This window comes from Populus nigra, chromosome 7 (assembly GCF_951802175.1).
Source record: "Populus nigra chromosome 7, ddPopNigr1.1, whole genome shotgun sequence".
Lineage (NCBI taxonomy): Eukaryota > Viridiplantae > Streptophyta > Magnoliopsida > Malpighiales > Salicaceae > Populus > Populus nigra.
Genome location: NC_084858.1, coordinates 4,586,418 through 4,729,969, shown reverse-complemented (window position 1 = coordinate 4,729,969; position 143,552 = coordinate 4,586,418). Strand labels below are relative to the sequence as shown.

The following is a 143,552-nucleotide window of genomic DNA, read 5'->3' as shown; positions in this document are numbered from 1 at the left end:
TGGATTTCTATCTTGATAAATTTAGTTTGAATCAAACCTAGGAAAACTGATGGGATTAGAAAACACCAACACCATAACAATTATAAGCCAAACCAAGCACCAAGCAGCTTACCTTAGGTAGGGCGTACTAGGGGTGCTAATACCTTCCCTTTACGCAACCAGTCCCTTGCCTTAGAATCTCTGAAAGACCAGTCAAGGTTCCTAGTGACCATAATACTAGGTGGCGACTCCTTTATTCACAATAAAACAAAAGGCCCCGAAACCAATCAAGGATCGCCGCGACGCCGCGCTCCGCCGCGAGAGTGCGACAGGATGGCGACTCCACTGGGGACCCTTGGACTAAGCTTGGTAATTGTTTTTGTTATTATGCTATGTGTTGTTGTTTTTTTACAACGAATGATAATTTGTTTAAAAGCTTTAGCATGTATATTTACATTCTGTCATACATGTAGTCATTCATCACTTTATTATTATTTTCTTTTTGGAGAGCACACACATTAAACTTTAAGTTAAGTGGGGGACTAGCAGCTTGCCTTATGACTTGAGTCAAGGTTTAAGTTTGTGTAAACCCCAACTCTTTGCTGAGTGTTTAGACTGAAAGTGATTGGTACACGTGCCATCCCACTATCTGCTGAACCCCCATATTGTCTTTACGAGGGTGATCACTAGGACAGCAAGAGACCCTTTTTAGAGACCAAGTAGTAAACATACCCTACGTCTCACATAAAGGAACTAGAACCTATCCTTAGGATGTATGCTCCATAATATCTTTTTGCATCCAAAAAAGCCTAAGCTCAAAGCATCTTGAATCTCAAGACCTTCATTCAAAAGCTAGCCAAGAGAGAGATGTTCTAGAATTGGGAGACCCAAGAAGCTCCATTGGTGTTCAAAATTTAATTAACAATGCTTGTTTGATCATGATATTGTATTGTTTGCCTTTTTCAACTTTTTAAATCGAGGTTCCAAATGTCAATGGGATTTTATCCTCTTTTTTTTTATCCAAACTTTTCCCTTTAATGAGATCATGCATTTTCAAAAGTTCATCTTGGTGTTTTTACACATCACTTTCCTTTTTCAAAGCGAATCTTCCATAACTACACCTGCACTTTACACTGAGAATGAATGGCCGGACTTTAAAGAATACATATTAGTTGTAAAAGAGGAAGAATGGTAGGAAAATAACATTAGGGGATTTATAAAATTTAATAACACGACCAAGCTTGGAAACCCGCTAGAGAGGAGCTTGAAACCATGAATGTGGGCGACGAAGAAATCAAGAGAGAGTTGAAGATACAGACTATGATCACCCCTAAAGAAAGAGAAGAGTTGATTGCACAACTCCGAGATTATGTAGATGTTTTTTGCCTGGTCCTGTAAAGACATACCTGGTGGATAGGGTACCACTAGTAGAAGGATGCAAACCGGTTAAGCAAAAGTTGAGAAGAATCCATCTGGATGTCTTAGTAAAAGCAGAAATTGAAAAGCAGTGGAACACTGATTTTCTAGAAGCAGTCAAGTATCCATGATGTGCGTCGAACATAATGATAGTACCTAAAAAGGAAGATAAAATCAGAGTTTGTGTGGACTTTAAGGAGTTAAGCCGAATTAGCCCTAAAGACAATTTTTCTCTACCACACCTAGATATGTTGGTTAACAATGCATCACGTAACTCCATATATTCCTTTATAGATGGATTTTCTTGCTATAATAAGATAAAAATGGCACAAGAGGATAAGGAGAAGAAACCTTTGTAACACTACGGGGAACCTTTTGCTACAAAGTCATGCCATTTGGGTTAAAGAACGTTGAGGCCACCTACCAAAGGGTCATGTTGACTCTATTTCACGACATGATGCATAAAGAGATGACATGATTGCTAAATCTAGAGAGGGAAAGAATCATGTCCAAATATTGAAGAAATTGTTTGAAAGACTTAAGGAAATATAATTTGAGGCTTAACCCAACGAGGTGTTCATTCGGGGTGAAATCTGGGAAGTTGTTAGAATTTGTGGTAAGTGACAAAGGGATAAATGTGGATCCCAACAAAGTAAAGGCTATTCAATCTATGCCGCCTCCCAAAACTGAGAAGGATGTAATAAGATTCTTAGGAAGATTGAATTACATTGCCCGGTTTATATCCCAATTAACCATGACTTGTGACCCAATCTTCGATTGTTAAGGAAGAAGAATCTTGGAATTTGGAATAAGAGTGTGAAGAAGCTTTCGCGAAAATCAAGCAGTACCTACTGAATCCACCCTTATCTATAAAGCCAAATGGAAAGTTCTACTGGCTGAGTACGACATAGTATATATGACAAGGAAAGCCATGAATGTCATCGCCGATCACCTAGCTAACCATGCTATGGAATATTATGAGCTGTTAAACTTTGATTTTCCTGATGAAGATGTGTTTTCAGTCGATGAAGGGAAATCAGATTGGTGGATTATGTACTTTGATGGTGTTATGGTAACGAAATGGGGGCAGTGCTAATCTCTCCTGATAAGAAACATTATCCGGTTTCATTTAAGTCGTAGTTTGGGTGCACTAACAACATAGGAGTATGAAGCTTGCATTCTCGTTTTAGAGGTGGCATTAAATATTAGAAAGATAGATATGTATAAAGACTTTATTTTTGATTATTTGCCAAGTGAAAGGAAAAGGGCAAACCAAGGACGAGAATTTGAGACCTTACCAAGAACACCTGTCTGAATTGGCTAGAAAATTTGAGGAAATAAAGTTCACCCATCTAGGAAGGGAAGGAAACCATTTTGCTGATGCTTTGGTCACGCTAGCTTCTGTGACTAGAATAGACTTTAGGCATAAGGTGCGGCTGGTACACATTGATACCAGAAATAACTCAGCTCATTGTTGCTCAGTTGAAAGAGGAATAGATGGAAACCCTTGGTACTATGATATCAAGAATTTCATCCAAAACCAAACATATCCCATGGGGGCATCCACAATCGACAAGAAGACTTTAAGGAGGTTGGCAATGGATTTCTATCTTGATGGGGAAACTTTGTATAAGAAATCATCTGACGGAACATTGTTAAGATATTTGGATGACATGGAGGCAAAAGGTGGTGAAGCAATTTATGAAAAGAGATTTGATCTATCGATATGGTCCACTAGAAAAGATTATATCTAATAATGCCTAGAACTTCAATGGTAAGATGATAATAGAACTCTACGCTAGATGGAAAATCAAGCATTCCAATTCCTCGCCATATAGGCCAAAGATGAATGGTGCGGTAGAAGTTGCTAACAAGAATGTCAAGAAGATTATTCAGAAGATGATATTCACCTACAAGGATTAGCATGAGATGTTGTTATTGACCCTTCACGTGTACTGCATCGCAGTCTGAGCCTCAATAGGAGCCACCTCATATATGTTGGTATATGGAATGGAGGCGGTGATGCTTTTAAAAGTTGAAATCCCCTCATTAAGAGTATTGATAGACTCTAAGCTAGAAGAGGTAGAGTGGGTAAAAGTTAGATATGAATAGTTGAATCTGATTAGTAAAAAGAGGATAGCTGCAATCTATCATCATCACGGATGACCAAATCATATGATAAGAAGGTCTGACCTCGAGGATTCCATGAGGAGATCTTGTACTGAAGAAAATATAGCCTTTACCAGGAGAAGATCAGAGTAAATGGGCGCCAAACAATAAGGGCCCTTATGTGGTAAAGAAAGCGTTCTCGGGAGGAGCTTTATTGTTATCTAGAATGGATTGAGAAGATCTAGTTAGACATGTGAATGCTGACTCTATAAAGAAATACTATGCTTCCAGATCCATAAAATAAAGTTCGGCCATGAATTCTCTCTATAAAGAACCTTTTCTTCATAAAGCGCATGATCTCATAGCATTCAAAATCTTTTACTTAAAAGAATTGTTTTTACACATGACTAAGAAGATGACTCCATCAATTCTCAAATTGAAGGGATCCAAACCAAATTTAAACCTGATAGGTATTGCACACCACACTAGGGGGCAAAAAGTGCACATAGGGGTCTATAGTGAACCAAAGCCCAAAGGGGTATCATCATTAGAACTTCTGAAACACCTTTTTATGAGAGTTGCTTAAAAAAAAATATATGATGATTGCATTGAAAGTTTTAGTTTTCATGAACAAAACCAATTTTTTTGAGTTTTCCTTTTAAAAGTAATTTCTCAAAAAATGGAAAAGGCAATTAAAACATCGGCAAAAGTATAATACAAAGCAGCGTTTAATGGAGTAAGAAAGGGCCCCATAAGGAACTGGAGATCTCTTCATCAAGCATGAAAAGGATAGGAAATATAGCGCATGGAGCATATTTCAGTTCAAGAGGATAGGTCGTACAAACAAATGGAAACAAGAGCTCGAAGAAGTCCACAATGGAAAGAGGGGACCTATATTTCCAAAAATAGGTAACAAAAAACATGCATGCTATATTTTCATAACACTAACCTGGCAGGAAAGGTGTGACGAAAGCCAAATAGTTCCAAGTTTTTTGGGACTCGCTGAGATACAAAATCTCAGGTCAACGGAACTACGAAAAAGAATATGAATTGTGAGCCGGCATTGTTTCACTCCTCGAGGTAAGATGATTTCTTTTGAAGTTCAAAACGGGCAGGTCACTCGATATTGAGACCATTTTTTTGGAAAAAAAAATGTGAGTTTTTCTAAAAATTTTAAAATAGAAAGGTCATCCGATTTTGAGACCATTCCCTAGAAAAAGCATGAAGTTTTTCTAAAAAAATAAAAATAAAAATAAAATAAAACGGGCAGGTCTCCAGATATTAAGAACCCTTTCTAAAATCATTTTCTCTTATATCTGGGTAGGTCACCCATCATAATGAGACCATCATTTTCCACCTGGGTAGGTCACTCATCACAATAAGACCACCATTTTTTTTGGGTAGGTCACTCATTAGAATGAGACCATTCTCCATCTTTTTTTTTTACCTGGGTAGGTCACCCATTATAATGAGGTCATTCTTCCCCCTGGGTAGGTCACCCATAAGAATGAGATCACTCTTCCCCCTTTCCACTTGGGTAGGTCACCCATCACAATGAGACCACCATTTTTTCCGGGTAGGTCACCCATTAGAATGAGACCATTCTCCATCTTTTTTTTTACCTGGGTAGGTCACCCATTATAATGAGGTCATTCTTCCCCCTGGGTAGGTCACCCATAAGAATGAGACCACTCTTCCCCTTTTTCACTTGGGTAGGTCACCCATCACAATGAGACCATTTTTTCTGGGTAGGTCACCTATTAGAATGAGACCATTCTCCATCTTTTTTTACTTGGGTAGGTCACCCATTATAATGAGGTCATTCTTCCCCTGGGTAGGTCACCCATAAGAATGAGACTACTCTTCCCTTCTCTCCACTTGGGTAGGTCACCCATCACAATGAGACCACCTTGCATTTGGGTAGGTCACCCGTTAGAATGAGACCATCTTGCATTTGGGTAGGTCACCTGTCATAATAAGACCACACACACATTTTTGTATTGGTTTCGGATTAAAGGAGATCGCCAGATGGGATCTCAGGTTAACCCAAACCCACACAGAGTTTAGCTTTGGTTAAAGGGAATCGCCAGATGGGATTTCAGGTTAACCGAGCTACACACCAACTTTGCTTCGGATTAAAAGAGATCGCCAGATGGGATCTCAGGTTAACCCAATCAAAAGGGTAAGTCGCCCGTGAAAATAGACCAGCGTTAGTATGTGGGTAGGTCGCCCCTGAAAATAGACCAGGTTTGGATGTGTGTGGGCAGATCGCCCGTGAAAATAGATCAATTTTCTTTAAAAAAAAAGGGGCAGGTCACCCATGATAACGAGAAAAATATTCTTTTAGAAAATGAAGTCCTTGGATGAGTGGATCACTCAGCAAGCAAGGAAGACTTTTTTTCTTTACAAGCTTACTATGCAAAACATTGAGGAGTTTTGCTTCGTAAGCATTGTAAAGAGGGGGCATCTGTTGCTACCCAATTTTTGACCCATATTTTGATAAATTTTCAAATAAAATAATAAATAATAAATAAAAATAATAATAATAATAATAAGGGTTTACATGTGGCAATAACATAAAGTATCAAGGCTAATATCAAGGAAGCAATATGTCAAGGAGATAATTACTGAATCATATATAATTACTGCAATATAAAATACCATATATATATGATTTGATTCGTGCTGGTTATGGAAAATAATCATACCATAGATATATGATTTGATTCGTGCTGGTTATGGAAAATAATCACTACAATATAAGATACTATATATATAGGATTTGTTGGTGCTGGTTATAGAAGACAATCTCTGCAATAATTACTGCAATATTTCCTTAAATAACACGTGTAGAGATTTTCTATATAAGTGAACCTTCAGTCATATGCACAAGGGAGGAAAATTTACAGAGGACAAATTTTTTAAAGAGAGAAATTTAGAGCAAACACAAAAAACCCTAAATCTAATTTTTTCTCCTAGCCTAAACCAAGTCGTCGCCCCCATCTTTCTAATTTTTTTCCTCTCTAAGCCAGCCACCAGCGAGAGCTCATTTATTTTTCCATCTCAGCCACTGCACCCCCACAGAGACCCGACCACAGCACCAACAGTCCCTTCTCCCCGAGTCCAGCCTTTTCCCTTCGTTTTCTTCTTCCCCTCAGCTGACCAAAGAACACACCAGCCCCTCTGCCTTTCCATCTCTTCTTCATCCTCTCATCTTCAAGTCTAAGCCAGCCACCAGCGGCTCCCCCGGCTTTGGAGATTTTGGTCACAGAACCCCCAAGCCTCCAACAGCCTTTCCCTCTCATCAACAACCCACCATTTTCCCCTTCAGCCAACCGACCTTCCCTCTCTGTCAACACAGCCCCCAGAAACGGCTCTCCCGCAATCTTCCTCCTCACTGGCTATTTCCTCTGCAACAGCGCTGCAATAGCAACACCAAAAATTAACATGACAACACTGCAAGCTTTAGCAGCTTCAGCCTCTGCACTGTAACCGCGTTGTGACCAGTCTCGCCTCTGCACCAGCAGCTAGTCCTAGTCGCCTGCCTTGCCATATCTCTTCCCCATCGCCCCAGCAGTAGCCGTGTTTTCTTCTCTGCACCGGGTGCAAGAAGCAGCAGGGCCATAGGTTGCTCCTCCAGCAGCATCTTTCTTTTCCCTGCAGAAATTGCACTGTTCGTAGCAACACCGAAGGGCCACCATTGAGACAATCATCTTTCAGCCAGCAAACCTGTCTCCACTGGGAATAGCGAGCAGGGGCGTCCTTCATGAGCAGCGCCCAGTCGTCTCCCTCCACTTCGCCTCCAGCCGTTGCCTCGCAGGTAAGTCTCTCTTTCACTGGTTTTTGCTAAATTAATTACCTTGCCACTGTAGCATGTATATGCATGCAACAGTGGCAGAACCGATTACTGGTGTGAGCCAGTAACCGGGTTGAGCCTTGCTAAATCCCGTAAAGCCCACAATTAATTGCGATTAACTGTGATGCTTGTGTTTTTTTTTAATAAAAAAATATATAAAAAATGTTTTTTTTGTGTGTGTTGCATACGGCCAATACCCTAACATGTTTTGAATGTTTTTTTTATATAAAAAAAATATATTGGAAGTTTTGAAAATGTGTTTTTGCATGGATTTCTTAAACATAACAAAAAAAAATTGTTTTCTTGCATTTCTGGATTTTACAACATGTTTGTAAAACTCCAAAGGGTATTGGCCAATATTCCAAAAAATATAAAAATCTTATTTTGGGGGAAATTCATCTATTATTCACCGTTAATGTTTGGATAAAGAAATCCTTAAAGGACGAATATCCAAAATATTATTGGGAATAATTTATTATTATTCACTGTTAATGTTTGGATAAAGAAACCCGGAGTGGTAAATATCCAAAATAATTTTCTAGGAATAATAAATCCGCACACATCCTTGAAAGAAGCCATGATTATAATCGAGGACATTTCAATTTTTTTACTCCACGGTTTACGAGCCGTGAGAGTATAAAACACTAGGGCAAAAATAGGCTTTTAAAGCGCCTTAGATTTCTAAATTTTTGTCCCTCCTCCTTGCGATTTACGAGTGGCAAACTCTTGAAATACCAAAGGAAAAATGAGCTTTTAAAGCACATGGAATCTCCTTGGATTTCTATCTTGATAAATTTAGTTTGAATCAAACCTAGGAAAACTGATGGGATTAGAAAACACCAACACCATAACAATTATAAGCCAAACCAAGCACCAAGCAGCTTACCTTAGGTAGGGCGTACTAGGGGTGCTAATACCTTCCCTTTACGCAACCAGTCCCTTGCCTTAGAATCTCTGAAAGACCAGTCAAGGTTCCTAGTGACCATAATACTAGGTGGCGACTCCCTTATTCACAATAAAACAAAAAGACCCCGAAATCAATCGAGGATCGCCGCGACGCCGCACTCCGCCGCGAGAGTGCGACACTGGTAATGAAAACGCAACTTCAGATTAGAAAGAAGCTTATCTCTAAGTTTAAGGAGTAAGAACAAGTTATTATTTAGTATATGTTGGACACTGATAATTAATTTTAGATTCTATTTTGATAATATTCAGTGCATTCTATTATGTAAAGAATGATGAACGTAGGCTCTTATGAAATTTAAAATTCATGTTTAATATTAACAATACTCTAAAAGGTGTGGGGAAAGTACTATAGCTTCCCCCACGCTTGTACTTATATATTATAATTATACTTATAATAATATAATAATAATAACATATACTAAAATACTCTGAGCTTTTTTTTTATCTTTTTTGTTTTTAATTTTTTTTTTGTTTTTTATGCTTTTATGGGTTTTTTTTTGCTTTTTTTTTTGTGTTTTTTCTTTTAATAATTTTTTTTAAAATTTAGTTTGTTAATGTTAAATTTTTTTATTTAGTTATCAGATTTTCATGACACAGATCCCTGGTTTTACGGGTTAACCCGAATTTTATTTTTTTGCTTTTTAATTAATTTTTTTCGTTTAGTTTAGTTTGTTAGTGTTAAATTTCTTTCTATTTCATTATCAGACTTTCATGATACGTATCCCGGGCTTGACAGTTTAACCCAGTTAACCCGTCAATTTTTTTTTCTATTTAGTTATCAAACTTTCATGACGCGAATCCCAGGTTTGACGGGTTAACCCAGTTAATTCAGATTTTTTTTTCTTTTTTTTCATTGGTTTTTTTTTCTTCTTGTTAGTTTGTTTCTTTTTCATTAATCTATTTAATTATCATATTTTTATGACACGATTTTGCAGCCAGACCCACATCTAAGGCTATTGGGTCTGGTGTTGCAGCCAAACCCACTTAAACCTAGGTCATGCAAATTTAATGTTATTATTAATATTATAAATATTACTTTTGGATCAGGCGTTGCAGCCAAACCCAAGACTCTTGGATATAGCTTTGTAGAAAAACCTAACACTTTTAGATCTTAGTTTTTTTTTGTTTTTTTATATATAAAAAATTAACTTGCGGCATTGCGCAAGTCATATAACTAGTAATATATAGAGACATGTATAATTCTACCTATATAAATATAGAAATGTTGTCGCTTTTGACAAGAGTTAGGTTTCTCTTGTAAATATTCATGAAAATGAGATTTTAGAACATGTTCACGATAAATGTTAAACAATTATAAACTCTTTTAAGAATTTGGATAGTATTCTGTGTGTAGTATCTTTGATTTTATAATAAAAGTTTTAATTTAATTTGTGTACACCAATAACTTTAGTAAGATTCAAGTTTTAACATCAATTGGAGATTTAAATTGCAAAATACCTTCTTGTAAGCATACTTCTATCAAGTCAAAAGACTTCCATTACATACTAGTGAGAAATTATTGGTGTAGTTTGTAAGTGAATAAAAAAAATATTTATATTTTATATTGAAAAAAAAAACACTTCTATTTAAATATTTATAAATATGAGTTTTTATTACGTAGTAGATTAAATGAAAACTATGGTGGATGAGCTTTTCTAGTGGGCCTCCTAATGTTATTAAAAAAATTAACGTTAACATGTTAATGACCGGGTTTTGACTGGTATAGATCTAAGTAGACCGAGTCATTGGGTAAACCTAGATTTTTAACCTAATTAGCTAGTTTTTTTCTTTTTTCATTGTTTCTTCAACTAATCAGTATAAATCTTAAATTAACCAAGTTCTAGATTTATCCTCAAGCCAATCTGAATTTTAAAACAATGGAGATAAATTTCAATCTCACCACCAATAACAAGCGAGTCTAAGTTTCTTCAATTCAAAATAACTTTCATTTACGGTGTGCTTTCACTCTACCATTTTTGGAGTTTCATCTAGAACTTTGACTAAAGCACCTAATTGTTATTTTTAATAGAGCCATGAAGGTCTTATAATATTTGTATTAATCTAAGTTCTGTCTATGCTTTAAAATTTTGGACCGACCATAAGAACAAGAGGGTTTTATTATCCTTAATTCACTTGACGGTGTGCAATTTTTGGAAGTCCTATATGATCTTCAAACCTAATCACGGAATTGTCTTTCCTATCTTTCGTTTTCCATGCCACTTGTGATTCTGTTGTTCGCAAACACTCTCTCGCTCTCTCTCTCTTCTTTTAGGTTCCCAACTTCCCATTTAACAAAGTCACCTGAGAAAACTCTTCAAGAAAACAAGCGGACACTTTCACGTTGTATATGTGTACACAGAAAATATTTCTCACAAAAACACAAATATTTTTGATCGGTTTTCTAAGGAAAACAGAAAATGGATTTCTCTCTTAAGAAATCATTCAAAGGCAATAGTTCTTTTAAACACATTAGGAGATTCTCTGGTGGCGGAGGGGGGGACAATAATTATAGCATCAGCCCTGAAGAGCTGCCTATTCTCCACCACCATCAATCAGATATTCCATATGACAATCAACAACGAACGTCAATAGGTTCAGATTACCATAATGAGGTCATTGTCAAGGTTGACAATGGAAATTCCAGCTCAGAAGACAGTTCTACTGATGTTGCTAAGGTTGGCAGAGCACCAAGTTTTGGTTTTACGCAAAATGGACAACAGGACGTGATGCAAGACCCGCCTTCGAGGCTGATCGGTCAGTTCTTGGAAAATCAGAAAACCTTAGGTGGCGGCGAGATTACATTGGACATGGACATGGAAATGGATGAACTAAAAGGTGACCGAGGATCATCACATGGAAGACACCTGCCTTCCTTCCCAGAATCATCACCGACTAAGCCATCCTCTAGAGAAATTCGTGTGTCCTTCGAACCGTCTCTCTCCGGAGGCAGCCTTAATGGTGCACTCGAATCTGTCAGAAGGCGATGCAAGGAGGACGGTTCAGTCAATTCTCATCAACGAAAACAAGAACAGGAACGCGAAGAAGTTTTGAAGTGCTCGTCGAATGCATCCTTTCGGAGACATGCCAATCCACTGTCAAGATTGAAAACTAAATCAAGACTTATAGATGACCCTTCACCACAGGAATTGGAGAGAATGTCAGGGAGGATACCAAAGTCTGGGCCAATGAGATCCGGGATGTTAAGTAGGGTGTTGTATGATGAGGATGATGAGGATCCATTAGAGGATGTGGACTTACCGGAAGAGTACAAGAAGGACAAGTTAAGTACATTGACTGTCCTCCAATGGCTGAGTTTGATTGTGATTTTAGCTGCACTGGTGTGTAGTCTTTCTATTCGTGATTTAAAGAAAGTGAAGATTTTGAACCTTAAGTTATGGAAATGGGAAGTTTTGTTGCTGGTTTTGATATGTGGAAGGTTGGTTTCGGGATGGGGGATTCATTTGATAGTGTTTTTCATTGAAAGAAATTTTTTGTTGCGGAAGAGGGTTTTGTATTTTGTGTATGGATTGAGAAAGGGAGTACAGAATTGTTGGTGGTTAGGGCTTGTGTTGTTGGCATGGCACTTCTTATTTGATAAGAAGGTTCAAAGGGATACCAAAAGTGACTTTCTCGAATATGTTACTAAAATCTTGGTTTGTTTTTTGGTGGGGAATTTCATATGGTTGATTAAGACTTTGATGGTTAAGGTGCTTGCTTCTTCTTTCCATGTTAGCACTTATTTTGACAGGATTCAGGAGTCACTCTTCAATCAATTTGTGATAGAAACATTATCAGGTCCACCATTGATTGAAATACAAAAAGTTGAAGATGATGTAGAGAGGATTGCTGCCGAGGTCCGCAAGCTGCAGAATGCTGGGGTTACTATGCCTGCAGAACTCAAGGCATCTGTCTTCCCACCAGCAAAGAGTGGCAGGTTGAATCCCAATAGAGTAATGCAGAAAACTTTCACAGCAAAAAGCTTTAAATTTTCCGGGAAACTTTCACAAAAGGGGGAGAAAGAAGCGGATGATGGGATCACAATTGACCACTTACATAAACTTAATACCAAGAATATTTCAGCTTGGAATATGAAGAGGTTGATGAAAATTGTGCGGCATGGCTCATTGTCCACTTTAGATGAGCAGATACTAGGTGCTGCTACTGAGGACGAATCCACGACACATATCAGAAGCGAAAACGAGGCGAAAGTTGCAGCAAGAAAAATTTTTAATAATGTGGCTCGCCATGGATCAAAGTGAGCAGCTCATCACCTCATATTGATAATCCAATCTCATCGTTTAAATGATTTTACATTATCATACAATTTCGAATTTTTTTTGGCGATTTCCATATTTTTTGTTTCATTCTTAAGCACATTGACAGTTTTAATAGGACGAAATTCTTATTTGCTTGACTGACTTGCTATATTTTCAATCTTCTCAGAGATTATAGATTATTTTGTTTGGCAGGTACATCTACTTGCATGATTTGATGCGCTTTTTGGAAGAAGATCAAGCTTTGAAGACAATGAGTTTCTTTGAAGAAACATCTGAAACCAGCAGAATCGGTAAATCATCCCTGAAGAACTGGGTGGTGAGGTCTCGGTTGGAATCCTTCTACTCATCCCTAAGGTTGTACTAAAGTTACAAGATCTACAATGTAATCTCCATTTTCGCAGGTCAATGCTTTCAGGGAAAGAAGGGCACTTGCTCTAACATTGAATGATACAAAGACTGCTGTGAACAAGCTCCATCAGATGATAAACGCAATAGTTGGCATTGTTATAGTTGTAATCTCCCTAGTCATACTTGGAATTGCCAAGAGCAAATTTTTTGTGCTTCTAGGATCACAGGTTCTTGTTGTGTCCTTTGTTTTTGGAAATACTGCCAAGACATTGTTCGAGTCAATTATATTCTTGTTCGTTATCCATCCATTTGACGTCGGAGATAGGTGTGAGATAGATGGAGTCCAGGTACACATCGAGTTCAGGCTCCATTCCTTCGTCTGTGTAGATCTGCATAATTTCTTTCATTTTATGATACTGTGTTACAATATAGCTTAATGTTCATTGTGTTTCAGCTGATAGTGGAGGAGATGAACATTCTAACAACTTTCTTCCTAAGAGCTGACAATCAGAAAGTCTTGTATCCTAATAGTATTCTTGCAACCAAACCAATCGGCAATTACTATCGCAGTCCTGACATGGGCGATTCGGTTGAGTTCCACATCCACATATGCACTCCAGCCGAAAAAGTTGCTCTTATGAAGCAGAGAATAACAGGGTTAAGTTTCAGCAAGTAAAATCATTCCATTTGTTACCATCAAGAAAACCATCCTTTTTCTAACAATCTCTTCTTCTCTTGAATGCTAATGCAGATACATTGAGGGCAAGAAAGAGCACTGGTATCCTGATCCTTCATTTGTATTCAAGGAAGTAGTAGATTTGAACAAGATGATGGTAGCAGTATGGATTAGGCATAGAATGAACCATCAAGACATGGCAGAGAAAACCAAAAGAAGAGCTCTTCTGCTAGAAGAGATGGTGAAAATATTCAGTGAGCTTGACATTCAATACCGATTATTTCCTATTGATATCAACATCCGTGCCATGCCTCCTCTTGACAAAAAGTATCTCCTGCCTTAGAGACTTGCATTTCTAATTGCAGCAATATCCCATCGCTAAAATATATTTCTCTCTCTCGTTTTTCTAGTAACAGATAGTCAGGTTGGTGAGTTGAAGCATATTGAAAGGGTTAAGTGCTTCCTTAATTAATGTTCTTTTCAATAATGACATATGCAATATTAACATTTTGTCCCTCGTTAAACACACAGCTTTGATTCTGCCCTATGGTATAGAGCTTCATCCTTAGAATCAAAGTTGATGATTGGTTGATAACTTGTGGTATGGCACTGTACTCTCTTTTGTTCTTTCGTTAGGCCCACAAACTGCTTTCAGATGAAGATTATGCCCTTCTTGCTAGAGGCAGAATGCCAGCAGACATATTTCGGTTTCCTTTACTCTGTAAATGTAGTGTTCTATCACCTTTCCAATCCCAACCACAGCTTCAGGCCATGTTAAATGTTTTTTTAAAAATAGTTATGACTTAAAATGTTTTTTTTTAATATATTAAAATAATATTTTTTTTATTTTTAAAAATTATTTTTAATATCAGCACACCTAAATAATTTAAAAACATTAAAAAAATAATTTTAAATAAAAATAAATTTTATTTTTTAAAAATATATAATTTCAACCATATTTTCAATTATTGCCGTAGCTTGAATCTAAATTTTTTCTAAATGAAAAATAAAAACTGTATATGATCCTTCAATCATGGTAGTTAAATATGGTCCAGTTTATATGGGTTTGCTTGAAAACCCGAGGTCCAAAGCTTAATTCATTTTAAATTTTTAATTAAATTAAATAAAATATTAATATGTAAAACCTGGCTAACCCAACAAAATTTTAGTGATTAAGATAACCAAATCAAATTAAATTAAGTTTATATCAACACCTTAAAAAATATCAAAACACTGATAATACTACAAAGTAAAAGTAAACAAAACACAATGATGCAAATTTGACCAAATATTGCAAACACAGTTATACTTGCTAAAATTATTATTAAAAAAAATAAAAATTAAAGAACTCTCTCTATCCCAAAAAAAATAATGCCAACTTCATTGAATTTTTTCTCTAAGTAAAACAATCACACGAATTTACAAATATTTTTTCATTTTGTGGACCAAATTAGAATTGATTATTTTCAATTCGGTTTAGTTTTTACCTATAAAAATAATAAAATTAAAATTTTGTAAAAAAACAAAATTCAACTAAAACCAGTTTGAACCAATTTGTTTCAGTTTGGTTCGGTTCGGTTATTTTATGTTAAAAACTAAAAAAATCTATATTATTTTTTAGGTTTTTTTGGGACTTTATGATGGGCTTGTAATTCATTTTAATATCATCTAATTTTGTTACAAGATTCTATAATATATTTAATTTTTTTGTCACTAAATATTTATTTATATTAAATTTTTAGTGTTAATCTTGCGTTTATTAATTTTTTTCCACTGAATATTTATTTATATTAAATTAAATATCAATCTTATGTTCAATATATTGCAAACCTTCCTAATACTTTTTGGTTTTGTTTGATTGAGCAAGACTCTTTATGTGAGAGAGTTTATATAATACATGCTAAGTTAAAATTTAAATTACAAAACATTGTTTTTAATAATAATAAAAAAACTATTAATCTTCTAGCTCAATCAATCGAGCGATTAATCCACTTGTTTAAATCGATTAACTGGTTTATATAAAAATTATGATCTTTATTAATTTTTCTTCTGAATATATTTTATGCATCAAAATATAATCTTTATCAAACTTGTAAACTAAAAAAAAAGCTACAATTAAAATCTCTAAAATTTACTATTCACATGTAAACTTATTATTGTTTAGGGAATTTGATTAAATGTCGGGATTGTGAACTATGACATCAATTATAATTTTATCAAGGTTAAGAACCATGATATTTAATTAAATATTATAATTCATAACAATAAAATTTTATTAAATATCACGGTTCTAAACTGTGATAAAATTTTAATTAATATGATAATTTATAATTATAAATTTTATCACCGTTTAGAACCGTGATATTTAATAAAATTTTATTGTTATGAATTATAATATTTAATTAAATATTATATTTCTAAACTATATTATTAATTAAATAATGCTGTTCTAGACCTTAATATTTTAAAAATAAACTATTTCGCCGCAACTTTTATTCACGTGTTAATTCTGTATTTATTTGTATTTTCTGTACTAATGATCCAATTTATCCATTATATATCCCAAGGACGTCTCACTTAAAATCTCTCATTGTCATTCTTTTTTTTCCTTAACAAATGCTGCTGTACCCTCACTTCACTTGCAGCACCGAAGCTCAGAGGCGCTGACACACTTCAAATTTGCGAGGGAAAATCAAATGCCGACGCCGAACTTATCGAGCTTAGTGCACGAACTCCGAGAACGAATCGCAGCAACTTCATCAACGCCACCAAACACCAACACCAACACAGCAGCAGAAAACGACTCCGCTCTAGAAATCCGATTCCGTGCTGTCCTTCCTAATCTCCTTCAGGCCTATGTCGTTCCTTCTTCATCCGGTAACCACAAAAACGAAGATAAAACCTAAAACTTCAATTAATTCAATAATTTAATAAAATCGTTAATTAATTGATTTTTTTACATAATCTTGTCGTAGCGAGCGAGCGAGAGGTGATTGCGGTGTTGAAATTGATTTCACACATAGCGAGGAATTTTCCTGGCGTGTTTTACCATGGTAAAGGGAGTGCCATTTTGCCTGTTATTGGTAGGGTTTTGCCGTTTTTCGCAGAGCCTGCGTTTCGGTGAGTGGTTTTTTATTTTCTTAGTGAATTTTATGTTATGTTTTTTTAAAACAACGTGTAGGAAATAAAGTTAGTTATATGATTTTATTGCTTCATATAGCGCGCGGCACGGAGTGATTTTTGATACCGTTGGATCCTTATTGTCCTTGCTTCGCACTGGAGCTCGAGATGCCTACTGTCAGTTTTTTATTGATGCAATGCTGGCTGTTGAAGGTAAAGGAAAAGGAAAGAAAGAAAGCAAGAAAGAAAAAAGGCTTTGTGTGAATGAATGTATTGATTTTATAGCGCTTTTGATATTTTATTTCTGTGTGTATACAGATATATTGTACGTGGCGTCGTTTTCTGTTGAGAATAGAAATGTTCCGGAATCTGGTAGAATAATGTTGAAGTGTTTTTGCAAGTCATTTAGTGGGATTTTCGATGATCCTGCTTGTATTAGTGGTTTGCCGGCTAGTAGTAAACCTGATGATGGTGCGGGTGTTTTGATTAATGTCACGGGTACAGAGAGGTGGATGACTTTTGCGACTTGGATGGTTAAGCTTCTTAGCAAATGTGTGACTGAAGGGACGCTTTATGTGGAGGGACTCATTAGTTTGGCAAATGTTTCAGCTGCTTGTTCGCTGTTGTGTTTTGGAAATGCTGATTTGCATATGGTGAGTAGGGGATGTTCTACTAGTTGGAGGTGTTAGCTTGTTGTATGTAATGTGTTGTTTCTGTTTGATTTATTAAGTGTTGTTTGTTATATCGTTTTGTGACAGTTGTCTGACAATTGAAATTTTGTGGAAGGCATGTTTTGACTTTGCACGTGTCGTCACATCAGTCATAGATCATGATGTTGTTCCTCATGAGAATATGATCAGGTCAATAGCTGCAATACTAAGTGAGGACAACGAGGGACCTTTTTTATTCAGGTATGTGCTTTGACTTCAGATTCCTCACTTGGTGAAGTCTTGCTGTTGATGCATTGTTCAGTTAAAAAATTTAATGAGAGATGCTCTATTACAAAGTCCAATTTCTATGTAGTTGATCTTGATTCCGTTGCTTATGGCCTGTTTGTGTAGATTGCATGGAAGTTCATATCCATGCTGAATAAAATGCATCTATTCACTGTGTGACACAACCAATCTTTATTCGGTTATTACTTTGTGAATGGGGGAACATTAGTTGCACTACCTACATGGGGTTTTTACTAAAGTGATTTAAACAATTACCTTAATAATGTTGCAGAAACATGGTGTATGATTCATCCTTGGGCAGTTGCCTCAATATATTGCATTCCAGCTGTTCTGATGCTATTGTCGAGATAACAGCTGCAGGCTTGATAAATGTCTTTCCTCAGTCAATGCAGAGAACCAAAAGCCAAGAGCTCAAGGTTAGTTTCCCAACATGTTCTTATATAGGCAAGCTGTTCATACTTGTGAGGCATCTTTTTTGTTTGTCTGTGTATCTCATAGATATGCAGTCCAAATTGGTTGGGGAAGTGACTAAGACTGTCTATTGATGCATGATTTTTCCTCCAGGTAGCTTTGTGCCATTCATACTCACGGATTGCTAGAACATGCCCCCCTCATATTTGGAGGCCAGAATCTCTGATACATATGCTTCGTTGTCCTGAACCCTTTTCTTCCTTGATTGATTGCTTTCATGTAGCTCTGTCCATTCTTGGTCCTGATCGTGTTGGAGGGAGGATGGAAAATAATGATGATGCAAGCTTATCAGTATCTGGTGATATAACAGTCCAGAACTCAAGTGTTGGCAAAAAGAGACATTCTCAGAATGTGGATACTATACAGACCAAACGCCGTAAGGTAGATGACGATGTTATGGCTTCTGATCCCAGTGTTCTGGCAGAGTGCAAGCTTCATTCCATAGTTAATTCTAAAAGAGAAGAAGAATATGCTGATTGTATGCATAAATCACTTGTTTCATTCCTCGAACTTTTAAAGCCTCCTGCTAAACCTGATTCTTTAAGACCAGATGTTGCGCTAGCAGCTCTTAGCATGCTTTGCATTGCTTTCTGTAGATTTCCAACGACCTATCTGTCAATCTGTATCTTCCAGCAGATGCATGCGTGGATTCCTTGGATATGTGAACAGGTAGGCTTGATATGTAAAGTTCTCATCAGTTTATCCACCATATTTTCCTAGTCATTGAATGAGATTCACATCATGCAGGCAGAGCAAGGAGGTTCAGTTGCACTTGATATTTCCAACTACCTGGAAGGAATTCACACCATGTTGCTTGTGCAAAGTAAGAAACAAGCCTACATTTCTTCAAAGTTTGCACTCAACTTTCATTAATTGTCAGGAATTTGTTGCTGGTTCTCTGAAAAAGTACGCTTACAATGTTTGATATTCTTTTCAAAGAAGGATTAGACAATTCTTCAAATATTGTTGTTGCTTTCTGGCCAACAGACTTGCTGTAAAAGTCTCATTTATCTCCCATTCCAACTTCAATGGTCAGCAGTGCCATTTTGAAATCACTTGGGGGGTTTAGTTATTAGAGACACAGAAAATGGCTAGGTCATATTTTGCATATATAATCTCATGCTGTTTTTATTAAAATTAGGAAAGCTCTAAATATTTTGTTTCTTTTCTTCAGAATTGAATTAATTACTTTGTAGTATCTGGCTGTTCCTTCTATTTTTCATGTTCTAATGATGATTGTTTCTCATTTAGGATGAAAGTAAGATGAGAATCGCAAGTTTCATTTTTGGTTTCATTTGAATTTCACTTTTGGTAATGCATACTGTGGAGTTTCTTTTGTTGGTCTCCTTCAAAACCTGAGGATGAAGAGAAGACGCATGTTTAGGTTTTGTCCTATTTCAATAGGTTCTGGATAAGATATGATTGATCTGTTGCTGCATTGATATTAGTGAATCTGCTCTTTAGTCAATATTTTACCTTTTAGTTTGGTATCTCAAACTCTACTTGAATTTGTATATTAGGATGCGTGTTGTTATTCCATTTTGTGTCTCATGAAGCCATATGTTGTTTATTAGGCCCCTTTCTCATGGAGGACAAGCCTTTCAACTTTAAGGGCGACAGTACAGATCTTATGCATATCGTGCTCAAGCTTCCTTGGACTCATCCACATATGGTTATTGGTCCGCATCCTCCTTGGAAGACAAAATGTTTCTCCATCCAAGTTGTCTCCAAGCTTGGTTCTATCTTAAAAACTGAACATGCTCTGGAACTCTTGGATTTGGGTCTCAATGATGAAGCTGAAGTTATAATTGAAACTATAACTTCTATGCCGGTGATTGTCTTGTGGTCTGGCCTTGGTTTGCAAGCAGAAATGTTCAAAAGGCTTGAGTAAGTGAGGAATGAAATAGATTTGTCTAGTTCTTTATGTTATACAACATATAATTAAAAATAACTGTCATTATGTGAGCTTGATTGTTGCTAAATTAGTTTGATGCTCCTTTCGCCTGAACTTGTAAATGCATCAACGTCTCATTGAATAGTTTGTTTGGTTATTGTTTCTCAATTTGCAGCTTGCTGGGGAAAGAGGAGAACATCAAAGTTAAGAGAAGCATTCCCTTCACCCTTGGTTTCTTGTCATGTTTTTACGGATCCTGTAGTATTGTTGATGGCCCACCTATAGGTGAATGCAAGTTATTTATAGATATCAATAATGAGAAACATGGCAAGACAACTGATTATTTACAAGGATTCTGGTGCTCAAAGTGTGACGGAAGCATTGTGCACAATCACAAGGAACACTTAAAAATAATGCAACCGCCTGATTTCCAAAGTGCAAGAGTGGGATTGAATAGCCATTTCCCTCAGCTCCAGTCCTTGTTCTTTAAACTTCTTTATGATGAGTCTTCGGAAGAGGTTCAAGTTGCCTGTGTGAGAATTATTCGACGTATCCTTGTACATGGGTCTGAGGATATTTTAATTAAAACAAAATCTGAATGGATTAAATGTGTTGAGTTTTTACTACTGAACAAAAAGAAGGCACTGAGAGAGGCATTCTGCACTCAGATCAGTTCCTTCCTTGAAAGTCCTGTACTCAGTTGTTTATTTTTGAATGGAGATTCATCCAATAAAACTAAAGAGCAGAAGTTTTTGGGCCTAATGAAGCATGCTCTGTCAGCAGCTGAAGACCCACAAATCTTTGAGACTCTTCTGGAATGTGTATCCCAAATTATGATCGCAGTTGATATTCATAGTCAACTTTTCTTGTCTTGTCTTATTTTGTTGGTTGATCAGCTGGATCATCCATATGTGACAGTGAGAATGAGTGCATCAAGGTTAATACACAAATCTTGCTACTTTCATCTTAAAGGAGGATTTGAGCTAATCCTTTCAAAAGTAGTTCACATCAGAAATGAGCTGTTTGATTATCTAACTATGAGGTTCACAAGCCATCCAAAAATGGTCAGAGAGTTTGCAGAAGCTGTTTTTGGAGTTGAAACTGAAGAGCTTGTTGAGAAAATGATTCCCATTGTTCTTCCAAAGCTTGTGGTGTCTCAGCAGGATAACAATCGAGCAGTTGAGACATTATTTGAGTTGGCCAAGTGTTTAAACACTGACATGGTGCCTCTGATAGTTAATTGGCTACCAAAAGTGCTTGCCTTCGCTCTTCATCAAGCAGATAAGCAGGAGTTACTCTCAACTTTGCAGTTTTACCATGATCAGATTGGTTCGGATAACCAAGAAATTTTTGCAGCTGCATTACCTGCACTTTTAGATGAACTTGTCTGCTTTCTTGATGGTGGTGATTCAGTTGAGATAAACCAAAGGTATGGCTCTTTGAACTTGCTTACAATAAACAAATACAGAACTTGTGTGATTTATTTGTTTCTACTCTTTTCGTTATAATATTAAGAGATAGCTAATGATTTCAATACCCCAGCTTAAGAAGTGGCTACATCTTAGGCTGCACTCATCTTTGCAAATTTTGCACTCATTTATCTTAAAAACAGGGCCATTGTCGAGTACTGTATAAATGTCTCAGGCTGACAAACAAGCTTTTGCAAGTTAGTGGCCTGAAAGTGGTTAATAATTACAAAAATATGGGATGATAGGATTGTCGTCCCTGGGCTACTCTTATTAAAGACTGCCATAATGAGACATATCTAAGTAATGAACTCATGCCAAACTTTCATTTAAGGAATCAAGTTCTTACACCTCTAGCTGAGATTTTACCTGCATTGAGATTTGCTTTTCTTAATGCTTTTAATTTATTTGCAATCAACTGATGATTGTATGATGGTGCAAAATGGGTGATTTGTCATCTGCCCGCCATCATATTTTTGTTTACCTATGCAGGTTATCAAGAGTGCCTGACATGATAAAAGAAATTGCCAGAGTTCTGACAGGTGGTGAAGATCTACCAGGCTTTCTGAGGAATCATTTTGTTGGTCTCCTTAATGGCATTGACAGAAAAATGCTTCATGCAGAGGATCTTTCGCTGCAGAAACAAGCTTTGCGACGTATTAAAATGCTAATTGAAATGATGGGATCACAGCTTGGTACTTATGTGCCAAAATTAATGGTCCTTCTTATGCATGCTATTGATAAAGAATCACTGCAAAATGAGGGTCTATCCGTCTTGCACTTTTTCATAGAGCAATTGGCAAACAAGTCACCATCTAGCACTAAACATGTCATTTCTCAAGTTTTTGCTGCCCTTATTCCCTTCTTGGAGAGATACAAAGAAAATCCTTCTACACATTTGAACAAAGTAGTGAACATTTTGGAAGAACTTGTGTTAAAGAACAGAACCATCCTGAAGCAGCATATTCATGAATTTCCTCTATTACCTAGTATTCCTGAGCTAATGGAAGTGAACAAAGCTATTCAAGAAGCACGTGGGTCAATGACTTTGAAGGATCAATTGCGAGATGTTGTTGATGGTCTTAACCATGAGAACTTGAATGTTAGGTATATGGTGGTGTGTGAGTTAAGCAAGTTACTGAATCTGAGAAGGGGAGATATTACATCTCTGATCACTGGTGAAGTTGCTGCTGATATGGACATTTTGAGCTCGTTGATCACAGCCTTACTCAGAGGATGTGCAGAAGAATCAAGGACTGCAGTAGGACAGCGGCTGAAGTTGGTCTGTGCTGATTGTCTCGGAGCATTGGGTGCGGTTGACCCTGCTAAAGTAAAGGGAATTTCATCCCAGCGCTTTAAAATTGAATGTTCAGATGATGATCTTATCTTTGAGCTGATCCACAAACATTTGGCTAGGGCTTTTAGAGCTGCACCTGATACCATTGTTCAGGACTCAGCTGCACTGGCAATACAAGAACTGCTTAAGATTGCAGGTTGTGAGGCATCACTGGATGGGACTGCTTCCCTGTCACAAACCCTGAAGGACAAGAGTACTAAAAGTAGTAGTGGAATGAATACGAGGGGTCAGAGATTGTGGGACCGATTCTCAAATTATGTCAAAGAGATAATAGCCCCTTGTTTAACCTCTAGATTTCAGCTTCCAAATGTGGCTGACTCAGCATCAGTCGGGCCAATTTACCGGCCTTCTATGTCATTCAGAAGATGGATATTCTATTGGATAAAGAAACTTACTGCACATGCAACTGGATCTCGTGCAAGTATATTTAACGCTTGTAGAGCTCTAGTGCGGCATGATATGCAACTAGCAATTTATCTGCTGCCATATTTAGTTCTCAATGCTGTTTGTCATGGTACTGAGGAGGCACGCCACAGCATAGCTGAGGAAATCCTATGTGTTCTTGATGCTGCTGCATCAGACAACAGTGGTGCTGCAGTTGGTGGGCAAAGTGAAGTTTGTATTCAAGCTGTTTTCACTCTCCTGGATAATCTTGGGCAGTGGATGGATGATTTTGAACAAGAGCTAGCTCTTTCCCAATCTTTCCAATCACCTGCATCTAAGAAACAAGCATCCAAATCCAAGGGTCAAGGTTCAATTTCTTCGACAGATCAGGATCAACTCCTTGTACAGTGTAAGTATGTTTCAGAACTTTTAACTGCAATTCCAAAGCTAACACTTGCCAGGGCCTCCTTCAGGTGTCAGGCTTATGCGAGATCTTTGATGTACTTTGAGTCTCATGTGCGTGGAAAATCTGGCGCATTTAACCCAGCAGCTGAGAGAAGTGGCATATTTGAGGATGAAGATGTTTCATATTTGATGGAAATATACAGCTGCCTAGATGAGCCTGATGGTCTATCTGGCTTGGCATGTCTACGCAAATCATTAAGCTTGCAAGACCAGCTCTTAATAAATAAAAGAGCAGGAAACTGGGCTGAGGTTTTAACTTCTTGTGAGCAGGCTTTACAGATGGAGCCCTGTTCTGTTCAGCGGCATTCAGATGTCCTTAACTGTTTGCTGAACATGTGCCACCTTCAGGCTATGGTCACTCATGTGGATGGTTTAATTTCTAGGGTTCCACAATACAAGAAAACATGGTGCATGCAAGGTGTGCAAGCAGCATGGAGGCTGGGCAGGTGGGACTTGATGGATGAGTACATCAGCGGGGCTGATCATGATGGTTTACTTTGTAGTGGTTCTGAAAGTAATGCTTCCTTTGACATGGATGTTGCAAAGATTCTCCAGTCTATGATGAAGAAGGATCAGTTCTCAGTTGCTGAGAAGATTGCACTATCCAAACAAGCTCTGATTGCTCCTCTTGCTGCTGCTGGCATGGATTCTTACGTGCGGGCTTACCCATTTATCGTGAAACTTCACTTACTATGTGAATTGGAGGCCTTCCACACTCTTCTTGTTGATGATTCTTTCTTGGTCAAAAAATTCCATCGGGGTCATCTAGAATTCACTAAATTGATGGAGAATTGGGAACATCGGCTCAGATTTACACAACCATCCCTTTGGGCAAGGGAGCCTCTTTTGGCTTTCCGAAGATTGGTATTTGGTGCCAGTAGTCTCGGTGCCCATGTTGGGATCTGCTGGCTTCAGTATGCAAAGCTTTGTCGCTTGGCTGGTCACTATGAGACAGCAAACCGAGCAATTCTCGAAGCCCAGGCCTCGGGTGCACCTAATGTTCACATGGAAAAGGCCAAGCTTCTGTGGAGTACTAGGCGATCAGATGGTGCCATTGCAGAGTTGCAGCAAACTCTCCTTCACATGCCTGAAAAGGTTGTAGGTGCTGCTGCTAGGTCTTCAATTACTAGCCTTTCATTGGTTCCATTGAATCCCCAACCTGCATTTTGTGATACTCAAGCTTCGAGTGAGAATCTAGATATTGCAAAGACTCTACTTTTATATTCCAGATGGATCCATTATACGGGTCAGAAACAAAAGGAAGATGTCATAACTCTTTATACCAGGGTGAGGGATCTGCAGCCTAAGTGGGAAAAAGGATTCTTCTATTTGGCTAAATATTGTGATGAGGTGCTTGTTGATGCCAGGAAACGTCAGGAAGACAATTATGAACTAGGTCCCAGACTGGTACCATTGACTTCCACTTCTATTTCTCCTTCAAACACTGAGAGGCGATGGTGGACTTCCGCACCTGATGTACTTTTATTCTATGCTAAGGGGCTGCATAGGGGCCACAAGAATCTCTTTCAAGCTCTTCCAAGATTGCTAACACTGTGGTTTGAATTTGGAAGCATTTATCAGAGATGTGGCTCATCGTCCAATCAAGAGTTGAAAAAGGTTCATGACAAGGTACTATAATGTTCAGGACCGATAGTATTGCTGTACTTTTTTTTCCTACTGCATTTTAAAACGTGATCAATTATCTTCTGGCAGGTTATGAGTATTATGCGAGGCTGTTTGAAGGATTTGCCAACATATCAATGGTTAACAGTGCTGCCTCAATTAGTTTCTAGAATCTGCCACCAGAATGAAGATATTGTAAAGTTGGTCAAACGCATAATCACCTCTGTTATCCAGCAATACCCACAACAAGGCCTATGGATTATGGCAGCTGTTTCAAAATCTGCAGTCCCTTCAAGGCGGGAAGCGGCTGCAGCAATCATACAAGAAGCTAAAAAGGGGTTCAGCCAAGGAAACAATGGGAGCAATTTGTTTGTTCAGTTTGCTAGCTTGATTGATCATCTTATCAGATTGTGTTTCCACCCAGGCCAATCAAAAGCAAGGACTATTAATATTTCAACTGAATTCAGTGCCCTGAAAAGGATGATGCCACTGGAAATTATCATGCCAATTCAACAATCTCTCACTGTTAGTTTACCAACGTATGATGTGAATCTCACCGACCCCCTTACCTCTGTTATCTTTTCTGCTTCTGATCTTCCAACAATTTCAGGAATAGCTGACGAGGCTGAGATTCTTTCATCTCTTCAGCGACCTAAAAAAGTAAGCATCTCTATGCTGCTGATATCAGAGAGCTTGAATGTGATTTAGTTGCACAAGATCCTGTCTCCATTTACTTCTGGATTTATGATATTATGGTTCACTTGTTTGCAGCATGCCCATATAAACTTGGTGTCTATGGTCTTCCAATAATTTTGTTTGAGAAAAAACTTCAAGATCCCCTGTGTTATTACACGGGAGCTTGTTGAATACTGAAAACTCATCATAATTGAGAGGGAGGTGTTGCCCATATTTCATATTTGATGAAATGGCTAGCTTAACTGAAATAATAAGCCAGCCACTCATAAAAAATGAAAAATACAGATGGCATAATTTTTTTTTTTTTCAATTTTGAGAATCAAGAAACAGATGTGACTATGTTGAATTTGATCACAAGTTTGTCGCTCGTGTCAAGGGGAATGAATTTCTATTTGTTAATAGATAAACATCCTGGTTTCCTTAATTTAACAAAAGAAAAAAATACATGTTGGTTTCTATTGAAGTTGTTATACTGCTCCAAATTAGCTTCGGAATCTGGATAGGTGGGGATTGTTTGTAGCTATCTTGGCACAGTTTTTTTTCCTCCCTCCCTCACCATTGAATTGAAGCTGTCATCCCATGTTCATTAATTTAAATTGTCCTGATATTTTCCTTTGTGATTTGTTGTGATCATTTTCTCATCAACTGCTGTCCTGTCCTGTTTCTTCAGATTGTTCTATTGGGTAGTGACGGTATTGAACACCCATTCCTTTGCAAGCCCAAGGATGACCTTAGGAAAGATGCACGTATGATGGAGTTCACTGCAATGATAAACCGGTTGTTGTCAAAATATCCTGAAAGTCGTCGGAGGAAACTTTACATTCGTACTTTTGCTGTAATTCCACTAACAGAAGACTGCGGTATGGTGGAATGGGTGCCCCACACCCGTGGACTCCGGCATATACTTCAAGACATATATATAAAATGTGGGAAATTTGACAGGCAGAAGACGAATCCTCAAATTAAACGGATCTATGATCAATGCCATGGTAAAATGCCAGAAGATGAGATGCTAAAAAATAAGATCCTTCCATTGTTCCCTCCAGTTTTCCACAAATGGTTCTTGACCACTTTTTCTGAGCCAGCTGCTTGGTTTAGGGCTCGGGTTGCTTATGCTCATACCACTGCAGTTTGGTCGATGGTTGGGCATATCGTGGGACTAGGAGATCGACATGGTGAAAACATTCTCTTTGACTCCACCACAGGTGATTGTGTCCATGTTGATTTCAGTTGTCTATTTGACAAAGGCTTGCAGTTGGAAAAACCTGAGCTAGTGCCTTTCAGGTTAACACAGGTAACAGGATTTTGCATGCGACTGTATTTTATCAAATTGCTAATGATTCTATCCATCTTCAATCATTTTATGATATTAACCCCTGCATTCTTATGCATGATTTAAGACCGCAATGAGTTCTCAATTGGATTCAACACCAATATAGAATGGGTTTTATGCAGTATTGGATAACATACCCAGAAGTGTTTATAGTCTTGTCTATTTTTTATTTATCGCATATGGTTTCGCAAACCTGGTTTCTTACTCCCTTGGGTACTGTTGGATTATTCCTGCAGAACATGATTGATGGCTTGGGCATCACGGGTTACGAGGGCATTTTCTTGAGGGTATGTGAAATCACACTTTCAGTACTGAGGACACACAGGGAAACTTTAATGAGTGTTCTTGAAACTTTCATTCACGATCCTCTTGTGGAGTGGACAAAATCTCACAAATCCAGCGGGGTTGAAGTTCAGAACCCACATGCACAGGTTCCACTCTTCATCATTCACCTGTCACATTTGTTTCAAGTTTAGCTATATTTATCCTCAATAATCTTTAACCATGTGCTTGAGGGTAATTATTATACAACCATAAAAACTAAAGCACGGTATGTTGAATATTGCAGCGAGCCATTAATAATATCGAAGCAAGGTTGCAAGGGGTGGTTGTTGGCGTTGGAGCGGCACCCTCTTTGCCTCTTGCCGTGGAAGGCCAGGCCCGTCGTTTAATTGCTGAAGCAGTGTCGCACAAAAATCTTGGGAAGATGTACATATGGTGGATGCCTTGGTTTTGAGGAGTCATTGCTTAAACTTTTTGACCAGGTATTTCACAGCCTATTGGAACATTTTCTACTTACCAACCATCTTTTGGAATATCTAAAAAACCACCAAAATTAGACCAAATCCAAAAATTAATGGACATCTAGAATGCATCAAGAAAACTCTTATATTTTTGAAATATTTACCAGCTTGCTTGGCATAAGAACCAAAAAAACTAAAACTTGCGTGACATAGTTAAGTTATTGTTTACCAGCACGCTTGGCATAAGAATGAAAACTCTTAACACTGCTATGACTTCCTGATCCACAAACCACCGTGCTCTCTGCTGGAATCACGTAACTATAGGTGGGTTATTACTTACAGGAAGAGTGGGAGAGGGGAGGAGAGGGTGAGTGAAGTCAGGAGAAAGAAGATGAGAGAGTGCATCAAGAGCAATTGATTCCGGTGATGATGCTACAAATTTCTTGATCAAACGGTTAGTAGATGAAGTTGCTCCTTGGGTCATGGTGGGGACTCCTGCAGAGAAGAAGCGCTGGACTTCTTTGCTAGTTGCTGCTAAACTTTGGTTGATAAATCCAGTGGTGGCGGCGGCTGTGAAAATAAGATAGTGGTTGTTGACGGTGGCTGATGTGGTGTTGGTTCCATGGTACGAGCGAGGTTGTTTATCTTTTGGTGACACCACACTTGCGTGTCCATAGTTAGAACTGGAACTTACAAAAACAAGGAGGTACGGAGGAGGGTTGGAGGAGCTTGCACGTTGAAAGGGTTTTTTTTTTTTTTTTTTTCCTGTGTGTGTGTACTGTCAACTGTGAAGGCAGGAGTTATTGTGGGCTTTTTGAAAAGATTGTAATGGGTTGGATTTTACTAAAAGGCTCAAATCACAAATAACGTATAAATAGAATCAAAAGCTTTGAAATAAATATTTCAATAGAAAAGAAAAGCAATATCTAGAAATATTGGAAGTAGATTTGGGGCTATCTAAAAATCAATCATTGAATGATGTCTTTCTAAGACATTAACACGATAAAAAAAAAAAAACAAAAACAGTTAGAAGCAATAAAATATAACGCAAATCATATAAATTACATAATCATTTGTCATTCTAAATAAAAAAAATATTTTCTTTTAATTTAAATTCTCTCGAAATTAAAAAAATGACACTTTTCACCAATCTTGTTTTCGAGAAGGTGGCATTTTCCCTCCTATTTAAAATTCCAGCACCAAAAAGAAAGAAAGAAAGAACTCTTTAACTCAACGCAATACAAGGGAACATCAACAATAAAAGCAGAAATAGGCTCTATCAATATAACACGTTCCGGGCTACAGCTCCCGGAGATTAAAAGTCTATTTTACAAACAAAACCACATTTTTCTCCTCCACATTTTCTTTTCTTTTCCCCCAAGTTTTTGAAACGAGGAGCTGCTAGAGTTACATGATTGTCACGCAGACATTGATATCTCATTTAAAAGGCGCGCCAAAAGATTGCAACTCTCCACAACTTAAATATAGAGGTAGGATAATTTGGGAGCGACTGGTCCAAAAATGAACTAAGGGGGTGTGTGTGTGTGTGTGTAAATTAATGGCTTGATGATGATCGGCATGACAAATAAAAATAGTGTACAGTAATGGTAATGAGAAGGATGGAAAAGGGTTGGTTCGATTAGCTGGTTGTTCAGGTTATGAGCATCCGCAAGACTTCCCTTTACTTCCTCCTGAGCACAGATAGAAATCGGCCAGACGATTTCTCCTTGCGCAATTCACCAGAATCCCCAAACTGCTATAAAAACTTGCAAGTCTTAGTGCTTGTGATGAACATGTACAGAAACATATATGATATATAAAGCCATTTGTAGCACAAAACAGAATTGCTAAATACCTCTTTTGCTATTTGTTGCAGGATCTCAATAATCTCTGAGAAGTCAGGCCTTAGAGCTGGATCCTGTTGCCAGCATTTTTCTAGCAGTTCGGCAAGCTTTGGTTGAGTATTCTTGGGTATGGTAGGCCGTAGACCCTGAAACCACGTGAATGAAAAGCACCACACAAACTCTTATTATCATGGACTCATCATATGAAATAGGGGAGAAAATGCTTGTTGAAAAGGATTTTTACCTTTTGAACCACTCCAACAGCTGCTTGTAAAGGGGTTAAGTATTCATATGGAATCTGGGAAGCCAAATATGCAAAAATGATTAACTTGCAAGATCAGAAACTTACGGAAAAGAGAGGGGATATTATACCAAATGACCAGCAGTACCTTTCCAGTTAACAACTCCCATAACACGATCCCAAAACTAAATACGTCAGCCTTATGGTCATACGGCTTGTGCTCAATGACCTTCAATGCAAGATAAAAGTTGTAAGAAAATGACGAGATGAACCATTCAGAAGATGCATGGTGGTTACCACCAGCACAACTAATGATGCATCCAAGTTTCAACAAGAATCATGGGGGAGGGGAGGGTAAAGCTATGGTTTATTTAACAATGGTAAATAAGTGATCTCTCTCAGTGACAGCTAGAAGCAAATTACACACTAAGATTAATGTCAAGATAGTTTGCACACTAGTACTGGGGAGGATATTGGTAAAGCTGGGAACACTTTCAGAATAAGGTGTAATGAAAACAAAGGGGCACCTCGGGAGCCATCCATCTATAGGTCCCAGTTTCCGCAGTCATGATTCCAGTCTGAGCTTTCACTCTGGCAACACCAAAATCAGCAACCTTGACTACCTGAAATGAAATGAACAGATGTTTCTTATAGATACACATACGGTACAAAGCTTCAGTTGAATTTGATTTATCTTCCTCAGTGATCATGATGAGAGTCGAAGACGTGTGGAGGACGATGAAAAAGACGAGGTAAAAAACATCACTGAAGCTAATCGAATAGTAAACAAAGCACATGCTGAAAAAATTAAATACGGTAAAGAAGAATCTTACTTCATTTTCATCCAAGAGAAGATTTGCAGCCTTCAAATCCCTATGAATTATATTATTTTGGTGCAAGTAATCCATTCCTTTAGAAACATCTATTGCTACTTTAAGTAAATTTGGCAGCTTAAAAACACCCCCCTGCTTGTGTAGGTAGTCATAGACACTTCCTCCGTGCATGAATTCTGTTTAACAAAAAAGAAAAACAAAGAAAAATCAAGATACAAAATGTTCAATGGGAGATGAAAAATTTAAAGGAAAAAAAAGAAAGGAATTAACACGAGGAATAAATTAACATAACAACTGTTTCAAAACTCTTCGGCATTTACCTGTTACAATGCACAAACTTGGAGGCTTGGTGCATGCACCGATAAATTGTACGACATTCTTATGTCGAACTTTCCTACAAGTTCAAAGAATATGTAAAAACAAGGAAATTAAAAACCAAACCCAAGAAACAGCCTAGAGTTGTAGAAAAACTATGTAGCTGAAGACGTTGTGCCAGACCTCATTATGTAAACTTCTTGGGCGAATTCTTTCTGCAAGTCTGAATTTAATCGCTCAGGCTTGAGAATTTTGATAGCCACTTCCTGACTACAGTATGTACCTTTGTACCTAAGCAAATAGGATGGAACAGTTGAATAAGAAACCAAACATCAACAGAAATTGTATCTAAAAGACAGTTAACTTACAGATCACCATAGGATCCAGAGGCAACTTTGTTCTCAAACTTCAAATATTTAGGATCAATTTCCCACACATCAGTCCCGTCATTGGGTATTGCAACATGATTAGTATCGTATTTGATCCTAAATTGCTCGCGATCCTGCAAACACATTTAAAGTAAATTGGAATGCATATCGAAACAAGACATAATGAATGAAACTGCACAAGGAAAAACATGAATAGGTTCTAGTCAATTGATGTGGTGAAGAGATTATGGCATAAACTAGACATTATCAATTATCTTATTGCATTGGAAAACTAAAGAATAAGCAGAAGCAAAATCTGAGAACTTCAAAATGGTACCCATCAGCTACCTATGGTGAATTGTTCCTGAAGTAAATTCAGTTATATGTGTTCTACCATATTCAAAACATTGCTAGTAGCGTTATGCCTGTCATATACAAGGCATATCATCTAATTTGAGGAGGTTGCTCGTGGAAGAAATAGATGAAACAATTTTAAAATGATGAAGATAAAAAATACATGTCAACAAAACACAATTCCTAACAGACAACTTAATCATCGGGATAAATTCTTATTCAATACATGGCCTAGTCTATTGCAATCCTGGTCTACTTTTGCCCATTTCCAGTACTATAAGAGTTGCTAATGGGAATTCCTGAATATAACTCCTTTTTTCGTTTTCTTAATTATCACTAATTAACTTGTGACTAAGTTTTATTTCTACCTACAGCAGCCCCTCCTCAACCCCATAAAATAACCAAATGGTAAAAAGATCTGAAACTGGATGAAGGAAATTACATCAAATGTTGGAAAGCAATTTATAAAACATTTCATTGCATCCCGCCCAATTCACTGGCTTTAGATATAATTAACTTCAATTTGAGAGGACCATTTTAGCAAATAGACCATTGGTTAGAAGAGAATATTCTGCTTGCAGGGTCATGCAAAGCTTGCCTGATCGATCCTCATCAAATAATATGACATCTCCACTAAACAAGAAACAAGAAAATCAAGAGACTGGAAATATAATCAATTCAAGTACAAATAAATTCATAAAAACTCTTGTAGAACACCACATTCAACAGTGAGCATTGTGAGTGAGAGAAACCCAGATTTATTATAAGCTGCAAACTCCATAAGAAGACACTTGCGATCACTACAAATGAAATCAGGGAATTACCTCAATCTTGGAAACTTCCTTTGCCAACGCATCTCTGAGCTGCTCCGTTTCCTGAAAATTATGAACAGTCTGTTAATCGATCAAGTTCGTTGTGTATTTCAAATATGTTCCTGATTAATGGAAGCCTTATGTAATAAAAGGTGTGTATGGCAAGTACCTCATATGGCCAACCATCAACAACAAATACATCTAAGGAGTAGCCATCAACTGTCGAAAATGCGTGCGCTTCTTGGATGTTCAACCCAATGTCAGCAACTAAGGAAGTCAGCTGTAAATTCGCGAAACATCAATGACCTCATAAATAACTAGAAGCACAATAGACGACAAATACATTAAACCAATGGTTAAATGTTTATTTTAACAGTATCAGACACCATCACAGACTTCCTGCTAACATAAAATGTCAGTTGTTCATGCAACTTGACTAGCCAGTAAAATGCATGCTACCAGCTGGTGGAATATAGCTCAAAACGAATCCTAAAATTTGTTTGCAGTTCTTCCAAATTGAATACCAAAACAGCCTCCAAATTGAAAGAAGCAGCAGAATAAACGATGATTTTCCCCAGCAAATTGAAACAATGATTGAGAAATAAAATGAGCTTGGCTTACTTCAACAAGCATGCTTATCTTACCTGACTCAGGAGTTTTGGCTTGTCATCAGTTGAAAAGGTAATTTCATGCATGTATCCTTCAAAACCTAAAAACACCTGCCGAAAACTTGTATCATGAACAAATCCTCGCGTAGTCTTAAAATCTACAGCCTAATCAATCGCAAATTCTATTCATAATCAAATCTTCACAATTTAGTATCAAGAAGCATCGGTAATATAAAAAACATAACTAATCAGTAAATAGACGTTACCTGAACAAGGCGAATTTCAATCGCCGGTCGATTAGCAGGATCGTGAGCCAAACGCAGCAATCTCTTATGCGTTAACACATCTTCTGCTCTCTCCACATTCACATCTAACGCATATCTACACCACAAAAGGTTCCAAAATCAAAATTGTCCTCCAAAAGATAAAAATATAAGGACAGAAAAAACTAATAATTCAAATTAAAAAAAAACACAAAATTTTCATTTCCGTAACGAAGAGGCAAGTACACCAAGTCACATACATACACATATATCGTATAGATACACGTACATGTGCTGAAACTAACACACAGACACACACACACACACACACACGTACCTGGTAGGGAGGCTACTGAAGTGAGTCCAGAGTTGATCATCAAAACCAGGTAGATTAGCTTCTTCGTAATTAGATTCTTGAAGTCGACGAAGAATCTCATTATAAACCTCAAGTTTCTGCTGCATCATTTGCTGTTGTTGCCTTCCTTGTAACACCGAATCAGACAATGTCGTGCTCGTGTTCTCATTCACTCTGCTGCCTCATCTCTCATCACTAAAAAAAAAAAAAAAAAACAATAAATAAAGCAAAATGCAGAGAGAGAAGTTGCGGATTTTATTTATTTATTTCGCTTCTTACGTTAAAGAAAAAGGAAGGTAGGTTTAAGAGGAGATTAAGGGGCGGGTTAAGAGAGGATTAAGGTTTAATTAATTTAATATTATGGATTTATAGTTGGTGCTGAAGAGAGAGAGGCTGCCTTGTGAGTTTTTTTTTAATGGGTTTCTGGCTTTCCTTCCGCTGCTCTCTAAATATGTAAGTTGTTTTAGAGGCGTAGTGCGCACCCTCGCTCGTTATCCTCCCCCAAATAAAATATTAGCGGGGAGAGTTATATGCTGTGTGTACATTACATCAACTTCCATGCATCTTTACAACGTTTTTTTTGTTTTGTTTTTTCAATCCATCTTTTTGACTTGGAATCATTCCGTTGATGCTATTTAAATCAGAATGTTTTGGGACTGAATGCAGCGCATGAGTTTAAAAAATGGTTTGAATTTTGGGCACTCAAGGTCGGATGTTATAAGGATAATACTGGCCTTAGGTTCCGGGTTTATGACAAAAATGGCATCACCATGCATGCATGTCGCGAGGAAGAGAGTCTCTTATTACCGATTGATGTGTGGAATGTGGAGTGCAGAAGCTCATCGAGACGATCAGAACGTGGGGTGGGAGTGCCATTTAAGATGGTGCATTGAAGAGCGTTCATTTCTTGCATTGCTAAATTATTTGCCATGTTCCAAGGAGAAAGCTAAGAAGGTGCTGCTGAGTAATTATGAGATTCATGGGAGAGGCGTGGATTTTGGACTTGTTAGATGATTCGTAATTGCCTGGGATTACGTTGCAAATCATATTTTTAAAAAATTTAATTTTTTTTATTAAAATTTAATATGATTTGTATGTTTTGAATTGTTTGAATGTGTTAAAATAAAAAATAATTTTTAAAAAATAAAAAAATATCATTGACATGCATTTCGATACAAAAAATTATTTAAAAAGCAACCGATATCACACTGCTAAAGATACTTCATCTAACTTAAAAGTAGTTTTTTTTTCGTCTGTTGATCCTATCTAGCTTGTAATGTTAAAAATAAAAAGAGATGAAAAAATGGGGAATTAATTAACATAATAATTAAACAAATAAAGTTTCCTTTGCTGTAATTTTAAGAAATACTAATCCAAATATACACCTTTAAAAAAATGTAACAGTTAAATTATTTTTGAATAATTATTTACTCTCGAACTTATGTATTGAAAGAAATCGAGTATTTTGTCTTGAATTCAAAATAAAATGGTACCACGACAAAAATATGCAATAAATATGACAGTTCTGCTATTTTATGTTATTTCAAGCAAGTTCATAGCACGAAAAAAGAAGATGACAACGAAGCAAGCTAAAAAAAAAAAACTTTTTTAATTAGATATTTCTTAATTAACAGCTAGGTGTGCTAAAAAAAAAGGTCTCACCAGGTATATTACCTTATATTAATCTTGTGTGGTACAATGTCTTGCTCGTCGAGCATGATGCACGCTATCATCAAACGGTGCTCCATGTTAACGGTATCAGATGTGGACAATCAACCACCGTCACGAATTGCAAGATACACATGCAAATCGTGGGTGTACTGTTGCTATAAATAAATGTTCTTGAGAGTCAAATCACTAATAAATCTTACTGATAGAGTGGATTAATAATTAATATAGACATAATTCAAGAGCTTCAAATGAAGCTTTAAAACACAACTCGCCTAATCAAGATTAGATAGATTTGCATTTGAGGGCTTAGCTGCTATGGTTAATTGTGTGACTTGTTCCATTCTTGTTCCGGGTTCGACTCTCTATGTGCACGCATGTCACCCCCGCGGTGCCTAACCTGTCCCTGGGCTTGCAGGATGTCCAGTGGACCGTGGTGAATAGTCGTAGTGTGCGCAAGCTGATCCGAACACCCCACGTGAATAAAAAAAAAATTAGATAGATTTAAACTTGATACAAATATAATTTCAGGAGCCGTGCCCAGATAGATTTGGTATTAATAAAATAAACCATGACCCGGACAATCTTTTACAAGGAATTATAGGGCCACGTGTCAATCCAGGATTGCGAGATAAAGCGGTTGACCTGAGCTAGCAGACACGCGATTCGCATTAGCAGAGGAATAATCGGGTAAAATAAAGTGCCATGACATGGAAGATAAACAAGAAGAAATTACTTGGACGGCACGTGGAAAGATGGGAGTGGATGACGTGGTAAAGTGGCCTTTGGGTATCACCAAAGGTCACGTGAGATTAGCAGAGGAGATTTGACATCGAAGCGGCAACCTGTCGCCGCCAGACTTTCAAGAATATGCGATTCCGAGTCCAAGAATCCATGTTTCTAGTGGAGTTTAAATAAATGAATATTTAAGCTTATCCGAAACCGCAACGAAGGCATGCAGTTTCGGTTAGTTATTAATATATGCAGGAGAACGGAAACATTTCGAGTCAAATTTTCTCTTGTTTTAATAATCTGGGCAGTGAAAAGAAATGAGGATATTCTCCGAACTCTTTTAATATCCTGCTTGAATTCTTTCTCAGATCGATTTTTAGTAAACGGTTCGTGAAAGTAATTTCCCAGAAATTATTATTTTTCTAAGTGAATAAAAAATGAGAAAAAAATATTCATTTAGCAGTTTTATTTTAAAGTAATTTTTATTATATTTTTAAGTAAAGATAAATAATAATAATAATAATAATAATACACGGTTATAAAATTTGTTATGAAAGTTGACTCGGCTCAAAAATCGAGTTTAACAAATTAATTTTCAAGTTAATAAATCAACCTAATATTTTATCATTTCAAGATTATTATCCTAAAAAAAAAACGCTCGAATAGTTTCAAGATTATTACCCTTAAACTAACTTCCAAGTCAATAAATCAACCTAATAAAATTTAATTATTAAAAAATAATCAAAAGCAAATCAGAGAACTCTCTGATTTGCTAAAATAATTCCTTTTATAATTATAATTGATATTAAAAATAATATTATGAAAATATCGTAAACAACACTAACCTTATTTCTACCAAAAAAAAAAACCTTATTTAGTGGAGACACCAGTTATTTCAAGTAATGGCACTGAGAATACGGTATCCCATGAAATTAATAGCCCTATGGGGTATAGGGTAGTCCTTCCCAATGCCCTCCACCAAACGAGAATGACTGTTCATTTGACGGTGGGCTTATTTTGATGGCCCTTTTACTTAGATCATACAAAATTTAAATTTAGATTTTAGACGGCGCAAAAATAAGCACATAATTTCTATCCAATCTTGGCCCGTGATAAAGCCCTGCCCTTAATATTACTAGTGGACAAGTCCCCTGTCTATAGGCTACAATCTCAAGAGGTGGTAGCAAATTTTGTTTTAGTTAGCGTTGCTGGAATAATTTATTGCTGCATGCAAGGTTTTTTTTTAGGTTTTACTTCTCATGGACACGCACTGTGTCGCAGGTAGGGGCAAGTTTATATATATATATATATATATATATATATATATATATATATATATTTTGAGTTGTTTTGAGTTGAGTTGGTCTCTAGTTAAAACATTGAGTTATTTTGAGTGGGATGAAGTCTCAAAATCAGAACTAGCAGTTATCAATTCATCAACTTGGAAAGTTTATTTGGGAGTATCAAGAGGGTTTGACTTAGTATCAGAAGATTCAATGAAGAGGTTTTAGATTTGGTTAATTGTCTATTCATCTATTTAGAGCTCATGTAGTTTTGTGTTTACTTTGCAGAATCAGGAGGTATGACCTTTCTGGTTATATTTGTAGCAGGTAATGTGTTTTAAGTCAAACTTGGGTTTGGGCTTGGATTGTGAAGGTTTGTAGTTTTTTGAAAATTTTATTTGGGTTTTTTTTGTAGAAAGTGTGGTTACATATTTTTAGGCCTCATATGCTGGAGATAGTGTGTACCTCTTTTGAATGAAATCCAGGAGTTTAGTTCATGATTGTTGAGGAGTTGACAAAAGCAGAGAAAAAAGAAGTGTTTTTCGAACCATGTTTTGGCTGTTTTCTGCTCTCTTTATCTTTTCCTTTTTGCTGCCAAGATCGTTAGGTTTCTTAGGCTAATTAAGAGTCTTCATAATGCTAAATTCGTTTCTTTTTTTTTTGGTCTTTAAGGTTGGATAAATCCCTCAGAATTTGCACTAAAAAACTGATCCTGCAGCTATTGCAATTCTGTTGTAATACCAATTTTATTCCAACATAAACTTTGATTCTGACTTGGTTTCATGCAATATCTGATCATCCCAGCTATATTCCGTCATTCATGACATGTTAAAGAATTGACTTGCACCTTTATTGGGTTCTAGGACTCACTGTTCTTATGTCAGACTCTCAGTCAGATTGGGATACTCAACATTGTCAGTTTCTGAATCAGATCAGGAGACCCTTTTTGACCAAACAGATGGCAGCCAAATTATGTTCTTCAAAACAATTTTATCTCACTTTTGATCCTTAATTAAAGACAAATTTCAAACTTTGAACTTTGATTCTGACTTGGTTTCATGCAATATTTGATCATCCCAGCTATATTCCGTCATTCATGACATGTTAAAGAATTGACTTGCACCTTTATTGGGTCCTAGGACTCACTGTTCTTATGTCAGACTCTCAGTCAGATTGGGATGCTCAACATTGTCAGTTTCCGAATCAGATCAGGAGACCCTTTTTGACCAAACAGATGGCAGCCAAATTATGTTCTTCAAAACAATTTTATCTCACTTTTAATCCTTAATTAAAGACAAATTTCAAACTTTGGAAAGTGAATCGGTTTCGTTGGAGGAATTAAAAAAAAACAGGGACTGGATCATAAAACGTCACAATAATGTATGTTACTTGGCTGCCGCACTGGATTTTATTTTGTTTCTTTTCATAAAACCATCGGCGTTGTTTCTTTACCTTCATATATCCCACTCAAAAAACACCATCATTTGGAACTTGGCAGCATAAAACAGCCCCATAGGATTTAATTAGTATGGTATTGTTCATTGTCATTTTGAGAACAACCTCCCATCTGCATTTCTTTCCTTGTTCTGTACATAACTATCCCGTCTGATTTCTTTCTTTTTCTCTGCAACTTCCTGCTGGTTTCCATAATTCTCTCACTTGATTTTGGAGTTGCAGATCACGTGTTTTTCAACTTCAATCCAAAGGAGACAACAACTTTTGTGCCTCCTCTATGCTAGCTGTAAAATGACATGAAGAGAGGAACCTCACCATCATTTAATGGTTGGGATTTTATCTCTAACACAAATGGCTGGGATGAGGTGTTAATGTGGAAAGTAATGACTGATGATCACATAATAGGAATTAAAATATATTAGTTTTCTATTTTTGCTTTATTTGATCACCCGATATTACACCCTAGAATTAATTTAATATTCGTTTCTAATAAGAGCTGTGATTAGGCTATATAAATCTCCTATACTGGAAGAAATAGGGATGAAAAAGAGAGAGAATGAGGAAGAGGAAAAAAGAAGAGAAGAAACGAGTGAGATCTGTAGCACATAGAGAGGAAGCTTTGCTGCTAAACATTGACAGAAACTTTTGTCTGTCAAAACTAGTGAGACCTGCAGAAATGAGGGAGATTTGCAGCATATAGAGAGAAAGATTTGCTACTAAACATTGACGGAGATGTTCGTTTGGTTTGTATTTCATCTTTTGCAGTAAAAACTAGTGAGACCTGCAGGTATGAGTCTCATACTTTCTCCTTCCTTGCAGCATTTAAATCTTTTGTTTTGATGTTTAAAAAACTTGTTTTGTCTTTTGCTTTGCACATTAGGTTTCTATTTTTGACAATACAATGAATGCTTGTTTTTTGTTTTCTTCCGTGGCTTTGAGCTTAGACGGGAATTTATGTTAGAGTTTGCGGGTTCCTATTGTTTTTTTCTTTTTCTCTAGTGCATGAGGAACCATGGGGGGCTGTCAGGTCTTTATTATCAGCTCACTTTTATGTTCAGGTGTTTTCCTGCTTTATAATCTTGGATGGGGTATCTTGATCCTAAATAAAGCTTTGGTCCGGAGAAGGAGTTGAAATATGGGGAAAACCCTTTGCATTTGAAGTGAAGAACAGAACCATCCTGAAGCAGCATATTCATGAATTTCCTCTATTACCTAGTATTCCTGAGCTAAAGGAAGTGAACAAAGCTATTCAAGAAGCACGAGGGTCAATGACTTTGAAGGATCAATTGCAAGATGTTGTTGATGGTCTTAACCATGAGAACTTGAATGTTAGGTATATGGTGGTGTGTGAGTTAAGCAAGTTACTGAATCTGAGAAGGGGAGATATTACTTCTCTGATCACTGGTGAAGTTGCTGCTGATATGGACATTTTGAGCTCGTTGATCACAACCTTACTCAGAGGATGTGCAGAAGAATCAAGGACCGCAGTAGGACAGCGGCTGAAGTTGGTCTGTGCTGATTGTCTCGGAGCATTGGGTGCGGTTGACCCTGCTAAAGTAAAGGGAATTTCATCCCAGCGCTTTAAAATTGAATGTTCAGATGATGATCTTATATTTGATCAGCTGATCAGCAAACATTTGGCTAGGGCTTTTAGAGCTGCACCTGATACCATTGTTCAGGACTCAGCTGCATTGGCAATACAAGAATTGCTTAAGGTTGCAGGATATGAGGCATCACTGGATGGGACTGCTTCCCTGTCACAAACCCTGAAGGACAAGAGTGCTAAAAGTAGTAGTGGGATGAACACGAGGGGTCAGAGATTGTGGGATCGATTCTCTAATTATGTCAAAGAGATAATAGCCCCTTGTTTAACCTCTAGATTTCAGCTTCCAAATGTGGCTGACTCAGCATCAGTCGGGCCAATTTACCGGCCTTCTATGTCATTCAGAAGATGGATATTCTATTGGATAAAGAAACTTATTGCACATGCAACCAGATCTCGTGCAAGTATATTTAATGCCTGTAGAGCTCTAGTGCGGCATGATATGCAACTAGCAATTTATCTGCTGCCATATTTAGGTCTCAATGCTGTTTGTCATGGCACTGAGGAGGCGCGCCGCAACATAGCTGAGGAAATCCTATATGTTCTTGATGCTGCTACATCAGACAACAGTGGTGCTTGTTGAATATTAAACTCAATCTAGATGGTCAAGGAAGGCAACCACCAGCTGCCACCGACCAGCCGTCAGCCACCAGCTGTATGCCGCCAGCCGCCTTCACACCACCGTCCACAGCCGCCTTCACACTTGAAGGTTGAATTATCTTATTTTGAATTCGTGTATAAATAGCAAGCTGAGCTTATGCTATTATGTGTGGGAGAGTAGAGAGAAACACTAGAGAGAAAGAGAGAGGGCGTGTATTGTTAAGCTTGTTGTGTTTATTTTGCTCCTGTAAGCTTTTGTTCTTGAAATAAAACCTTGTGTTTTATCCCCTCTGAGTGTTTCAAAGCAACCACCAGTGGTTCCTCCCACCAACAATTGGTATCAGAGCCCCGTTCGTCAGAAAACAGAGGTATTTTCAGAGATAGCTGAATTTTCAAAGTTGTCAAAAACAAGTTTTGATCATTCCACTGTGTAGATCTCCTTCAGACGAACTCACTGCCGTAAAAATCAGGTCGATCGGACACCGAGGTGATCCACACGTGCCGCCTGAAGATCCGGTAACTGTAGCCCAGTCGCACCCACGCGCGCCAGAGAAAGAAGACGAGTGACGTCCACGCGCGCCATATTCAAGCCGTTAAGCCGAGCCTCCAGTCGAGCCGAAGAATATTCCCGAGAATATTCCCTTTCCAAGTCGCGCCGCATCCGAGCCGAGCCGAGCCGATAGAATATTCCACAGAATATTCCCGGTTCACCCCAGCGAACCGCCCGCCGTACAGAATTGGTTTTTTGACTGGTTCACCCATTTTCTGACCCGATTTATACAAAGTCATACCGGTTCCCTACTATTTTGACGGATCTATCTACAGTGTCCGTTTTGCCAAATTCAATTCCCAGAAGGTGATATAGGCAATTAAAAAGCAAAATGACTACAAAAAATACACAAACACTCATCCCGAAGCTGACCAAAGACAACTATAATAGTTGGTGCATCAGATTAAAGGCATTTATTGGTTCACAAGAGTGTTTGGAGATTGTACACTATGGTTATGATGAACCAGAGTCCAAAGAAGAAGAAGATGCTTTACAAGAGGCATAGAAGCTAGCCCTGAAAGTCAACAGAAAGAAAGACAACAAAGCAAAGACGATCATCTATCAAGGTCTTGATGAAGATACATTCGAGATCATAGCTTCCGCTGAAACATCACATGATATATGGGAGGCTCTCCAACAAAAATACAAAGGTGCTGACAGAATCAAGAAGATTCGTCTTCAATCTTTGCGAGGTGAATTTGAGTTATTACAAATGAAGTCCTCAGAATCAATTTCTGATTATCACACAAGAATTATGGTGATAGTCAATTAGATGAGGAGAAATGGAGAAGCCATCATAGATTCTCGAATTACTGAGAAAATTTTGAGATCCTTAGATCCAAAATTTGATTTTGTTGTTGTCGCCATTGAAGAGTCCAAAGAAGTGGACAAGTTGACAGTTGATGAGCTTATGAGTTCTTTGCAAGCTCATGAGCAGAAGATTGTAAAGCGAAATGGAGATAAGGCCATCGAGCATGCCTTACAAGCAAAGCTGTCTCTCAAGGACAGATATGAGCAAGGGGAGACTTCAACAAATGAATATACCACTCAAGCAGGAAATCAACAATCCAGAGGAGGATTCCAGAGATTCCAAGGAAGAGGTTCTTGGAATACAAGCTTCAGAGGAAGAGGTGGCAGAAATACCACCAGAGGAGGCCAAAGACAACAAGCATTCACTCCTAGAGGAAGAGGAGGCGGTTACAATAACCGTGATAAGAGAAATATCCAGTGTTATAGCTGCAATCAATTTGGGCACTATAACACTGAATGTCAAAGGAAAGCTCCGTTGGAGATACTTCAGCAAGCCAACTATGCAGAGAAGGATGACAGAGAAGAAGCTGCATTTCTTGTCCAATAAGAACTTGGCGAGAAACATGAAAATATATGGTATCTAGATACTGGAGCCAGCAATCACATGTGTGGCTACCGAGAGTTATTTAGTGATCTAGATGAGACCAAGCAAGGTCTAGTTACTTTTGGAGATACCACAAAGGTTCCATTCAAAGGTAAAGGCAGCATCCCAATCAAGTTGAATTACGGCGATTCCAGCCACATCGCCAATGTCTATTATGTCCCAGCCATAAAGCAGAACCTGATCAGCTTAGGTCAACTTATGGAGAGAGGTTATACTTTTTACTCGAAGAATTGTCATCTGACAATTAGAGACAACAATTGGAGATTAATTGCCTATGTGAAAATGTCCAAGAATAGGATGTTTCCTTTGAACATCCAGTATGATGCAGCAAGGTGTTTGAGTGCCATCACCAACAGTGAAGAATGGCTTTGGCACCTGAGGCTTGGATATCTGAATTTCACAAGTCTGAAGATGCGAGCAAGCAAGAAGATGGTCAAAGGTTTGCCTCACATTGATCATCCAGATTAAGTCTGTGAAAGTTGTGTCCTCAGCAAACATCACAGATCCAGTTTTGCCAAAGAAGTCAACTGGAGAGCAAAGAAGCCACTAGAGTTAGTGCACACAAATGTGTGTGGCCCAATAACACCTATGTTGATTGGACAAAATAGGTACTTCCTCACGTTTATTGATGATTTTAGCAGAAAGACATGGATATACTTTCTGAAGAGGAAGTCAGAAGTATTCAATTGTTTTAAAGATTTTAAAGCAATTGTAGAGAAGCAAAGTGGCTACATGATTAGAACCGTGAGATCTGATCAAGGTGGAGAATATACAGCAAATGACTTTGAAGTCTTTTGTACACAACAAGGCATCAGACATCAGACAACACCAGCCTATACACCACAGCTGAATGGTGTAGCTGAAAGGAAGAATCGCACGATTCTTGACATGACAAGAAGTTTGCTCAAAGCAAAGAAGTTGCCCAAGCAATACTAGGCTGAAGCTGTATCATGTGCAGTGTATCTACTGAATCGCTGCCCAACCATAAGTTTGCAAGGAGTCATTCCAGAAGAAGCATGGAGTTGTCACAAACCAAGTGTTACTCATCTACGAGTCTTTGGTTGTGTGGCATATGCAAAGATCTCAGATGCAAGAAGGAGAAAGCTTGATGATAAAAGCGAGAAATGCATCTTTGTCGGATATGGTGAAAGAAGGATGGGATACAAGCTGTATAATCTCATCATGAAGAAGGTGATTATGAGTAGAGATGTTATCTTTGAAGAAGATAAATCTTGGGAATGGAATGATGATAAAGAAGCAGTCAAATGGATCAACATTGATTTGATCCTTGAAGGTAAAGAAGTACCAACAGTACTTGTCGAAGAACCGATTGTGCCAGCAGCTGAACCACAAAGTCCGGTACACAGATTCCCTGTATTCAACAGGAGGAACACACCAGGAGCATCATCATCAACACCACCAGCAACATCCTCATCGTCAGAAGGACCAAGAAGGATGAGAAATCTTGAAGAGCTGTACGATGCCACTCAAGTAATGGAAGATACAAATTTGTTTTGTTTCTTTGCAGATAGTGACCCATTAAGCTTCAATGAAGCTGTCACAGAAGAGAAATGGATTAAAGCAATGGATGAAGAAATACATATCATTGAGAAGAATGATACCTGGAAGCTGACTTATCCACCAGAAAGCAAGAAAGCAATAGGTGTCAAATGGGTCTATAAGACAAAGAAAAAGGCAAAAGAAGAAGTGCAAAAATACAAAGCCATTGAAAAGGGAAACATTTATTAGAATGAAGTTCATGCTTGGCATGATATCCCTCGATTGAGTTTAAAGTGGAGATTTGTTGAATATTAAACTCAATCTAGATGGTCAAGGAAGGCAACCACCAGCCGCCACCGACCAGCTGTCAGCCACCAGCTGCATGCCGCCAGCCGCCTTCACACCACCGTCCACAGCCGCCTTCACACTTGAAGGTTGAATTATCTTATTTTGAATTTGTGTATAAATAGCAAGCTGAGCTTATGCTATTATGTGTGGGAGAGTAGAGAGAAACACTAAAGAGAAAGAGAGAGGGCGTGTATTGTTAAGCTTGTTGTGTTTATTTTGCTCCTGTAAGCTTTTGTTCTTGAAATAAAACCTTGTGTTTTATCCTCTTTGAGTGTTTCAAAACCACCACCAGTGGTTCCTTCCACCAACAGTGCTGCAGTTGGTGGGCAAAGTGAAGTTTGTATTCAAGCTGTTTTCACTCTCCTGGATAATCTTGGGCACTGGATAGATGATTTAGAACAAGAGCTAGCTCTTTCCCAATCTTTCCAATCACCAGCATCTAAGAAACAAGCATCCAAATCCAAGGGTCAAGGTTCAATTTCTTCGACAGATCAGGATCAACTCCTTGTACAGTGTAAGTATGTTTCAGAACTTTTAACTGCAATTCCAAAGCTAACACTTGCCAGGGCCTCCTTCAGGTGTCAGGCTTATGCAAGATCTTTGATGTACTTTGAGTCTCAGGTGCGTGGAAAATCTGGCGCATTTAACCCAGCAGCTGAGAGAAGTGGCATATTTGAGGATGAAGATGTTTCATATTTGATGGAAATATACAGCTGCCTAGATGAGCCTGATGGTCTATCTGGCTTGGCATGTCTACGCAAATAAGTAAGCTTGCAAGACCAGCTCTTAATAAATAAAAGAGCAGGAAACTGGGCTGAGGTTTTAACTTCTTGTGAGCAGGCTTTACAGATGGAGCCCTGTTCTGTTCAGCGGCATTCAGATGTCCTTAACTGTTTGCTGAACATGTGCCACCTTCAGGCTATGGTCATTCATGTGGATGGTTTAATTTCTAGGGTTCCACAATACAAGAAAACATGGTGCTGATTGCTCCTCTTGCTGCTGCTGGCATGGATTCTTACGTGCGGGCTTACCCGTTTATCGTGAAACTTCACTTATACGTGAATTGGAGGACTTCCACACTCTTCTTGTTGATGATTCCTTCTTGGTCAAAAAATTCCATCCGGGTCATCTAGAATTCACTAAATTGATGGAGAATTGGGAACATCGGCTCAGATTTACTCAACCATCCCTTTGGGCAAGGGAGCCTCTTTTGGCTTTCCGAAGATTGGAATTTGGTGCCAGTAGTCTCGGTGCCCATGTTGGGATCTGCTGGCTTCAGTATGCAAAGCTTTGTCGCTTGGCTGGTCACTATGAGACAGCAAACCGAGCAATTCTCGAAGCCCAGGCCTCGGGTGCACCTAATGTTCACATGGAAAAGGCCAAGCTTCTGTGGAGTACTAGGCGATCAGATGGTGCCATTGCAGAGTTGCAGCAAACTCTCCTTCACATGCCTGAAAAGGTTGTAGGTGCTGCTGCTAGGTCTTCAATTACTAGCCTTTCATTGGTTCCATTGAATCCCCAACCTGCATTTTGTGATACTCAAGCTTCGAGTGAGAATCTAGATATTGCAAAGACTCTACTTTTATATTCCAGATGGATCCATTATACGGGTCAGAAACAAAAGGAAGATGTCATAACTCTTTATACCAGGGTGAGGGATCTGCAGCCTAAGTGAGAAAAAAGATTCTTCTATTTGGCTAAATATTGCGATGAGGTGCTTGTTGATGCCAGGAAACGTCAGGAAGATAATTATGAACTAGGTCCCAGACCGGTACCCATTGACTTCCACTTCTATTTCTCCTTCAAACACTGAGAGGCGATGGTGGACTTCCGCACCTGATGTACTTTTATTCTATGCTAAGGGGCTGCATAGGGGCCACAAGAATCTCTTTCAAGCTCTTCCAAGATTGCTTACACTGTGGTTTGAATTTGGAAGCATTTACCTAGAAATATTGGAAGTATTGGAAATATCTAAAAATCAATCATTGGGAGTACTTTGCGAAGATATTTTTAAAAAAATTTAAATTTTTTTTATTTTTTTTGACGTAATATATTTTTGATTTTTTTAATTTATTTTGATGTGTTAATCTCAAAAATAATTTTTTAAAAATAAAAATATATTATTGGTATATTTGTCTGAGTGAAAAGTATTTTAAAAAGCAACCACAACTACATTCTCAAACACCCTAACACGATAAAAAAAATACAAAAATAGATAGAAGCAATAAAATATAACGCAAATCATATAAATTACATAATCATTTGTCATTCTAAATAAAAAATTATTTTCTTTTAATTTAAATTCTCTTGAAATAAAAAATGACACTTTTCACCAATCTTGTTTTCGAGAAGGTGGCATTTTCCCTCCTATTTAAAATTCCAGCACCAAAAAGAAAGAAAGAAAAAACTCTTTAACTGAACGCAGTACAAGGGAACATCAACAATAAAAGCAGAAATAAGCTCTCTCAATATAACACGTTCCAGGTTACAGCTCCCGGAGATCAAAAGTCTATTTTACAAACAAAACCACATTTTTCTCCTCCCCATTTTCTTTTCTTTTCCCCTAAGTTTTTGAAACGAGGAGCTGCTAGAGTTACATGATTGTCAAGCAGACATTGATATCTCATTTGAAAGGCGCGTCAGAAGATTGCAACTCTCCACAACTTAAATACAGAGGTAGGATAATTTGGGAGCGATTGGTTCAAAAATGAACTAAGGGGGGTGTGTGTGTGTAAATTAATGGCTTGATGATGATCGGCATGACAAATAAAAATAGTGTACAGTAATGGTAATGAGAAGGATGGAAAAGGGTTGGTTCGATTAGCTGGTTGTTCAGGTTATGAGCATCCGCAAGACTTCCCTTTACTTCCTCCTGAGCACAGATAGAAATCGACCAGACGATTTCTCCTTGCGCAATTCACCAGAATCCCCAAACTGCTATAAAAACTTGCAAGTCTTAGTGCTTGTGATGAACATGTACAGAAACATATATGATATATAAAGCCATTTGTAGCACAAAACAGAATTGCTAAATACCTCTTTTGCTATTTGTTGCAGGATCTCAATAATCTCTGAGAAGTCAGGCCTTAGAGCTGGATCCTGTTGCCAGCATTTTTCTAGCAGTTCGGCAAGCTTTGGTTGAGTATTCTTGGGTATGGTAGGCCGTAGACCCTGAAACCACGTGAATGAAAAGCACCACACAAACTCTTATTATCATGGACTCATCATATGAAATAGGGGAGAAAATGCTTGTTGAAAAGGATTTTTACCTTTTGAACCACTCCAACAGCTGCTTGTAAAGGGGTTAAGTATTCATATGGAATCTGGGAAGCCAAATATGCAAAAATGATTAACTTGCAAGATCAGAAACTTACGGAAAAGAGAGGGGATATTATACCAAATGACCAGCAGTACCTTTCCAGTTAACAACTCCCATAACACGATCCCAAAACTAAATACGTCAGCCTTATGGTCATACGGCTTGTGCTCAATGACCTTCAATGCAAGATAAAAGTTGTAAGAAAATGACGAGATGAACCATTCAGAAGATGCATGGTGGTTACCACCAGCACAACTAATGATGCATCCAAGTTTCAACAAGAATCATGGGGGAGGGGAGGGTAAAGCTATGGTTTATTTAACAATGGTAAATAAGTGATCTCTCTCAGTGACAGCTAGAAGCAAATTACACACTAAGATTAATGTCAAGATAGTTTGCACACTAGTACTGGGGAGGATATTGGTAAAGCTGGGAACACTTTCAGAATAAGGTGTAATGAAAACAAAGGGGCACCTCGGGAGCCATCCATCTATAGGTCCCAGTTTCCGCAGTCATGATTCCAGTCTGAGCTTTCACTCTGGCAACACCAAAATCAGCAACCTTGACTACCTGAAATGAAATGAACAGATGTTTCTTATAGATACACATACGGTACAAAGCTTCAGTTGAATTTGATTTATCTTCCTCAGTGATCATGATGAGAGTCGAAGACGTGTGGAGGACGATGAAAAAGACGAGGTAAAAAACATCACTGAAGCTAATCGAATAGTAAACAAAGCACATGCTGAAAAAATTAAATACGGTAAAGAAGAATCTTACTTCATTTTCATCCAAGAGAAGATTTGCAGCCTTCAAATCCCTATGAATTATATTATTTTGGTGCAAGTAATCCATTCCTTTAGAAACATCTATTGCTACTTTAAGTAAATTTGGCAGCTTAAAAACACCCCCCTGCTTGTGTAGGTAGTCATAGACACTTCCTCCGTGCATGAATTCTGTTTAACAAAAAAGAAAAACAAAGAAAAATCAAGATACAAAATGTTCAATGGGAGATGAAAAATTTAAAGGAAAAAAAAGAAAGGAATTAACACGAGGAATAAATTAACATAACAACTGTTTCAAAACTCTTCGGCATTTACCTGTTACAATGCACAAACTTGGAGGCTTGGTGCATGCACCGATAAATTGTACGACATTCTTATGTCGAACTTTCCTACAAGTTCAAAGAATATGTAAAAACAAGGAAATTAAAAACCAAACCCAAGAAACAGCCTAGAGTTGTAGAAAAACTATGTAGCTGAAGACGTTGTGCCAGACCTCATTATGTAAACTTCTTGGGCGAATTCTTTCTGCAAGTCTGAATTTAATCGCTCAGGCTTGAGAATTTTGATAGCCACTTCCTGACTACAGTATGTACCTTTGTACCTAAGCAAATAGGATGGAACAGTTGAATAAGAAACCAAACATCAACAGAAATTGTATCTAAAAGACAGTTAACTTACAGATCACCATAGGATCCAGAGGCAACTTTGTTCTCAAACTTCAAATATTTAGGATCAATTTCCCACACATCAGTCCCGTCATTGGGTATTGCAACATGATTAGTATCGTATTTGATCCTAAATTGCTCGCGATCCTGCAAACACATTTAAAGTAAATTGGAATGCATATCGAAACAAGACATAATGAATGAAACTGCACAAGGAAAAACATGAATAGGTTCTAGTCAATTGATGTGGTGAAGAGATTATGGCATAAACTAGACATTATCAATTATCTTATTGCATTGGAAAACTAAAGAATAAGCAGAAGCAAAATCTGAGAACTTCAAAATGGTACCCATCAGCTACCTATGGTGAATTGTTCCTGAAGTAAATTCAGTTATATGTGTTCTACCATATTCAAAACATTGCTAGTAGCGTTATGCCTGTCATATACAAGGCATATCATCTAATTTGAGGAGGTTGCTCGTGGAAGAAATAGATGAAACAATTTTAAAATGATGAAGATAAAAAATACATGTCAACAAAACACAATTCCTAACAGACAACTTAATCATCGGGATAAATTCTTATTCAATACATGGCCTAGTCTATTGCAATCCTGGTCTACTTTTGCCCATTTCCAGTACTATAAGAGTTGCTAATGGGAATTCCTGAATATAACTCCTTTTTTCGTTTTCTTAATTATCACTAATTAACTTGTGACTAAGTTTTATTTCTACCTACAGCAGCCCCTCCTCAACCCCATAAAATAACCAAATGGTAAAAAGATCTGAAACTGGATGAAGGAAATTACATCAAATGTTGGAAAGCAATTTATAAAACATTTCATTGCATCCCGCCCAATTCACTGGCTTTAGATATAATTAACTTCAATTTGAGAGGACCATTTTAGCAAATAGACCATTGGTTAGAAGAGAATATTCTGCTTGCAGGGTCATGCAAAGCTTGCCTGATCGATCCTCATCAAATAATATGACATCTCCACTAAACAAGAAACAAGAAAATCAAGAGACTGGAAATATAATCAATTCAAGTACAAATAAATTCATAAAAACTCTTGTAGAAAACCACATTCAACAGTGAGCATTGTGAGTGAGAGTAAGCCAGATTTATTATAAGCTGCAAACTCCATAAGAAGACACTTGCGATCACTACAAATGAAATCAGGGAATTACCTCAATCTTGAAAACCTCCTTTGCCAACGCTTCTCTGAGCTGCTCCGTTTCCTGAAAATTATGAACAGTCTGTTAATCGATCAAGTTCGTTGTGTATTTCAAATATGTTCCTGATTAATGGAAGCCTTATGTAATAAAAGGAGTGTATGGCAAGTACCTCAAATGGCCAACCATCAACAACAAATACATCTAAGGAGTAGCCATCAACTGTCGAAAATGCGTGCGCTTCTTGGATGTTCAACCCAATGTCAGCAAGTAAGGAAGTCAGCTGTAAATTCACAAAACATCAATGACCTCATAAATAACTAGAAGCACAATAAACGACAAATACATTAAACCAATGGTTAAATGTTTATTTTAGCAGTATCAGACACTATCACAGACTTCTTGCTAACATAAAATGTCAGTTATTCATGCAACTTTACCTGCCAGTAAAATGCATGCTACCAGCTGGTGGAATAAATTAAGCTCAAAACGAATCCTAAAATTTGTTTGCAGTTCTTCCAAATTGAATACCAAAACAGCCTCCAAATTGAAAGAAGCAGCAGAATAAACGAAGATTTTCCCCAGCAAATTGAAACAATGATTGAGAAATAAAATGAGCTTGGCTTACTTCAACAAGCATGCTTATCTTACCTGACTCAGGAGTTTTGGCTTGTCATCAGTTGAAAAAGTAATTTCATGCATGGGCCTACATCATTGCCAACAAGTAAAATAGTGTAAACTTCACCATCCAAATCTAGTAAATCATGTATATGAATATTTGCATGCCTGTATATATGTTTAGAAAAGTGCATAATCAATGGCATGCTCAATCAGATAGAGCGCCATTTCAAATATAGGATCTCATATACAAAGAGAACCCACTACTCTACCATATTCAAGGATTAAAAACTCATCTGAATTCTGATTTGTACTCAAGTCTGTCGATTAAAGACAATGATTAATATAAAAATGATCTTTGTTAAAACTTTTCAAAAGAAAAGGTGAAAGTGAACTAACAAAAGGGAAAAAAACCCAGATAGATCCTTATTGGAATCAAGTTAACTCTACCACAATAGCATTTTGAATGAGAGAATTACCTGAAGAACTTTGAATCAGCACACACAGAATTATCACCATCTTGATCATCAAATTTATTTGCTTCAAGTGCCAGTGCTTCAAGATTAGGTGATGAACCAAAGGCTGGCGGTGGATGCATGCTGACAATTGAAAACAAGATAAAAATGTCAGCAATATTAATGAAACTTATTGATTGGAGTCGTCAAAATCACAACATGCATGGATTAAGAGGATTCTAGGACGGATAATGATCTCAACAGCATACTTCTTTCTTTGAACTGCTTCTTTACTAGGAGAGTCTTGAAGGCTAGAGTCAGCAGAATTGTCATCAGAAGTAGGATGAACCTGCATGTGGGAGATGCAGTTGATTGCACTTGATAAATTAAAAAGTTTACAAGACTCAATGCAAGAAAAGAAGATAGCAAATGCAAACGAGGTTTGCAATCCACACATTTGACAGAAATTCAGCTGCGTTTATTGAACTCAAACAGATCAAACCAGCCTCACAGTGTGAAATGCAGCACCCATTCGAAGACATGTTTACAGAAGATTCCTTTCATAGCTAGTAACTAAACCAGTATTATACTCGTATATTTATAGTTATATCACATTTACTTCTACATCAACAATGTGGAACAAAAAATCAATTTTGATGAACACAAAAACACAAAACTTCGAACTCCAAATTCTCCACAAAAGATAGGATCCTTCAAAACCTAAAAACACCTGCCGAAAACTTGTATCATGAACAAATCCTCGCGTAGTCTTAAAATCTATAGCTTAATTAATGAATCGCAAATTCTATTCATAATCAAATCTTCACAAATTAATATCGAGAAGCATCGGTAATATAAAAAAAACATAACAAATCAGTAAATAGACGTTACCTGAACAAGGCGAATTTCAATCGCCGGTCGATTAGCAGGATCGTGAGCCAAACGCAGCAATCTCTTATGCGTTAACACATCTTCTGCTCTCTCCACATTCACATCTAACGCATATCTACACCACAAAAGGTACCAAAATCAGAATTGTCCTCCAAAAGATAAAAATAAAAAGACAATGAAAAAACTAATAATTCAAATTAAAAAAAAAAACACAAAATTTTCATTTCCGTAACGAAGAGGCAACACCAAGTCACATACATACACATATATCGTATAGATGCACGTACATGTGCGGAAACTAACACACACACACGTACCTGGTAGGGAGGCGATTGAAGTGAGTCCAGAGTTGATCATCAAAACCAGGTAGATTAGCTTCTTCGTGATTAGATTCTTTAAGACGACGAAGAATCTCATTATAAACCTCAAGTTTCTGCTGCATCCTTTGCTGTTGTTGCCTTCCTTGTAACACCGAATCAGACAATGTCGTGTTCGTGTTCTCGTTCACTCTGCTGCCGCAGCTCTCGTCACTACCACCCTCCTCCATCGCCATAACCACCATTTTAACAAACAAAAAAAACAATAAATAAAGCAAAATGCAGAGAGAGAAGTTGTGAATTGTTTTTACTTATTTCGCTTCTTACGTTAAAGAAAAAGGGAGGTAGGTTTAAGAGGAGATTAAGGGGAGGGTTAAGAGAGGATTAAGGTTTAATTAATCTAATATTATGGATTCATAGTGGGTGCTGAAGAGAGAGAGGCTGCGTTGTGAGTTTTTTTGAATGGGTTTCTGGCTTTCCTTCCGCTGCTCTCTAAATATGTAAGTTGTTTTAGAGGCGTAGTGCGCACCCTCGCTCGTTATCCTCCCCCAAATAAAATATTAGCGGGGAGAGTTATATGCTGTGTGTACATTACATCAACTTCCATGCATCTTTACAACGTTTTTTTTTTGTTTTGTTTTTTCAATCCATCTTTTTGACTTGGAATCATTCCGTTGATGCTATTTAAATCAGAATGTTTTGGGACTGAATGCAGTGCACGAGTTTAAAAAAGGTTTTAATTTTAGAAAAGCAATATTTTTATAAACTATTTCATTTTATTATATGAATTTTAATCTTAATGCATGAATTCGACCAACTAAAAGATATTGTTTGGATATTTAATTAAAAAATAAAAGAAGATGCCATGTTTGTTTCATATGAAGACAAGCCCAATTACTTTAATTGAATAATATTGTAGTTACTTAATATTGTGCTATCTTAAACAAAAGAAATGGGCACTCAAGGTCGGATGTGATAAGGATAATATTGGCCTAAGGTTCTGGGTTTATGAAAAAAATGGCATCATCATGCATGCATGCCGCGAGGAAGAGAGTCTCTTATTACCGATTGATGTGTGGAATGTGGAGTGCAGAAGCTCATCGAGACGATCAGGATGATGGGGTGGGAGTGCCATTTAAGATGGTGCATGGAAGAGCGTTCATTTCTTGCATTGCTAAATTATTATTATTATTATTATTATTATTATTATTATTATTAACAAGAAAGATTTCCATTTTCAATTAATCCCTATGAATCCGTGCTGCCACCTTCTCACCTCCCATTTTAAACAATGAAACTTCCCCCATTTCCACCCGTATTAAGCTATAAAGGTTCAAAAAAGGCAAATCCAATGGCTCCCGCTGATTCTGGACAAGCTCACCTTGGAAATACCATAATGGCCATAAATGTTTGGTTTATGTTTCCATATTTGATTTATAATTACGGGAAGCGTGGGAGGTTGGTAGATACTGTTTTTTATTTTTAAATGTATTAAAATAATATTTTTTTATTTTTTAAAGTTTATTTTTGATATTGGTGTGTTTGTACATCAAAATATTCTAAAAAATTAAAAAAATTAATTTAAAATAATATATATATATATATATATATATATATATATATATATATATATATTAAAAAAGGATCAACTTCAATACTACCGATCAGTGTAGAAATACTCCATGAAGATGCGGCACCCACTTCATTTTGTCTATTAATAAAGCCAAAATCCAATGGCTCCCAGCCTCCCACTGATTCTGGATAAGCTCACCTCGGAAATACTATAATGTCCATAAATGATTGATTTATGTCTTAAAGGAGTGTTTGTAAGTATTATAGTTATTGTTTTTTAAAATAATTTTTGTTTTAGAAAATGTTAAAATAATATTTTTTTTATTTTTAAAAATTTATTTTTGATATTAAAAATATTAAAACGGTCTAAAAATACTAAAAATTTTAATTTAAAAAGGATCAAATTTTAACAAAATAAAAAATATATTGAATCTCGATACCGGAAATACTCTTGACGAGGTGTGTGAGATGCGGCACCCACTTCAGTTTGTCTAAGAATGTCGAAGATAAAGCCAAAATAAAACCAAAAGGTGGCACTCCTCAATGCTTGGAGCAAGGGCTTGTCAAGGGGGTTAAGAGTAATTGCATGTTGATGGTTATCTTGATCTTTTTTCTGATCAAGAAACATAATCTCCCTCGAAGTTTTTGCCATGAAACACGAGGAACAGGGACCAAGGAGAGCGCTAAGAAGGTGCTGCTGAGTAATTATGAGATTCATGGGAGAGGTGTGGATTTTGGACCAGCAGTACTTAGATGAAGTTACTTAAAAGCACTTTTCTTTCCTCTGTTGATGCTAGCTTGTAACGTGAAAAAAAAAAAGAGAAGCAAAAATGGGGAATTAACATAATAATTTAACAAATAAAGTTTCCTTTGCTGTAATTTTAAGAAATACTAATTCAAAATAAAATGATACCACGACAAAATATGCAATAAATATGACAGTTTTGCTATTTTATGTTATTTCAAGCAAGTTGATAGCACGAAAAAAGAAGGTGAGAATGAAGCAAGCAAACCAAAAACATACTTTTTTAACTACATATAAATTTTTTTTAATTATAGATGTCTAGATCAGTTTATGTGTTTCTCAACTAATTCCTCGAGATTCTGAAGTTAATAATCATATAAATTTTTAGTGACTCTAAAATTTATAATACTTGAATTAATAATTTTTAAAAAATAAATTTAGAATTTTATCCGTATATAATTTTAATGAGATATTTCTTAATTAACAGCTAGGTGTGCTAAAAAAATATGGTCTCACAAGGTAATTACCTTATAATCTTGGGGGCTACAATGTCTCGCTCGTCGAGCATGATGAACGTTATCATCACACGGTGCTCCATGTTAACGGTATCAGATGTGGAAAATCAACCACCGTCACGAATTGCAAGATACACATGCAAATCGTGGGTGTACTGTTGCTATAAATAAATGTTCTTGAGAGTCAAATCACTAATAAATCTTACTGATAGAGTGGATTAATAATTAATATAGACATAATTCAAGAGCTTCAAATGAAGCTTTAGAACACAATTCGCCTAATCAAGATTAGATAGATTTATATTTGATACAAATATAATTTCAGGAGCCGTGCCCAGATAGATTTGGTATTAATAAAATAAACCATGACCCGGACAATCTTTTACAAGGAATTATAGGGCCACGTGTCAATCCAGGATTGCGAGATAGAGCGGTTGACCTGAGCTAGCAGACACGCGATTCGCATTAGCAGAGGAATAATCGGGTAAAATAAAGTGCCATGACATGGAAGATAAACAAGAAGAAATTACTTGGACGGCACGTGGAAAGATGGGAGTGGATGACGTGGTAAAGTGGCCTTTGGGTATCACCAAAGGTCACGTGAGATTAGCAGAGGAGATTTGACATCGAAGCGGCAACCTGTCGCCGCCAGACTTTCAAGAATATGCGATTCCGAGTCCAAGAATCCATGTTTCTAGTGGAGTTTAAATAAATGAATATTTAAGCTTATCCGAAACCGCAACGAAGGCATGCAGTTTCGGTTAGTTATTAATATATGCAGGAGAACGGAAACATTTCGAGTCAAATTTTCTCTTGTTTTAATAATCTGGGCAGTGAAAAGAAATGAGGATATTCTCCGAACTCTTTTAACATCCTGCTTGAATTCTTTCTCAGATCGATTTTTAGTAAACGGTTCATGACAAGGTTAGCATATTTACCAGAAATTATTATTTTTCTAAGTGAATAAAAAATGAGAAAATAAATACATGCAGCACAGTTGTGTTTTAGAGTCATTTTTATTACATTTTTTAAGTAAAGATAAATAACAATAACAATAACAATATATTGTTATAAAATTTGTTTCGGGAATGAACTTGACTCAAAAATCAGGTTTGACTGGTGAATTTGTAAGTCAATAAATTAACCTAATATTTTGTTGTTTCAAGATTATTACCCTTAAAAAAAAAAAGCCTTGAATAGTTTCTTAATAAAAAAATCAAAATAATTTTTTTAAATAATTTTAATGTGTTAATATAAAAAAATACATATATACAAATATAATTTTAATTAAAAAACAATATTAAAAATATCAATCATGTTATTAACAAAACACATATTGCATGGAGTTAAAAGACTACCAGCACACCATGTTAAGATTTTAGACACCATTTGTTTTGTCAGTTCAACCAAGTTTTTTATTTTTAAATTTTTTAATATATTAATTTAAAAAATAAATTATATATATATATATATATATAATAAAAACATTTTAAAAAACAATCTAATACGATACGTGAGATAAACATGAGATGTCGGTAATGAGGTGGGGGCAATTCTGACTAGGACAGTGCAGATTTAACAGGACGATGTTGGAAAGTTTATCATAGACTTTCCTTCCTTTTTAGAACTAGAAAACACCTCCCTGAGTACAAGGAATCACTTTTTTTGATGGGCCAACTTTGATTCAGATAAAGTTTGCCGGTTCGAATATTTATGTAGATTAGATTGGATGGCTATACCATCATCCTGGCAGCTCTATAGTTTTATATTTTTTTATACAAATATAACTTTAAAAAGTCAACAATATATTGCCTTTGCAAACTACCGTCAAAAGAAAGAGATATATTGAAAATTTATTTAATTAATATAATTTAAATAAATTATAAATTAATACGAAATTAATCTTGAAAAACCCTTAATTTTTCTATTAAAAATCTATATTTAATTTATTATTTGATTCTTGATTTATAGTAACTAATCAAATATAGGTAATGATGGGAATTGATTCTTATTAATTATTTAACTTTTTAATTTTAAAAATTCATTATAAAAAAGGGTTAAAAAAAGTTTTAAATTTGAGTTTTTTTTCCAGATTTTTATACACTCCTTTTCATCTTATTTTTAATGTTTTTTCTTCTTTTCATAATTTGATTTTCCCCTCTAAAATTTAGAGTTCAGTTTCACGTATAGGGTAGTCCTTCGCAATGCCCTCCACCAAACGAGAAGGACTGTTCATTTGACGGTGGGCTTATTTGCATGGCCCTTTTACTTAGATCATACAAAATTTAAATTTAGATTTTAGACGGCGCAAAAATAAGCACATAATTTCTATCCAATCTTGGCCCGTGATAAAGCCCTGCCCTTAATATTACTAGTGGACTAGTCCCCTGTCTATAGGCTACAATCTCAGGAGGTGGTAGCAAATTTTGTTTTAGTTAGGGTTGCTGGAATAATTTATTGCTGCATGCAAGGTTTTTTTTTTAGGTTTTACTTCTCATGGACACACACTGTGTTGGGCGTAGGGTCAAGTTTTTTATATATAAAACTTGATATATTGCTAATATTTTTTTTAATAAAAAAAAAATTTTAATTGAGTGAGAGCTGACATGATATGACCCGATTGACTTTGCAGGTCTAAAAATAACTCAAATAACCTATAAAAATATACTTTTAAACAAAAAAAAATCAATGTGACATCTTTTTCTAATATTAAAATAATAAAATATCATATTAACTTTAGTCAGCTTGCGTTAACATGTTAAAATCACTATCAAAGTTATGAGATTATGATAATTCTATAGAAAATAATTCAAAACAAATTATGAAGCATAATTTTCAATCAACCCAATGTTTAAGGATGAAATTATAAAAATCAAATAAAAAAGACCTAAAAAGCAACCTGAGTTAACCTATAAAACCCGCGATCCGGGTCATAAGACCAAGATAACTCAACAGAAAGCAAACCAAAACATATAACAAAATTCAATTCACAATTTGCCCAATGTTTAAGAATAAGATTAAAATAATAAATCAAATAGAAAAATACATAAAAAATAAACTGAGTCAATCCGTTAAACCCATGAACTAAGTCATGAAACCGGGATAACCTCATAAAAAGAAAATAAAAAAAAACAACTTGATATAACCTGGATTAACCTGTCAAATATGTGATTTTAGTAATGAGATTAAGATAATCCTATAAAGAACAAATCAATACAAATTATAAAGCTCAATTATTAATTGATCATATCAGACCCAATATTGAATGATGAAACTTGTAAATTTTTCAATTAAAAAAATGACATGGAAAATAAGCCAAGTCAACCTGGGTTAATCCGTTAAGCATTATTCTCGAGTTATGAGACCAATATATAACCTAATAAACAACAAACCAAAACAAAGTATAAAGCTTAATTTCATATCAAACACAATAATAATTGATAAAATTGGAGAAAAAAAGTCAATTAAAAAAAGTTTAAGAAAAAATCGAGTTAACTGGGTTAAACTACCAAACTCATGACTCGAGTCAAGAGACATGGACAACCTAATAAATAATAAATCCAATTTTGAATGACATATGACCCAAGTCACACGACTAAGATAACCTCTTAGAAAAAAATAAAAAACAACCCGATTTAATCGAGTTTAAGATATCCTCATTGAAAGTGAATCAAAATGGATAATAAAACTCAATTTCAAACTGATCTAATATTCAATGATGAAATTGTAAAAAAAAATCAATTAAAAAAAAGGATAAAAAACAACTCGAGTCAACTTAAGTTAATTTGTTAAGCACTATTATCAGGTCATGAAGCCAAAATAACCTAATAGAAAGTAAATAAAACAAATCATACAACTTAATTCTCGATCGATTTAATATTAAAGGATAAAATTGAAAAAAAAAGTTAATTAAGAAAAAAATATTGAATCAACCAGATTAACCTGTGATCCGTGTTATGAAAGTAAAATAACCTAATAAAAAACAAATGTAATATTAAAAGATGAGATATAAAAAAAATAAAAATAAAAAGCATTGATTGAAAAAGAAATCAAAGAAGAAAAAAGAAGAAGCACTATTTAAATAAATAGTGATTTGTGAGGATAGCACAACAAAAAAACCCCCTTTTTAGTTTTTTTCTTAAAGCAACTCCAACGCAAGAGCTATTGGGATAGCCAAAACTAAAAAAAAGTACTTTGACCTATTATTTTTAGTTTTAACAACTCCAACGGGATAGTTATATGAATAGCTAAAATGTCTTTTTTTGCTCTAAAATACTATTTCTACACTTCTCTGTAGAATAGCCAAAAGCAAGAGAAAGTATGTATATTTGTTGTCCAATGTCTCTTTCCTTTGTTTTCCTCTTTAAAAATATAATAATAAAAAGAAAATAAACCTGTAAATTTCAAAGCCTTGTGCCTCGCTTCTTTGTGGTTTGGAAAAATAAGAAGTAGTTGTCCTCCAATTAATTAATAACATCAATTATGCCCTGCTCTGTTAATTAGCTGAAATCAAAAGGTATACTTGCTTATAGATTTTTTTTATTTTCTTTTTTATCTCTTGATTTTATAAATTACTCATTAATTATATAATTAATAAAATCATGATTATATTATATAAAAAATAACTAAATTAGTTATATAACTATATTAAAATTAATTTAATATAAAATATTAAAATATAATTAAACTATTCAAAAAAATCATTTTATCAATTTAATTTTTTAATATAGCATTTTTAATTGGAGAAGCTCTTAATCTGATACAGCATCTCTGATATAGCATCTCTAATTATATCTCAGTGGCTAGCTATTTGATTTTGTACTGGAAATCCATTTAAAGCAATTTTTGGTTTACATTTGATGCTATATCAGAGATGCAATTTTTGGTTTACATTTGATGCTATCAATTCTTGGATTGCCATTTGTTACTTGTAGCAAGCAATCTGATACAGCATCTCTGATATAGCAATTTTGTTAATTATATCTCAGTGGCTAGCTATTTGATGTTCTTGGATTGCCATTTGTTACTTGTACCAAGCAACTCCACAAACTATGACTTATTAATTATATATTTTTTTTATTATCGTAGGGTGTCCGGGCCAGCTTGCGCGCACCACGACTATTCCCCACGGCCCACTGAACATCCTGCAAGCCCAGTGAACAGGTAAAGCACCGCGGGGGTGACAGACATGCACATAGAAGATCGAACTCGGGACAGGGACGAAACAAGTCACACTGTTGACCACTGAGCCAGACCCTCGAGTGGATGGAGAATGAAGGCATCAGATGCATCAACCGCCGCAGCCAGTGGAATACACGGCCCTTAATTTTATGAGCTGGGAAGAGGACAGTTTCAGGAGAAGGGCACTAGAAAATTGAGAGCATCATATGCGAGCAAGCATTTTGTTAATGGTGCCAACACCACAAGAAGAACGCCACCATGCTATACACAGAAAATAATGCACAAAAACTCTTACATGCTATTATATATAGCTCTTCAATCCATTGGCAAATCATAGGCAATCTATTTGCAATCAAGATTCAAGTAGCAATCCACTTATAATACACTTTACATTATCAACAACGCATATTTAGCAAATTTTGTCTTGAAGTACAAGATTCTGAGGTCAGTTATAAGATCAACAGACTGTCACATTACGAGAATGCTAACACACGGAGCATTTTACATCAGAAAATACTCCAATGGTTCTGCATCATTACCAGCATCCATCTTCTCCTCGTCTATTTTCACAATGGCAAATACTACAGGAGTTCTGCATCGTTATCAACATCCATCATCTCCTCATCAATATATTCACCTTCTTCGAGAAGTTGTTCAAGTTCATCCACCTCATCGTAGTCATGCATGTATAAACCATGTGAGTTATCCCACTGGTTGGACCCCAGCTCCTCGGCATGCCATGCCACATGCAGGAATGGTCTATTCCTAGCTAAAGCATCTACAATATCCCGACTTACACTTCCTGTCACTCCCAACCATCTCAACCTTGGAAAATAGGGTTTCTTTAACCACCAGAACAAAAGTTGTGTTATACCGCCACAGTTGTATAGATCCAACAACCGCAGTCTACAACCATGCCATCTGTCCTCATCAACCTGCATTGATGCTAATGCCATGACTGATGCATCACCGATGAGTGGACACTGTCGCATTCTAAGTTCGGAAATTGGAACCCTACATTTTGCGAGTGTCAGAACTCCATTATCCGAGAGATTAGGAAGATTTGATAGGTCCAATTGTTGTAACTCTAGTTTAGAAGAGCCTTCAAATAAGGCAGAGATGCATTTATCTGTAAGTCTCTTACACCCTCTCACAGACAGAGAAACTAACGAATTTATAACTCCTCTTAAGTATGACAATCCAAAATCACTTATATCGGAGCCATCCAGTAGTAAAATCTTCAACTCCGGAAGAGTGCTGATAGATCTTAGGGCTCCATCCCCAAGGTGTTTGCAGTCTCTCAAGTCAAGAATTTTAAGGTGCGTGTTTGATACCAAATTCTTTATTGCATGGTTGGTTAAAAGGTTGCACCATCTCAAGCTCACATGAGTTAAAGACAGAGCTGTCGCAGAAATGTCATGAAAGACCAGATCAGTTAAATGGGTTCCATAAGACACCCTGAGCTTGTAGAGACTAGAGCATGAATGCAAGATTGTTTTGAATCCGGTATCTGTAACTCGACAAAAGCCTCCAAGACAAATACTTTCCATGTTTGCACACTTGTCAGCCATTAACAGCATTCCCAGATCATTAACACGTCTAAAATATGTGATGAGGAATTCTTGGCTTCGAACCAATGAGAGATGTTTCAATTTTCCATGCTGATTAATCTGCTGAAGACCAGAGTTGGTGAGATCATATGCACTTGTTGGTTCTATGAGAGGGGCATCTCGAAGGTCCAAATGTGTCAAGGACAAGAGAACATTCGATATTGTGCTAACCATGGTGTCAGTAATATAGTCTACAGAAAGGCACAATCTCTGAATGCCAGGCAGAATGGGTGGTCGAACATGATTTGGTGATCGATGATGTCCCAAACTTGGGCTAAGCAGTTCAGTTACCATCACTGAAGAAACACACCCAATCTCAAGAGAAGTGAGTTTTTCTGAAGCCAAAGCCCATACTTGAGCAAACTTATGACGAAGAAATAATGGGACATCAAACATCAAAATCAGTTCCTACAAAAGAATAAACACATATTAGACAGAATATATTTGTTCAAAGGACATTTGAATGTCATGCTTCATTGTGAATATACGTAACATTGACAAAGCATCGCATAGATGCAAAAGAATTCAGGTACATGTTATTGCAAGAGCTAAATGATGTGCATGAACAAAGAGCCTATCATTCAATTATTAGACCAGATTCATGTCAATCAATATAGTATCACTGCCAGCACAACTAAATTCCAAGAACACAATAAATATCAACACGAGGTAGTCCCCAAGACCAGGACAGTGCGTTCACCAATAAATTAACAAGATGATTAATTTGGCAAATTCTTAACTACAAGACAAGAGGCCCGTAGCCGAATGACTTGACAAAATCTATCAATGAGCAACAGGTTCAAAAATTTAATCTATATTCTTCATTTTTTAAAAGTCGTCCTCAATTTGACAAAAAAGAGAACCACTCACTTATCCTCGGCTTTTTAATCGTATGCCTAAGTATGCTTGCAACTTTAAGCACAGTGCATGTAAAACTAACAAAGAACAGATATTCAAGATTATGAGAAAGCTTTTGGATAGCCAAAAGAGTAATCCAAAAATATTCCTATAGCAAAATTAAGCCCATGATCGTACTAAATAGCAGGTAAATTTTATGATCCAAAGCCGGCTATTTAGGTGGCTATTTGGATGTTGAAAATGAATACTACAGTTGGAGTACAAAAGTGAACTTTTTTGAAATCAACAAGGATTTCTTCACCATGGTTGATCATCTAAGTTTTATGATTTTGATTCTCAAGCAAACATTCACCAACCCAATACTTCTTGCAGAAGCCAACGAAAAGTAAAGTGAAGCTGATTTTACATTTATTTGCATCCATATTAAAAACTAGCTGAAGAAATCAGCAATTACATTTTATCACAATGATTTCTGAAATAAGTAAATATTTTCTTTCTTGCAAGAGAGATAAAATGCAGCAATGGAACGGCGAACACCAATCTATTCGATTACTAAACTCCAATAGCAATAAATGTGCTAAAGATTAAGTAACCCAGTGTAAAATCTCACCAAACATTTCTTTGTCATTCAATTACTACTTTACATTTTAATCTTCTTTAATTACTTGAATTTGCACTTGAACCTTACTTCTAATTGCGTGCAACCTCTGAGTAACTCCTCCAGATCAGATATATGAATAGGGCGCCCTCTTTTTTCAGCCACTGATTCCAAGTACAGATACCTAAACCAAAATTCAAAAACATACAAAACCAATAACAACACAATAAATCTAACACGTCCAGATAATCACATACCATCATCCCACACATTACTCAGTTACCCCACAACAACAACAACACATAAAACACAAAAAAAAAAAAACCATGTTTTTCTTGCATTTCATTATCATCTGATCACTACTAGCATCTAGTGTCAGCCACGACTGCCTGCATTTCACTCCCAAACACACACACACACACACATTAACATAAAACCTCATTTTCTATTGCATTTCAATTAACATTTTACCATATTGTCTGCATCACACGCACGAATAAAGATACAGTTCCCATCAGGCAAGCAATGCACGCACAGTCAGGGGAAAAAAAAAACTTTTCTAACATCTTTTTACCTTAAATCGGCGCACTTTCCTCCAATCTCAGAAAGCAATTTCCCACTAAAATTTGCGCAATTATGTAAATAAAGTTCATGAAAGGAATCCCGAACGAAAACATTAATAGCAGAATCATCAAGTCGGGCGCAGTCAAGCTTCAGGCTTTTAAGGTAAGGATTGGGAGGCATTAAAGGCTTTAATAAATCAATTGACGGCGCAATATCCTATAACAAGAAATAAAAATAATTGCAAACCCATCAATCAAATGATCATAAAAAGATGAGATCTTTTGTGGGTTTTTCGTGTCTTAAAGACTGGCTTACAAGGAGGTGAAAACTGGGGATGAAAGTGAGGATATGAGAAGCACAAGCGTTGAAGGTCTTGCAGGTGGAAGCAACGGAGCAGATTGATGCCACGTCGAGTTTTGAAATTATGGTTGCAAGCACTGTTCCTGGTAGCTGATCCAAGCTCTCCTCCTCCTCCTGCTCCTCCTCCTCTTCTTCAGGGCTAGCCATCTTTCTCAACGGCTTTGCTTTGAATCGATATGGTGAAGCCTCAATTATTCCTTCATTTTATTTGGGGTCAAGAGTAAATCGATCCTTCAATTCTGTTAAGTGTTTCAAATCAATCTCTAAGTTAAAATTATCACAATTCTTTTTTATTTTAATAATTATTATCATCATTGACTTAAAACCTTAATTCTCGTGCATTTTTTAGGCAGCCTGTGGTTTTTTGTTAATTTTTATTTTTTATATTAATATTATTTACTCTCAATTGAGGTTGGAACATATTTAGTTGTTTGGAACAAGCCCAGCCCCTTCCATGGAAAAAGTGAAATATTTTTACATGAAAAACTCTGTAGGAAAGAAAGACTACAAAATCATTTTATCTTCTTACAAATTCTCAAGAGACATAAGAGAAAAAAGAAAGTAAAAGGTCCCTTTCATGATTTTCCAACCCTAAGCATCAAAATTTGTTTGATGCCATGATTTCTCTCACATCTTGTGAACGTGTTTAGTATTTTAAGGACTGAAATTGAAATATTTGCAAAAGCGAAGAACTTATTTATAGCTAGACCTTCCCCTCTTCTGCAAGTTAAAATGCTTGTTTCCTGCTGTGTCTCATCATGTTTGTCAGTGACCAAGACACATGTTTTGCCATCAAACAGGGCATCCTCTTTTCATCAGTTCAGGCCATAAACAGTATCCTAATTCTAAGACTAGAGCGAAAACAATGGGGCCAGATCCCTATCATTAAATTGACTCGCCAAAACTGAAACCTCTATCAGCAGCGTAGTCCACGAAGCTGTAGAGTGGCACTACACTCTCGCCGTATTTCTCAAAGCCATCCAGTTCCTTTTTAGCCTTGGCTCTCAGCTCCTCCGCCACCTCTGTAGCCTTCTCAACCCCGTATACAGCAACATAGCTCTTCCCTTTCTTTCTCTTCTCCTCCTCATCTAACTTGCTCTTCATCGTTTTTGCTTCCAAGATGTCATCAACGACTTCATATAATACACCAACAGCTCTTCCATATCTCCTCAATCTCTGTATCTCATCATCCGTAGCACCAGCTAGCAATCCTCCACACACTGCAGAGCACTCACCCATTTCACCATATTTCTTCTCTTGAACAAATTCAACAGCATTAGGGCCGCCCTCAAGGTCTAGGAACTGCCCGGCAGCCATGCCTCTGGACCCCACAGCACGAGCAATCTCAGCAATCACGCGGAGAAGTCGTGGCTCTGGTACAAGGTCAGAAGGCGTCTGGGAGACAATATGGCTAAAGCCAAGAGGGAAGAGCGCATCCCCGGCAAGGATTGCCATATCAACACCATAAATTGTGTGGTTTGATGGTTGACCTCGTCGTGATGGGTCATCATCCATGCAGGGAAGGTCGTCATGGATCAACGAAGCTGCATGAACCTGTCAAAACCAGACCATAACGGATACAGTTACTGTTAGGAAGGTGACTTCATATCAGCAAAGTTGTTCTTTCCCTTTTCCTCCAAATAATGAAAGGACTTCAAGTGCCTTAAAAAGCATTAGCATTCTCCTTTCTATAAATATAATTATTCCTCAGTATTGGAACCATCAATTGAAAGCAAAATTCCAAATTTACTCTCTGATTCTGCTGTGCAGGACAAACTGGAATCAAAATATTTCTACCTTAAAAGCACCACCCTGAATCTTCTTTAAATGAACCGAGTCCACAAACCGAATGATATCTGTATCAAACACCCAATATTCGACACCTAAAAACTTGAAGTTGCTCAAGATAATGGGACATCATAACATCATCAGTCCTACTAACTAAAGATTGGAGCTCTTAGTACGATTCCTCTAATAGCTTGTAAAAGACCATCTAGAAAACAAAATTAACACCAAACTTAACTTCACTCTTGCTATATCACATCAAAAGCAGAACAGTCATCACGAAAACTAAATATATATAAAAAAATAAAAATAAAAACAAAATCAAATCAATGATCGCAATCAAAGGACCTACATATTATACCAATCAGTCATCATCAAGAACCTAACAGCAGCAAATCCAATTCTTTTCTTGATTATTTTCCTAAAACAAATATTATACTTAAATAAACAGCATCGGACCTCAAGAACCAAACCAGATTTAAAACCATACTAGAAAAGGAGTCAAAATACAAAGATGGGAGGGAGGGCTTTAATTTTGTTACCATTTCAAGAGCACAAGCAGTAGGGAAGGCGGCGAGGCGATTACCACCAAAGAGTTCACAAGCAGCAACACACATAACTGGAGGGGCTCTTTTAGCACCTTTTGCAAGAACAGAATACCTCATGGCCTCATAAATCTTATCTGGATACTGAATAGGAACAGCTTGGTCTAGTTCCTGATTGATTTCTCCAATCAAGGTTGTCCAATAAGTCTTTAAATCAAACTGGGCTGTCTTTGATTGGTTTGAAACTGATAAAGAACATTGAATTTTTGACATTTTGCCAAGTTTTTTAGTGTAAAGATTTGGGCTTTTTACAGGGAGGTAGATAGTAGTAGTAAGTGGTGATGGTATTGCTATAAGAGAAGATACCACCATTTTTACAGAGTTCTGTGTTTATCTGACACCACTGATTATGTGCCTCTTTGGTCTTTAGAAAGATTGCGCTTTTCTATGTGGGAATAGGAAATGAGAAATGTGGAAAGTTTGTCTTTGAATGGAGAATTCGGTGCCGTTATGATGGCTTTCATTGACTCGGCGTGTTATGGATTGGAGATTTGGAGTGTAGCGAACTTGAGAAGATGCGCTAAAAAAAACTTGGTGGTGCCACAGTTTTATCTAATTCAAATAAAAACGTAACCTAAATTAATATTTATTTTTTAAATGGATATTACATTAACAAATCTCTTACAAATATGTTATTACAACTGTGGCGAGAAATCCAACATGATCGTTTCAAGAAGCTTTTCAGAGGAAGATCATAACATAACTGAAGAGTAACAGGAGAGTTAGAGAGGTTGGCATCATCAACGGACTGGTCCTAAATCATTTCCGCAGATTTCCTTGGTCTCCTGCCGCTATTTGGGACGGAAGCTTCAGACAATTCGACAACCCAATTCATGAGGTACGGTTGTGTACAGTGCATGTTGTCTCATAGCACTTCAAGAGCATCGTACCAATCATTTCCACCCAGGTAAATCAAGTGGTGTTTAAAGCATTCCATGAGAAATAAATTGGGAAGGTCATGAAAGCTGGATGTTAGAGATTTGGGGAGAGAATGAAGAGAGAGACAGTTCTTGATTAAAGGGGCTGTTTGGGATTTTATCAATTTTATTAAAAATAAAGGCATTCCATATTTAACTGTTCGATTTTATCATATATACGATTCAATTTCTACTAGTAAAATTAAACTTTAAAAAGTAAAATAAATAATAACAATCTTAATTCAATTGAGTTATAGAACAGCAGGCTGGGAATCATTTTTGAGCAAAAATGAATTGCACTGGTAGAGTTCAAAATTGTGTTCAGAATAAAATCTTTAGATTCGTTTTATTAATTATATTATATAGCTAGAATCATTGTCATGGAAAGAAAGAAACTTTTGTTATAAAATTTTAAACCACTGACAATTAATCTTGAATTCAACAAAAGAACACTCTTTAGATGACTGGGGTTTTAATTAATTTCCTATGTACCCACCACCACCAGGACTGCAAATATCTGCCAAATACAGGGTAATTAAGGATTAATATGGGTTTTAATTAAAAAAATTTAACCACGTGCACAGTTAATTAAGGATCAATACTCTCTACTCACTTTTTTTTTTCCCCAATTTTTATAGGATAAGAAAACTGGAGAGGGTATTCGGTTAGGTGATTACTTCTGTGTTTGAAATAACCACGGTAACTCACCCATTTGATAATACTCCAACAACAGCAAATTTTTATTGATAGGGTCTATTGTTAGTTGTGGTACAGGCACAGATTTTCTTTCATGAACAGTAGAGCATGCTTTATTGTTCCGGCCGGACCGGTCCGGTTCAACGTTAAAAATGCATTAAATCGTGTCCGATCTAACAAAATAAAAAAAATATTTTTTATTTTTAATTGTGTTTTATTCAAAAAAACTAGTGTTAACATTATTCAATGACACTATATAAATTAGACGGAGATCGCTTGATGACGTAATATTTGCAGAATTTGATCGCAATCCCAATTTTATTCCTGATTATATTTTACCTATGTTGTTGTGCTCTTAAAAAATTTAATGGAATAATAAAAAATATTTTATATAAAGTATTATTTATTTCATTATATAATAGTAATAGTTAAATCTACAATATTTAAATTAAAAACTATCAATATTAATATATATTTTTTAAAATTATTTTATAAGCTCAATTTCAAAAGTATTCTTAACCATACACATTAAATTATTTTTTTTTCAATTTCAATTTCAACCACAGTTATAACCAAACACTTATTTTTTCAAACCAATATCAACTAAATAATTTTTTTAAAATCACAATCACAATACCAAACATACTTTCGATCACTGTTCTTCTTGAATATTGGGATTCTCGTGCGTACAAGATTGAGTTGAATAATTTTGCTTCCGCCGTTGATTGGGGGAGGAGAAGTTTATGGTCCTGCCAAGTGGCACCAATGGGAGTTGATGTTGCAGTTTCCAGCAACCCATACCGGCACACAAATTATGAAAAACAATTATTTACAACCACGACCTGAAGAAATCCACCACGTCTAGATACCATCAACAAACCATACCCAGAACAGTCACATCCCCACCCACCACGTATACCCAACCCATCCCCACCACCACAAACCCAATCCATCCCCACCACCACAGACGCCTCAGCCACTGCCTAGAAAAAAAACCCAACCCTTCTCCAGCCCTAGAAACAAAAGCTATTGTCATTTTTTCGGAAACAAAAACTTTTTTGTAGTCAGGTAGACGTCGATTAAAAAGAAAATAAGATACGAAATGATTTTTAAAAAAATTTAATTTTAAAAAAATTATTTAACAAAAAATCTAAACCACCCCAAATAATTAAGATGCTCGCTGTAATTATCAATGGAAACCCTATACCGGGTTTAATTCACTTGAGAACAAAAGACAAGTCTTGCTTGCACACAACGAATAGTAACATTTGGACTGGAATTGTAGGGCTTTACCCCGAAGGGAGCCCTTCCAGAAATTCTCGAAGGCACTGAGCCAAACCCAGTGCCTAAGAGGGGGTTTGGAAATAGTTTTCAACCAGCAATTGACGCGCCTCGGTTAGAACCTCACTAGCTGCGTCCTTGCCCCAAGCGCAAAGATAAAGTGAATTGCTTATCGGCTCTCATTTTATAAGGCACCATTTGTTTCTCTACGTTGTGTCTTCTCGATGTGGGATTTGAACTCTGACACGGATGACCCTCTGAACTTGCATTATATGGCTTTACCCTGGAGGACACTTGCTGAAATCCCTTCTGTAGGAGGGCCAACGACAATCGTGTCTCAAACGGCAACAGATGCGCCTTGCCGGAACTCGTAACACGTCTATTGCATCAAGGGCCTGGATATAGCTGCTCGAGACATTATCTTACCACCATTCATAGTATTGTCATAAACACAAAAATCACGTGTATTCAAAATTATATATCAACAAAAATCATAGCTATTTTAACTTTCACTGTCGCGTTCTTTCTTGTGATTGAAAATAAAAGGCAAGAGATACTTCTCTCAAAAACCCTTAAATCAAAAAACATGGTTTCAGAATCGAAGCCAAATTAGTGCTTTACCCAATAAATTGAAACCGGAGAAGAAGAAAGTATCCTATCATTACCCATGGTGGATTCTGACTTGTGTGCGGAGGAGAAGAAACCCTAGCTGCTCCCAACTCTCAAGCTAGCTATGGAGGACTGATTGTGATGGTTTGAAAAACCCACGAATGCCCCACAACTTATATGTACAAGTTTCATGTCTTCTGAGGAGAAGGGAGGATACGATTGATTTTTCTGTGCACCGAAATCTTTAATTTTGTATGGCATGAATTAAATTCAAACGCAATTCATCCAGGGATGAGAAATTATAAAAGCAGCCAATTCAATTCATTGATGTTCGCCAAAACCCTTGCTCTCCTAAGAACCCAATCTCAGTTTATGCAGTGAGAACTACTTTATGGGTGTGCAGGAAGGGAAAAGAGCGTAGCCATAGCAGCAAATTCCTTGACACTCTCTAAGTTGCTGGAGGAGGAGGAGAGGGGATTGCAAGAATATCATGCTCCCAGAAATAATCTTTAATTTTCGTCTAGAAAAAAACAAAGAAAGAAAAGAGCGTCTTCATGGGCCATTAAAGAAGTGAAAGGAAATCCGACGCTTTTTTATGGAGTGGTGAAGATAAATCTGCTATAGGAGTACCGCATTCAAGTGTCCGTGAAATATTAATACATCTTTTAATGTATTTATGTTTATCTTTTATGAAATATCTGGTGGTATTTTCTCATATTTCATCGTTTCATAAATGTTCGGTTCAAGAAAAGACACGGAAATATTTTTTTTGATTAATTCAGATTTTTATTCGGATTTATAATTAAAAATTCATCTAATAAACCCGATAAAAATTAAATATATAATCTTTTTAATACTATAATTGAGAATTTACAAATAACTCATAATGTTTCAATCGTTAGAGCCTCGTAATAGATTTTAAACACTCAAGCTTTTGAGGTAATTTTAGATCAACGAGTTTAAACTCGGATCACCTATCTTTTTACTAATTATAAATTACTTAGTGTTTAAACGATAATATTTTGTCAATTAGTATTTTATATATATATATATATATATATACTTTGTCATCACTATAACACCACTATAATTAAAAAAAAATCAAAAACAATTTTAGTTGTATTTTTTTTTACGACGAAACATCTTTTTTTTTAGTATACAAATAATGAATTGATATGATTTTTTTTTATCAAATAATAATAAAAGGAAAAAATGAAATGCAAATATATTTATATATATAATTTCATGACAAATTCAACAGTTTTTTTTTTAATCTCCATTTATAAAATAAAAAAATTGAATAAAAAGAATTCCAATTGCAAAATATTAAACACACTCAATTTGTAATTTGTATGGCTAGCAGGCACAAAATTATCACGATGGGCTTTGTATAAGCAAAACACACGTCCTTCAATAGGCATCCGCCCCACTTTCTCCCCAATTTTCTCTTACTTTCTCGCTGGAGAAAATCCCACCATGGCAGAATGGACCCATCTACCAAAAGACCTCATGGAACTAATCTCCAAACGCCTAGACACCTCCACAGACCTCCTCCGTTTCCGTTCCGTCTGCAATTCATGGCGATCCTCAATCCCCCCTGAACCTCCCTGTTTATCTTCAAACACCTTCAAGATCCTCCCTAACGACGGTATATCCCACACCTCTTTTGGGTTTTCTCTGTTCAAGCGAACTGTGTTCCTTGTTGGGTTACCGAATTCCCATAACCAAACAGACACACAAGGCTGGCTTATCAAAATCGAAGAAGATGTGCCTGGTAAGAAACACTTGTTTGATCCTTTATCGCGGTGCAGGTCAACTTCTTTGCCTAATAATCTTCCTCGTGTTCTAGATTTAACGAATCTAAGAATTCGTGAATTGGGTCATGAATATGTTTTGCATCATCTTAATTATAAGCCGAATTCGTCTAGTTTCACTGATGCCGGTAATTTATATATGGAGAAAGTTGTGATGATTTGGTTAAATTCCATAACCGAGTTTGTATTGTTAACTATTCATGTTTCTGGAAAATTGGCCATCTTTAAGAGTGGGGATAAGAGATGGACTATTATTAATGAAATGTCATCGCCTTTTGATGATGTTATTGTTTATAAAGGGAGGTTTTATGCTGTGGATAATACGGGGAGGACTGTGGTAGTTGCAATGGATACGAATTTGGGTTTAGTTGGGAATCCGGTTTTTGGTGGGGATAAGAAGTATTTGGTTGAGTCGAAGGGGGATTTGTTGTTGGTTGATATGTATTTGAGTATTGATTCTGATGAAGGGTTGAGTATCGGTCATGATGTTGTGCAGGATCTTGTTCAGTATATGAGTGAGAGGACGGTTTGGTTTAAGGTTTTTAAGTTGAATGAAGAAGGGAAATGTTGGATTGAGGTGAATGATTTGGAAAATCGCGTGTTGTTTTTAGGTGATGATTTGACGTTTTCTGCATCGGCTTCTGAGCTTTCTGGGTGTAAAGGGAATTGTATCTTTTTCAATGATGATTTCTTTTATTCAAGGGGGGAAGGAGATGATGGGTCATTGTTTGGTCGTGATATAGGTGTGTTTGAATTGGAGAGTGGTTGTATAGGACCTTTAAGAAATTTTCCTGATTATTCCAAGATGTTCTGGCCACCTCCTGATTGGGTTGCTTCAACGTCATTGGAAGTAAGTCTTCATTTTCCCCCCAGTATTACTGTTTACATGAAGTTTCAATTTTATCTTCGCATGGTAGCTTTATCCTACTTGGATTTTGCTATTTACTTCCATAGGTCTCTCAATTTGTTCGGTATGCAGTTTGGATATGTTTTAAACATTCATGTCTTGATAGTTGTAGTTGCACTGAACTTGGCATTTAATTGGGAGGGGGCTCATAGTTGTTTATTAAATATATCCAAATGGCCTTTGGCATGTCACAGGCCATAGTTGATGCTTGATGAGCAAACTAGAACATGGTATTGAACATAGGTATCAATCCATGGGGCGGGGGGCCCATTCTAGGTGAGGCATTTAGGAATGCCTATTCTGAGACCACCAATCTCTACAAGGATTAATTCTGGCGAGAGCACTTAATGTGTTTGCGATGAAGAATGGCAACTATGCCCTGACATGCTTTCTTATACATTTGCGCCATCATCAATCTACATCCCTCCATTGTGTAGGCTTGGGACAGGTCCTTCTGGTTCTCTTTAGCAAACTTAAATGTGATAAATGACAAACTAGGACTGCCGATTATATGGTCTTTTTGAGTGGGATAGCGTGGGTCACCAATCAACTTCCATAATTGAGACTTTTTGAAGAGAGCTGTTGAATTATTTAATCTCAAGGCAACACCATGAACTAATTTTTAATTTTTATATGAAATTCTTTAATTTCAAATTCTACTTGCATGGAAGTCCTTTTACTTTTTTCCAGTTTATTGGCTTCTTTGTGAATGCTTAAACTCTGTTGCCAAAATACAGAATTTCTGTTGCTTTGGTAGTTGGTAGCAAGAAACCCTTGGCTCACTGTTTCCTTGATCTAAACTGTTAATTAATTGTTGATTGTAATTTGAAGTGGCAAATATTTCCTGCTGGACTGTACTGACATGTGCCTTGCAATTTGATCATCAATTTAGTGAGTTGCATACAATCGCGATGCTTTAGGACAATCATCATGCATTAGCACGCCTGCCAGTGTATCCAATTTTACTTGCACATTCAATTTATAAACATTCACTAGCTTTATTTTTATTCATGTAATGGCATGTTTGTTTCTGATTTTGTGAATGCAACAGGTGCAGAATCAAAATCAACTGGAAGAGCTGTCTATAGCGAAGTGAAGAGTAGGTTTCCTATTTCATGACTGCCCTGGTAAATATTTGCAGAGCTGGCTGCTCGTAGACTGTCCATTAATGTAGTTACTGATGACTTTGTTAAGGCTGTGCTGATCTCATGCGGTGATAAATCAAGTGCTGTAGTGATCAGCTGAAATTTCCTGTGATTTTGTTAGGAGTTTAATCAGTGAACGACTTTCATTTTATCTGTGAATTTCAAAAATGTTCGAGAGGCATGAGCCTTCCATCTCATATTGGTTGAGAGCTCGGCAGCAGTTGTTCAGTCGAGTAAGCGGGTGAAATCTCTAAACCAGCCTCTGTGGAAACTTATTGCTTTGATAGCAAGAATCAAATGACTCTGGATTCAGAAATAAATTCCATGCTAATCAGTTGTATTGACTCTTTCACTTTTTTGGTTCTGCTTTTAACTGATACCAAACAAGTTAGATCCACTGAGTTGGATTTTGTACATACACGGATTCAAGTATTGCCTTGTTACACCATGAAATATGTTTAGACATTTCCATTAATTTAAGTTGCTGCATGCGGTAGCTAATTAAGTGTATGGCTGCAAGGGCCCGCCATTAACAAAAGATAGTATCTCGAGCACACTTTGAATTGTCGTTTGAAGTTCCTCTCCTCAAGTTTTGAGTTTTGCCAGTTCTGGTTATGATAAAATCAGCGCTGCAAACCCAACAGCACAATTTTTGCTTAAAATACCTGGATAACGTTCAGGTGTACCCTAGATTGGGACAAGCTAAAACCAAATCTCCAATCCATTTGAGCTGAAATTTCTAATTACTCTCCAAATCTGTATACTATCATTATTCGTTGCGTTGTGGCTGACCATTTCTTTTTTTAGTCGCTGTGATCTTTTCCATTGTGCATAATTGGCTGATTCAAGGGAGAAAAAAAAGAGCATAATTTTTTTTTCCTTGACATAGATAAAAGTAATATTCCCTCAATTCCAGCTTAATTCAAAAGGGCGTGATAGAAGATTTGGAGCATGATCTTTCTATTGCTAAACAATATACAAGGCTAGATATGAATCCTACAAACTCCTATGCAAGGAGGCTTCCAGATCACGATAATGCATTTCTTTGATAGCATTAATACAACGGTAGGCAATCTCACCCAGGGTGGGGTGGTGAGAGCTTCGAAGTCAATCTCGTTCAGGAGCATCCCCAGAAACTCTTCTTGAACTGATGTTGCCAGCATATGACCAAACCCTCTCTAAGTCAGGTGACAACGGTTTTTCAAACTTTTGATCGGATGCTTCCTTAGGATTGCCCCTCTTTTGAGAAGGTGGCACCCTTGCTGGGCTTCCGGAAACTGGAGTAGAAGCAAAATAAGTTGGGGTTCCATACGGAGAGGCAAAGGGGCTTTGTTTGATTGAGAAGGGGCTAGGAGACATTCGCTTCTGGATAGGGTGGCCTCCTAATCCTCCTCTGTTGAAGAGGGATATGGATTCTGCTGCAGCACATTGCTTTGTGGCATCATCAACAAAAAGAACATCATCTATCCTTGCCATAATGTTGAAGGCCAAGCTCTCCGTAACTCTCGAGTAGCTTTCAAGAATTGACTGCCCAACATCCTGCAAGAAAATAAACCTTTCATCGTCTGAAAAGCATGTCCAACATGTGCAAAACTGTTGCTGGATGGTCTAAAACAGTGTATGTGAGTGAACTTAAAGGTGTCCCCTTTTGTATATTTTCCAAGTGACATGCACTGAGATTAGCTATTCAACTGCCAATATATCCTGTTTACATGCATATGATAAATCAAAATGCAAGCAACAACAGAATTAGTCTCTTGAAATAGATATTTGTTACTGCAGTACTTTTGGATTGAGGGATTCACCACACATTATGATGCATCATTATTTGATGATGTTGGTTAGGAGAATCAAGTTAGAATTCTAGATCCCAACTAATAATTGAAGCAACTACCTTGTTATATTGAATCTTGTTCATGTCCAAAGCTGTTTGTGGGAGGCCAGGGTAACGAAGCCTTAAGCTCTGCAGGAGAGTTTCAGCTCGTTGGGCCAAAATCTGATTCTTGTGTGTATCTGCAACGAAGCCCTTGACCTTGCCACCCCATGACGAGTGCTTAATATTTTTGTTATGGATATGTTTTCTATGATCTTTCTGCTTCCAGATATGCACTGCTGCCTCAACTCTGTTTGCTATTTCCAGAGTATGATGCTCTGTTGAGAGGTCAAGGCAATCTAGGAGACATTCAGGTGAGAACTTCTCAGCAGTTATGTAGCGGTAGATGATATCACCAAGGCAAGCTTTTCCATTCTGACAGCACCACAAAAGAAAATACAGCATGCTATGAATTTAGCATCCAAAGCCACACTAGCAAAAAAAAAAATAAGAAGAAAAAAAATCCAAGGTGTATGATTTAGATGAACCCTTTGGTTGCGCTGGTTAGAGAGATGCAAAGGAACATTAAAAAAAAACCCTCCTCCAAATGTAGTTAATCAAATTGACAAGAAAGACTGGTTGTGGACAAAAAATGAAACGAAGGCAAGACATGCATGCTGCTGGGGATGTAGTTGTACTAGTCCTATGGACTTATTATTTCAAAATACAGAAAGACAGTTACCTTGGGCAAGGTCTCCATATAAGCAGTGGGTATTTCCATCTCAACCAGCACGCTGCTATTAATAGCCATTGCTGCCTTCAATATCTGATTGGTGCAATCTCTGCACTGCTGCAACCTCTTCCTCGCATCTTCTGACAACCCATCTGGTGGCACTTTTGGACACGGCAACCACCATTTGTCTTCCTGCCTAATAGAAGGCCTCCCACCAGAAATACCCGATGGATATGTATCACAGCCACCACCATCACCCACAACTATCCCCCGATCAACATACCAAAACTCCGTTTCACTAAAACCATCAAGCATAGTAATCAACATAGCATCAAGCTTCTTGAGTGCAGGCAGATTCACATATAAATCCGAGCGTGGTCTAGTTGCCATAACCTCATAAGTTCCCCCACCAGGAAATTGTTGTATCGAAGGTACAAGCTCAACAATCGAATCACTAACACATAACAACCATTCCATTTCCCTTTTCCACATGGACTTCTTTTGCAGCGCCAATGGCTCCAACCTCCACAACTCGCCGAAAACAGTGGCTTCAATTACAACCCAAAATTGAGCTTAAATCCATATGGGCATCACACAAACTTAACATAAATACAGAAGAAGAAAAAATCCATACATACCAGATAGATTTGTGATGGCATTTGAGATGGCGAGTGCAGTACAGACTCCTTTACCACCACCAGACATGTCCTCTCCTAGAAGCAGCTTAGCAAATCTTTCTTTCATCATTTCAACCTCTGCATTACGCACATAAAAAAAATCCAAAATATTGAACTATCGAGAACTATATTGAATGGATTAAAAAAATCTCCAACTGGCACACAATTAGGCCTTCACTTGACAATTTGCATTATAATTCTTTATTAAGAAAATCAATAAAAATTATTTGTTTCTTTTTTTTACAATGATAAATGAGAGCTTAATCTCTCTCTCTCTCTCTCTCTCTCTCTCTCTCTTTGAGGGACCAGAATTATAAAATTAAAATCTCAAAATCCATCTCTTTATCTTCCTTTAAAAAAAAATTGAAAATAAAAAAATATCTTCTCTGGCAAAAAAAATTAACAAAAAATGGAGTAAGAATAAAAAACCTACAAAAATAAGAAGAAAAAAATATTACCAGACAAATCAGCGTCCCCTCGTTTCTCGTTCTTCGAGTCCCAAACCACCACATCCTTACCGCCAATAACCGGAACCATAACCGGCGCCGGGAAACAGAAACCTCCAGGCAGCGGACGCGGAGATGAGGTCATCGAACTCGACACAGCGCCGCCGCCGCCGCCATCACGACCAAACCCTCGCCGACACGAGAAACTACTCGTACTGGTACAACTTTCAGACTCGCTGACGTCAGCACTCAAACTATAACTCCCACACCTCTCACTACCACCTCCATCATCATCAGAAGACACGCTCCCCATCTTGATAAAAATGAACAGGATCAGACGGTCATAAAACAAGATCTCTCTCAACTGCTGCTCATTGTACGATCAATGCAACTGATTAACTGAAAATGTGAGCAAACCAAGTGTGTGTGTCTCTCTCTCTCTAGAGATGTGTTTCGTTTGTCTCTATAGAAGAATGTGCTGATGTTTGGTGGTGCTTCTTTTTGCTTTTCTTTTTTATTCAGTTATGTGAGTGAATAGTGAGAGTAGTGTGATGTGATAAAGGTATGTGAGAGGGAGGGAGGGAGACAGAGACAGAGACAGAGACAGAGACGGAGACGGAGACGGACGTTTGCTAACTACAGTTTTGTTTTTTCTTCTTTCCGTAACAGGAGGGTTAAGCACCCGACACGCTTTCTTTTGTAGTGGGGACCATCATGTTTACTTTCTTCTTCTTCTTCTTTAATTATTTGCTAAACCCGCAAACTTCATAGAATTCCCACCACAGAGGAGCTCTAATTAGTAATTACGTCCCTGTGTTTTTATTATTTTAATAAAAATTCATTGAGTTTTTAAGTATTTATATTTTGCATTATAAAAATCCATTGGCTTTTTTAATAATAAAAAAATAAAATAACTTGAATTTTAATTGAATACTTAATTATCTTTTTATTTAGAACTGTAGTCATTTGTCGGCGAAAGCATTAAATTAATATTTTTATAGTATATTACAAAACATTTTTAAATATGGATTGTTTTGTTGATTAGGGATTCTTTATAGGAAGTATTTTGATTTAATCTTCACAAATGCACTCGTTAACATGATTTATTTGATGGAATGATCGAAACTAAATATATATATATATATATATATATATATATATATTGGGAAATTGAAAGACAAGAGGCAATGTAAGCATTCTTGAAAGACATCTCAGGACATGTTAGAAGAACACTGCCTGTTTGCTTAACGGCTAGAATGTTGCATGCATGGTCTGTGTTTACCGTTACAAGCATATTGACATTGTGCATTTCATGTTCATTGGCATAATAGCTCGCGTAATCACATCAGTAAATGTACTAATTTCCTTTCGAACAAACATGATCCTGCGCAATCACTCAATTGGTTAAAAAGATACTTGAATGAATGGTCCTAATTATTTTTTAAAATAATTTTTATTTAAAAATATATTAAAATAATATTTTTTTATTTTTAAAAATTATTTTTGAATTAGCATATTAAAATAATATAAAAATATTAATTTAAAATTAAAAAATTATATATTTTTTAATTTTTTAAAAAATACTAAAATAAACTGGCTCTACGAAATTTTCTTGATCTTGATGGTATATTCAAGATAACTTGCCAAATTCAAACCTTCCTCTCTAGTTTTATTCAAACGAATCTCTACCAGATCAACACATAATCAAGAACAATATCTTTATATACTGTAGATACTCGTATTTTGTCCATGCACATTATTACATCTTGATCTTTCTCTTTTTAAAAACTACATTAACTCTTTAATTCAAATTTTATTTCAGATAAAATCCCATGGACGGCTTAGTTGGAAAATCATATGGATTAATTGATAGGAATTATAGTGTTCAAGGGCTCGTTAGAAAAAGTAGTAAATCAAATAGGATGTTGTGAGTATGGCATAAATAGAAAAGAGGTGGTTAAATTTTTTTTTTTTAATGTAAAATTAATTTTTTATATTTTTAAATCATTAATATGTTAATATTAAAAATAAATTTTAAAAAATAAAAAATATTATTTAAATATATTTTTAAATAAAAATATTTTACCATAATAAACAAGGCTCATAGGTGATGTCTCTTTGTATGTTAACCTGGTTGATAATTAAGTTGGTTAGAGTATGTTTGGAAATGTAATTGTGGTTGCTTTTTAAAGTATTTTTTATTTGAAAATTTATCAAAATAATTTTTTTATTTTTAAAAAATTATATTTGATATTAACACATTGAAATAATCTAAAAAACATTAAAAAAAATATTAATTTTTTTTTTAAATTTTAATAATATTTTTAAAATATAAAAAGAAATAGAATGTTATGTTCGCAGCGATGTGACAAAGGAAAGGGCGATGTGGAGGTAGGAGGAGATAACGAAGAAATGTGGAACCCAAGGCAATGATTTGGTTGGCAATGGAGGGAAATAGCCCACAGCGTACAAATGAAACGTTACGGCGGTTTGTTTTTTGGCGGGACTAGGATACAAAGCAAGCGTCCTCAGTTAATGAGCCCTGGGCTTGTGTTTCAAAGCGTCTGATTAGGATACCTGTGCGCTTATAATTTTAGTTTCATCATTTTCAGTGCAGAAAGAAGTCAATGGATTTTAATTAATCTTGACCGGTAAATCACAGCTGGACCCTCCATCTATTAAATATGTTTCGATTACATCCCTCGACCATGGAAGTTCTTGTAATGTTGCGGGTAGCTTTGCATCATTACGAAAAGTAAACGGTGTAGCTGACAACTTTTGGCTGATGATGGATCTAATTGAAATCTACATGATAGTTTAAGGGTTTTGATGTAGTTTGCCTTGGAAACTCAATCACGGGCTAGTGCATTTGAGATTTTCTTAGGACTCTGCGCCATCAATTGATGATCTCACAAAATATTTACCGAATTTGATCGCTTGGAATCTAAAAAGACTCGCTTTGAAAATGCTTTTAAAATTATGTTTTTTAAAAATTTAAATTTTGTTTTTTTATTTAAAATTAATATTTTTTTAGTATTTTTAATTGTTTTAATGCATTGATAACAAAAATAATTTAAAAAAAACAAAAAAAAAACTATTTTAATATATTTTTAAACAAAATATATTTTATATTACAACTAATATTAGAATATCAAATAAGCCCGACGGTCTTTGATCTCACAGCGAGACAAGAGTATCGGAGAGAATCTACAAGCTGCTAAAAGCCTGGCGTGTGTGTGAAGGAGAAGTATTCGCTCTTGGATTTGATTGCGTGTAGTTTATACACAAATCAATCCCATGCTACGTATTTCCTTTTTTACGTTCGAGGCTGATGAACGTCTTATAGAATGTTTGTAAATATTATTTTTTAAAGTATATTTTTAGATTTATATTAAATAATATATATATTTTCATTTTTTATATAAATATTTCAAAATGATTAAAAAACATGAAAAAAATTAATTTATAACTAAAAAAAATTAAAAAAATTAAAAAACAGATTATAATTTCAAACAGTCCCTAAACACGATATTATCGACCAAAACAGCACTTGATCAGGTCCTGATTGTTTCGAAGCAATTTATTCTACGCCACTAAGATCACCAATCAGATGGTTGCTATTTAATGACATTGATAAACTATAATCTCCTTTGACCAACGCTCATGCCATTTCAATCATTCTTGAAATTAAATCCCGACCCTTGATATTAAATGATGGGCACAGGTTTAAATGCGGGGTTAAATTAATTTTTTTACTATTCATCCAACCAAATTTGTATATAAAAAAGAAAATCTTTCTCGCAACTCTTCTTTAATTTAAATTTGAAGTAGAGATGACACTACGATAAATTAAATTTAAAATGACAAGATCGAAAGTAAACTGATTTACTGTTCAGTAAAGCTAGAAAAGGTTACTATGCACTTTTTTTTTAATTAATGGTGGCTCGTGTCATTCCACAGTTTCCACTGGTCATTGGAATTAAATCTGGGCCGTTGAAACAGTACCAAGAGTGATAGGCACCGGGTGTAGCAAGAGAATGATGCAGGCTTTTGATTTGTAGTGAGGACCAGCATCATACCATAGACGTACTTGCACGTGACAATCTTGAAAGCGGTGGAAACCTGAGGTGTTTTTTAGATATGGCAGGTAGAGTTATTGCTAGTGCTTGATTGTCTCTCAAACTAATCATAAATTTGTATATAAGATAAGTAATTATTCGTATTTTGGTTAATTATTTCATGTTTAAATTCTGGTTTCATTGCGCAACAAGATGTTAGTGGAGAGACAGAAGGAGAAGGCTATGTTCTCACCAATGCTTCTCAATTAACTTCTTGTGAAGGACAACCCTTCAAGTCTAACACCATTCCTGCTAGCCATGCTTGATCCAATTTTAACACAGCCATGGCGGCAATGTCTAAGCGCTTGGTTCCAAAGTGATGCCCTACTCCGTGGGAAGGAAGTTTTGGGAGTATGCTACCCATGAATCAAAGACCAATCATTTCTTTAATGAAGCTATGGCAGGTCGATTGGTTACAGGTGTGATGATAAATGAGTGCAAGGGGGTTTACGAAGGGTTAAGTTCGCTGGATGATGTCAGCAGCGGCAATGGAACTGTGGCCAAGGCAATAAAGCGTCTGAGAATGCGCGTCTGAAAAACCAAAAACGTTTTGCACCGTACCAAAATCCTTTGCGTTTAATTTTGCACCACGAAAATAAACGGTATCAAAATCCTTGCAAAGGCAACCCTTGTGCGGTCTCCTGGCACCAGGTCACGCAAACCTGGTGGAGGAGAGTTTCAAATAGCCTTTCGCACCTGACTTTGAGCTACCATCTTGGCAAGGTAGTAAACATATCTATTACATTCACTTTGAGTAAAGATGATAATTTAATCTGAATATTTGAATCGATTTGTGTATTATATAATTTATTTGGATAGTTATTTATTTTATTTAAAAGATAATAAGTATAATATAAATATTGTTAAACTCGAACCATCAAATCAAAACTCTATAGAAACTTAACTTCATATATATATATATATATATATATATATAAAACACTTATAATTTTTGAATTCAATATAATGAATACATGATACATAATACATGCATACATGTATATATGCATAATATTTAAAATTTAATAAATATAAAATAAAATAATAATACATACATATATTACCTTCAAATATATGTATTATTATTTTATTTTAGGTTAAATAATCAATAATATTTGGATAGTAAATATCTATGGATATCCAAATCCTAATAAATAAGATATGGATATGTATTTTTTTATTATTAATATAGGTGTTCAGGCTAACTTGCGTGTACTTTGACTAATCCCACGGGCCATAAAATTAACGACTATGTAAGTTTCCAATAGCCCTGAGAAAACTCGAACTCGTGATCGTTGAGGAGTAAATTTAAAATCTGATCAGTTGAGCCACCTCTCAAGAATTTAGATATGTATTTTTTTTTTAGTTTAGCGTGGGTGTCCGGGCCAGCTTGCGCGCACCTCGACTAATCCCACAGGCCCTGAAGTTAACTACCATGTAAACCTCCAGTGGCCATCATATGAGTAACCACATAGCTCGAACCTGAGACCACAGAGAAAGTAAACCTCCTGATCCCAAGCTCTTACCACTAGGTCACCATCTAAATGATTAGATATGTATATTTTTAATTCTATGAGTGATGGGAGAAAAGTATGGATATATAAATAATTATATTACTCGATAATTAAGTAATGTGCAGAATATATATAGAAAAACCCGATTCTTCAGAGTACCACTTACCATTCCTACCTAATAACATGAACAAGTCTGAAATCCCATCTATGAACAAGAATGAGTTCTTATCTCCTCCGGGGAACCTTAATCCGGGGACTTGACATGACGCCAATCATGGTCGTTTTTCTTTCCTTATATGGCAGGAGTGTATCCCAGCACCAAGCCACGGAATTACACTAAACTGTATATTCTAATTAATTTGTTACAAGAGAGTGATAAATACTGTAAAGATACCGATAAAAATATATAAAAATGAATAGAACAATAAAGGGAAGGAAACATATTTTCCTCTTATTCCTTTTCCCCCCCTTTTATTAGTATATTTAGAATTCTCTTGAACGGAACCAATGCATTCATTACAACTGTACATTCCATGTGATGAGAGACAGTGCACTGTTTCCGGGTCCCGGCTATTTAATGTCTGCCTGCCGTTCTCCAGCATGGATCTCATCCACATTACTTACTGAACCAATGAACTTGCATTAATATGTTAATATATAGCTCGTTAATGTTTTCTTATCATTTCTTCCCCTTTTGAAAGGAAGGGAGTTGGGATTTGAAATTGGACCAACTCTGATCCATATCATATATGATGAATGGTTTAATGTCTGGGTTAGGTTAGAATAAATAAGCTGTGCGAATCACGAATTAATGCATGATTTTATTGATTTGTTCCCTATCTGTGGCTAATTGGGCTTATTTAATAAAGAGATAATATACTTATTTAGCTCAGCTAGACTTGACTTGATACAATTTGAGTTTTTCTAAAAAAAATTGGATATAAATTTGATCAAATCTTAGTGATCTAGTAGATCACTTCATAAGTTATTTAATATAGGCAAACTTGAGTAAGACCACGTCGAGCCAATTTCAAGGAATATTTTTTATCTAAAATAATATTATTTTTTTTAAATGATTCAAAACAATATAGTTTTAATTTTTAAAAAATTGTTAAAATAGTATTATTTTAAAATTAACATGATTTGATTTGACAACATGTAAATTAACTCGACAATCCAATAACCAGAGTTTTTAACCGGTTGATACCTTGACCACATTTGACAACCATTGTGATAAGGAGACAAATAATGGTAATTAGAGTATGTTTTCTGGTGATTTGGACCACTATTATTCTTGTATAAAAATATCAAGCATGCATGTCCTCAATGCTACTTTAGTGGCAAATTGGGTAACCAAATTTGCAAAGAAAGTGATAATCAATGTATTTTATATGTTATTTTAGTCTAAGCCTATGTTTAAAAGGGGTGAAGGTAGGGTAATAATCCAATATACCAAAGCTTGGAAGAATGCTAAGCTTAGATGACATGATTTGATTTGCTTCTAGACTTAATATTCTTGAATTCAGTTACATGTTGAGCCCATGTATATATGAGTTTAGAGAATTATCAGACTCAATATTCTTGAGTTTGACTATTATTCTTGGGTTCGACTATGTACTAAGCCCAAATACATGTGGGTTTGAGCGAGATTTTAAACCCAACATCCTTAGGTTCAGTTATGTGCTGAGCTCAAGTACACGTGAGTTTGGTGAGATGTCAGACCAATATTCTTGGGTTAGCTAAGCGCTAAGCTTAAGTACATGTGAGTTTGACGAGATAATAAATCTATTATTTTTGGCATGTCATCATTCCAGGTCCAAATGTACGTGAAAGTGGCGATCATTATATGTTCTATGTTAGGCCACGAGACTTTGTTTGCATATTTTTATGATGTATAAAAATGATAAAAGTTAAGAATAATCATCTTTCTACACCTTTAGGTGTATAAAAATCTCCTAAAGACCTATCATATTTCCATCAATATTAATAATGTGTAAGAATAAATATCCCTCATTAATGTTGTGTAAGGAATATTTATTTTTCATTAATACTATTATAAAAAAAATGAAACTCCGATCCCCTCATTCAAGCAACACAACATGGTACAAGAATTATATGTACCCTCTAAACCACTTGGGTAAATAGTTCATATTTTTCTATTTTTTAAGTATTCATACTTTTATTCCTAGAGTATTTATCATATAAAAATAAGAACAAATACTCTTGTTCTTAGAATTTAAAGCTCATTCTCTTTTTTATTACAATCGCATATTAAAAGTCATTGATTTTATCATCAAAGGGTCCCTAAACCCCATTAAAAGGGATTATTTTTATAGGTGTTAGGTCTTTTTACAATAACCATCAATTTCAGAAACTCTAGAGAAGGGAAAATTAATGTGAACATATGATTATCCATTCTTCAAACACTCAAAAACCTTATTTATGAGCATATTGGAATTTGGAACATCATTAATTGGTGTCGTTTTGTGAGAATTTGATTAAAAAAACCATCAAATGTTCTCATTAAACTGATTTTTTACATCCTTAATCACCATAAATGTTAGATAATCAAGATACTTCTAGAGTAGGATATGTGATAGATCTTTCTGCCATAGTAAACACTTTTACCTAACCAAACCTTCAATAACTCTCAACCATGTATAACTTCTTATCCAGGTTATGTTGGCAGCTTAAAGGCCAAATCTAACTTGTCACCTCAGTAAGCTTTGACACTTATAGTAACACCCAACCCCCCATAAAAAAATGCATTATTTAAAGGAGTTTAGGCAAAATGAAATGCTGGGGGGTTTTCAGCCTTAACAATCACCAAGTCTTTCTAGAGAGTGTTAATGTCATCATAATGCTCATGCATGTAGTGAGAATTCTAGATGCCTATCTGGCCATTACGGGATGAAGGATATCCATCGATCTTGTCATTTCACGTTAGAAACCTCAAGCTCCCTAAAACTCTATAAATATAGGAGTAGAAAGCAACTTACAAGGGAGTATATGCATGAAGATGTCGATACCCCCCCCATGAAATTCAAGATTTCTTATTGTCAAGATGAGTGTTGGATACTCGTATACCCAATGATTATATTTCTACCAAGATGAACTTGGATAAGTATAATGATTTTGCTAACCCAAAGGAACACGTACAAAACATATAGAGCAACCTGAAACTTGTTTTCCAAGATAGCTATTATAAGCTTTGACGACCTTTGTTTCAAGGTGGTGACATAATTCAACACAAGTATTCCAGCTAAAAGAAGCTTCACAAAACTTTTTAGGGTTACTCATGTAGATGATGAGTCCACACGAGTATACTTGAAGAGGTTTAATGAAAAAATGCTCAAGGTCAAAAAATTGATTGAGTTAATAGCTCTTAAGACCTTGATAAGTGGAGTAAAAAGGAAAGCTATGCCTGCTTGCTTGGTAGACCAAGTTAACTTTAATGCCATTATTCTTTTGTGCTTTTTTGCATTACCACTAAGTCCCCAACTTCATGTGTCTTGGATTTCTACACTCCTAAAGCCCTTAAGATCTTTAAGGCCAGAGGATTCAGAGTTTAGGACGGTGTTAAGCATGGTAGGAAGGGTGAACCCTATAAACATGGTAAACGTATTTGTACATTGAAGGATGCGTCTTGACAAGAGGGTTAAAATGATTCCTTTACACCTTTGTTCGAAGCCCAAAAGGTAAAAAATAATTAGGATATGCCATTTTTGAGAATGTGAGGTGAGCAACGACTTGATTCTCGTGTCTTTTAGTATTTATTTGACATTGTATTAACTTTTGTTTTTCAAATTATTTTTTCTTGAAAATATATTAAAATAATTATTTTTTCATTATTTTAATCATATTAAAACTATAAAAAACATCTTAAAAATATTATTTTAATATATTTTCAATTAAAGAGTAAATTTAAAAAGCACTTGCATCAAATTACCAAATACACACTAAAATCTATGTGCTAACTAGAGGTTCCAAGTGTTATGTTAAGAGTTTTTTTTTTCATGGCACACTTATATGTCTTTGTGTGTGTTTAATATTGTGGTGCGAAATGCTTTTTAAATGTATTTTTCGCTTGAAAATACATCAAAATAAATATTTCCTCAATTTTTTTAGTTTTAACATTAGCACATCAAAATTATTAAAAAGACTAAAAATAAATATTAATTTAATATTTTTTCAAGATAAATATATTTTTAAAAATCATATAAAAATTATACAATATACTAAAAGGGCTCAGTGCCCCTCTTATTGTTTACCTAGACTTAGAGAACTGTGAATTGGAGAAATGTAATGACAGCTCAGCCCTTACCACAAAAAGTTGCAAGGGCAGCGAATGAGGGGTATGGTTGTCTTTTCACTATGATGCATTTGGTATTGAAGAGATGATTTGGGAGAAAATGGTCACTTTAAGTTTTGGTGGGGCTTCCCTAGGCGTCAGCCAAGTCCGCGCCCCCACATGAGAACACCTGGTGCTTGGGTTGACCTGCCTTTGTACTAGGTCAAACCCGATCACCATGTGGCGCTGGGTTGCCCTTGCTCTGAGCGTGAGCTAGCCCGAGCCCCCATGTGGGGACACCTGGCATTGGTGCTGCCTGCCCTTGTGTAAGTTCAGACCCGAGCGCTAGGTGGCGTTGGCTTCCCTTGCCTTGGATGAGAGCCAAGCCCCCGCCCTCGCCCCTACGTGATTTCACCTGGTGCTTGGACTGCCTGTCTTTTTGTTGGGCTAGACCCGCGCGCCACGTGACACTGGGACTGGCTTGCCCTGTTCCCAGGGCTAAGGGTCAAACTCGGCATGGCGTTGAGGCCGCAAATAATAATATGTTTTTAGTATTAATAATTTCAATGATAATAAAAATAATAATCTTTGTATCTAAAATAATAATATTTTTGATATTAATACTTTGAACTACAATAAAAATAAATATTATTACTTTCAATTATAATAAAAATAAAAATATTTGCACTGCAAATAATAATATTTTTGATATTAATGCTTTGAACTATAATATAAATAGTAATATTTATAACACAAATAATAGTATTAATATTAATACCTTGAATTATAATAAAAATGATAATATTTATGGCACAAATAATAATAATAATAATAATAATAATAATAATAATAATAATAATAATAATTTTTAATTTTATCCTTCAAATCAACTATATGGTTTTTCTTTGGTGGTAAAAATATGTTAGACTTGGACGCATTCACGCCCAATCCTATGTTGGGCTGGACGCATTCCTGCCCAACTTTAGGTTGGCCTTGGACGTGTCCACGCCCAACCACACGTTGGGTCTGGACGCGACCGTGTCCATCCACATGTTGGACCTGGACGCGTCCGCGCCCAACCATGCGTTGGATGTGGATGTGACCGCGTCCACCTCCATGCTGGGTCTGGACGCGTCCGTGCCCAACCCTATGTCAATTTTCTTAATATAATAGTGTATGTTATAAATTTTATTATTTCTCTTATAATTCAAAGTTTTCATATAAAAATTATTATTATTTGTGTTATAAATATTATTATTTTTATTACAACTCAAAATATTATTATTTATGTCATAATCATCCTTGAAATTCTTAATATAATTATTTATGTGATATAAATATTATTATTTTTATTATAATTAATAGTACGAATATTAAAAATATTATCATTTTTGTTATAAATATTATTATTTTTATTATAATTAATGTTATTAATAAAATAATTAATAATTTTGAAAACAAATTTATTATTAATATTAATAAAAATTATTTTTTATATTATAAATTTTTACAGTATTTTTTATAAAATAAAAAACAAAACACCGTCTAGTCCGAGCATCCAACTAGTAGAAGCTATACACCAAACCGTCTCTCTTCACCAATGAGCTTTGGAAGTCAAAATCATTATCACGTTCGCATTTCTCCTCTGGTTGCACTCGCATGGACGGACGTTATAGTCTAGAAAATGATGGGTCAAGCCATCAAGGCTCAAACCATGGGACACAATAGATGGTCGACCAAGTCATGTTAAATTCTGATTTACAAGGCCGTGCAAATTGAAATGCTGCTAGGGATATTGCTTATTAATTTGTAAATATGCCATTTATCCCACATCGAGAACGAGGAATAAAAGAATGCAAGCACATCTATAAGAAAGAGGCACTGTACCTTGTTGCCATTTTGAAGGGTCGGTTGTCTAAACATGCCACTCCCGCCCTCGTTTGGTGAGTGCCGTATGGCTATCAAGACATTTAGCCGACATGATTTGTGGAACCTATGGCTCGCTTGGCTGACCCTCCTTGCACGTGGGAATGATCTCTTGTCTTGGAATTCAGGCCATTTTAACTGTGATCTAGCATGAGGCAGAGAAATCAATGTGTTCCAACTGTCTAATTTAATTTGTTTGATAACTCCAGCATAAAAATTAGGAGGGATGGATTCAAGTTATCGCATGGTTAAATATTTCTAGTTCTACAACTATTAAGCCTGGAACTGGAAATAAGCCATTTCTTGAGTTATGCAATAACTAGGTCATTATTTCCATGAATGCAAGCATGTCATTCACTATGCACCAGAATCATTCAGAAGTGTGTTTTTTTTTCCCATTTTCCTTCTGTGGCTGGGGTGTAATTGAGAGAAGCATAATGAAGTTAAAGTAAAGTGGATCGGATGGATTGAATCATCGTCTGCCTTCCTTTTCTGGTTGGATGTGGAAATGCCAGAAAATGTGATTTTTGTCTTTAGGGAAGTTGAAGAACATGAAAAAAGTTCGGTGTATTTACTCTGTTCAATAAATTATTTATTGCTGGTTCGTGGGGTAGGCAGCCTTTAAGTGAGCTGAATGACTGAATCTTCGTTTGTGTAACTAATATTCTCTTGTATTATCAATAAATAGAAAGTTTATAGATAGCGGGCAGGCAGCTTATATCTTTGTGAAGTTTTTCCGCGGGAAATCTTTACCATTCTGCAAATCCATTCAGAGATATCTTTGTTATTAGACAGAATTAGTGCCGTTAACTGTGGTAAGTTCATACCTAACTTAAGTGAATGCTTAAATTTATCAACCAGTTGCAGTTTACCAGTTAGAAAAGCATTAAATCAAATTATGATAGCAGATGTCCCGTACCCAATAAATGCTTTGATGGCAATGTGGAGTGGAAAGAAATAAAAACTGCAACTAGCAATCACAGCAACAGTTTTTGGATCTGTAATAATGGGGGTGATTGGATAATAAACACTATACCGTTTGCGATGGTGGGAAGCCTGAGCAAAAAGTGGAGAGTTCTTTCACCTGCAATCGAACGCAGAAAAGAAGAGGACAATTATTGTGGGCTTAAAATCAGATACCAATAGCAGAGAAATGCTCCTGCAGTTTCTCCGGACATTTGTCAGTCCAGGGGATAATGCACTTGCTTTACATGTTCAAGAACCATCTGATACTTTCGATCCGAATACCTTCCTTATCCATGAAGATATCTGTAAGGCCAAGCAGGTATACAATTTTGACATTACAAGAATTTCTGAGGATTATTTGTCTCTACTCTTATTGGTTATTCTATGAAGGTGGATTTCCTAGTTAAAGTTTGCTCTGGGGACAGTTACATTTCAGAACAACGCCATCAAGCGCGCGCCAACCATGCGACAATCCTTGTAGTTGGATGCAGCCTTTCAGGGTATTCAAGCTGACATTCCAAATTGTGTCTCTCTTCACCTGTGTCTCACTCCTATGGTTTTTGAATTGCAGGCTCAAACAAACAGTAGTCAATGAATACCTAAAAGGGTTGCCCCCAACTTGCAGCCTTCTGGTGATGGATATGTTCTGGAGAATGGTACTCCAGAGGCAAGGTGTAAAGATGACAGAATTGAAAGAAAGTTTTAAGAAGAGAAATGAAGAATGCAGAGAAAGCAGAGCAGTTGACGAAAGAAGATGAACTTAATCACTGTATTCACCTTACTGTTGTTATATTATTGGAGTTGTATTTATAGCTAATCTATAGACATAAACTAGCTTCTTTCTTCAGTGATTAACAGTTTTTCTAACTGTTTTGCTAACTGTTTCTAACTGCCTAACAACATTAACAGATTTAACTGTCTAACAGAATATTAACAGCTTCATCCCATAATCTCTTGGCATGTGGCATCATCTTGATCGTTGATATCTTTACATTCCCCCGAAATCGTATGCATGGAAGAGCCAAGCATAAGATTGGAGCAATGGTGACGAAATAATGGAGAAGAAAGACCCTTAGTAAGGATGTCAGCAAACTAATATGCGGAAGAAATGTGTTGAACAAGCAAGTCACTGTTGATGACATGTTCTCTAACAAAGTGATAATCAATCTGGAGATGCTTCATCCTGGAATGAAACACTGGATTGGAAACGAGAGAAAGAGCAGAGATGTTATCACAATAAATTAAAGGCGGAATAAGTAGTGGAACATGCGCATCACAGAAGAGTTGGCGAATCCATGTGAGCTCAGCAGCAGCAATAGCAAGAGCTCGATATTCAGCCTCAGCAGACGAGCGTGAGACTGTATGTTGCTTCTTAGAAGCCCATGAAATAGGACTAGATCCCAGGTAAACAACAAAGCCAGAAACAGAACGATGATCATTGGGATCACCAGCCCAATCAACATCACTGTATGCTTGTGAATTAAGAGTGCCAGGCTGAAAATGAATGCCATAATCAAGAGTACGCTTGAGATATCTCAAGATTTGTTTGACTGCAACAACATGAGACTCCATGGGATTATGCATGAATTGGCAAGCTTGATTGATAGAGAAGGCAATATCAGGACGTGTGAAGTTTAGATACTGTAAAGCTCCAACAATACTCCTATACTGTTGTGGATGAGAATAAGGCTTCCCATCATCCTTGAGCAAGTGATGATAGGGAAGACAAGGAGTGGCACAGGGCTTTGAATTTTGTAAATCAATCCGATCAAGTAATTCCTTGATATAGTTATTTTGAGAGACAAACAAGCTAGAGGAAGAAGAAGAAACCTGCAATCCCAAGAAATATGTCAACGAGCCTAAATCCTTCATATCAAATTCCTGAGTTAAGGCATCAATAACTGATGTAAGAAGAGATGAATGACTGCCTGTGAGAAGAATATCATGGACATAAAGCAGTAATATCACAGTACCATGAGAGGAATATTGAACAAATAGAGAAGGATCAGCAAGAGAAGCCTGGAATCCCAAGCTAGGTAGGAAACTTGTAAACCTTTCATTCCAGGCACGAGGAGCCTGTTTCAACCCATATAAGGATTTGCGGAGTCTGCAAACAAAGTCAGGATAAAGTTTGCTTGTAAAACCTTGGGGCTGAGCCATATACACCTCCTCTTAAAGAATTCCATGCAGAAATGCATTTTTAACATCAAGTTGCCTTAAAGGCCAATGAAATTGAGTTGCAAGGGCCAGCACCAGCCGAACAGTAGTTGGTTTCACTACAGGCTAAATGTTTCATTATAATCAACGCCCTCTTCCTGACTGAACCCCTTGGCAACAAGGCGTGCCTTATGCCTAGCAATAGAGCCATCTGTATTTTTCTTGATACTATAAATCCATTTACAACCTACAAGGTTCTTGCCATGTGGCAGGGGAACCAAATCCCAGGTACCTTGGGCATGGAGAGCATTAATTTCTTCTTGCATAGCAGACTGCCAGGCAGTATGTTGTGAGGCAATCTTGAATGTGCTCAGTTAAACTGAAGAAAAGGCAACAGATTGAATAGTGGTGGAATAAGCTTTCCTTTTGGAGATACCATTCTTGGACCTAGTTGTCATGGGATGAATATTCATAGGGGACAGAGGTAAGACGACACAAAGATTCTCAGGATGAAAATCAGGATCCTGAAGAGGAGAAAACTGTGTAACAGAATCCAATCTTGACAGAGGTGAAGAAATGATTGGAGAAGACAATGTGTCCAAAGAGACAGCAGGGCTCATGGTGGATGATGAAGTAGAGCACGCAGGCAAGACCACATTATGTAATGAAATGGAAGGTGGAACAAGAGGAGATGCATGAGAAGGAGAAGAAGAAGAAGCTGAAGGCTCAGAGATGTAGGGAAATGCAGATTCATTAAAAATAACATGACGAGTCACAAAACATTTATGATTTTGAAGTGAAAAACAGACATATACCTTGTATTGACCTGCATACCCCAAAAAAATACAGGTGGAAGTTTTAGGTTGAAGTTTGTGAGTGTTGTAAGGCTTGAGAAGAGGAAAGCATGCACAACCAAAGACCTTTAAATAAGTGAGGATAGGTATAGAACCATATAGTAACAGATAAGGAGACTTGAGCTGAAGAATTGAACTAGGCATCCGATTAATCAAATAGATGGAAGTAGCACATGCATGGAACCAAAATTTAGAAGGGAGATGAGCAGTTTGTACTAAAGTGATTGTTGTTTCTAGAATGTGGCGATGCTTCCTTTCAGTAAGACCATTCTGTTTAGGGGTGTATGGATAAGAAATGTGATGAACAATTCCTTTAGTGAGGAGATACTGCTTGAAAGAATGATTGAGGTACTTACCACCACCATTACTCTGAAAAATGTGAAGATTAGCAGAGAACTGAGTGATCAAGAAAGCATGAAATGAAACGAAGATGGAATAAACTTCTCCTTTATTTCTCATTGGAAAAATCCAAGTGAACCGAGTACATACATCAATGAAGCTAACATAGTAACGAAAACCATCAATGGAAACAGTAGGAGAGGGATCCCATACATCACTATGAATGACTTCTAAAGGTGTTGCAAACTTGAGTGCTGGATAAGGGAAAGGAAGTTTTGTAAATTTGCCTTCTAAACAGGCAGTACAGATGGATTTAGAATGGTCTGCAGTAAAAGGAATCTTGGATTGATGTAAAAGAACTGAAGTGATTTTGTTAGAAGGGTGGCCAAACCGCTTGTGCCAGAGGCTTCTGTTTACTTGATGACCAAGATAGCAGAATTGATTCTTTGAAAGGGAGAAGGACTGTGATAGGCGAGAGTGTGGAATGGATAGAGGGATAGGGTATAAACCATCTTTACACAGTCCCTGGAGAAGAAACCTCCCTTTAAGCTTATCCTGAATGCAAAAACCAAAGGCATCACAAATAAAACGACAATTGTTGTCCTTACATAACCTACGAACTGATAGCAAGTGTTGTGACAACTTAGGCACATGCAAAACTTGTTGTAATTGGAGTGAGCATTGTGGAACATTCAAAATAGAAGAGCCAACATTGGAAATACTCAAACCTGAACCATTTGTAGTAGCAATGGTGTTTGATCCTAAGAAAGGAGTTGCTGAATTGAGTTGAGTTAGATTAGAAGTCATATGAGTAGTTGCTCCAGTATCAGCAACCTAAAATTGCGCAGTAGAGTCAGAAGAAGGAAAGTGTGCATGCATTGCACTGAGATTAGGGGAAGGTGGTCTGCCTTGATAAGAAAAATTACCTTTGTGATAGCACTGGATAGCCGAATGACCAAATTTCCAACAAATCTGACATTGGACTGAAAGGGTAGGAGAAGGTGATTGATTATGCCGTTGATAGCAATCAGCAGCTACATGTCCTTTCTTATTACAGATTTGGCAGATGGGAATGACAATACCTGGACCAAGAATACCAGAACTAGAAGAATGCATTTGATGAGGTCGTTGACCAATTTGATAATGACCACGACTTCGGCCACACCCTTTAAAATAAGAGCCTCTATTGTTAGAGTGGCCATTGTTGGTGAACATGGAATGTGGACCATTAAAACCACCCGTGGAGTTATGATGACCAGTAAAGCCCCCACTCAATCCAGAAGATAGATGAGATGATGGAAAAGTCTTCGAGTTTGAAGAGTATCCTTGAGATTGTAGATAAGAATGAGAAGGAGAAGATTCTTCATCAAGAACAAGAGCCTTGCCTTAGAATGTTTGATTTTGAGCCAACATTACAGAAACAAAGGGAGATGCAGACTGTGTATTCTCAAGAGTGGCTTCTTCAACAAGTAATTGAGATCGAAAGTCTTTAAGAGACAAAGGAGTATCTCTGCCTTTAATCATACATCTGAAAGTGTTGTAGTCAGATGGCAGGCCATTAAGAGCCAAGATCACAATGTCATCATCCTCAAAGAAAACTCCTGCTGCAGAAAGATGATCTCTTGCATCTTTAATTTTTTGCAGATAATGAGAAACTGGTTCTGATCCCTTTTTAATATTCTGAAGCTCACTTTTCATATGAAAAATGCGTGCTTTGGTGACTATAGAGAATCAATCCTTCAGTTGAATCCACATATCATTGGCACTTATACATCCAATAACATAAGAGATTGTAGTAGAGGAAAGAGTAGCAATAAGCAACTGCATTAATGCTCGATCATGCATCTTCCATACCTGATATTCATCAGATTCGACTCCCTCAAGGTCAGAGTCTGCATTAAATCGGCTAGGACACTGCTTGGAACCATCAACAAAACCTAAAATACCATGGCTTTCAATAAGGATTTGCATCTGAAAATTCCATGTGAGGTAGTTGGTATCATCAAGCTTAACTGCTACAGCAGTAGCAACTGTAGAAAGTAAGGAAGTTATAGGAGATTGAACAATCTGGAGTTGAGAAGATGTCACCATTTTGTTGTTGGAATGCAGAAACGGAAAAGCAGCTGAAAGGAGTTGTTCTTTGATGATAAAAGAGAAGAAATGAAGTTAGTGTAAGATGTGCGGAAGCAGAGGATTAGGAACTAAGCTCTGATACCATGTAAAGATGGCAGAATTGAAAGAAAGTTTTAAGAAGAGAAATGAAAAATGCAGAGAAAGCAGAGTAGTTGACAAAAGAAGATGAACTTAATCACTGTATTCACCTTACTGTTGTTATATTATTGGAGTTGTATTTATAGCTAATCTATAGACATAAACTAGCTTCTTTCTTCAGTGATTAACAATTTTTCTAACTGTTTTGCTAACTGTTTCTAACTGCCTAACAGCATTAACAGATTTAACTGTCTAATAGAATATTAACAGCTTCATCCCATAATCTCTTGACATGTGGCATCATCTTGATCGTTGATATCTTTACACAAGGGACCTCTCAACAAGGCTCTACCCATTCACTCCTTCGACATCCCCTATCATCTTCATCAGAAAAGAGTCATTCTCATAAAAAGAGAACGGCCTCTCAGTTACAAAATCGTCGACTGTACCATCTCCCTCAACAGCATCATCAATGCAGCAGAATGATATTACAGGAAGGAAAAATATCAGGAAGACAGTCCAGATTCCAGACTTTTGGGCAGAAAAGCTGTCTCATGGATTGCTGGTCGTGGAAGCTAAGATATTCGTCAAGCATTTCACACTTCAAGAGCTCAATCTAGCTACTAATAATTTCAGCCCTGAAATGCTGATTGGAGAAGGTTGATGTTTACTCCTATGGGGTTGTACTCCTGGAACTTATCACTGGGAAAGAGGCTATCCAAACAAACCAGGTGAATCACGGAAGCTCGGTTTTATGGGTAAGAAAAGAAATACTTTGGATTTGAATGAATTCAGAACCAGAATGAAGACTAAGCTGTTTTGTTTCCTTGACTTGCAGGCAAGGTCTTTACTTAGCTCCGGCCTATGGGAAAGTCTCATTGATCCCCTCCTGAATGGAGACTACATGAAAGAAGAGATGGAAATCATGATTTCTGTAGCACGTCTTTGCCTTGCACATTCATCCTCTAGGAGGCCAACGACGAAAACGGTGAACTTTCTTATTTCTCTCCATATAAATAAATTACATTTAGATTTTGAAGCTCAACTTTATGTCCTAAACTCTTCCTTCATCATTCTTTGTTCGAGATCGAGGCTGGATTTCTTTTTAATTGGTGATGGTCTAGATTTTGACTCTTGATTACTCGGGAAAAAAACATTTGATACCTTTTTTCTTTTTTTGGTAAGCCAAGGTACGTACGTAGATTAAAAAGCTCCAAGAGGAAAGAACCTCGGGAGAAAGAAAGAAAGTGACAGCATAGAATCAAACAAGACAGAAACTTGGTACATGATGAAAAGAAGTTGGCAGCTTGCCATCTTAAGTTAATCAAAATACGGAGCGGACCCTTCAGCAACATGACACCTGACAGAGAAATTATTAGCTTAACAAAACAGGTGGAGAACGTTCCAAAAAAACACATAGACTCTAAAAGGGGAAGGCATAGAGCACTTCTTTATTGTCGCATATCAACTATGCGAATATGGGAAATTTAGAAAGTATTCATGTAGGGTTCACCCATTCTTGACTCTGGAGATCCTCCACAAGTTTTTTATCCAAATGGAATGCTGTGGTGAGAACTTCAGGATAAAGAGGCCAACTGGCTCCAAAGATTGCATTTGCTACGGTGTTTACTCCTGGATTTTGGCTTGTTAATGCAGCAATAGCAACGGCAGGAGTCTTTCCAATATTCAATTGAAAGTGAATGAGGCCGAATGGGAAGACAAAGAGATCTCCTGGTTTTAGGATTTTGGTAAAGAGACGATGATCAGGATTTGAGGTGACAAAGCCAGCATAAAGAGTGCCTTCCAAAACCAGCAGAACCTCCGATCCTCTGGGGTGATAATGTGGAGGGTTTAGGCCACCGTTTGGCGCCAAGTCTATCCGTGCTAAAGATACGCCAAGAGTGTTAAGCCCAGGCATTAGATCGGCTGTAATGATATTAACACGTGCTCCAAGTTGATTTGATGTGTTTCCAGGAACATCAAGCCCCGAGTACGAGAAATCATCAGGAGTGGCGAGGCTTGGATTCTTACACAATTTTCCATTAACAAGAACTGCAGACACAAGCAAAATGTAATCAGTTGGAATGCGAATTCAAAATGAAATAAATATAATAGTTCGTGATTCGGAAAGATCACAATCTTGAATGTACCAGCAGAATTAGCATCATCTATTGCTACGCAGAAGTCTTGGAGGGGGCTGGGGTCATAGGCAGTGACAAATGAGGAAGCCAGAGCCAAGAGAATAAAAACTGCTATCAAATTAGCAACTTTCATCATGGTTCTTCTTTGGCTTGCTACCTTTAATTCTTTCCTTTTCTTTTTTCCTTCTTGGGTATTGTTTGTTGGGTAAGGCGTGAGAGCTTGCATGCAGGAGCATGGGTATTTATAGGTTATGAAACTCTATGAGATTGTTTAATTTCTTTTTTCAACAAGTAATTATTATTTTTTTATCAAGCGAAGATTGGACTTTGACGATTGTATATATAATGAAACTCTAACGCACCTTCACTAGTTAAATCTACGTTTTTGGAGCAATATAATTAATTAATTAAATAACCAAGCAGAGACTAACAACAGTGACGATGACTAAATGGAGGCAAGATACTTTACGCCTCTTAATTGGCCAAAAACGTGCTGTTTAATCACGAGGATTAAGAAGGAATGTGTTCTTAATTAGTTACTCAATCATCAAGAACTTCTAGATTTTTCAATTCTTCTACTCCTGAAGAGAACCTCTTCATTCTTTTTTGGAGGTTAATGGACTTCAATTGTTTTTTCTTTTTCAGTTTTTCCAACTCAATATCAGGAGTGTATTCAAATTAACTTCTACCACTGACTGCAAGCATAAATATTTGTGTTTGTTTATTTATTTTTTCTGACGAGAATGTTGAAAAATAGTTTTAATTATTGGCACAGTGATTGGAGGCCGGCTCTTCTCAATAATTGGAGCGGCTTCAGCATGACTTCATTTAATTTCAAATTTTTATTTTTAATTATAAAGCGTTTATTTCTCATAATCTCTTCAGCATGACTTTAGAAGATCATCCACATATAACAAAGCGTTTATTTCTCGTAATCTCTTCTTGGATTCAAACTAAGAAAGGGGTTATTATGGAAAGAGGCTAGAATCCTTTTATATATATACACAACTTATATAGAAATAGTTATTATATTTAGTATATTTCACTATTGTATTGTACACAACTCTAAAAATATAAATACAAAAGACTAATTTAATCAAAAAATTCAAACTGTTAGGTAAGATCTCATGATATGATTTATATTATTCTCTATTAATATTTTTCTTTAACATAATTTTTCTATTTTTTATATTATTTTCTAATTAATGGACTTGAGTTGTTTTTTCTTTTTCATTTTTTCAACTCAATATCTGGAGTATATTGAAATTAACCTGAGCATTAGCGATGACTAAACCTCCCTTTTTGAATACCAAAAGTACTATTTCATAAATAATAATAAAATAATATTATTTGAACTTGAATTATTGAGTTACGTAGTCTCCTGATTGTTCATTGTTGAGGAGTCTAGAAAACAATACTTTTTTCTTTAGGAGCCTAAAAGATCATCCACATATAACAAAACAAAACGTTTATTTTCCATAATCTCTTCTTGGATTCAAACTCTAATTCAAACTAAGAAACGGGTAAATGATTTCAACTGTTCGATCGATAGATGGTTTTCGTATTTTTTCCCCTAACCTCATATATATAAGGGACAGATATCAATGATTAATGCAGAGATTTTAAGAAAAATTAATAGGCAAAATCATCCTACCAAACTATATATGATTGAACACTGTGACTTTTATTTTCAAGCCAAAAAAATAGAGATGCATCATGCATGGGTTTCGGGCATGTGTTCATCTCTACAGATGACATGGATTAAATAGGCAAAACTTCTAGCTTCTGAAATTACAGATTTTCAAAATAAGTGGCAGCATTAAAGGAAAATACAGATTTGTTGATATATGCAGCTTTGATTAAATATTAGATTTTAATTTGTGAAGAGGGAAAGAGAGATAATGATATCATTTGAATGAGGGGCTGAAAACACAGTTGATAAACCTGGTTTGGTTTGATAGCTTGATTTCAAGAAATATATCAAACCAAACCGGGATGGTATGAAGTTGAATTGAAATATATACTAATGAAAAGAAACGATCATTGAAGGCTTGAAGTCCATCAGAAAGCCACACCAAAAAATAAATAAATTAAAAGAACACAACAAGCAATCTAACCAGTGAAACAAAGAAAGAGAGAGCGCCTATGGTTTTGGTTATTTATTTTTTCATGGATGAAAATCATGGTTTCATTGAAGAATGCAAGAGAACGAAGATTACAAGATGAAGACGTTCTCTCCAAGAGTATAAAAATTGAAGAATCTAGAAATTCTTGATAGTTAGATAATTAAGATTAGGTTTGTTCTTAATCCACGCAATTAAAAAGCAATTATTTTGACCGATAAGGGGTTAAAGTATTTGTACAAAGAACTTAGTCATAAGCAATTAAGCTCCCAGGTAATCGTCGTCATCCTTATTATTAATATTGTTGTCTATTTATCACAGAATTTCCTTGTTTATTAAATATATTATATGTATTAGTGTTTATGCATACAATTGTCAAATTTGAATGTCTGATTATTATATTGTTAATAAAAACTTAAACAAAGGATAAATGCTCTACTATAAATACCCATGCTTTGCATGCAAGTTCTCACTCCTTACCCAAGAAATAATAATAGTGGAATAAGAATTCAAGGGAGCAAGAAAACCACAATAATAATAGGAGGCTGCCATTTCTTCTCAATCGATTCAGACTTCTTCTTTTTCCTCTGCTTTGAAATCTTCCCCTGCTACTGTTGTTGCCATAAATCTCCCCCCATTTAGGCTTCATTTACAACAATTGTTCCCATATCTAATACTCAGCAAGTTATTTCTTTAAAGTTTCTAAACACCAATATCTTTGTTGGTAAATCCAGATCAAACCGTATCTTATTGGACAAGATATTTTCCACTTTGTTGATGGTGCCTTGTTGTGTCCTCCTTCTCATGTGGTTGTTGTTGATGGTTATTCTCTTCAAACTAATCCTTTTTTTTCTTCGTTGGAAACATATGGATCAACTTATTCTAATTGCACTACTTTTTTATCTTTCAATGGATGTACTATATAAAAATGATTTGTATTTTTGGGACATAAAATACAGACCGATATTAACCAAAATTGATAAAAATAAAAATGCAAGAAAATCACTAATGTTTTTTTTAAATGGGCCGGCAACAGGCTGACATGAAACGGGCCTGCTCCGGCCCGATATAAAAATGAAACGGACCAGCACCGACCCAAAACAAAAATGAAACGGGCCAGCTCTGGCCCAAAACCAAAATGAAACGGGCCAGCTCCGGCTCAAAACAAAATGGGCCGAAATTGGCCCAACATGCAAAATGGGCTAAGGCTAGCCCATTAAAATGATAATTGGTCGGTTACTGTGCATAACACAGTAACCAGCCAATTATTCAATGGCTACAGAATGTGAATTACGTTCTGCATGCCAATGAAAGGAAAAGAGAAGATGGAGCGGAGAAGGAAGGAAGCTTACCCGGCGAGAGGAGGCGTGGCTGTTGTCGGCGGCGGCGGCTCGTGGCGGTGGAGACGGTGGTCGGTGAAGCTACTCCTTCTTCCTCACTGTACGGAGGCGAGAGCGCCTCTCTCTTTTTTGTTTTGTTTTCTTTTCTTCTGTTCTTTTCCCTCTTCTCTATTCTATTCTCTTCTCTGTTCTGTCTCTCTCTCGTCCCTCTATCCCTCTCGTTTTTTTCTTTTTTGTTCTCGGTCTTTCGGTCTCTCTCTTCCCTCTCTTCTCCGTTTTGTTTTTCTTCCCGTTCCCCTGTTTTTATAGGCAAAAACAAGGGAGGGAGACGTGGTTGGGGCGGCCACTGTGCTGCGCCCCGAACCGCCCAAGGGGTACGTCTCCTTCCTTCTTCCACCACGTAGCAAGCAAGTGGGTTGTCGGTGTCTTTTTGGGAGAGACCTGGCGGTGGAACAAAAGAAAAAATCTTCTTCTTCTTCTTCCCCTGCTTCGCATGTCCAGGGGAAGAAGAAGACATGGGTGCTGTTCAAAACGGCACCATTTCCAGCCTTTTCTCTCTCTATTTTTTTTTATATATAATAGTGCATGAAACGGCGTCGTTTTTCCCAAAACACGCCGTTTCATTTAAATGGATTTTGGTGCCAAACATGTCAGATTCAAAATCAAGCCTTCAATTTGCGAGCGTTTTGCTTTTTGGTCCTTGGTCTCGGATTCCTTCAATTAAGTCTCTAATTGGTCATCAAACTCAATATTTATGCAATTAAGCCCCTGATTTGACCAAATTAACTCTCAAAAATTATAATTTGACCCCAGAACTTTAATTTCTTCCAATTAAAGCCCAAATTAACTCCAAAATTAATTTTTCTTGTAATCAAACTCTCCATAAATTCAATTAAACCTTCAATAAAATTTAATTGAATCCATAAACATCTGATTTTGCACTTTTCTTTCCTCAAATTGAATTTTCTTTGTCAACATGGCTATCATCAGTTAACAAAATATTGTCAAATTTTAATTTTTGTATTTTTAAACCTCCTTAACCAATTGTTGACCATTTGCTAAGTGTTATGGCATCTTTTTTTTCACTGTTATTATTTTTTTGATAATATTTTTTTGACTTTTTGTATGTTATTATTATTTTGTGCGGGGACCCAAAAATGGGTTACAACAAAGGCGATGATTCGGTCCCCCCCCCACACAAAGAAGGAAAAAATATTATTTGATAAATTAGGAGTTGTTGGCCAACCAATTTCTCTTAAGGATTTCAATTTGTTTATGTTTTGGGATCTTTGCGGTGAGTTCAAAGACTTGGTAACAAGCTTTGCGACCAAGGCATGATCTTTTTTGTATGCAGATTTTCATAGTCATCTCCTTACCCATGAGTTCCTTCACAAGACCTCTCTTCAACCCATAGTTGTCACTCCTTCTTTACTGCCTACGCTAGCTCAGCCACCATCAACAAATATTACACACTATCAGTTCTCAGGTTTGTATAACAATAGTCCTAATTTTAGTCGTGGCAGAGGATGATGTCATGGAAGCTGGCATTCCAACAAGAATCGAAACAGCACCTGAAACAAGTCTGATTTTCATAGTTTTTAGGGGTCTTATAAAAGTGACTAGAGGCAGAGCAATTGGCAATAAAATAGAAGGAATAATGGCTCTTCACATTGGTACAATAATTGTTCTTTTACGAATAATGTCAAGTGTCAACTTTGCCTATCATTTAGTCATACAACTCCTCAATGTTCTCAGCTTCACAGCCATGGATAACAACCAAATGCCAAAATTGTTGTCAATAATGTCTTCTCTCCTAACTCTGTGGATTGGTTTTCGAACACTGGTACGAATCAACATGTTACATCTACTCTCGCGACTTTAACTAGGTTTGAACCCTATTTTGATAATAATCACTTGCATGTTGGTAATGATAATTATTGTTACTTATTTTTGGGGCCCCACATAAATAAAATTTTTTTTAAAAAATACAAAAACAAAATTGAAAAAATGTTGCAAGAAAATTGAAAAATATATATAAGTGAGAATAGCATATCAGGACGCCCAGTAAATTGCCACAAATAGGTTGAGGAAGATGAAAATATACAAAATTGAAAAATTTGACAACGTATTTTGGACTAATAAGGGCTCTACTACAAAATAAAATTCATTTTGAGGAGGAAATTCAAAATTTGATGTTTAAGGACTCAATTAAAATTCTTCAAGGTTTAATTGAATTTATTGAGGGCTTAATTACAAGAAAAAAATGATTTTTTTAAAAGTCAATTTAGGCTTTAATTGGAAGAAATTAAAGTCTAGAGATCAAATTGTAATTTTTAAGAGTTAATTTAATCAAATGAGAGGCTTAATTACATAAATATTGAAGTTTGATGAGCAATCAGGGACTTGATTGAAGAAATCCAAAACTAAGAATCAACTTGTAAGACATGCGAGACTTCAAGGATTGAAATTGATGAAATCAGGGGTCAGATTGATAAAAATTAAAAGTTTGATAGTCAACTACGGGTCCAATTAAACAAATCAGATTTAGGGCTGATTAGGTTGGCACCTTTAAATGAATGAACGCGGAGTTACAAACCTCCATATTGAGCAAAATTGGATCCAAATGAAATATGTGTGCCCCCTCTACCAAATTTAGGTGGTCTCAGGTGACGATGATGTTAGAATTGTTGCAATGAAGTCTCGAAAGTGGGTGTCGATACACGACGTCGGGCGACGACTCCCACTTTTTTGTTTATTTAACAAAAAGGGTTTTTTCTCAATTGGGAAAATAAAGATTTTATTGGAGTCGCCATCTAGTAATTTGAGTGTAACTAGAAATCCCAAATTAGACACTGGTCCCAGAGATTCATGTACGGGGTTAGTTATGATTAAAGGAAGGTAGACACCACCCTTAAAACATCCTTTCAAATGAAAGGTTACCCTTACTTGTGTGTGTTTTATTTAATTCAAATGCTATTATATTTTGGGCTTATTTGCAATTTCTTTTTTTAAATGGTTAACATCGGTCCCTAATAATAGGAGACACGTTAAAAATAACATCAGTCCCTAAAAATTAGGAGACTCGTCTACAAAATGACGTTTTAACCCTAAAAAGAAGAGTTACGTCTGAGTTACCAAAAAAATAATAATGGACATAATCCATATTTGATATTTAAATTTTTGACATCGGTCCTTTTCTAAAAAAGAGACGTGTTGAAAACAAAAATTATTTTGATATTATTAAGAAATAGATATAACCATACTTGAGAATCGGGCTTTGGATCCACAAATAATGACATGATAAGATGGGTGTTGAACCTGCGTCGTTATTCCGTTTATATTTATTTTTGGTTTTTTTGTGTTTTTTTCACGACATGCAAGAAAATTTACAAGCATTTATATATACAAAAATATCAAAAATGCCATCAGGAACCCCAAAAAATTACCTGAGTGCCACTATATAGGCAAAATACTGAAATACCCTTGAATTTCTCTGAAATTTACGAAAATTCCACTGGCGGCGCGTGTGGCCCACGTGCGGTTACTGTTGGAGCGATGGAATTTTCTGTCGAGATTTCTGGCCAAAAAATGGTTGATTCTAGTAGATCTGAGGGCGAGGATTTTGATGGCAGTGGTCTCGACGGCTTTTGATGGCTGACGAGGGAGAATCGTGGGTTTGAAGCTTCGGTGGCCAACGACAATCGCGGCCTTTTTCCGGCCAGGTGGGGAGGCGAAAACGCTGAAAACTTTTCTGTGGTGGTTTGGAAGCTTCACACGACCGGAAATTAGAGATTGGATGAGAGAGAGAGACTCACCGGCGAGAGGAGAGAGAGACTCTAAGATGTGCTACGGTGTAAACGCGCGCATGGTGCACCGGTGCAGCTGAAGGCTATGAACCGTTGGATCGAGGTTGAACTGATCCTGCGGCTGTGATTAGCTGGATCTGCAAGTTGATCGGACGGTCCGGATGGTCTGAGTTATAATCTGGTGTGGCATGGTGTACTGAAAGCTTGGTACACCAGGTGAAGTGGCGTAACAAGATCTAAGGGAAAATTATTTTAAGGGCTGAGATGGATTTGAGTTTTAATCTAGTGTGGTAAGCCCTATTGTATCATATTAAATCAATGGTCCAGAACTAAATACTGTTAGATCTAATGATTAGGATATTTTTGATGTTTTTCAAATTGTTTTTAATAAAAATCAATATCTTACTCTCGCGAAGAAAAACTAAAAAAAACCTGAATAGTGATCTAGCATCTACTCTCTCTTTTCTTTTCTTTCTTTCTTTTTTCCTTTCTTTTTTTCCCTCCTTCTCTGGCGCACTATCACTGGCTATTTATAGCCAATGACAGGGGACATAAATCTAATGTAGCTGGCATGAATCTGCTTTAAAGAAAAATTTCATCGTCGCACCTTCTCCGCCTACTATCGGCGCCTAGTATGACAAATTTTGTATTATTAATTTTGTTTTATTATATATAATAATAAATATTTATATAGGTAAAATTAAAAACTCAAATCAGTATTAGAAAAACCCTGTTTCAACCGCTAAAAATCAATTTTAAATGACCGAAAATAACAGTTTTGACCCAAAATGACCTGAAACTTATTTTTTACCCTAGTCGACATGGTTGGACCCGTATTGACTCGATGGACTCGGTTTTGACCGAATATGACGGTTTTGACCCAAAACGCCCTGAAACTCATTTTTTACCCTGGTCAACATGGTTTGACTCGTATTGACTTGGTGGACTCGGTTTTGATCGAAAATGACGGTTTTGACCCGAAACGGCCTGAAACTCATTTTTTACCCTGGTCGACATGGTTTGACATATATTGACTCGGTGGACTCGGTTTTGAGCGAAAATGATAGTTTTGACCCGAAACGGCCTGAAACTCATTTTTTACCTTGGTCGACATGGTCTAACCCGTATTGACTCGGTGGACTCGGTTTTGATCGAAAATAACGGTTTTGACCAAAAACTCATTTTTTACCTTGGTCGACATGGTTTGACCTGTATTGACCCGGTGGAACCAGTTCTTATAGAAAGATGCGGTTGACTCGAGCAAAATATTTTTTTGAATTTTGAACTTTTTCTTCATTTTTTTGGATTTTTATAAATAATACTAGAAATAAAATAATATTCAAGAAAATCTTGGTGAATCCAAAATTGGGTTACAACAGTGGGCAACTCAGTCAACTCTAACAGTGCAACTATCATGCAAAAAAAGATTTGGTTTTTGTGTGTTCACACACGAAGACCCCTCAATGACTTCTTATTAAGGGTTCACAGCACTCCTCTCAAGATCAAGATGTTAGAAATGGATTCAAAACCTTCCAAATCCCTATAAATACCCTTTTCAAGATCAAGAAGGGGCTGGACATAAAAGAAGGAAAGAAAACAACAAGAAAAGACAAGAAAATGGAGAGTAATATCAATAAGAAATATAAGGGTAGAGGTCCAAGAGCAAAAATAAAAGTTTTCTTAAGCTTTGTAAGCTTCTGAGGGGAAATTTTTTCCAAACCAAAGCCAAGAAAGAATAGTTGTTCTAGGTATTCATTGCAGACCAAAAAGTAGGTCATGTATGGCCTACTTTTGTTGTTTTTGTTATTTGTTTTGTTTTATGCTTTATAAGCATAAAAAGAGGTTTGAATAGTTAACAAATAATGTTGCATTCACCTCTTTGTTGCTTTGATTTATATTTAATGAAGTTATTTTAAAGTTATTTTTATGTTTAATACTGATTATAAGTAGGGGTGTTCAAAAAAACCGACCAACCGATTAAACCAAAAAAATCGAGAAAAAACTAACCGAAAAAACCGAACCGATAAAAAAAACCGAATAAACCGATTAAAAAATAAAAAAAAACCACCCGGTCCGGTCCGGTTCCGGTTTAGAACAGCTTAAACAGATGGAATCGGACCAAACCGAACCGGTTTAAAAAAAAGGTATAAAAACAACATTTCCTAACCCTAATATCACTTTTCTCCTTTCCAGCCGCCACCCCCCGTCTCCCTTTCCAGCCTTCCCTTCCTTTTCCCTTCCCCTTTCCCATCCCCTTTCCCCCTTCGCCCTTCTTAGCCGCCCCACGCCCTTTCCCTTCCCCCTTCCCCTTTTCCCCTTCACCCTTCCCAGCCGCCCCACCCTCTTCCCTTTCCCCTTCCCAGCCGCCCCTTCCCCTTTCCCTTTCCCCAAAATCAAGTGAACAATGGTTATCCAAGCTCTCCCTGCAGATCGTAAGACATCCCTTTTGGCTAATTTATCTTGTTTCTCCTTGTATCTTGTTTTCAAGGAACATGGGTTTCCATGGGGGTATATTCTGATGGATCTTATGGGATTCAACCTGGCCTTGTATACTCTTTCCCGGTTACCTGTAAGAAGGGCAAATGGTCAATTGTGCAGGGTAATCTCTACTTCCTTTTACTTTCTCATTAGAGACTGAGTCCTCTGGTCATGACAATGTCAGGACTCAAGATTGACAAGTTCTCGAGGGCGAAGATGGATGCAACAGCAAAAGAGCTTGTGGAGGAGAAATCGTTGGCCTATTCAGGGCTTCTAGGAGTTATTTTATTAGGTCAAAATTATATAGTTTGATTATTAATATACAAATATTTCTTAACATCATTTGAAAGGGGAAGGGGAAGCGAGTGAACAATGGTTATCACTGTTACCATAGAACAATCCGGTTTTTGTGGTTTTTTTTGCTAAAAAACCGACCTGAACCAAACAAAACTGGTTCGGTTTGAACCAGTTCTCGGTTCGGTTTGGGTTGTATTAATAAAGAATATTATTTTTTGGTTTGGTTGTATTTTTTGGTTAAAACCAGACTGAACCGGACTGTGAACACCCCTAATTATAAGCATGTTATAAGATTGGGTAATTGATTATTTTTTAAAAAGTAGAAGAAATAAATTTCCCTTTTGTGTGTGGACATTTTTGGCCAGAAGGAAGAAATGGGAAAGAAATTGAAGGACTAATAAAATTAATTAAAATTGTATTAAATAACATGATTATAAATGTAAATGGAGGGAAAGAATAAGATTTCTTTGTTTTTTTTTTAAAAAGGATCCTTCCAGACCCTCTCCATTGGTTTCAATCAAGACTACAAAAAAAAAGAAGAACGTTGAACCTTGGCCTTGTGATGTAACCATATTATTCGATAGTTTCACCCACATCTACCTAATTTTTTGTCCATGTTTTATATATAAAATGCCTTGATATTCTTTGTTTTGTTTTTTGAAGGCATTTTTGGATGAAAGATGCAAAAAGGAGTAAATTGGAGGTAATTGGCAAATTTGATGTTCAGTCGATGTTTTGTGCAGAGCGTGAGTTCTAGAGATCGAAATGAAGTGATTCCAGTGGCACTAAAAAGCTAACATCCATACCTTTCTGGAAATGTAATGCAAGAGAAATAAAAGGAGAAATATCATGGGAATCACATCCTGCAAATTCAAATCTTGCATTCTTCCAGTGTTGACCTTTGTCCATTCAAAATTTAATATCTGGACCTACAAACATCCAATTGATGCAAACGCAATTTTCATGGTTTTCTAATTCAAAGACCTATCCACGCTCCAAATGTCATCCAAAAACGATGTCATATGAGGGAGATATGATTTTCCAAAGATGACAACTGAATTCTGCTAGCAAACAAGTTTCGTGAAGAAATGAGTCCAAATTACATTCCGAAGCATCTAAACCGACATCCAAGTTTTTATATCAGCAATTAAGCTCCTATAAGTCAGAGTTTGAAGATTTCATGCAAGGCTATTTCTCCTTTTTAGGAAATATAGTTATTGAAGTACTTAAATGTAAAATGTCAACTTAAGGAAGGGCTATTTTGTAAAATAGAGACTAGGATTTCTTAGCATATAAAAAGAAAGAGAGAAGAGGCAGCAGCTAGCAGAAAAGAGGGAGAGAAGAAGGTGGCAGTAGCCAGCAGAGAATAAACACAAATTCTCTCCTCTACAAACCCAAAAAAATCATGCTCTTTTCATTCTTTAGAAGTAGTTGTTCAATAGTTATGCAAGGCTAAGCTCTTTTCTTGGTTGCAAGGACACAAAAAACCTTCGGATTTCAAGAACTGTGAGATTTATTCTTCCTTCTATTTTTAGTTTAGATAATGAATGAGTATGATTGTTTTTCTATGTATATTTCCTATGATTGTTGTTGATGATTGCTAGAGCAGACTCTAAGTTATTGTTGTGAACAATCTATTGCTAAGTTTAATATCAAAACCGGAGTTGTGATATATGAACTTGTGAAGCAACTAAGCTTGATAATTGTGGCGGAACAAAAATTCCGCTGTTTTCTAGTGTTTTTAGGCAGTTTTAGTTTTCTACCGTAGGATTTTCGTACAATTTGCATTGTTTTCAATCTCTTGTGTGGTTACTTTATTTTGAGTTTTCTTAGCAATTTATGCCTGTGACCCGTTCTACAAATCAAATTCAAGTGCAGATTGATCTTGAAATAGAAAGCACTTTACGCAGGTTAAGAAAGGAAGCTCGCCTCAACACCATGGCTATTGCACGACAACAAACACTCAAGGAGCTTGCTGCTCCTAATGTGAAAAATCAACCATTGTGCATAAACATTGACAATAATGTAAACTTTGAGTTCAAATCTGGTTTTATACATTTGTTACCAACATTTAATGGTCTTGCAGGAGAAGATCCTTGTTGTAACCCAATTTTGGATCCACCAAGATTTTCTCGAATGTTATTTTATTTCAATTATTATTTATAAAATCCAAAAAATTAAGAAAAAATGAAAATTCAAAAATATATTTTCTCGAGTCAACCGCATCTTTCCATCAAAACCGAGTCCACCAGGTCAATATGGGTCAAACCATGTCGACCAGGGTAAAAAATAAGTTTCGGGCCGTTTCGGGTCAAAACCGTCATTTTTGACCAAAACTGAGTTCATCGGGTCAATACGGGTCAAACCATGTCGACCAGGATAAAAAATGAGTTTCATGCCGTTTTGGGTCAAAACTGTTATTTTTTGGTCAAAACCCGGTCCACCGGTTTTATATCATTTTGAAAGTTTTTTTTTTTTATGTTTCAACATAATTTTCGGTAATTAAAATTGATTTTTAGCGGTTAAGTCGGGCTTTTTCTAATACTGATTTGAGTTTTAATTTTACCTATATAAATATTTATTATTATATATAATAAAACAAAAATCAATAATTCAAAAGTAAATTTTTTCAACAGAGCAGTTTAATTATGCAAGTAGCAGTTATGTTAATATATTTTTTTATTTAAGGTAGATGGAAGGTGGATGTGATTTGTCCCCTACTTATTGGCTATAAATAGCCACGAGAGCGGGGAAGAAAAGAGGAAGGAAAAAAAAAGAAGAGAAAGAACTGATTTGATACTGTTATATTTTTTTAGTTTTTTCTTCACGAGAGTAAGATATTGTTTTAAAAAAAAACAATTTAAAAAATACCAAATATATCCCGACACATCTCAGCCTTTTGAAATATTCCAAGATTTGATCCCGTTGCGCCACGTCATCCGGTGTACCGAGCTTTCAGTGCACCGCGCCACACCAGATCAAAGCTCCGCTCATCCAGACCGTCCGATCAATCTGCAGATCTAGCCAATCACAGCCATCCGATCGTTTCATCCGAGATCCAACGGAGTACAGTGTTCAGCGGTACTGATATACCATACACGCGTTCACACCGTAGTGTAATCTCAGACTCTCTCTCTCCTCCGCCGGCGACGCTCTCTCTCTCTCATTCGATCTCCACTTTCCGGCCGTCTCCAGCCTCCGCACCACCACAGAAAGGTTTCTCCCCTGCTGTAAAGAAAAACCCCGGTGGTTTTCATTGTTTTCTCTGCCTCATCTGGCCGGAAAAAGACTGCGATCGTTGCCGGCCACCGAAGCTTCAAGCCGTCGATTCTCCTTCGTCAGCCATCAACGGCCATCGAGACCACCACCATCAGAATCCTCGACCTCAGATCTATCAGGATCGACCATCGGTTGGTCAGAAATCTCGCCGGAAAATTTCGCCGCCACCAACAGTAACCGCGCGTGTGCCACACGCGCCGCCAGTGGCATTTTCATGATTTTTCTAGAAATCCGAGGGTATTTCAGTCTTTTACCTATACAGTGACACTCAGGTAAATTTTTTGAGATTTCTAACATTTTTTATTTTGTATATAAATCTTCTTGCATGTAAAAAACAATAAAACAAAAAGAAAATAAAAAACGACGTGGTTCCAACACCCATTTTATCATATTATTGTTCGTGGGTCCAAAGCTCAATTCTCGAATATGGTTATATCCATTTCTCAATAATATCAAAATAAATTTGTTTTTATAAATGAATATTATTTGTCGACACGTCTCTTTTTTTTAAAAAAGGACCGATGTAAAAAATGTAAATACCAAATATGGATTATGTCCATTATCTCTTGTGGTAACCTAGACGTAACTCTCCTTTTAGGGTTAAAACGTCATATTTTAGACAAGTCTCCTAATTTTTAGGGACTGATGTCATTTTTAACGCGTCTCCTATTTTTAGGGACCAACGTTAACCATTTAAAAAAAACAAATTACCAATAAACCCAAAATATAATGGATTATATCCATTATTTCTTTTGGTAACCCAGACGTAACCCTCCTTTTTAGGGATAAACGTTAATATTTTTAGACGAGTCTCCTAATTTTTAGGGACTGATGTCATTTTTAACGTGTCTTCTATTTTTAGGGACCAACGTTAATCATAAAAAATTTACAAATAAGCCCAAAATATAATCGCATTTGAATCAAATAAAAAACACACAAGTAAGGGCAACCTTTCTTTTGAAAGGATGTTTTAAGGGTGGTGTCTACCTTCCCTTAATCATAACTAACCCCGTACCCGAATCTCTGGGACCAGTGTCTAATTTGGGATTTCTAGTTCCCTCAAATTACTAGATGGCGACTCCAATAAAATCTTTGTTTCCCCAATCGAGAAAAAAACCTTTTTGTTAAATAAACAAAAAAAAGTGGGAGCCGTCGCCCGACGTCGTGTATCAACAGAATGACGACTCCACTCGGGACATAGGGTTGAGCCAACTGCTTGTGTTTGCATTTCATTTTCTCTTTCTTATTGCTATTTATTTTTGGGCATTTATTTTATTTGCATTATTTATTTTATGCAATATCTACTGTGATTCTTTTCAATTTTCCATATTGCCATATGCATGCATATTTATTTATTTGTGTCTTCACACACTTCACGGTGAATCCAAAAAAAAAAAAAGCTTTGGACCCGAGCTCGTCCTTTTTAAGATTAGAAAAAAAAGATTCAGGTGGCAAGTGTGACTTATGTCCACTGATGCTCATTTGGACTTTTGCTTGGATTGTAACTCACCCTATGCAACTAGTATTGTGGAGTCTTTCTCCCCTACTCATGTTGTATAAGGTTAAGAGGCCGATTACTTCACGAGTAATTCGGGCAATCTAAGAACCAAAAAAAATCTTTAAGGATAGACTAAACTGAGCCAAATCTTATGAGCTAGATCCTATCAATTAGGATATACCCTTTAAGACACAAACAAATGTCAATGCATTCACATACATGTTCATATACATTTCATATTCTCATTAAATCTCCATCGATCCTTATAGGAAGTGTGAGATGGAAAAAAGCAATACTATTGAGGAATTTTTGACCAGATTAGAATTGAGCCAACACGATGAAGGGGATTGTTTGCCATCAGAATTTGAGTCTCAGTTGCCAGAGCATGTTAAATTAGATGACAGACCACTTGGTACAGGACAACTGCTAGACTGCTGGGAAAAGTTATCCTCTCATGATCAAATCACTTTTCAGAAACAATATGGGGATCTATCATATTTACTGAAGATTATGGTCCAACATGCTTGTTTTCAGGCCATGATAGGGTTTTGGGATCCAGAATATCGGTGCTTCACATTTGATACTGTGGATATGACTCCTACTATCGAGGAGTATGAATCCCTGCTAAATTGTCCCAAGTCAGAAAAGGTGTACTTTTACACACCTATAGAGCATGCACTTTCTAACTTTGCTTGGATTACCCAGACAGACTGTCAACTAGCAAAATCACATGCAACTAAACGAGGAAATAGCCAAGGTTGGTTTTGGAATGAACTAGAAGCCATATTCAAGAGGAGATTACATGATGAAAGCAATGAAATTCGATTGAGAATTTTGGCCTTAGGCATATATGGTTTGGTTCTTTTCCCATTTGCCGAGGGAATGATCGATTTTGAGGCTGTTAATGTATTAAAAAATGTGGCGACCCTTAAAATTAACCCTGCTACAGCAATATTGGCAGAAACTTTCTTATCCTTGAATTATTGTAGAAAAGTCGGAAGGGGTCGTTTAAGATGTTGTTTGCAGTTGTTATTTGTCTAGACTGTGAGTCATATGATCGAGGGGAAGATTTCAGGTTTGGTTGGTACCCCATGACATCTTTATTCTAAGCTGGAGAATTTTGCTGAAAAACATTTGCATGAATTAGGAAGAACCACATGGGAATCAATGTTCCTGAGTCTAAGTAAATCTCAATTTCATTGGAGAAGTCGATACTCTTATTTCAAATCTTATCTGGCATATTGTGGTGAGTACCCATGGGTCCCGTTGATAGGAGCCCGCTGCTGTATTAGTTACTGTCCCAACATGGTTTTACGACAATTTGGATTTGAGCAGTTTATTCCAAGGACTACCGAACTGGCAACATTTTATGAAGATTTCAAGACCTCGAAGAAATTATTAGAGTCAGTGAAGAAGGCATGGAAACATCCTGGTAGGGTTACTTCTGCTAAGAGAGTAGAAGGAAAAACAACTGAAGGATATCCAATATGGCAAAAGAAGAGAGGGAAAGTGTACAAAGTTCCTCCTTTTGAAGGGCCACCCAGGTCTTTGATTCAGTCTGCTGAAGACATACACGAAGAAGTCCACGCCTAACAAGAATCTTATAACCTAAGTTTGAATGCTGAGGTGGAAGAGTTATGGGCTAAAAAAAGAAAGTTAGAATCTAATCTCGCCATTCGAGAGAAAACTTTGGTTATCATAAAACAAGAAAAGGATGACTTGTCAGCTCAACTACAACATCAACAACTTCAGTTCCAGCAATTACAAGAAAAATATGTACTTTTGTCAGAAGATAAGAGGAAGCAAGATGTCAACATGAAGAGATGGGTTAAAAGAGCATCAAAAGCTGAGGAAATGGTATTAAAATTGGAAGAGAAAAATGGATCACTTCAAGAGCAACATCAAAATCAAGATTTAGTCATTGCCAATTTAGATGAGCATGTTGACCATTTGCTTTCTATTGAGCAAACCTTATCATCAGAAAAAGAAAATGCAGAAAGAGAAGCAGAACGTTGGGCTTCTGAAGCTATGCGCTATCATGTACAAGCAGATGATGCCAAGAATTATGCTTTAGGATTGAGAAGCATAGCCCAACAAATAGCAGATGGTGAGCCAATGACTAGAAATGAATTCCATCAGTTTTTTGGTTTGATCAGAGATGGAATTAATGAGATCTCAGCATATGACGGTCCAAGGCTTTGGAAAGATTGACTTGTTGCGATTTTAATTTTGTAAATTAATAAAAGACCAGTTTATCATCTTTTCATCATGAGAAATGTTTATTTTGATTTATGGCATCAAATTTCTCCCCTAAATCGGTTCAAGTCCCTGTAGGTTTGGAGTTCTTAGTGAGAACTTTCTTAAGCGAATCTGATCTGGTCTGTTCCTTATCATAAGTTAAAAGAAAATTTGAAACAAATAACAAGCATGCATAAGTCATATGGCATTTTGCATTCCATTTGTGCATTTCATTCATTTTTCTCGCATTCGCTCAGGTTGAAATATAGATCCCCCAAAAGACCATAAAATTCATTACACTCGACTACGAAGGAAAATAATGGAGAACGAAGAAAGAGCACATCTAGAGGCTCATTACCAAAGGGAGTTGGAGAGCATGAAAAATGATATTACACGACTTACAAGTCTACTCGAGTAGGCCCTAGCATCCAAGTCCGTAGAAAATACCTCTACTCAGCCAGCAGTCGCAACTCCATCTGTATCTATGCCAGCAGCTCCTTTTGTATTCACGTCTCAAAATTTAGGGGCAAATCCCTCTTTATTTGAACAACAATCCACTACCAATGTTCCACCAGCACAAGTGCCGGTTACTGTAAACTTGACAGCTGATGACCTACATATGATGAAATTCTCTAAACAAGTTGATTATGAGAAGTTGACCACTCTAGAAGACAGATTGAGGGCAGTCGAAGGGGCAGACTTATATGATCATGTTCATGCTGCAGAGATGTGTTTAGTTCTAAATGTAGTTATACCCAAAGAATTTAGGGTACCAGAATTCATCAAGTATACTGGAACTGAATGCCCAGTCACACATCTTAAATCTTATTGCAAAAAGATGGCAGAAGTAGTGAATGATGAGAAACTTCTCATCCATTTCTTTCAAGACAGTCTTTCTGGATCGGCACTAAGTTGGTATACAAGGCTAGATAATACCAAGATCAGAAAATGGAAAGATTTGGTAAAAGCTTTTGTGGAGCAGTACAAATTCAACATGGAGGTATCCCCGGACAGGTCACGCTTGTTAGTCATGGAGAAGGGCAACAAAGAGACTGTAAGAGAATACGCTTTGAGATGGCGTGAAAAAGCATCTCATGCTCAACCCTCTTTGTTAGAAAAAGAAATGGTCACTCTGTTTTCCAACACTTTTAAATCTCCTTACTTTGAACACCTAGTGGGTAGTTCAACTCAACATTTCTATAATGTTGTAACTATCGCTGAGAGGATAGAACAAGCAATAAGAATGGGGAGAATGTTAGAGCCTACTGAGAAGAAAGGCTTTACTGGGAAAAAGAAGGATTCTGAGGTGAACAACGTGGAAGGAGTGTATAAGGGTAAGAAGAAAAATTACCATCATTATAACTTTCAAATACCTACCCAACAAGTTGCAAGTGTAAACTTCACTAAGCCTTTCCCTACCAACCAACAAAACCCACCAAATGACCAACAAAGTAACCAAATTGTTAACCCTCCAAGAAGGAACTTTCAAAGAACCCAAGAACGATTGCCACCATTACCACTTCCCTTGGGAGAAATGTATTCAAAGTTGTTGAGTATTGGGCAAGTGGCCCCTGTTCCCTTAACCCCACTGTAACCTCCATACCCAAATTGGTATAAGCCGGATCTGACATGTGAGTATCATGCTGGTATTGCTGGGTATAACATTGAAAGCTGTAATGCATTTAAAAACAAGCTTCTGCAATTGATAAAAGCTGGATGGATAACTTTTGATGATGCACCGAATGTGAATTTTAACCCTTTACCCAATCATGCTGCAAGTAGTGGAGGGGTAAATGCTGTAGGAGTAGAGGGTAAGAAGGAAAGAGTTTTGAAGGTTTCCATGGAAAGACTGTACGGTATGATAGTACAGTCTGGATATTTACCTGAGGTTGAACCAGTGATGAATGGAAATAATTACTGTAAGTTTCATGGCGAGGTGGGACATCACATTGATGATTGTCAAGAATTTCACCAGGAAGTGCAAAGGATGCTGACTTTCGGCATGATAAGGATAGAGAGTGAAGAAGAAAGCAGTGAAGTTGGGATGATAGGCCGTCAGGAGAAAAAAGTGGAGGTTTGTAGACTCCAACCAACTGTGGGTGGTCCACCAAAACTAATCCTGACCAAACCTGTGTGCACAAATAATGGAAGTTATGGCACAATGCCTTACAATTATGGATATTCTTTCAACATTAAGGATCCTACTCCTATCTTCCATACTGAAATCGGTGGTTTAACTCGAAGTGGTCGGTGTTTTACACCAGAAGAATTGGAGAGGCAGAGGAAAGCTAAAGGAAAAGAAATAGTTGATGCTTTTAAAGGTATGGAAGTGAACAAACCTATAAGTGAAGATGAGTCTAATGAATTTCTGAAGTTGATGAAGCATAGTGAGTATAGTGTGGTAGATCAGTTAAAGAAAACTCCTGCTAGAATCTCTTTAATGTCACTTATCTTGAGTTCTGAATTATACCGTAAAGCATTGCAAAAGGTGTTGAATGAAGCATATGTGCCCCAAGATATTACTCAGGATACAATGGAACATTTGGTGGGAAGAATTCAAGCCTCTAATTACTTATACTTCACTGAAGATGAGCTAGACCCGGAAGGGACTGGGCATAACAAGCCTTTGTACATCACCGTGAAATGTAAGGACTGTCTGATCGGCAAAGTGCTTGTGGATAATGGTTCAACTCTGAATGTGCTACTAAGGCATATGCTAGATGAGATGCCAATTGATGCTACTTATATGAGGCCAAGCACTATGACAACTAGAGCATATGATGGTTCCCCTAGACAGGTAATAGGGACCATTGACATTGAATTGTTTGTAGGGCCTCAGATGTTTTTGGTAACCCTACAAGTAATGGATATACATCCTTCATATAACATGTTATTGGGAAGACCATGGATACACGCCTCTGGGGTTGTGACATCATCTCTACACCAATGTCTGAAGTACATTATCAATGGTACTTTAGTGAAAGTTAAGGCAGAAGAAACCTTGTCCATGATAAGGAATGTGTCAGTCCCTTATATTGAAGCAGAAGATTGCAAAGATGGAAATCTCCATGCCTTCGAGATTGTGAATACTGAATGGGTACCAGAGAATACGGTGTTGAGAAGACCAATTATTTCTGATACTTCCAGAATGATAGATAAGTGCTTTTTGAAACATGGGCTACCATTCCAGAATGCTTCATTTACTGGAAGTTTTAAGGGAGTCAACATGATGAAAGTTAATGCTGCTGATCAGAGGTTTGGGCTTGGCTTTAAGCCTAAGAAATATGATTACAAGAGAGCTGCTAGGATTAAGCGAGAAAGAAGGTTGGCCAGAATGGAAGGAAGAAAGCCAGAAGAAGAAGACATTATAATCCCACCCATCCATGTTTCTTTCCCAAAGTCAGCATATGTAATGAAACCTGAAAACATGATAGAAGTCTTGGGACAGAAACTTGCCGTCATGGATATCAACAATGTAGAGGAAGGTGAAGGAAAAGGCTGGAATTATAATGATGAGCCGAAAACAACAAAAGAAGATAAGCTGTTACCTCAGTTAACTGTCCACTCTCTAGAAGAGGCTCCAACCAATACCTTTGTGCGAAAGCTTTCAGTTGATGAAGTATTCCAGAATTGGGAGATTGAAGAAGCCCCAGCTGTTTTCAAGAAGTAATGATTAAGCGTCTACTTATATTCGCTTTTATGTGCTTTGTGTGCTTTCCTTTGAAGTTTGCTTTGTGTTTTTGTACCTAGTTGGAAATCTTGGCTCAAGATGTCAACATAAGGCCTTTTTATAATTATTGAGCCAACTTTTAAATATTATTGAGATCGTGCATTTTCCTCAACATTTGTTACCTTATTTTGCTTTGTTTGACTACAAGATATGCATTTACACTATAAACACCTTCCGCTTTTAGGAATCCTGAAAGTGAATCCTCCATAAATCCACAAACATATTGCATTGAAAATGAATGGCCAAACTTTGATAAGGATGTGATTGCAATGGATGAAGAGGAATGGAATGAAGATGATATGAAAGAGTTTACTAGACGGGTAGAACAGTCTGAGCATGCTTGGAAACCTGCAAAAGAAGAATTAGAGGTGATAAATGTAGGCACAAAGCAAGATAAAAGAGAGCTAAAGATTGGAACTCTGATTACCACAAAAGAAAGATGTAGTTTAACAGCACTACTACAAGAGTATACGGATGTGTTTGCCTGGTCTTATGCAGATATGCCTGGTCTAGACATTGATATTGTAGTACACAGAGTGCCTCTGATAGAAGGATGTAAACCTGTTAAGCAGAAATTGAGAAGAACTCGCCCGGATATTCTACTCAAGGTCAAAGCGGAGATAGAGAAGCAGTGGGATGCCAGTTTTCTAGAAGTTATTAAATACCCTCAATGGGTATCTAACATAGTGGTAGTCCCAAAAAAGGATGACAAAATCAGAGTATGTGTAGACTTCAGGGATCTAAACAAAGCTAGTCCCAAGGATGATTTTCCTTTGCCTCACATAGACGTTCTGGTGGACAATGCTGCTAAGAGTTCAACTTATTCCTTCATGGACGGATTCTCCGGGTATAACCAGATTAAAATGGTTGAAGAAGATAAAGAGAAGACCACTTTTGTCACACCATGGGGAACATTTTGCTACAAAGTGATGCCATTCGGGTTAAAGAATGCTGGAGCCACATATCAAAGGGCAATGGTGACACTTTTCCATGATATGATGCATAAAGAGATTGAAGTGTATGTGGATGATATGATTGCCAAGTCGAAGAATGGAGAATATCATGTTCAGGTTCTAAGAAAATTATTTGATAGACTAAGGAAGTATCAGTTGAAGCTGAATCCTGCAAAATGCTCATTTGGGGTAAAGTCTGGAAAGTTGCTGGGATTTGTGATAAGCAATAAAGGAATAGAGGTTGATCCTGATAAAGTGAAAGCAATTCAGGCAATGACAATTCCTAAAACTGAGAAAGAAGTAAGAGGCTTCTTAGGACGTTTGAACTACATCGCTCGATTCATATCTCAGTTAACAACAACATGTGAGCCAATCTTTCGATTACTTCGAAAAAAGAATCCTGGTACATGGGACAACGACTGTCAAGAGGCTTTTGACAAAATAAAGCAATACTTACAGAATCCACCTTTGTTAGTGCCACATGTGTCTGGAAGACCTTTGATCTTGTATTTGACAGTAACCAAGGTAGCAATGGGCTGTGTGTTAGGACAACATGATGAGTCTGGAAGAAAGGAGCAAGCTATCTATTATCTGAGTAAGAAGTTTACCGATTGTGAATCCAGATATACTATGACTAAGAAGCTATGTTGTGCCCTTGTGTGGAGTACGAAGCGTCTTCGACAATATATGTTGTATTATACCACCTGGTTGATCTCAAAAATGGATTCGCTTAAGTACATCTTTGAGAAACCTTACTTGTCAAGCCGAATAGCAAGGTGGCAAGTAATGTTGGCAGAGTATGACATTGTATACAAGATAAGAACATCTGTAAAAGGAAGTGTAATTGCTGATCATTTAGCAGATAATGCTATCAAAGATTATGAGCCTTTGAAATTTGACTTCCCGGATGAGGATGTGTTGATAGTCGAAGAAGACAAAGAGAAGAATGATTGGTGGATCATGTATTTTGATGGGGCAGTGAATGTATCTGGCAATGGAGCAGGGGCTGTGATAATCTCACCTGATAAGAAGCAATATCCCATCTCAATCAAGCTACAATTTGAATGTACTAACAATACTGCTGAATATGAGGCTTGTATCCTTGGCTTAGAAGTTGCTTTAGAGATGAAGGTAAAGAAGCTTGATGTCTATGGGGATTCAATGTTAATAATCTGTCAAGTGAAAGGCGAATGGCAAACCAAAGAAGAAAAATTGATACCCTACCAACAATATCTTTCAAAATTGACTGAGGGCTTTGATGAGATATATTTTACCTATATGGGAAGAGACAAAAACCAGTTTGCTGATGCTTTGGCAACCTTAGCTTCTATGGCCAAAACTGATTACGGCATTAGGGTACAACCAATCTGCATTGAGATTAGAAATTTTCCAGCTCATTGTTGTTCAATTGAAGGAGAAGTAGATGGGAACCCATGGTTTTATGACATCAAGCGGTTTATCCAATATCAAAAGTATCCCTTGGGGGCATCTAAAGCAGATATGAAGACCTTGAGACGGTTAGCCATGGAATTTTACCTGGATGGAGAAATTATATATAAAAGATCATTCAATGGGACTTTACTAAGATGTCTAGATGAAATCGAAGCTAAGGTAGCATTGCAAGAAATTCATGAAGGAATTTGTGCAACTCATGCAAGTGGGCATATGATGGCCATGCAACGATCTGGATACTTCTGGATGACCATGGAGAAAGATTGCATTGATTATGTCAGAAAATGCCACAAATGTCAGGTGTATAGTGATAAGATAAATGCACCTCCAGCTCCTCTGTTCAATATGACATCACCATGGCCATTTGCAATGTGGGGAATAGATGTAATTGGCCCAATCAACCCAAAGGCCAGCAATAGGCATCAATTTATCTTAGTAGCCATTGATTATTTCACAAAGTGGGTGGAGGCCAGCTCTTATGCTCATGTAACTCAAAAGGTGGTCAAGTGTTTCATTGAGAAAGATTTGATTTGTCGGTACGGTTCATCTGAGAAGATAGTGACCGACAACGCCTAAAATTTTAATGGGAAAATAATCACAGAATTGTGTGTGAAGTGGAAAATTAAACACTCAAACTCGTCTCCTTACAGACCGAAGATGAATGGTGCTGTCGAAGCTGCAAACAAGAATATCAAGAAGATTATCCAGAAGATGGTAGTCACTTATAAGGATTGGCATGAGATGCTTCCCTTTGCTCTACATGCGTATCGCACAGCAGTAAGGACATCTACTGAAGCTACACCTTACTCATTAGTATTTGGGATGGAGGCGGTGATGCCTTTGGAAGTAGAAATTCCATCTTTGAGAGTACTAATGGAATCTGAACTAGAAGAAGCTGAATGGGCTAAAGTGAGACACGAGCAGCTAAACATGATAAGTGAGAAGAGGTTGGCTGCAATTTGTCATCACCAGTTATACCAAAGAAGGATGGCCAAAGCATATGACTGGAAAGTCCGACCAAGGGAATTCAAAAAAGGGGATCTTGTACTAAGAAAAATCTTACCATTACCAAGTGAGGATAGAAGCAAGTGGGCACCAAACTATGAAGGCCCGTATGTAGTGAAGAAAGCATTCTGTGGAGGGGCCCTGTTGTTAACTAGAATGGATGGAGATGATGTATCTAGGCCTGTGAACTCTGATTCTGTGAAAAAGTATTATGTATGATGTGTTTCATCCAATCATAATCAATTAAATAAAGTTTGGCCAGGAAATTCTCTTTGCATATACCTCACCAAAAACCCATGCATGATCTCAATGGCTCAACAATTTGATCTTTCAAACTTTTTTTTACAGGAGAACCCATTCTTCTTAAATGAGATTTTAAAAGAACTGATTTTGTTTGTGATTTCCATGAAATAAATCAATGATTTGTTTAGGATGATGTTCAGAGCAATTCCCTTGAAAAAGATGACCAAACAAGTCCAAAACATACAATTGGAACAACTATCATTCAAATTATGTCTTGGATTTACATTTTATCAGCATGAATAATGATTGGTAATATATTAGTTGTCATGGACTCGCAACACATGGTATCTTATAAATCCAAAGCATTACGCTGGATGTGGACAACGTTTATTGGTTTTAACTGATTTTACTTGAAATGAGGAAAGGCCATCTTTGATATTCTTTTCACTTTCTTTAAAATTATCCTTTGGAGTCCCAATTTGAGTTGAGTCTATTTAAAACTTTTTCTTTCATAAGAACCTTAATTGAGATCACACCTTACACTAGGGGGCAAAAAGAAAAATGATTATGGAAATCATCTTGAAAACATGTGAGCTTATAAAGTCTGACAACAAAAACTTCAATAAAATTCAAAACAATTGAGAGAATTCCCAACAAATATGGGAATAACAAAAAAAAAACACAAAAGTTCCTAATTTGGAATATTTAGTATCATTTTGTTGTCAAGATAGCAAAAGAAAATGCTAAGATAAGATAATAGTGATCTATAGTTTTTTTTTAAGCCCTTAAACACTCTTTTGAGCTTATAAAATACTCTTTTTTTTATAGCCTTGAGCCATAAAATACATTACGTGTCTTGAAAGTCCTTTCTAATCGAGTAAGCAACCTGGATCAATAAACTGTGTTCTCAAAATATAAGAGACTTTTCCATAAAGAGTTATGGTGTAGCAAATAATTACTCGTTATTATTCATGCTGTCAAAATAAAAGGCAAATTGTTCCTTTTCTCTCAAAATACATTCAAGTAATCGCTTGAACACCTTGAAAACCCAAGCAGAAGGTCATCTCATCACTTACCTTCATCTGAGATTACTTTTACTAAGACCTTTACTAAGAGATTTGACATAAAGCCCCAAAATTGCCTGAACATTGTTATAAACAGACATTGGAGGTTTCAGTTTTCAAGAACAAAATAGATCTTTTGAAGAATCATTTTTGAAAAAGGTTTTCTTTGTAAGAAAAAATGAACATGTGACACACTACAAGACACTGTTGAGAAATCAGAGATTTTAATGACAACAAGAGCAAAGGAGGAAATGAAATAAGGCAGTTAATTCTCCCAGAGGGGCAGAGAAGCAGCTACCAGATCCCTAATGGCACAAAGAAATTTGCTTCCCTAGTGAAAAATACACATGATAAATCTGTAGATCTCACCTAACATGAGAACTGAAACAGTATGATTTGCAGTATCTATGAAAGGAGATTGTTGACTCTCACAATATGATCAGTTAGACAACAAGATGACTTCTACATCTTCAGTAAGAGGAATGTATATGAAAATCCCAGGTGAAGCGGGATAATCCTCATATTTTGATCATATGAATTGGTTACAGAATCCTCAATAATGGGAATGTTGCCAATAGAACAATGATTGTTGGGAAACTCAAACAAAGCTTATCTTAGAAAATGAGCGACATGGGTTGGCTTGAGTAGATTTGAAGGATGTGTGAATCAAAAGAGCTCACTAAAAAATCAAGATCAAGATCCTAAAACAAGATGAACGAGGGACCTATGTTTCAAAAAAAAACAAGTAAGATGCATTGCATATCATCTAACTCCACATGCATTGCATAATTGTTTTACAGATATTTCATAAAACAATATCCCCACTGGGTTCCAACGAGACTCATATGAATTGAAGTTCTTTTAAATCACATCAAAGATGGCAATTCCACAAAAGCAAAATTCATAAATGAAGACAAGAAAGATGGATTTTTATTCATGGAAAAAGGGGTTTACAAGTACAAATGTTAAACAGTGCGAGGACGATCAGGGATATTTTCATCTTGATGGTTAATCATGCCTCAAAATTCCTCAAATTGTTTATGCATACGCTCCATCTCTTCCTCAAACTCGAGGTGTCGTGTGTTAACATAGTCCCTCCAAAAGTCAACACGTGTATTTAACTCTTGGTTTCTCATCTCCAAGTTGTTTCTATGACGTCTCTCATCACGAAGTCTGTTCCTTAAATTCTCAATCTGATGATGGAGATCAAGAACGTGAGTATTCAACTCAAGTCTTCTGGCATGAAGACGCTCTGCAACGTTAACCAAAGACGAAGTAGCTCTGATACTAAGAGCAAGTGACTGATTCACTGCTTCAATATCGGTCCTGGCTGCCAGCATTATCTCATCACGAGGAAGGATCATGTCTCTAGCCACGGCTACAACAATAACTTCATTGTCCATTACAGTATCCTCTATTGTAACTGGACGACCATTCACTTCAAAGGTAGTACGCCAAACTGCAGGCTCTACTGCAGGAACAGGGTTTGGGTTAGCATTGGAAGAAGAGGAAGACATGGTTAAAGCTTCAAAAGTTAAGAACTTTGAGTGTATTGAAAATGCAAGAAGTTGATGATCTTTTGCCAAATACTGCGTGATTTATAAGGAATTTACTCCTACCATCGTTTTGAACGACAGCTCAAATCTCAACTGTACATACAGTACTTCCTTGGGAAGCTTTCCTTATTTTTGGGATCCACAAATCAAATCCCAACCGTACATACAAGACTTTCTTGAGAAGCTTTCCTCATCTTTGGGATCCAATTACAAATCAAATCCCAAACGCACATATAAGACTTCCTTGAGAAGCTTTCCTCATTTTTTGGGATTTACAAATCAGATCTCAACCGTGCATACAAGACTTTCTTGAGAAGCTTTCCTCATCTTTGGGATCCAATTACAAATCAAATCCCAACCGTACATACAAGACTTTCTTGAGAAGATTTCATCATCTCTGAGATCGATTTACAAATCAGATCTCAACCATACAGGTATGCCTTCCTTTAGAATTTTTCATTAACTCTGAAGCTCATTGCTGAAATCACTTTCATGTATTTCACAAAACTATATTGAAATCACTTTCAAGTATTTCACTATCGGGCATGTCGCCTGGAACAATTAGACCACTTGCAAATTTCCTCGCATTTTATCATCGGACAGGTCGCCTGGAACAATTAGACCACTTGCGAGTTTCCTCACATTTTCACCATCGGGCAGGTCGCCTGGAACAATTAGACCACTTGCGAGTTTCTTCGTATTTTATCATCGGGCAGGTCGCCTGGAACAATTAGACCACTCATAAAATTCTTTGCTTTCCTGTTCACTATCGGGCAGGTCACCTAGAACAATTAGACCACTTGCGAGTTTCATCGCATTTTATCATCGGGCAGGTCTCGCCTGGAACAATTAGACCACTTGCGAGTTTCCTCACATTTTATCATCGGGTAGGTCGCCTGGAACAATTAGACCACTTGTGAGTTTCCTCGCATTTTATCATCAGGGTGGTCACCTGGAAAATAGGACCAATGTTGAAATCACTTTCATGTATTTCACAAAACCATTGTTGAAATCACTTTCATGTATTTCACAATGCTAATCTGAAATCACTTTCATGTATTTCACAAAAAATCAATTTTGAAATCACTTTCATGTATTTCACAAGACTAAGGTTGAAATCAATTTCATGTATTTCACATAAAAATCAATTTTGAAATCACTTTCATGTATTTCACAATGCTAATCTGAAATCACTTTCATGTATTTCACAAGACTAAGGTTGAAATCACTTTCATGTATTTCACATAAAAATCAATTTTGAAATCACTTTCATGTATTTCACAATGCTAATCTGAAATCACTTTCATGTATTTCACAAAAAATCAATTTTGAAATCACTTTCATGTATTTCACAAGACTAAGGTTGAAATCACTTTCATGTATTTCACATAAAAATCAATTTTGAAATCACTCATGTATTTCACAAAACCATTGTTGAAATCACTTTCATGTATTTCACAACATTAATCTGAAATCACTTTCATGTATTTCACAAGATCAATATTGAAAACACTTTCATGTTTTTCACTTGGGCAGGTCGCCAATAAGAATTAGACCAACTAAAAAATCTGTGTATTTTTCAACACTTCCATCGTTTTTCTTTACAAAACTTACTATGCAAAGTCAAAAGAAAATGAATTTTCCAATGCCTTTGCACCGTAAGCATTGTAAAGAGGGGGCAACTGTTGTAACCCAATTTTGGATCCACCAAGATTTTCTCGAATGTTATTTTATTTCTATTATTATTTATAAAATCCAAAAAATTAAGAAAAAATGAAAATTCAAAAATATATTTTTCTCGAGTCAACCGCATCTTTCCATCAAAACCGAGTCCACCGGGTCAAACCATGTCTACCAGGGTAAAAAATGTGTTTCGGGCCGTTTCGGGTCAAAACCATCATTTGTCACCAAAACCGAGTCCATCGGGTCAATACGGGTCAAACCATGTCGACCAGGGTAAAAAATAAGTTTCGGGCCGTTTCGGGTCAAAACCGTCATTTTTGACCAAAACTGAGTTCACCGGGTCAATGCGGGCCAAACCATGTCGACCAGGATAAAAAATGAGTTTCATGCCGTTTTGGGTCAAAACTGTTATTTTTTGGTCAAAACCCGGTCCACCGGTTTTATATCATTTTGAAAGTTCACACCGTAGCGTAATCTCAGACTCTCTCTCTCCTCCGTTGGCGACGCTCTCTCTCTCTCATCCGATCTCCACTTTCCGGCCGTCTCCAGCCTCCGCACTACCACATAAAGGTTTCTCCCCTGCTGTAAAGAAAAACCCCGGTGGTTTTCATTGTTTTCTCTGCCTCATCTGGCCGGAAAAAGACCGCGATCATTGCCGGCCATCGAAGCTTCAAGCCGTCGATTCTCCTTCGTCAGCCATCAACGGCCATCGAGACCACCACCATCAGAATCCTCGACCTCAGATCTATCAGGATCGACCATCGGTTGGTCAGAAATCTCGCCGGAAAATTTCGCCGCCACCAACAGTAACCGCGCGTGTGCCACACGCGCCGCCAGTGGCATTTTCATGATTTTTCGAGAAATCCGAGGGTATTTCAGTCTTTTACCTATATAGTGACACTCAGGTAAATTTTTTGAGATTTCTAACATTTTTTATTTTGTATATAAATCTTCTTGCATGTAAAAAACAATAAAACAAAAAGAAAATAAAAAACGACGTGGTTCCAACACCCATTTTATCATATTATTGTTCGTGGGTCCAAAGCTCAATTCTCGAATATGGTTATATCCATTTCTCAATAATATCAAAATAAATTTGTTTTTATAAATGAATATTATTTGTCGACACGTCTTTTTTTTTTAAAAAAAGGACCGATGTCAAAAATATAAATACCAAATATGGATTATGTCCATTATCTCTTGTGGTAACCTAGACGTAACTCTCCTTTTTAGGGTTAAAACGTCATATTTTAGACAAGTCTCCTAATTTTTAGGGACTGATGTCATTTTTAACGCGTCTCCTATTTTTAGGGACCGACGTTAACCATTTTAAAAAAAAAACAAATTACCAATAAACCCAAAATATAATGGATTATATCCATTATTACTTTTGGTAACCCAGACGTAACCCTCCTTTTTAGGGATAAACGTTAATATTTTTAGACGAGTCTCCTAATTTTTAGGGACTGATGTCATTCTTAACGTGTCTCCTATTTTTAGGGACCGACGTTAATCATAAAAAATTTACAAATAAGCCCAAAATATAATCGCATTTGAATCAAATAAAAAACACACAAGTAAGGGCAACCTTTCTTTTGAAAGGATGTTTTAAGGGTGGTGTCTACCTTCCCTTAATCATAACTAACCCCGTACCCGAATCTCTGGGACCAGTGTCTAATTTGGGATTAATTACTAGATGGTGACTCCAATAAAATCTTTGTTTCCCCAATCGAGAAAAAAACCTTTTTGTTAAATAAACAAAAAAAAGTGGGAGCCGTCGCCCGACGTCGTGTATCGACAATCCTCATACTCATCTCAAGGAGTTCCATATGGTTTGTGCTGGCATGAAACCGAATGGAGTTGATGAAGAACAAGTTAAGTTGAAAGCTTTCCCTTTCTCTTTGAAGGGGGCAGCAAAGGCATGGCTTTTCTCTATTCTCCCAGGATCTATTGGAACTTGGAATGCTATGAAGAAGATTTTCCTTGAGAAGTATTTCCCAGCATCTCGAGTTGCCAACATAAGGAAAGAAATATGTGGGATTCAGCAATCTCATGGAGAGACACTCTCTGAATATTGGGAAAGATTTGAGCAACTCTGCATTCAATGTCCTCATCATCAAATACCCGATCAGCTGCTCATTCAATATTTCTATGAAGGATTGATGCCTACTGATCGTAATATCATTGATGCTGCAAGTAGAGGCGCATTGGTGGAAAAGATACCCGAAGCTGCATGCCAATTGATCTCAAACATGGCAGCCAACTCAAAACAGTTTGGCACTCATGGAGACTTCTCCAACAAACGAGTAAATGAGGTAAGTATTTCTAACCTTGAAAATAAAGTTAATGATCTTACTTCTCTTGTGCGTTCTTTGGCTTGTGGAAATGTGCAGCAGGTGAAAGTTTGTAGCATATGCTCCTTACAAGGACATGCTTCGGATATGTGCCCAACAATGCAAGAAGATTATATTGAACAAGCTCATGCAATTGATGGAGCATTCAACGGATAGCCCCAAAGTAAATATGATCCATTTTCCAACATGTACAATCCCGGATGGAGAGATCATCCCAACTTACACTACAGTAACCCATCCCAACAAGGCAATCAAGGCCGACAGTTCCATCCCTATGGATTTCAGCCCCAACAAAATTATCAAGCAAGACAACCCGCTCCATTCACAAACTCCAATGTTATGGGGTTGTCATCCAATGATGATCTTCGTGAGATGATGAAAACTTTGGCTTCTAATACTGTTACCTTACAACAAAATGTCATGTCTTTTCAACAGGAAACAAGGTCAAGTATTCACAACTTGAAAAAGCAAATGGGGCAAGTAGCTTCAAGTGTAGGGAAATTGGAAGCACAAATGAATGGAAAGTTGCCCTCCCAAGCATTGAATCGAAAAGAGAATGTTAGTGCTATCATGCTGTGAAGTAGGAAAGAACTTGAAGAGAAAAGGTTGAAACAAATTGAGATAGAGGAAGAAGAAGAGATAGAAACTGAATTGAGTACAAAGAAGGAACATCCTTCTCCTCCACAAACAGAAATAAAGACCAACACTCGAAAGGTAACTCCTCACTCAATTAATTCCAGTTTTAAAACAATTCCACCCTTCCCTGTGAGTTCTTCTAGGTCAAAGAAAGAAGACAAAGAAAAAGAGATTTTAGAGGTTTTCAAGAAAGTGGAACTCAACATTCCTTTGCTTGATGCTATTAAGCAAATTCCCAAGTATGCAAAATTCTTGAAAGAGTTGTGTACTACCAAGAGAGCTTTCAAACTGAAAGGTCATGAAATGGTAAGTATGGGTGAAGTTGTATCTGCCGTTGTTCAAAAGAATCTGCCTTTGAAACAAAAAGACCCAGGTGCGTTTACTATCCCATGTGTTATTGGTAATGCTAGTTTTAAAAGAGCTTTATGCGATTTAGGTGCATCCATTAGTGTTATGCCCAAACATGTTTATGATTCTCTTAGTCTTGAGCCTTTGAATAAAACTAGCATTGTAATACAACTTGCGGATCGTAGTTTTGTTTACCCACTTGGTGTGATAGAAGATGTCCTAGTCAAGATTGATAGTTTGGTTATTCCATGTGATTTTTATATTCTTGATATGAAACATGATTCTTGTGATTCATCAACCAGCACTCTATATTGTTAGGGAGACCATTCTTGAAAACCGCCAACACAAAGATTGATTGTGGTAAGGATACCTCGTCTATGGAAGTAGGAGATGAAAAAATTGAATTCAATTTTCATGATGCAATGAAATATCCTTATAGCAATGTTTGTGATTTTGATTGCGAAGATGGATTAAGCATAACTTTGAGCTATGGCTATGATTTCACCAAGATAGAAGAGATGGAGAGGCATGTGTGTGTTCCCCAAAACGTACACGAATCAGTATTGGCCTTACAAGCTTTGCAAACCATTCCTCATGGTAATGTCTTTGTTGATTTAGTACTCTCACATAAAAAGCTTTTGCCATCTATTTTACAGGCCCCTGAGTTAGAATTAAAACCTTTGCCCGATAATTTGAAGTATGTATTCATTGGCGACAACAATACACTTCCCGTTATCATAGCAAAAGGTTTGACAAGTATGCAAGAGAAAAGCTTGTGAAGTTGTTATGTGATCACAAGACGACCATTGGATGGACTTTAGCCGACATCAAGGGCATTAGTCCCTCAATGTGTATGCATCACATACTATTGGAGGACAACGCAAAACCAACAAGGGAAATGCAAAGGAGGTTGAACCAGCCTATGATGGAGGTAGTGAAAGTTGAAATTTTAAAACTGTTAGATGCAGGAGTCATTTACCCCATCACTGACAGTAAATGGGTCGCGCCAATCCATGTGGTGCCCAAAAAGACCGGAATCATGTTGGTGAAAAACAAAAATGATGAGCTCATTCCTACTCGCATCTCGAGTGGATGGAGAATGTGTGTTGATTACAAAAAGCTCAATCTTTCTACACGCAAAGATCATTTCCCACTACCATTCATGGATCAAATGCTTGAACGCCTAGCAGGTAAGTCTTTTTATTGCTTTCTTGATGGATATAGTGGATACAATCAGATTGTTATTAATCCCGAGGATCAAGAAAAGACTACATTTACATGTCCATTTGGTACATATGCATATAAGAGAATGCCTTTTGGTCTCTGTAATGCTCCTGCAACTTTTCAAAGATGCATGATGAGTATTTTTTCTGACTATGTTGAAAGAATAATTGAGGTTTTTATGGATGATTTCACGGTGTATGGTGATTCTTTTGATAAATGTCTAGAAAATTTATCTTTGATCTTGAAAAGGTGCATTGAAACTAACCTTGTCTTGAACTATGAAAAGTGTTATTTTATGGTAGAACAAGGAATAATTCTTGGGCATGTTGTGTCTTCACATGGATTAGAGGTTGATAAAGCTAAGATAGATGTTATTTCATCATTGCCTTACCCCTCATACGTGAGGGAAGTTCGTTCTTTTCTAGGCTATGCAGGTTTCTATCGACGCTTTATCAAAGATTTCTCGAAGATTACAACACCCTTGTGCAAACTATTAGCCAAAGAAGTGGATTTTGTGTTTGATCAAGCATGTAAAGATGCCCATGATGAGCTTAAGAGACGTGTCACATCTGCCCCTATCATCCAACCACCAAATTGGGATGAATCTTTTGAGATAATGTGTGATGCGAGTGACTATGTGTTAGGAGTTGTGCTTGGGCAAAGAATTGGGAAGAATTTGCATGTTATCGCCTATGCTTCTTGCATGTTGGATGAGCACAATGGAATTACCATACAACTGAAAAGGAACTTTTTGTAGTGGTGTTTGCTCTTGAAAAATTCAGGTCATATCTACTTGGTACAAAAGTCATTGTTTTTACTGACTGTCGCACGTCAAAAAATCAGCGCGGCATCGGCTGGCGATCTTCTCATTGTTATTGCGTTTGATTGAATTTGATTGGTTCGTTGGAGTCGCCACCTAGTAATTTATTCAAGGCTACTAGGAAACCTGGATGTACTGGTCTTGTCAGAGATTCGCGGGTAAGGGACTGGTTGTGGTTAGGAAAGGTATCAGTACCCCTAACACACCCTACCTGAGGTAAGCTGCTTCGTGACTTTGATGTGTTAAAGAAGTTTTAATAATTGTCTTTTCATCGGATATTAGAAATACAACTTACATGTAAGTTAATAAATCTTGACCGTGATCCAATCAAAATATTAAATTCTTCTTTAATCTTTGCAATTTTATTTATAAAAAAATAATACATAAAACAAATACAAACACACACATACACTTTCACTATATCTTTTCTTTTCCTTTTTTCTTTTTCCTTTTTCTTTTCTTTTTTTGTTCTTTTTATACATCACAATACAAATTATAAAATTCAAAAATAAATAAAAATTACATCAAATAATCCCAATTTACAAAATGGTCCTCAAAACTCCAAAAATTGCAAGGGAAGTGCTTCAGGAACTGCAGCAACTGTCTATTCAAATCTAATTGTTGAAATGAAATCAGAGAGATGTCAATTTTGAAAAGTATTTTTGGAAATCAAGCTTGTTTGGTCAAAGACCCAACACACGTCATTCAATGCAATCCTTTGATTGTCTTTTATTTTGAAAACAGAAATCAACCCGTTGTGAGATTAAAATAACTTTTCTTGGTTTTTTGTGTCTATCTCAATTTTTGATCTTGGGTATATCTTTTGATGGTTTGTGATGAGGTGACCTTCTTTGGATTTCAAGAAACAAAAGGCTCAAGTCAAAACTTGAGGATTCATCAAGAAAGATTGTTTTCTTTTTTTTTTTAGCACCAATTTTATTAGCATGCATAATAACAAGTAGCTTAATCTATGAAGCCACGACTCTTATGGAAAGGCTCTTCAAGTTTTGAGAGCGTCATTTATCAGTTCAGATTGCTTACTTGATCGAAAAGGGCTTTTAAAAGCACGTAATGCAGGCTATGGTTCATGGCTATGAAAGAAAGGGATTTCACAAGCTCAAAAAGTGTTTCAAGGTTTCAAAGACCTAGGATCAACATCAAACTATTCATCAACTTGTTTTCTATTGTTGTCTTTGTAGAGGAAATGACATATAACCTTATTAACCTCAAATATCAGAATTCTCTTAACATAGGTTATATGCAAATCCAACTTTTTCTTTGATGAATAACCAATCTCAATCATCTGATAACTTCAGGGCTTTATCGTGGATGCCAAAGGTCATGGCTTTCATATAGCATTTCTCATAGTTTTCTAACATGCCCCCAGTCTAGGTCTTCTTTCTTTTAACTCTCTCTTAAACGTTGGACTTTTGTTCTAAGCCTTCTCTTTCACTTTTGTCTTTTCTTATTTGCCCCTAGTGCGGGGTGCGATCCTAGTCAGGGTTTTCTTGAAAAAAATATTCTATCAGGCTCAAATGGGGACCGCAAGGGATAATATTTCAAGAAATGTGAAAGGATAACAAAAATGGCCTTTTCTCATCTCAAGCAAGGTCGGTTAGAACCGATAAATTTTAACCTCATCTAGTGTAATGATTTGGACTTGAAAGAATCATGATTCACGAGTCCATAACTATTGAATCCACTACATGTCATTATGCATACTGCTAAAACTTAGCTATATGATGTGTGGTTCAATTTCAGGAGGTATGAGTTCAAAATTGTTTGGTCACCTCATGTCATTTTCAAGCATCAAGTCATTTCCGCAATCAAAACACTTTTAATGTTCAGGATTAAACTTTGCATGTTGGAGTTTGATCAAACATATTTTGTCAAAATAATATTTGAAAGAAACATCTCATGATTTCATAACAACAAAGAGACAACGAAAAGACATGTTTCGTTGAAGGGTGAGATGTGATCCCAAAACAAAATGCAGAAGGGCAAAAATCCAAAACAAAGATGATTGACAGTTTAACCCCTTCTTAGATCAGCTTCTCTAGCAATATCTATGTTTTGCCAAGCAATTCCGATCACTCGTCATTCTGAGGATGTTCTGGTGACAAAATGATCGATGACATCATCTTTCACAAACTGAGCAAGATTCTTGAAACTCTTGCATTTGTTCAACTGAAATGGCCAAGGACTCCACCATGACATCCCATCTCATGTCTGGATTATACCACTTAGAAAATGGTGGTTGCATGGGATTTGTCGGAGTCAGGCAAAAAGTCTGGAACCTGGCAGGTGCTGGTAGGCCAACTTGAGCAGTAGAAGGATGTCAATCTTGGTAAAGACACTTGAGCAGTTGATGTTACAGCGAGACCTGGCTAAACCACATGAATTCATGGCAGAACCTGTCAGGTGTCTTATTCATCTTCTCTTCATTGTTCTGGAATTCATGGCAGAACCTTCAATCTTTCACTTCTTCATGGCTCGCTTAATTCTTTTGACAATCTTCACAACATCATGTCAATCTTCTAATGTTGTTGTGGTCATTTGTGGATTGTTGGAAACCTTCCAACAGCTTGGTAATCTTGGCAGTGCCCAGAAACATGTGGCATCGCCATTACCGACGTGTGGAGTCACACATTGTCAAAACTGGAAGAGAACCTGATGAATCTAAAACTCCTTTGTCTCCTCTTTGATTCCTCACTGACGGTGCATCAAATAGACACATAGAGAGGGAGTTCTGCTTTGTTGAAGTTTCAGTTTTCTTCATGTTTTTCAGTCTAGGCATGTCTCTTCTCTCTACTTTTTCATTTTAATACTGACACTATAAGGAGGAAAATCATAGATGATCTGAAACTATTATATTCTTTCTTGAATTTCCCACTTGCAGATCCACAAACAGATTCATGTTAAGAGAGCTCTGCTATGTTGAAGTTTGATGCTTGCCCCTGTTTTCAGACTAGGTCTGGCTTTTCAAACCCACTACAGTGTCTTCGTACTGAAACTGGTGGTGTAAATTTTCATATCATCTAAATCTACTACATCCCCTCTTGCATTTGCCACTTGCAGAGTGACAAACGGGTTTTTGTGGAGGGAGCTCTGCCACGTCAAAGTTTGATGACTGCTCATGTTTTCAGACTAGGTCTTACTCTTCGGCCTACTCCAGTGTTTCAGTGCTGAAACTGATGAGACAAATTTTTGTAGCGTATGAAAGTACTGCATCCCCTCTTGCATGCCCCACTGGCAGATCCTCAAACAAATCTCTGCAGAGAGAGCTCTGCCACATAGAAGTTTGATGTCTACTCATGTTTTTTTTCTGACCAGGTCTTGCTCTTCAACCTGCCACAGTGTCTTTAGGCTGAAACTGATGAGATATTTTCATAGCATATGCAACTAATAAATTCCCTCTTACATTCCCAACTTGTAGAGCTATAAACGGATTTTTGTAGAGAGAGCTCTGCAACGTAGAAGTTTGATGACTGCTAACATTTTCAGACCAGGTCTGACTCTTCTGCCTACTACAATGTTTTGCTGGTGCCACTGGTGAGAGGAAGTTTTAAAGCATATGAAACTACTACACCCCCTCTTGCGTTCCCCACTGGCAGATCCACAAATAAATCTCTACAGAGAGAGCTCTGCAACGTAGAAGTTCAGTGTCTAATCATGGGTTTTTTTTTCGGGGTTTTTATTTTTTTTTTTTTTTATTTTTTTTTTTTACATCTTGTGCCGCTGAACTAGAATTGAGCTAACAGTTGGGGTAACGTCAAAAAAGGCTAACGCACCATGCATAGAAGGCTAGCAGTTATTTGGTGCCATTGAAAGATGTGGAGGCGATGAACAATTAACAGGGCAGCTGACCAAGAACAAAGGTTGTCATTAGTTGATGACTGAAGGCATTGTTGATGTTGTTCATTGGTGAAAAGGAGAGATGCGGCTTTAATTGAACTGGACAAGCATTGTTCCCACAAAAGACTGTGCAGATTTCAATTTGACGCTTGACACTTGTTCAGGCAGATCTGAGCCCAGCTACTTCCCCTTTGATGCTCTCAACTTTCTTTTGACTCTGTGCCTCTCTCTGACATCTTTCTTCATTTCCATCGTCTTTTTTTTTAATCACGTGTAGCACAGCTTGTGTGGGGGAACCTATCTTTTAACCCGGTGCATGCATGATAAATGTATGAACATGTAAACTATATGAAGAACTCGCCCTTCAAGGGGTGACATATGGTCGTAACTCTTGTATGATGAAACAAGAATCTTGATTCTTGCCCAAACTCTACAATAAAAATTTTCTGAATGACGGCCATTGGGTCACCCACAGGTCTTGAGTTCAAGATGCTTCAAGAAGGGTTTGCCCTGATGCAAATAAAAATAGCACATACAACCTAAGGACAGGTTCTATTCACTATGTGAACATGGGTAGGTTCTCTACCTGGTCTCAAAAGGGTCTCATATCTGCCCAGTGACGTTCTTCGTAAAGACAGTATGGGGGCGTTGCAAGGAATAGTTAAGGTACGTCTACCCACCATTACCAAGCAGGCACTCAGATATGAGTTCGGTTTTTCACGCATCTGAACCCTGACCAATAGTCATAGGGCAGATCGCTAATTCACCACCTAACTTAGAAGCTTGTGTGTGCTTTCAAAAATAAATACAGGTGATGCATGAAACAATTCTAAAAATACATGGATAAAACAAAAATAAAACAAAACAAAAATGCAAAAACTTAAACACATCAAATACACAAAGCTTAGTCCAATATTGTCAGAAACAGTACCTTCCCCAGTGGAGTCGCCATTCTGTCGCACGTCAAAAAATCAGCGCGGCATCGGCTGGCGATCTTCTCATTGTTATTGCGTTTGATTGAATTTGATTGGTTCGTTGGAGTCGCCACCTAGTAATTTATTCAAGGCTACTAGGAAACCTGGATGTACTGGTCTTGTCAGAGATTCGCGGGTAAGGGACTGGTTGTGGTTAGGAAAGGTATCAGTACCCCTAACACACCCTACCTGAGGTAAGCTGCTTCGTGACTTTGATGTGTTAAAGAAGTTTTAATAATTGTCTTTTCATCAGATATTAGAAATACAACTTACATGTAAGTTAATAAATCTTGACCGTGATCCAATCAAAATATTAAATTCTTCTTTAATCTTTGCAATTTTATTTATAAAAAAATAATACATAAAACAAATACAAACACACACATACACTTTCACTATATCTTTTCTTTTCTTTTTTTCTTTTTCCTTTTTCTTTTCTTTTTTTGTTCTTTTTATACATCACAATACAAATTATAAAATTCAAAAATAAATAAAAATTACATCAAATAATCCCAATTTACAAAATGGTCCTCAAAACTCCAAAAATTGCAAGGGAAGTGCTTCAGGAACTGCAGCAACAGTGGCGGCGCGTCTTCCCACGCGCCACCGCCCATGAAGACGGCAGGAGCTACCAGATCGGGACTCTCTTCCTCTCCTCTGCCTCCCTGCATCGGCGGTGACCTGCAAAAACAACAAAATCCATAGCAACCAATTGATTTTAGTTTTTTGTTTCCTTGTTTCGTTTTGTAAAATCTGCTTCGATTTGTTTGGATCTGCTTTGCTGCAGATCCGTTTCCTTTGCTCGTCTTCTTCTCACCTGTTCTTGTTCCATGTACTGGCGGCGTCAAGGAGGAACGGGGAGAGACCGACTGGCTGAGGAGAGATGGGGCTGCTGGATGGAGGAACCGGGTATGCTGGTGGTCTTCCTTTGCTGCTGTTGTTCGTGGTGTGGAGGAGACCGAAGAGGAAGAAGATCTGTTGAAATCGGGGAGCTGGAATGGCTGAGGGCTGGTGTTGATGACCGGCTATGGTGGAGAAAAAAATGAAAGGGGAGAGGAAGGAAGATGATGGCGTTGGGCAGCTGTGGAGAGGGGAAGGTTCCAGCTGCGGCTGGGTGTGAAAAACCAAAGTTGAGGAGTGGCCGGTTCTGCTTCTTTGAGGCAGGAGCTGGCTGTTGTGTGGAGATGGCGCCGGTTTCAGAGGAGAAGCCCGGCTGGAATGGCTGAGAGAGAGGGTAGATCGGCTTGCTCTGTTTTTTGTGAAGGAAAGTGGTGTTGGGTGAAGGCTGAAAGAGGTTTTTTTCTTTGATGATGGGCGGCACGGCTGAGATGGAAGGCTGAAAATCCAACAGGGGGGGTCGGCTGCTGGAAAAGAGAAAATGGAGTTGCTGTCTTGGAGAAGGAAGGCTTGTGCGGGGAAGATGAAGAAAGTTGTGGCCGGCTGTGTGGTCGGCTGAAAAGGAAGGCTTTGGGGCTGTCTTGGCTCTCTGGTGCTTTTTTTTTTTGGCCAAAGGGAGGGCCAAGCTTCGGCTGGCAGCTGAGGGGAGAAAGGAGGCTTGTGTGCCAGGGTCAGGGAGAAGAAGAAAAATGTGGCCAGCCGGAGGGGGCTGGCTGTCCAGTTGCGGGAGAAGAGAAAAAAATTAAAGGGGAGGGCCGGCTGTGCAGTTGAGGGAGCCGAGAAGAAAATTCAGGGGAAGGGGGGGCGGCGGCTCTAGAGAAAAAGATGGGTTTAGGGTTAGGTATTTTTTTGTATTTTTTTCTGATGTTGTCAAAATTGCCCCCCCCTTATGTTTGAGTTGTGGACCAGTATTTATAGGTAAAATGTTGCATGGATCTCAAAATTGGTCCCTCAACTTTCTTTCTTTTTGTAAATTTGATTTTTCTTAATTTTTTTGTATTTTTGAAAACGAGCAATATCAACGTCGACTCAAATGACGAAAACCAATGACTTTAAAATTAACACGTTAAAAGTTGAACGCATTCGAAAGACCTTTGAAAATTTAAATTCTTTTTAGACGACGCTGAAAATGCTAAAAACGATGCAAATGTATTAAAAATGTATTTATTTGGGTTTTCAATGCTTTTCGCTATTTTTGAATTTTTTCTAAAAATTTATTAAAACATGGGTCAAAAATTGGGTAGCAACAGATGCCCCCTCTTTACAATGCTTACGAAGCAAAACTCCTCAATGTTTCGCATAGTAAGCTTTGTAAAGAAAAACCTTAACTTGTTCAATATCCACTCATCTAAAGACCTTACTCTCCTTTTTTCATTTTCTATTTCTTTCTCTTTTCCTTCTCCTTTCCTTTTCTTCTTTTTACGAGGTCCCATCTGGCGACCTCCAAATAGCGAGACACAAGATCCCTTCTGGCGATCTCCTTCAATCAACTTGGAATCCCATCTGGCGATTCCTTTTATTCAACATGTAATACAGGGTCCCCTCTGGCGACCTCCGCATAGCGAAACATGAGATCCCTTCTGGCGATCTCCTTCAATCAACTTGGAATCCCATCTGGCGATTCCTTTTTTTCAACATGTGATACAGGGTCCCATCTGGCGACCTCCGAATAGAGAAACACGAGATCCCTTCTGGCGATCTCTTTTAATCAACTTGGAATCCCATCTGGCGATTCCTTTTATTCAACATGTAATACGGGGTCCCATCTGGCGACCTCCGAATAGCGAAACACGAGATCCCTTCTGGCGATCTCTTTTAATCAACTTGGAATCCCATCTGGCAATTCCTTTTATAACCAACATGAAAAAACGAGGTCCCATCTGGCGACCTCCAAACAGTGAAACACGAGATCCCTTCTGGCGATCTCTTTTAACTTGGAATCCCATCTGGCGATTCCTTTTATTCAAACGAAATACGAGGTCCCATCTGGCAACCTCCAAATAGCAAAACACGAGATCCCATCTGGCGACCTCATTAAAGTGGAACTAAAAAAATGTGTGGTAGCTCGGTCAACCTGAAATCCCATCTGGCGATTCCCTTTAACCAAAGCTACATGAGATCCCATCTGGCGACCTCATTCAACTGGAACTTAGAAAAATGTGTGGTAGCTCGGTCGACCTGAAATCTCATCTGGCGATTCCCTTTAACCAAAGCTACATGAGATTCCATCTGGCGACCTCATTAAAGTGGAACTAAAAAATGTGTGGTAGCTCGGTCAACCTGAAATCCCATCTGGCGATTCCCTTTAACCAAAGCTACATGAGATCCCATCTGGCGACCTCATTAAAGTGGAACTAAAAAATGTGTGGTAGCTCGGTCAACCTGAAATCCCATCTGGCGATTCCCTTTAACCAAAGCTACATGAGATCCCATCTAGCGACCTCATTAAACCAAACCCAAAAAAATATGCAAAAAGTGGTCTCATTGTAATGGGTGACCTACCCAGGTGGAAAGAATATGGAAAGCGGTCTCATTATGATGGGTGACCTACCCAAATGGAAAGAATGTGAAGTGCGGTCTTATTATAATGGGTGACCTACCCAGATGGAAATGAGAAAAAATATGAAGTGTGGTCTCATTATAATGGGTGACCTACCCAAATGGAAGATGAGAAAAAATGTGACGTGTGGTCTCATTGTTATGGGTGACCTACCCAGAAAAAATGATGTTTTTTTTTTTTTTTTTTTTTTTTGTTTTTTTGTTTTGTTTTTTTTTCAAAAAATAAAATAAAATAAAATAATGGTCTCATTGTTACGGGTGACCTACCCAAAGAAAAAAGAAAGAGTGGTCTCCTTGTAATGGGTGGCCTACCCAGGTGGAAAGAATACGATGTGCGGTCTCATTATAATGGGTGACCTACCCAGATGGAAGATAGAAAAAATATGAAGTGGTCGTGTTATAATGGGTGACCTACCCAGATGGAAGATAGAAAAAATATGAAGTGGTCGTGTTATAATGGGTGACCTACCCAAATGGAAGATGGTGGTCTCATTGTGATGGGTGACCTACCCAGATGAAAGATGTGATGTGACAAGTGTGAAAAAAGGGACTTACCTGGCGAAGTCCTGAAGGGATGATTGATGAAGAGCCGGAAAACTTGGTGCTTCTTGATAATTCTTGATCGCAGGGTTTGAAAACTCGATGCTTCCTGATTGCAAGGTTGATTTTCCTAACAATAAGGCTTATCTCATCTTCTTCCCGTTCCAAGGTCACAACCATGATTCTCTGTTATTATCAGCTCAATGATTCTTCTTTTTTTTTTCTTTTTCTTTCTTTTTTTTTTTTTGGTCCCCAATCTTGCTGAACTACATTGAGGATTTTTCTTGCAACAAAACAAAATAAAAAATATGTGTAATGTTTTAACGTTAGATGACATGCATGCATCCTTACCTGATTTGAAATATAGGTCCCCCCTCTTCGATGTTCCATCATCACAGGGTGCCTTTGTTTGCATTCCAAAGCTTTCTTTGTTCTCTTGATGCCTTGGCTCATTCATGCGCTAGCCATCCACTTAGCGGTAAGTGCAGTGCCCCTCCTGGGTTGTCCACAATGATTACTGCTCTTGTTGTTTATCAAGCTTGACTCTGCCCCCAAGTGCGGTGTTGCTTGATTCATCATGAAGGATTTTCTCTTTTGGATTCTTCTGAGAATTATCCTCTGATTGATTGTGTGCATCATGCCAACACCCATCAAGATTGTTAATCAGTCATGAACTTGCCTTAAGCTGAAACAATACTCTTCAAGTATATGTTATCATCAGTCTTCATTGAAACTATCTAGTTGTCCAGACATGCATCTCATAGCTTGCCGTACAAGGCTCCTTGTTGTAAGCTCAATGTTTTTTCTCCATGGATTTCTCTCATTTTATCGAATCAGATTGTGAAAAGAAATGCAGTGGCATCATCAATGATGTTCATTTTATCACCCATATTCATGCGATGAAGTGCGCATTTGAGCTTCAGATTAGATGGTCCCACAGTCAGTCTTGGTGGGTGCATTTCTGAGATTCATTCAATGAAGTTGTGATAACATCTGTTGATAACCATGTTTCAAAAGATGACAATATGAGATTGTCCTTCAAGTGCAGCATTGTTCCCACAGTCAGTCTTGGTGGTGTGCATCTTTTCAATATTCATTCAAATTGCAACTGTATGCCCACATCGATTGATAGCCCATGTTTCAAA

At 36.9% G+C, this 143,552-nt stretch overlaps 9 protein-coding genes and 2 non-coding genes across 22 annotated transcripts; 3 read left to right on the top strand and 8 right to left on the bottom strand.

Moving 5' to 3' along the window:
* Window positions 1–10,743: 10,743 nt before the first annotated feature.
* On the top strand, window positions 10,744–14,038 carry LOC133699404 (mechanosensitive ion channel protein 6-like). Its single transcript, XM_062122635.1, has 5 exons — window positions 10,744–12,581; window positions 12,796–12,919; window positions 13,005–13,298; window positions 13,406–13,608; window positions 13,703–14,038. Exons 1-5 carry the CDS (start codon window positions 10,744–10,746, stop codon window positions 13,968–13,970), a joined length of 2,727 nt encoding a protein of 908 aa, XP_061978619.1. The 3' UTR covers window positions 13,971–14,038.
* Window positions 14,039–16,232: 2,194 nt separating this feature from the next.
* LOC133699338 (serine/threonine-protein kinase ATR) lies at window positions 16,233–30,213 on the top strand. 6 transcript variants are annotated; one of them, XM_062122571.1, is made up of 17 exons: window positions 16,233–16,504; window positions 16,603–16,747; window positions 16,848–16,960; window positions 17,066–17,119; window positions 17,252–17,400; window positions 17,534–17,658; window positions 17,975–18,119; window positions 18,268–18,843; window positions 18,922–18,997; window positions 19,749–20,061; window positions 20,244–21,497; window positions 22,027–25,369; window positions 25,454–26,023; window positions 26,730–27,353; window positions 27,629–27,823; window positions 27,961–28,156; window positions 28,478–29,034. In XM_062122571.1, exons 1-16 carry the CDS (start codon window positions 16,324–16,326, stop codon window positions 28,126–28,128), a joined length of 8,031 nt encoding a protein of 2,676 aa, XP_061978555.1. In that variant the 5' UTR covers window positions 16,233–16,323; the 3' UTR covers window positions 28,129–28,156; window positions 28,478–29,034. The 6 variants fall into 6 exon arrangements, with proteins under 6 accessions (XP_061978555.1, XP_061978553.1, XP_061978551.1 ...); XM_062122569.1 differs by lacking the exon at window positions 28,478–29,034 and adding an exon at window positions 30,012–30,213 and having other exon boundaries at window positions 17,066–17,400; XM_062122567.1 differs by having other exon boundaries at window positions 17,066–17,400.
* On the bottom strand, window positions 29,394–34,540 carry LOC133699340 (serine/threonine-protein kinase STY46-like). 2 transcript variants are annotated; one of them, XM_062122574.1, is made up of 15 exons: window positions 34,408–34,540; window positions 34,111–34,323; window positions 33,777–33,891; window positions 33,547–33,621; window positions 33,072–33,182; window positions 32,915–32,965; window positions 31,737–31,870; window positions 31,552–31,659; window positions 31,374–31,447; window positions 31,054–31,229; window positions 30,748–30,843; window positions 30,369–30,449; window positions 30,224–30,277; window positions 29,991–30,125; window positions 29,394–29,891 (listed from the first exon to the last, which is right to left on the bottom strand). In XM_062122574.1, the coding sequence occupies exons 2-15, from the start codon at window positions 34,236–34,238 to the stop codon at window positions 29,817–29,819; spliced, it is 1,413 nt and encodes a 470-aa protein (XP_061978558.1). In that variant the 5' UTR covers window positions 34,239–34,323; window positions 34,408–34,540; the 3' UTR covers window positions 29,394–29,816. The 2 variants fall into 2 exon arrangements, with proteins under 2 accessions (XP_061978558.1, XP_061978559.1); XM_062122575.1 differs by having other exon boundaries at window positions 29,394–29,888; window positions 34,408–34,539.
* Window positions 34,541–47,725: 13,185 nt separating this feature from the next.
* LOC133698850 (serine/threonine-protein kinase STY46-like) lies at window positions 47,726–53,994 on the bottom strand. 2 transcript variants are annotated; one of them, XM_062121939.1, is made up of 16 exons: window positions 53,508–53,994; window positions 53,191–53,305; window positions 52,569–52,648; window positions 52,324–52,443; window positions 51,878–51,932; window positions 51,399–51,509; window positions 51,242–51,292; window positions 50,064–50,197; window positions 49,879–49,986; window positions 49,701–49,774; window positions 49,381–49,556; window positions 49,075–49,170; window positions 48,696–48,776; window positions 48,551–48,604; window positions 48,318–48,452; window positions 47,726–48,218 (listed from the first exon to the last, which is right to left on the bottom strand). In XM_062121939.1, the coding sequence occupies exons 1-16, from the start codon at window positions 53,750–53,752 to the stop codon at window positions 48,144–48,146; spliced, it is 1,710 nt and encodes a 569-aa protein (XP_061977923.1). In that variant the 5' UTR covers window positions 53,753–53,994; the 3' UTR covers window positions 47,726–48,143. The 2 variants fall into 2 exon arrangements, with proteins under 2 accessions (XP_061977923.1, XP_061977924.1); XM_062121940.1 differs by having other exon boundaries at window positions 47,726–48,215.
* Window positions 53,995–61,843: 7,849 nt separating this feature from the next.
* On the bottom strand, window positions 61,844–65,759 carry LOC133698982 (F-box/LRR-repeat protein 10-like). 5 transcript variants are annotated; one of them, XM_062122097.1, is made up of 4 exons: window positions 65,466–65,759; window positions 65,161–65,366; window positions 64,677–64,770; window positions 61,844–63,538 (listed from the first exon to the last, which is right to left on the bottom strand). In XM_062122097.1, exons 1-4 carry the CDS (start codon window positions 65,655–65,657, stop codon window positions 62,102–62,104), a joined length of 1,929 nt encoding a protein of 642 aa, XP_061978081.1. In that variant the 5' UTR covers window positions 65,658–65,759; the 3' UTR covers window positions 61,844–62,101. The 5 variants fall into 5 exon arrangements, with proteins under 5 accessions (XP_061978081.1, XP_061978084.1, XP_061978082.1 ...); XM_062122100.1 differs by lacking the exon at window positions 65,161–65,366 and having other exon boundaries at window positions 65,466–65,605; XM_062122098.1 differs by lacking the exons at window positions 64,677–64,770; window positions 65,161–65,366 and having other exon boundaries at window positions 65,466–65,746.
* A 426-nt stretch (window positions 65,760–66,185) lies between these two features.
* On the bottom strand, window positions 66,186–68,407 carry LOC133698983 (heterodimeric geranylgeranyl pyrophosphate synthase small subunit, chloroplastic-like). Its single transcript, XM_062122102.1, has 2 exons — window positions 67,838–68,407; window positions 66,186–67,064 (listed from the first exon to the last, which is right to left on the bottom strand). The coding sequence occupies exons 1-2, from the start codon at window positions 68,210–68,212 to the stop codon at window positions 66,396–66,398; spliced, it is 1,044 nt and encodes a 347-aa protein (XP_061978086.1). The 5' UTR covers window positions 68,213–68,407; the 3' UTR covers window positions 66,186–66,395.
* A 2,391-nt stretch (window positions 68,408–70,798) lies between these two features.
* Window positions 70,799–70,951, bottom strand: LOC133700281 (U4 spliceosomal RNA). Its single transcript, XR_009843378.1, has one exon. It is a non-coding gene; the product is annotated as a U4 spliceosomal RNA (small nuclear RNA).
* A 1,808-nt stretch (window positions 70,952–72,759) lies between these two features.
* On the top strand, window positions 72,760–75,744 carry LOC133699124 (F-box protein SKIP23-like). The gene is made up of 2 exons (XM_062122269.1): window positions 72,760–74,067; window positions 75,176–75,744. Exons 1-2 carry the CDS (start codon window positions 72,880–72,882, stop codon window positions 75,218–75,220), a joined length of 1,233 nt encoding a protein of 410 aa, XP_061978253.1. The 5' UTR covers window positions 72,760–72,879; the 3' UTR covers window positions 75,221–75,744.
* Window positions 75,745–76,130: 386 nt separating this feature from the next.
* On the bottom strand, window positions 76,131–79,475 carry LOC133699123 (rop guanine nucleotide exchange factor 1-like). Its single transcript, XM_062122268.1, has 5 exons — window positions 78,951–79,475; window positions 78,454–78,570; window positions 77,825–78,363; window positions 77,164–77,517; window positions 76,131–76,808 (listed from the first exon to the last, which is right to left on the bottom strand). The coding sequence occupies exons 1-5, from the start codon at window positions 79,249–79,251 to the stop codon at window positions 76,377–76,379; spliced, it is 1,743 nt and encodes a 580-aa protein (XP_061978252.1). The 5' UTR covers window positions 79,252–79,475; the 3' UTR covers window positions 76,131–76,376.
* Window positions 79,476–98,600: 19,125 nt separating this feature from the next.
* LOC133698273 (germin-like protein subfamily 1 member 16) lies at window positions 98,601–99,653 on the bottom strand. Its single transcript, XM_062121147.1, has 2 exons — window positions 99,465–99,653; window positions 98,601–99,366 (listed from the first exon to the last, which is right to left on the bottom strand). Exons 1-2 carry the CDS (start codon window positions 99,589–99,591, stop codon window positions 98,813–98,815), a joined length of 681 nt encoding a protein of 226 aa, XP_061977131.1. The 5' UTR covers window positions 99,592–99,653; the 3' UTR covers window positions 98,601–98,812.
* Window positions 99,654–130,215: 30,562 nt separating this feature from the next.
* On the bottom strand, window positions 130,216–130,322 carry LOC133700260 (small nucleolar RNA R71). The gene has a single exon (XR_009843361.1). It is a non-coding gene; the product is annotated as a small nucleolar RNA R71 (small nucleolar RNA).
* Between the last annotated feature and the right edge of the window lie 13,230 nt (window positions 130,323–143,552).

Excerpts from the sequence above, each read along its gene's own strand:
- LOC133699404 (XM_062122635.1), top strand. The coding sequence starts at position 10,744 with ATGGATTTCTCTCTTAAGAAATCATTCAAAGGCAATAGTTCTTTTAAA. Across the intron at positions 12,920-13,004 it reads CATCCCTGAAGAACTGGGTG|GTCAATGCTTTCAGGGAAAG; the intron begins GTGAGGTCTCGG and ends CCATTTTCGCAG. Across the intron at positions 13,609-13,702 it reads ATGAAGCAGAGAATAACAGG|ATACATTGAGGGCAAGAAAG; the intron begins GTTAAGTTTCAG and ends ATGCTAATGCAG.
- LOC133699338 (XM_062122569.1), top strand. The coding sequence starts at position 16,324 with ATGCCGACGCCGAACTTATCGAGCTTAGTGCACGAACTCCGAGAACGA. Across the intron at positions 20,062-20,243 it reads GAAATGTTCAAAAGGCTTGA|CTTGCTGGGGAAAGAGGAGA; the intron begins GTAAGTGAGGAA and ends CTCAATTTGCAG. Across the intron at positions 27,354-27,628 it reads TGCCTTTCAGGTTAACACAG|AACATGATTGATGGCTTGGG; the intron begins GTAACAGGATTT and ends TTATTCCTGCAG.
- LOC133699340 (XM_062122574.1), bottom strand. The coding sequence starts at position 34,238 with ATGATGCAGCAGAAACTTGAGGTTTATAATGAGATTCTTCGTCGACTT. Across the intron at positions 31,448-31,551 it reads CAAGAAGTTTACATAATGAG|GAAAGTTCGACATAAGAATG; the intron begins GTCTGGCACAAC and ends TTGAACTTGTAG. Across the intron at positions 30,278-30,368 it reads GGGAGTTGTTAACTGGAAAG|ATTCCATATGAATACTTAAC; the intron begins GTACTGCTGGTC and ends TTGGCTTCCCAG.
- LOC133698850 (XM_062121939.1), bottom strand. The coding sequence starts at position 53,752 with ATGGTGGTTATGGCGATGGAGGAGGGTGGTAGTGACGAGAGCTGCGGC. Across the intron at positions 53,306-53,507 it reads TTCAATCGCCTCCCTACCAG|ATATGCGTTAGATGTGAATG; the intron begins GTACGTGTGTGT and ends TTTGTGGTGTAG. Across the intron at positions 52,649-53,190 it reads TTGAAATTCGCCTTGTTCAG|GTTCATCCTACTTCTGATGA; the intron begins GTAACGTCTATT and ends TCCCACATGCAG.
- LOC133698982 (XM_062122097.1), bottom strand. The coding sequence starts at position 65,657 with ATGGCTAGCCCTGAAGAAGAGGAGGAGGAGCAGGAGGAGGAGGAGAGC. Across the intron at positions 64,771-65,160 it reads GGAAAGTGCGCCGATTTAAG|GTATCTGTACTTGGAATCAG; the intron begins GTAAAAAGATGT and ends ATTTTGGTTTAG. Across the intron at positions 63,539-64,676 it reads GAGGTTGCACGCAATTAGAA|GAACTGATTTTGATGTTTGA; the intron begins GTAAGGTTCAAG and ends ATTCTTTTGTAG.
- LOC133698983 (XM_062122102.1), bottom strand. The coding sequence starts at position 68,212 with ATGGTGGTATCTTCTCTTATAGCAATACCATCACCACTTACTACTACT. Across the intron at positions 67,065-67,837 it reads CTGCTTGTGCTCTTGAAATG|GTTCATGCAGCTTCGTTGAT; the intron begins GTAACAAAATTA and ends TGGTTTTGACAG.
- LOC133699124 (XM_062122269.1), top strand. The coding sequence starts at position 72,880 with ATGGCAGAATGGACCCATCTACCAAAAGACCTCATGGAACTAATCTCC. Across the intron at positions 74,068-75,175 it reads TTGCTTCAACGTCATTGGAA|GTGCAGAATCAAAATCAACT; the intron begins GTAAGTCTTCAT and ends TGAATGCAACAG.
- LOC133699123 (XM_062122268.1), bottom strand. The coding sequence starts at position 79,251 with ATGGGGAGCGTGTCTTCTGATGATGATGGAGGTGGTAGTGAGAGGTGT. Across the intron at positions 78,571-78,950 it reads AGGGGACGCTGATTTGTCTG|AGGTTGAAATGATGAAAGAA; the intron begins GTAATATTTTTT and ends TGCGTAATGCAG. Across the intron at positions 77,518-77,824 it reads ATATGGAGACCTTGCCCAAG|AATGGAAAAGCTTGCCTTGG; the intron begins GTAACTGTCTTT and ends TGGTGCTGTCAG.
- LOC133698273 (XM_062121147.1), bottom strand. The coding sequence starts at position 99,591 with ATGATGAAAGTTGCTAATTTGATAGCAGTTTTTATTCTCTTGGCTCTG. Across the intron at positions 99,367-99,464 it reads AGATGATGCTAATTCTGCTG|TTCTTGTTAATGGAAAATTG; the intron begins GTACATTCAAGA and ends TTGTGTCTGCAG.